The 127,670-nt window shown below is 40.0% G+C and overlaps 2 protein-coding genes across 4 annotated transcripts; both read left to right on the top strand.

The window, feature by feature from the left end:
• Window positions 1–21,038: 21,038 nt before the first annotated feature.
• On the top strand, window positions 21,039–31,936 carry LOC131194340 (uncharacterized). The gene is made up of 4 exons (XM_058175255.1): window positions 21,039–21,258; window positions 22,685–23,172; window positions 31,038–31,086; window positions 31,844–31,936. The coding sequence occupies exons 1-4, from the start codon at window positions 21,039–21,041 to the stop codon at window positions 31,909–31,911; spliced, it is 825 nt and encodes a 274-aa protein (XP_058031238.1). The 3' UTR covers window positions 31,912–31,936.
• Window positions 31,937–40,289: 8,353 nt separating this feature from the next.
• On the top strand, window positions 40,290–121,103 carry LIN28B (lin-28 homolog B). Of its 3 annotated transcripts, none has more exons than XM_058174665.1 (4): window positions 40,290–40,416; window positions 41,699–41,901; window positions 91,870–92,054; window positions 114,101–121,103. In XM_058174665.1, the coding sequence occupies exons 1-4, from the start codon at window positions 40,407–40,409 to the stop codon at window positions 114,471–114,473; spliced, it is 771 nt and encodes a 256-aa protein (XP_058030648.1). In that variant the 5' UTR covers window positions 40,290–40,406; the 3' UTR covers window positions 114,474–121,103. The 3 variants fall into 3 exon arrangements, with proteins under 3 accessions (XP_058030648.1, XP_058030630.1, XP_058030639.1); XM_058174647.1 differs by lacking the exon at window positions 40,290–40,416 and adding an exon at window positions 41,065–41,140; XM_058174656.1 differs by lacking the exon at window positions 40,290–40,416 and adding an exon at window positions 41,110–41,205.
• The last annotated feature ends 6,567 nt before the right edge of the window (window positions 121,104–127,670 follow it).

Raw genomic sequence — 127,670 nt, 5'->3', positions numbered from 1 at the left:
ATTCTGCAGCATCACTAGAACAAGGGAGATGTCTAGTATTAGATCACTGGGTTTTTTTGTCAACAATTTCACTTGCAAAAGAAGAGAATGTTGGAGTTCTTATTTCCAAGTTGACATTTCAATTTTTATTTTTGAAATAATTCATCACAAGAAATAGGCTAACTGTACTTTTTGCATGAAGTGTCAGCCGAGAAGTGTTACTGCAGAAAATTGCTACTTCTCCTTTCATGTACTATAGTTCATGCTGCCATATTTACTGTGTTATCCTAAGTATTAAAAAGCATGGCATTTCACATTATCTAAGGCTTTTTTAAAATAATGTACTGATGTGCATAATGTATTATAATGTATTATTAATGCGTCAAGAAAGAGTCTTTGGGGATTTTTAAATAGGGAATTTTTAAGGGGGGGGAGGGTAAGGGCGGGTGTTGGGGGAAACCCGTCGGGGAGGGTATGTCCAGTCCCAGCGCGCGCTCACGACATTATTCCAGTCAGTCCGAAGACAGGGGGGGAGGGGAATGTGCAGAGCAGAGAGTGTTATTCCATCTGTACGGTAAGTGGGAGAGGCAGATATGGCGGAGGCTGGGGGCCGCATCATTCTTCGGGAGCACGTGTTCGATGTTTAAAAGCGATCACATGCTCCGGCCCCTCAGTCCTCACTCGTTCCCTGGATGGTCAAGACCCTCAGAGCTTGGGTCTTCGGCTGATGCTTTGCAATGCCCGGTCCGTGGTTAACAAGGCTCCCCTAATTTGTGATCTTATTCAGAGGGAGTCCGCGGACATTATGGGCATTACGGAGACCTAGTTGGGCACAGAGGGGGGTGTACCCCTGGTTGAACTGGGCCCTCCGGGTTTCCATGCATTCCATCAGCCGAGGGCCCAAGGTAGGGGTGGGGGGGTGGCGGTTGTGATTAAAGAGAGTCTGGAGCCGAGGGAGTCCACTGTACCTCAGATAGCTGGTTGTGAATCCCTCCTTGTGAAGTGGGGCCATCGGAATCAGATGGGGCTGTTGATCACGTACCTGGCTCCTTGCTCCGTGACTACAGCCCTACCCGAGCTACTGGAGGTGCTTGCCGGAGTGGCGGTTGAGATTCTGGATTTAGGAGATATAGTGACGGAATCGGTGTCATGGTCAGATCATTTTCTCCTTCGCCTAGACTTTCGGACCGCTGCTCACCACCGCAGGGAGACGGAGCCAATACGTTGGTTCCGTCCCAGGCGCCTGATGGACCCGGAGAGGTTCCTTACGGAGCTTGGGCCTTTTCCTGAGGACCTTGCCCACGGCACGACTGAAGAACTGGTTGCGGCCTAGGAACGGGCCGCGGCTGGGGCTTTGGACCATGTCATGCCTTTGCGGCCTCTGACCTGGCGTAGATCTCAATTGGCTCCCTGGTTTTTCGAGGAGCTGAGAGAGATGAAACGCCGGAGAAGACACCTAGAGAGCACTTGGAGGTCCAGCCGTTCCGAAGCTGATCGGACACTAGTGAGGTCTTTTACTAAGACCTACCTAGTGGCATTGAGGGAGGCGAAACATCCTTACGTTTCCACCCTCATTGCATCGGCAGATAACCGCCCGGCTGCCCTGTTTCGGGTGACCCGTTCCCTCCTTCATCAGGAGGGATGGGATGACCCTTTACAGGGACGAGCTGAGGAGTTTAACGGTTATCTATACGATAAAATTGTTCAGGTTCGGGATAGCTTGGACCAAGATTGTGATGATCCGACCGAGATGACTGAGACACGTCTTGTTGAGGTTATTTGGGATGAGTTTGATTCTGTGGCTCCTGAGGACGTGGACAGGTTGCTGGGGAGGTTACATGCAACTACATGTTTACTGGACCCGTGTCCTTCCTGGTTAGTGCTGGCTGCTCAGGAAGTGACACGAGGCTGGCTCCAGGGGATTATAAATGCTTCTTTTGTGGAAGGGGTTTTCCCCCCCGCCTTGAAAGAGGCGGTGGTGAGACCCCTCCTCAAGAAGCCTTCCCTGGACCCAGCTATTTTGGGGAATTACCATCCAGTTTCCAACCTTCGCTTTGTGGCAAAGGTTGTATAGAGAGTGGTTGCATGGCAGCTTCCCCGGCACCTGGATGAAGCTGTCTATCTAGACCCGTTCCAGTCCGGCTTCCGACCCGGTTATAGCACGGAGACGGCTTTGGTCACGTTGGTGGATGACCTCTGGAGGGCCAGGGATAGGGGTTGTTCCTCTGCCCTGGTCCTATTAGATCTCTCAGCGGCTTTGGATACCATCGACCATGGTATCCTGCTGCGCCAGTTGGAGGGATTGGGAGTGGGAGGCACCGTTTATCGGTGGTTCTCCTCCTATCTCTCTGACCGGTCGCAGACGATGTTGACAGGGGGGCAGAGGTCGTCCGCGAGGCGCCTCACTTGTGGAGTGCCTCAGGGGTCAATTCTCTCGCCTACCCTGTTCAACATCTATATGAAGCCGCTGGGCGAGGTCATCAGTGGTTTCGGGGTGAGTTATCATCTGTACGAAGCGGTCGAAGTGCTGTCCCGGTGCCTGGAAGCTGTACGGGTCTGGATGGGGAGAAACAGACTCAGGCTCAATCCCTCAAGACGGAGTGGCTGTGGATGCCGGCACCCCGGTACAGTCAGCTGCAGCCGCAGCTGACTGTTGGGGGCGAGTTAGTGGCCCCAAAGGAGGTGGTTCGCAACTTGGGTGTCCTCCTGGATGGATGACTGTCCTTTGATGAACATCTGGCGGCCGTCTCCAGGAGGGCTTTCTACCAAGTTCGCTTGGTTCGCCAGTTGCGTCCCTTCCTTGACCGGGATGCCCTATGCTCATGCTCTGGTCACGTCTCGGTTGGATTACTGCAATGCTCTCTACATGGGGCTGCCCTTGAGGTGCACCCGGAGGCTACAGTTAGTCCAGAATGCGGCTGCGCGAGTAGTAATGGGAGCCGCTCGCGGCTCCCATGTAACATCACTGCTGCGTAGTCTGCACTGGCTTTCTGTGGCCTTTCGGGTACGTTTCAAGATTTTGGTTACCACCTTCAAAGCGCTCCATGGCTTGGGACCCGGGTACTTACAAGACCGCCTGCTGTTACCCTATGCCTCCCACCGACCCGTACGCTCTCACAGAGAAGGTCTCCTCAGGGTGCCGTCCGCCAAACAGTGTTGGCTGGCGGCCCCCAGGAGTAGGGCCTTCTCTGTTGGAGCATCGACGCTCTGGAATGAACTTCCCCCTGGCCTACGTCAAGTGCCTGATCTTTGGACCTTCCGTCGTGAGTTAAAAACATATTTATTTATTCAAGCGGGACTGGCATAATGGTTTTAATAGTTTTAATCTTAAATTGGGGTTTTTTATTGGGTTTTTAAATCTTTTATAATTTTAAATTTAAACTTTTAATTTTCAGCCTTTTGTAATTTGCTAGGTTTTAATTGTTGGTTTTAATTGTATATGTACTGTATTTTATCTTTGGCTGTACACCACCCTGAGTCCTTCGGGAGAAGGGCGGTATAAAAATTTAATAAATAAATAATAATAATAATAATAATGTAATATAATAATGTATTATATATACACCCTTTAATTAATTTGCCTTCACTTATATTTATGGAATGTTTAGAAATAAAAGGATAGTATTTGTATAGGTGTGTGGGTTCTCATATGTATATGTACAAGGCTGGTCATTAAATAGCCTTTTAAAAAAAGGCATCAGTGACTGACTGAATTCAACAAGCGATCCTACTGTATAGTTTGCTCAAAATGATGAGGAAAATAATGTCAAGAAAGAAATAATGCTTGAACTTGTTTTACAGGTAAGAAAACAAGAATTCTGCTAGATCAGATCAAAAGCAGCTCTGGTCCATTTTGTGCCCAAAGTGGCCACAGATGGCTACTAGAAGCTCATCAGGAACAAAATGAGGATATAAAGACACCCTTTTCTTCAGGTTTCCCAGCACTTGATGTTACTAGTAAAGGATATTGATCAGGTTCACACATGGTGCTAAGCTGGGGTGAAATGCTATCAGTTCACACCGGTTTGGCAAATTGATAATAAAAAAAATGCTACCTGTTCATCCAAACTGATATTTCTGATGATCAGCTGTGATGCACGATTTATATTTGCTAGAAAGCAGGAAATCCTGCGGCACAACTGTTCCTCCCGCCCCCGCTGTTCTACTTACCTTCTTAAGTCTCCTTTTTCTGCACAAAGTGTGTGTTTGCTGCACACTGCGCATGTATGTGTGCACAGCGTGTGTTTGGCATGCACTGCACATGCATGCACATGCACAGCGAGCATTTGGCGCACACTGCACATGTGTGCATGCACAGCACACCAATGGCAAACCTTGGAGGATTTCACCACTGGTGCTAAACCATAGTTAAGCTCATACAGAATGGTAAGGTTGGATTATCACTGATTCTAATATTGTGGGAGAAAATGGTTGATTATGTATCATCAAGTTGGTGTTGATTCTTATCAATAACATACATTTACTTTTTCTATGACCGTCTGACCCTAACAAAGTCTTTCAACAGTGCTTGCACAATCTGATCTTTTACCTGTAGACATATCACAGTATCTCATATTTTTCAAGGTCTTCGGTGCTTTCCTACCAAGTGGCACTTTTCTTGCCTCCTGGTTCATTTACTGTTGATGCCGTAGTAGTAGAAGAAGCTATCGATCATTTCAGTATCTACACTGTAAATATGTTCCCTTATTCCCTTTTTATATAATCCCCAAATAGAACATATTTTTTATCAGAAAGAAGCTGCTCTCTATTTCTGTTAACATTTTGGCACATTTTCATGCTATACAATATCAATATTACTTGCAAATTAATTCTAAAATACTCTTTCTTTTTGTTGTTTAGGCCTACATCATCTAGAAGTCAGAAAATACCCTCTTGATTTTATAACAAAGCACATCATGAAAGGAAGTCTGGTACATATATTATACAGGTATAATGATAAATTGGAATGTAGGATTGCATTCTCTACACACTGTATGTTTAATAGCAGGTAATTTTTCTAGGTACAGTACAGATTTATTTCCAAGCACTCGAGGGAACAATGAATTCACCTTATAGCAGACTTTAACATTAGTCCTCGTTAATAAAAATTAAATATTTCTACTTTCAGCTCATTGCAATTTAATTTTAAAAATCAATGTTTCAAATGCAATGAATAAGTATCTTTTCTATAAGCCTGTTTGGAACCCACACTTTATTCATCAAAAACCATGTTATTATTCAGCTTTCAGAAGAACAATTTACCAATACTTAAGTGAGATTTCTCTTTTTTTTATATAAAGCACTTGATTTTTTAAAAAAAATCAGAAAAGAATACATGCAAAAAACCTCATTTTATTGTGCAGAAGTATTAAAGGGGTATTAAAATGCATTAGAAATGCATATCAGTTTGAAATAAAGAACATAATGGTATGGGCTAAAGAGCTTGAGAACCAGTGATGGGTTTCAAAAAATTTTACTACCGGTTCTGTGAGTGTGGCTTGGTGGACGTGGCATGGCTTTGTGGGCGCGGCTTTGTGGGTGTGGCATGGGAAGGATACTGTAAAATCTCCATTCTCTCCCCAATCCAGGGGAAGGTTACTGCAAAATCCCCATTTCCTCCTGATCAGCTGGGACTCTGATTGAGTAGTTTGGAGAACCAGTAGTAAAAATTGGCCCCGCCCCCATCTATTCTCTGCTTCCCGAGTCCCAGCTAATTGGGAGGAAATGGGGATTTTGCAGTAACCTTCCCCTGAGTGGGATGGGAATGGGGATTTTACAGTATCCTTCCCCTGCCACGCCCACCATGCCACACCCACCAAAGCATGCCATGCCCATAATGCCACACCCACAGAACCAGTAGTAAAAAAAATTGAAACCCACTACTAGTACTAGCATACTATACATTCAATTCTATATGGGCATCATATATTCTTTGTGTTATATACTACTGGTAGTTTTCTAATGCTTAGGAATAGAGTACAACATTCTATCTATCTATCTATCTATCTATCTATCTATCTACCTATCTACCTACCTACCTACCTACCAATTTATTCACTGCCCATCTCACAGTTCAGGCAACTCTGAGTGACTTGTATCTGTTCCATGTAATAACAGTTATAAATATCAAATGGGTTAAAATTACAAAAATTAGATTAAAAACAAGGCTTTGGGTAGAGAGATGGGGTACTTTTTCTACTAGTGTACCAACCACATCCAGCTAGCAGCTTCTCCTTCAGGACGCCATGCCAGCCAGCATAACCAGGTTTCAATAGCTTTCCTGAAGACTTAAAGGGAGGGGATGGATCTTACTTCCTGAGCTAAGATGTTTTAAAGCCATGGCAGGGAAGAATCTTCTGCTGCATCCCACCAGCCAAAATTCCTTGACTTATGAAGTCCGCAGTTGGCCCCTTCTACCAGCACAAATGGTACAAATCCAGCACCTTGAATTGCACCCAGAAGCAGATAGGCAGCCAGTGCAGTTCACATAACTGTGGGGTTACATTGGCAATCCTAGGGGCCTCCAAAACTAACTGCACCATATAGAATTGCATTCTATACCAATTGTAGCTTCCGAATAGAATAGCCCCATGTACAGCACATTGCAATGATCCAAGCAGGAGATGACCAGGGTGTGAATGAGTGCAGGGTCTCATGTTCTAGAAAAGAGTGCAATTGGCACACCACATGAAGTTATGCAAAGCTACAACTGCCACCTGCTCTTTGAGCAGGAAGTCGCAACTATTATTTATTGGGTCTGTCTGGGTTAGTCCCCCCACAGGTGGGATTCACTTACCTTCCCTACTGGTTCACAAATGTGAGTGCATGCACCACCTCTGCTCATGCGCATGGCCTTCTGCGCATGTGCAGTAGTCACGCATTACATCCGGGCGGGTGGGCAGAGCCTCTCACAGTCACCGCTACCAGTTCACGCGATCCGGAGACAACCAACTGAATCCCAACACTGGTGCTTACGCCATCCAGAACTAAAGACGATAAACAACATATGTGAGATATTGCTGTCATTCAGATTCCAGCAGCAAAATGGACTCAACATTTTAAATTCTATGTGCCAGTCCCTGAATCTTGCCCAAGCTGAATTCTTTGCCGATACCAAAGTGCAAGATGTCAGAACAAGAGGCCAACGTTCAGATTAGGAAAATCTGATTTAGATTAACTTCACTTACATTAAGCTGCTTGAACTTGTTAACTCTTCCTTCTAATAAGCCTTTCACATAATTGCTGTTGCAGCTACTAGCTTTTATTGCGGCATTCAGAGTTCTTTTTATGATGTTTTAATGGTTGCATTTATGCTTATATTAATATAGTTTCAAGTACATTTTAGCTGAGTAAAGAGACCATGGTTAATCTGGGTTGATCTGTAACTGGTTTGTACTTGAATAGTGTTATGTATTTGAACTTTAGGAGGGAAGTTTGGGCAGGAACAAGCACGTTGCTGATTGGCTGATGTCTCAACCAAAATAGTATTTAAAGAGGGGTTTTGCCTGTTGGTCTTTTGCTGGGTCACAATAAACAAAAGAGCTGTTGTCACTTGTATGATCTCCTGCCTCTTCATTGCCCAAACTTAACATTGGCGACGAAGGTGGGATACTGAGGCAGCGAGACCAAGAAAAGAGCTGAAGGAGTAACGGATTCACAAAACCCAGCCAGTATCGGAAGCGGTTACATAGCAATGTCCAGCTATACACCGCCAGCGCCGTTTGACCCTGCCAAGGAGAAATGGGGGTCATACATGGCTAGTTTCGAGTGTTTCCTCGAAGCAAACGAACTACAGGGAGTCTCGGATAATCGGAAGCGTGCCTACTTCCTGAGTCACTGCAGACCAGAGGTTTTCGATACCGCCGAATCGCTGTTGGAACCAACGCCGGTACAGTCGGTACCATGGCAAACACTGCAACCGACACTGAAAGCACACTACGCTCCGGTGCCGTCGAAGTTTGTTCAGCGGTTCGAGCTAAGACAGAGAGTTCAGCGAGAGGGCGAATCAATAAGCGTGTACATGGCCCCATTGAGGAAAGCCGCGAACTACTGTGAGTACCGGGATTTGGATGACTCCTTACTGGAACAACTCATTTGTGGGGTCCGGGATATTCGTTTACAGAGGCGGTTGCTGTCCAAAAGCAACCTAACCTTAGCCCTGGCCCTGGACGAGGCAAGGGCACATGAGATGTCCACCAAAGCGGCGGAGACCCTACAGAAACCGAACACACCAAACACCGGCACGAAAGCAACGCCAGTCCACAGCGAGGTCGTCGAGGCTGAATCCGGGGGCGAGGAAGAAGAAGAGGTCTTCCATACCGGAAGGTCAGAGAGAGGCGACCGGGACGAGTGCATGAGCTGCGGAGGCCAACACCAACGACAAAATTGCAGATTCAAGGACGCAATTTGCCGGCGGTGCGAAAAGAAAGGGCACATCGCACAGGCCTGTCGAGCCCCACAACCGTCCCGCCCAAAATTCAAACCGGCCAATCAGCAGAGCGCTGGACCGACGAAACGGCCAGGGATTGGCCCATCCAAAAGAGGTGCGAAATTGAACCAAACAACTGTACGAGTGGGTCACGCATCAACGCGACTAGAAAAGAAGATATTCACATGGACGCACATCGAAGGAGTGCCGTGTAAGATGGAGGTGGACACCGGCTCGTCGATCACAATCATGTCCTGGGACATCGTCGCGAGGAACCTGCCAGATGTTGCGAAACACCAGCTGCAAACCCAAAAGCTGAGAGTGCAAGACTACCAGGGAAACCGGATCCCTGTTCGAGGAGTCACGTCCATCAAAGTGAGATACGGGAATTTTAAGAAAACTTTACCGATCATCATCGTAGATGGAACCCTTCCAAGCTTGCTAGGCCTGGACTGGTTCAGAGCCCTAGGGATGGAAGTGACCGGGGTTCACAGCAGTGGAGTCAACCTAAAAGATGAACTGGTGTAATTTATTTATTTATGGAATATGTATAATTTCAGCATATCTTCAAGGTCAATCATTTTTCTCAAATCCCTCTTAAAAGCCTCATGATCCATTATAGAACAGTTTCACCAATACTATCCACGGTTCTGTTAGCAAGTGGATTGTCTCCAGTCATTCAATGCTCAGCTATGATTTCTCTCACTTCAAAATCATAGAAATTCAGGCATGCCCATCTTTCATACCTCTTGTAAATGTTTACATTTATATCATTTGCATCATAAGATAAGGCATATAAATTATGAACTAGGCAATAACAATGATTAAGAAGAAAGAAAGGAATACTGTCACCTTCCGCACTATGCGGCAGTGTTTCTCAAAATCCCCATAGCTGGAAAATAAAAATCAGGTGTCCCAGCAGAAATTTTATACTATAGCTAAACTTAATTGTCACAATGAAGGTGGGGCAAATGTTCAGATTATCCCTTCTTTTCCCAATTACCTCCATAACCCTCCAATAGAAATTCTTGCATTGACTAAAAATTTAAAAAGAAAGGGGAAAAAAACCTTTGTTATATTTTTATATAGCATTTTATAGGATGTTTTATATTTTATAAAATATTTATAAATATTTTATATATTACATTCTATATTTTATAGGAAAATATATTTTATATTCTTCATTGCCACATTGGGAAGATGTTTTATAAAGGAATATTGCCTAAAATTAAAAAAAGAAGGGGAAAAAACATAAAAGACTCAGAATATATGAAGAGAGAAAGATTAGATTTTCCGTCCTCAGCTGTGCCCACCTTCTTTATAGAACAATGTCCCTTATAGGGAAATGCTTCTCTTAATATCAGTAGAGCCTGTTTTCTTTGCTAGGTCCAATTTCATAGAAATGAGGGAAAGAGAGAAAAAAGTATGTGGAAAAAATGTTTTTTAAAATGGGAGGTTTTTTCCCTAGGAAAAAAGTCTTAGGAAGAAGATCCTTTTCCAAAAATACCACTCTATTGTGCTTTTTGCTTCTTTCAGTTCATGTGTTGGGCTAAGCTCAAATAGATAGCCCATCATTGTTGATGTGTTAATGTGTTGTGCAAGCTGAGTCACTATGACATGATGGAGTTTTATATACAAATATTTAATCGTTTAGACATTGTGACTAAACCGCTGCCTTCTTTAGTGTTTTGGGTTTTTTTCAATTTTTCAGAAGCCTAAAGGCTGTCCTGTTTATGAAATCTGTGCTGTGATGGATACATCAGGTGTTCTTGTGTAAGTATTCAATATTACTATGAATGTATTGGATTCTTTCATGTCCGGAGAGTAGATGAAGTGGAGATTGTGGGCATAATGCTTTGAGACTATTATTTGTCAGCAGTGTTGCCATGGACACAAGGGGCATGTCTATCAGGATTGCTTGATTGTTCCTTTGTTGTTTGAAGCAATCATTTTCATTTTCTGCTGGAAAACTCAGCTAAGCTACACTTATTTTGTACTGATTTAAGATGACCGCCATAAAGTGCTTTCCGTAAAAGCTTCCTGATTACATTAGTTCCTAACAAATACATAATTTGCATTTAATCAAAAAATTAAATTTACTTTACTAAAGACAAATAAAGCAAATAGAATAGAATAGAATAGAATTTTTATTGGCCAAGTGTGATTGGACACACAGGGAATTTGTCTTGGTGCATATGCTCTCAGTGTACATAAAAGAAAAGATACATTCATCAAGGTACAACATTTACAACACAATTGATGGTCAATATATCAATATAAATCATAATCAAATACTTCAGACTCCATGAACACAAGCATTCTCCTAGTACCTATTTGCTAAAATGAAGATGTAGTCTTTTATGCTAGAAATTAATTTCAGATTTCATAGAGAAGAGGCAATATCACTGAGGCTTTTTCTACCCACTTGCCACAAGAGGTCAGTCGTGCTATGGTTTCCATTTAAAAAAAAAATCTACACACAATAATTTTAGAAATTAGGTTTCTTGTTTTGTATTAGTATTATAAATTAGAAGCATTGGATGATGATGATGATGCCAAAAGAGTATGTTTTTAACTTTAGTTTGAAACGAATAATAAGTAAGCAGGAGAACCAGATTCAACCCCATTAAGTTATACAGGTAGTCCTCAACTTACAACAGTTCATTTAGCAGCCATTTAAAGTTACATACAGCGCTGCTATATACATACATATATAGCAGCGCTGAAAAAAGTGACTGACAACTGTTTTTCACACTTACAACTATTGCAGCTTCCCCATGGTCACATGATCAAAATTCAGACACTTGGCAACTGACTCATACTTATAACAGTTGCAGTAACCTAGGATCATGTAATCACCTTTTATGACCTTCTGACAAGCAAAGTCAATGGGGAAGTCAGTGTTGTGGCCCACCAGCAGCCAGCAGAGTGGCTGGCAGACTCGGATGATGAAGAAGTTCGGGAGGAACTTGGGCCAGTCCTGGAATCTGGGGAAGACTCTGATGGATGCTCTGCGTCGGAAGCAGAGATAGAGCCAGGGCTGTCTGACATTTCCTAGCTGCCTTCAGAGTCGGAGATAAGTGGGGAAGAAGAAAAGCTGGGGCCTGTTCTTGATGCACGTATGCGCAGAGCTGTCAGGAGAGGAGAACAACTGAGGAACAGGAGCTGACTCTGGAAGAAAGGCACACGTGGATGCTGACTGGCCCCTCCCTGGCTGGGGAATAAATAGAAGCAAAAGGGGAGTGGTGGTTGCAGGAGACAACAGTTCGTATTTCTTTTGGAAGATTTGCTTATCATGGTATGTGCCTCAGAGACTGCTTGCCAGGAATTAATTTACAGTTTTGGGATTGGATGCTCTCAGCCTGGAAATTATCCAAGGACTGATAAGGTCTGTTACTGCAATTAACCCTTGGAAGGATTATTGCCTGGACTTTTCTGTGTATGAATGCCATGAATTCACAGTAGCTAAATAAAAGGGTTTTTCGGGACAAGGAGTCTGTTTCTTGGTTCTGCTAAGGCTAGGTCAGAACAGTCAGTTCACTTTACAACCGTGTTACTAACTTAACAACTGCAATAATTCACTGAACAACTGCGGCAAGTAAAGTTGTAAAATGGGTCAAAATTCACTTAACAATGATCTCACTTAGTCACAGAAATAATGGACTCAGTTATGGTCATAAGTTGAGGACTACCTGTATCTGGGTAAATATACATACATTTCTTCTTGTGGATTCTATAATTTATTCTTTAGACATATATACCTTCAAAATTTAGATGTGTATTCCTACCAGAATTCTGTCAATTCTGATTTTCCTGATGACCCAGAATTTTGTTAATATTGGAAATTGGTTTTTCTGATAAGATTTCCACCAAAAAGAAAAAAAAATGTACTGCCCAGCTGGAATATAGAAAGCAAATAGTTGTAGAATTAAATGCTGTGTTTACTGAGTATCTCTATGCGCCTCATCCAATCTTTCTGGGCTCAGAAATGGAGGAGGATGAGCCCTTCTTATAGATCATTTCTTAATTGTTAGAATGAAAGCTAGAATGCTGCTACAAACTAGACTAGTAAAAGCTAGTGAAAAGGGAACATTTGAACTGGTAAAAATGAAACATCTCAAAAGGAGGCAGTGGCAAACTGTTTTCATGTTGCTAACAAAGGCTGCACATCACCAGGAATCAAATGATCTTTTCAATTGACGTCATGCAGTTCCTCCTGAGTTGGCACATACAGTATAACATTATCCTCTCCAATTTTTCCCTACAACAGACTTGGAGGGTAGGCTTGCTCAAAGTGACCTGATGAACTTCCATGGCTAAAGATGGGCTTAAACCTGGAACCCCCATTTTATTAACTTCTCATGTGACCAGCCAAGCTCCTGAAAAGTGACTTTGGGTGGTGTAAAACAATCAAACCATGAACTGTTACTCCTCATTAACTTGAAAAAGAATTTATGCTTTATGCCTCAGTATTAGTTATCCTACCCTCTCCCACCAAGGTATATTGGATGCCATTCTTATCACTTCCAGATAGAGCAGCAACTCTTACAACAGGATGGCTGAAAATTGCTGGATTATATTTCAACACATTAGAGCAGAGTTTTTCAACCTTGGCAGTTTTCAGATGGATGGATGTCAACGTCCAGAATTCCCCAGCCATCTGACTTGGGAATTCTGGGAGTTGAAGTCCATCCAAGGGTGGATTTCCAAGGGTGAGAAACACTGCATTAGAGGTAATGAGGCTAAGAAAGAGGGATTTACTGTTAATATAGATCATAGACATTGGCCAATGGGGCAGTGGTATCAGGATATGCAACTGTGTTCCTATTTGGTTCTTAAGTAACTCCTTTTCTTTCTCCATTCTTTTTTTTTTCTTTCTTTTTTCAGGGGAAGTGGAAGAGAGCAATTATTTCATAGAAGCAATACACAAATTGGTCAGCAGTTAAGGAAAAAAATCTGCATGCAAATATAGCTACTGACTTTAATTTCTCTTTAGTTCTTTATGACTACACTCTTAAGCACATTTATCATGTGCAGTGAAGTTTCTGTACAAAGGAGCAAGTAATAATTATTCAATTATGCAGCAAAATAGTATAGACTCGATGCATACAAGCTTATGACCTGAATAAGGACAAACTATATCTGACTATGGATAATATGTACTTTCATAGATTTTTCTCCTTATCTGACTGCACCTATACATTGTTAGAAGCTTAGCATCAATATGCCAGTATATTAGCAACAGAAGCATTTATGCATGAATAGTTTTAGTGCTTCATATTAAGAAAAGATAACATAGATGCATCAGTTGGTGGGCTGGATTAAAACTGTACAGTCCACAAAAAAGTGTTGATTGCTGTTTAAAGGGAATGCTTTGGACACATTCTGAGAACCAGTTTAATCTGCTTTCTTCCTGTCTGGGAGGTGATCCAAAAGTATGTCAGCATTATTTACTCTGTCTGCATAGCCAGCCTCTACTGTACTCTGCCACATTAATGAGAGCAGTGAGTGGTGCTGCCCTAGCAGTTTATTGCAGGACAAACCAAGGCGCAGTGCTTGGTGGATTTCCTGCTGGCAGGAATTCTTCCACAAATCGCCACAAATCTGAATCTTCCACAAATCTGCTACATTTGGTGCATAAGACACACCCAAATTTTCACCCTCTTTTAAGGCAGGGGGGGGAGTGCGTCTTATACTCTGAAAAATACGGTAAGTGGACAAGGCTCCCTCAGCTGCTAGTTCGGCCATTTGTATATAAGATCCATGTTCTTCCTGGTTTATTAAGTTGTTCAGGTAAGACACGGAATTGGAACTGGGCAGTAGTTAACTTAGTGAAAAAGGATGTAGTTTCACCAGCTCTTAAAGAGATGGTGATTATTCTTCAAAGAAATATTGCTCAATCCAACCAAACTTGGCAGTTTTTACCCAGTTTCCAGATTTCTTTTCTTAGAGAAGATTGTGGAGAAAGTGGGTAAGATTAGGGTTAGGATAGGGTTAGGGAGCTGCAGAGGACTTTGGATGAAGAGGATTATGTAGAAGTTCGGGAGGAACTTGGGCCAGTCCTGGAATCTAGGGAAGACTCTGATGGATGCTCTGCGTCGGAAGCAGAGATAGAGCCAGGGCCGTCTGACATTTCCTAGCTGCCTTCAGAGTCGGAGATAAGTGGGGAAGAAGAAAAGCTGGGGCCTGTTCTTGATGCACGTATGCGCAGAGCTGTCAGGAGAGGAGAACAACTGAGGAACAGGAGCTGACTCTGGAAGAAAGGCACACGTGGATGCTGACTGGCCCCTCCCTGGCTGGGGAATAAATAGAAGCAAAAGGGGAGTGGTGGTTGCAGGAGACAACAGTTTGTATTTCTTTTGGAAGATTTGCTTATCATGGTATGTGCCTCAGAGACTGCTTGCCAGGAATTAATTTACAGTTTTGGGATTGGATGCTCTCAGCCTGGAAATTATCCAAGGACTGATAAGGTCTGTTACTGCAATTAACCCTTGGAAGGATTATTGCCTGGACTTTTCTGTGTGTGAATGCCATGAATTCACAGTAGCTAAATAAAAGGGTTTTTCGGGACAAGGAGTCTGTTTCTTGGTTCTGCTAAGGCTAGGTCAGAACAGTTAGTTCACTTTACAACCGTGTTACTAACTTAACAACTGCAATAATTCACTGAACAACTGTGGCAAGTAAAGTTGTAAAATGGGTCAAAATTCACTTAACAATGATCTCACTTAGTCACAGAAATAATGGACTCAGTTATAGTCATAAGTTGAGGACTACCTGTATCTGGGTAAATATACATACATATATAGCAGCGCTGAAAAAAGTGACTGACAACTGTTTTTCACACTTACAACTATTGCAGCTTCCCCATGGTCACATGATCAAAATTCAGACACTTGGCAACTGACTCATACTTATAACAGTTGCAGTAACTTAGGATCATGTAATCACCTTTTATGACCTTCTGACAAGCAAAGTCAATGGGGAAGTCAGTGTTGTGGCCCACCAGCAGCCAGCAGAGTTGGTGGCAGACTCGGATGATGAAGAAGTTCGGGAGGAACTTGGGCCAGTCCTGGAATCTAGGGAAGACTCTGATGGATGCTCTGCGTCGGAAGCAGAGATAGAGCCAGGGCCGTCTGACATTTCCTAGCTGCCTTCAGAGTCGGAGATAAGTGGGGAAGAAGAAAAGCTGGGGCCTGTTCTTGATGCACGTATGCGCAGAGCTGTCAGGAGAGGAGAACAACTGAGGAACAGGAGCTGACTCTGGAAGAAAGGCACACGTGGATGCTGACTGGCCCCTCCCTGGCTGGGGAATAAATAGAAGCAAAAGGGGAGTGGTGGTTGCAGGAGACAACAGTTTGTATTTCTTTTGGAAGATTTGCTTATCATGGTATGTGCCTCAGAGACTGCTTGCCAGGAATTAATTTACAGTTTTGGGATTGGATGCTCTCAGCCTGGAAATTATCCAAGGACTGATAAGGTCTGTTACTGCAATTAACCCTTGGAAGGATTATTGCCTGGACTTTTCTGTGTGTGAATGCCATGAATTCACAGTAGCTAAATAAAAGGGTTTTTCGGGACAAGGAGTCTGTTTCTTGGTTCTGCTAAGGCTAGGTCAGAACAGTTAGTTCACTTTACAACCGTGTTACTAACTTAACAACTGCAATAATTCACTGAACAACTGTGGCAAGTAAAGTTGTAAAATGGGTCAAAATTCACTTAACAATGATCTCACTTAGTCACAGAAATAATGGACTCAGTTATAGTCATAAGTTGAGGACTACCTGTATCTGGGTAAATATACATACATATATAGCAGCGCTGAAAAAAGTGACTGACAACTGTTTTTCACACTTACAACTATTGCAGCTTCCCCATGGTCACATGATCAAAATTCAGACACTTGGCAACTGACTCATACTTATAACAGTTGCAGTAACTTAGGATCATGTAATCACCTTTTATGACCTTCTGACAAGCAAAGTCAATGGGGAAGTCAGTGTTGTGCCCCACCAGCAGCCAGCAGAGTTGGTGGCAGACTCGGATGATGAAGAAGTTCGGGAGGAACTTGGGCCAGTCCTGGAATCTAGGGAAGACTCTGATGGATGCTCTGCGTCGGAAGCAGAGATAGAGCCAGGGCCGTCTGACATTTCCTAGCTGCCTTCAGAGTCGGAGATAAGTGGGGAAGAAGAAAAGCTGGGGCCTGTTCTTGATGCGTGTATGCACAGAGCTGTCAGGAGGGGAGAACAACTGAAGAAGAGGGGCCAACTCGAGAAAAAAGGCACACTGGACACTGAATGGCCCCTCCCTGGCTGGGGAATAAATAGAAGCAAAAGGGGAACGGTGGTTGCAGGACATAATAGTTCATATTTCTTTTGGAAGATTTGCTTATCGTGGTTCATGCCTCAGAAACTTCTTGCCAGGAATTAATTTACAGATTTGTGACTGGAAGCTCTCAGCCTGGCAATTATCCAAAGACTGATAAAGTCTGTTATTGCAATTAACCCTTGGAAGGATTATTGCCTGGACTTTTCTGTGTGTGAATGCCATGAATTCACAGTAGTTAAATAAAGAGGGGTTTTTCGGGACAACGAGTCTGTTTCTTGGTTCTGCTAAGGCTGGGTCAAAATTTAGATGTGTATTCCTACCAGAATTCTGTCAATTCTGATTTTCCTGATGACCCAGAATTTTGTTAATGTTGGAAATTGGTTTTTCTGATAAGATTTCCACCAAAAAGAAAAAAAAAATGTACTGCCCAGCTGGAATATAGAAAGCAAATAGTTGTAGAATTAAATGCTGTGTTTACTGAGTATCTCTATGCGCCTCATCCAATCTTTCTGGGCTCAGAAATGGAGGAGGATGAGCCCTTCTTATAGATCATTTCTTAATTGTTAGAATGAAAGCTAGAATGCTGCTACAAACTAGACTAGTAAAAGCTAGTGAAAAGGGAACATTTGAACTGGTAAAAATGAAACATCTCAAAAGGAGGCAGTGGCAAACTGTTTTCATGTTGCTAACAAAGGCTGCACATCACCAGGAATCAAATGATCTTTTCAATTGACGTCATGCAGTTCCTCCTGAGTTGGCACATACAGTATAACATTATCCTCTCCAATTTTTCCCTACAACAGACTTGGAGGGTAGGCTTGCTCAAAGTGACCTGATGAACTTCCATGGCTAAAGATGGGCTTAAACCTGGAACCCCCATTTTATTAACTTCTCATGTGACCAGCCAAGCTCCTGAAAAGTGACTTTGGGTGGTGTAAAACAATCAAACCATGAACTGTTACTCCTCATTAACTTGAAAAAGAATTTATGCTTTATGCCTCAGTATTAGTTATCCTACCCTCTCCCACCAAGGTATATTGGATGCCATTCTTATCACTTCCAGCAACTCTTACAACAGGATGGCTGAAAATTGCTGGATTATATTTCAACACATTAGAGCAGAGTTTTTCAACCTTGGCAGTTTTTACCCAGTTTCCAGATTTCTTTTCTTAGAGAAGATTGTGGAGAAAGTGGGTAAGATTAGGTTTAGGATAGGGTTAGGGAGCTGCAGAGGACTTTGGATGAAGAGGATTATCTAGACCTCTTTCGATCGGGGTTCAGGCCAAGGTTTGGGACTCAGATGGCATTGATCAAAGTTATGGGTGACCTCTGGCGGGAATGGGATGGCAGTAGTGTATCCATCCTGGCTTTACTTGATCTCTCAGCAGCATTTGATACCATTGATCATGGTATTTTTCTGGGCCAGCTTCAAGAGTTGGGATGTGGAGATGGATGGCACTATGTTGCACTGGTTTTCCTGCTTCTTCGGGTCTCATTTTCAGTTGGTGTTGATAGATGGGGAGAGATGCAGATTATGGTCCCTACTTTGTGGAATGCCTCAGGGCAGTTCTCTCTCCTCTCCTATTTAGCATCTACATGGCATCATTGGGTGAGGTGATCTGTTGGACCTGGGTGAGATATCATCAATATATGGGTGACACTCAGCATTGTATTATTATTATTAATTTGATTTTTATACCGCCTTTCTCCCGAAGGACTCAGGGCGGTGTATAGGCAAAGTAAAAACAAACAATACAATATACAGTTTAAAATGCAAATTTAAAAAACTTATTATAATTGGCCTGAAACTTTAAAATATATAAAAACTAAAACCCCATTTAAAATTAGTGGTAAAAAATTTAAAAACTTATTATAATTGGCCTGAAACTTTAAAATATATAAAACTAAAACCCCATTTAAAATTAGTGGTAGAAAATTTAAAAACTTATTATAATTGGCCTGAAACTTTAAAATATATAAAACTAAAACCCCATTTAAAATTAGTGGTAGAAAATTTAAAATCAATAAAATTTAAGCCAGCCCCGCGAATGAAAAGATATGTCTTCAGTTCGCGAAAGGTCCGAAGGTCAGGTATTTGGCGTAAACCGGGAGAAGCTCGTTCCAGAGTGTGGAGCCCCACAGAAGGACCTTCCTGGGGCCGCCAGCCGACATTGCTTGGCGGACGGCACCCTGAGAAGTCCCTCTCTGTGAGGCGTGCGGGTCGGTGGGAGGCATGTGGTAACAGCAGGCGGTCCCGTAAGTACCCAGGCCCTAAGCCATGGGCGCTTTAAAGGTCGTAACCAAAACCTTAAAGTGCACCCGAAGGCCACAGGTAGCCAGTGCAGTCTGCGCGGGAGGCGGTGTTACACGGAGCTACGCGGCTCCTCTATCACCAGCGCAGCTGCATTCTGGACTAACTGAAGCCTCCGAGTGCACCTCAGGGGAGCCCCATGTAGAGAGCATTACAATAATCCAAGCGAGAGGTAGCAGGCGCATGAGTGACTGTGCACAAGGCATCCCGATCAAGGAAGGCGCAACTGCGAACCAGGCGAACCTGGTGGAAGGCCCTCCTGGAGCGGCCGTCAAATGATCTTCAAGCGACAGCCGTTCATCCAGGAGGACCCCTAAGTTGCGCACCCTATCCTTTGGGGCCAATAACTCGCCCCCAACAGTCAGCTGCGGCTGCAGCTGACTGAATCGGGATGCCGGCAACCACAGCCACTCCGTCTTGGAGGATTAAGCTTGAGCCTGTTTCTCCCCATCCAGACCCGTCGGCTTCCAAACACCGGGACAGCACTTCAACAACTTCATTGGGGTGGCCGGGGTGGAAAAATACAGCTGGGTGTCATCAGCGTACAGCTGGTATCTCACCCCAAGCCACTGATGATCTCACCCAGCGGCTTCATATAGATGTTGAACAGGAGGCGAGAGGATCGACCCCTGCGGCACCCCACAAGTGAGGCACCTGCGGTCGACCTCTGCCCCCTGTCAACACCGTCTGCGACCGGTCAGAGAGGTAGGAGGAGAACCACCGATAAACGGTGCCTCCACTCCCAATCCCCCCAACCGGCGCAGCAAGATACCATGGTCGATGGTATCAAAAGCCGCTGAGAGGTCTAATAGGACCAGGGCAGAGGAATAACCCCTGTCCCTGGCCCTCCAGAGATCATCCACCAATGCGACCAAAGCTGTCTCCGTGCTGTATCCGGGTCGGGAGCCGGACTGGGACGGGGCTAGATAGACAGCTTCATCCAGGTATTGGGGTAGCTGTCGCCACAGCACTCTCTACAACCTTCGCAACGCGAAGGTTGGAGACTGGACGATAATTACCCAAAATAGCTGGGTCCAGGAGGGCTTCTTGAGGAGGGTCTCACCACCGCCTCTTTCAAGGCGGCAGGAAAACCCTTCCAACAAAGCGTTGATAATCCTCTGGAGCCAGCCTCGTGTCACCTCCTGAGTGGCCAGTACCAGCCAGGAAGGACACGGGTCCAGTAAACATGTAGTGGCGTGAAGCCTCCCCAACAACCTGTCCACGTCCTCGGGAGCCACAGGGTCAAACTCATCCCAAACAGACTCAACAAGACGTGCCTCCTCTCCCTCGCTTGGATCATCCCAATTTCGGTCCAGACCATCCCGGAGCTGAGCGATTTTATCGTATAGATAACCACTAAACTCCTCGGCACGTCCCTGCAAAGGGTCATCCCGCACCTCCTGATGAAGGAGGGAGCGGGTCACCCGAAACAGGGCGGCCGGGCGGTTATCTGCCGACGCAATGAGGGTGGAGGCGTAGGAATGCCTCGCCTCCCTCATTGCCACTAGGTAGGTCCGATCAGCTTCGGAACGACTGGACCTCCAGGTGCTCTCTAGGCGTCTTCTCTGGCGTTTCATCTCCCTTAGCTCCTCGGAGAACCAAGGGGCCGGGCGAGATCTGCGCCGGGTCAGAGGCCGCAAAGGCACGACACGGTCCAAGGCCCCGGCCGCAGCCTGTTCCCAGGCCACGACTAGTTCCTCAGTCATGCCGTGGGCCAGATCCTCAGGGAATGGCCCAAGCTCCGTCAGGAACCTCTCGGGGTCCATCAGGCGCCTGGGATGGAACCAACGTATAGGTTCCGTCTCCCTGCGATGGTGAGTGGCGGTTCGGAAGTCTAGACGAAGGAGAAAATGATCGGACCATGACATCGGTTCTGTTACTAAATCATCTAATTCCAGATCATTTAACCACTGTCCAGAGATATAAATCAGATCCAGCGTGCCTCCCCCCATGTGCGTAGGGTCATCATTTACTCGAATCAGGTCCAAGGCCGTCATGGAAGCCTGGAACTCTCGAGCTGCTGTTGATAACAAGCCAGCTGATGGCAGGTTGAAATCCCCCATTACTATCAGTCTATCAGACTATCAGACTATCTCTACGTCAGGCCTCTTGAGAGATGTTGTGGATGTTTCTATCCCAGTGTCTGGAGGTTATTCGATTCTGAATGGGGCAAAACAGATTCCGACTCAATCCTATGAAGCCAGAGTGGCTATGGGTATTTGGAAGGTTATTCCATTTCTAATTCTGGATGAGGTGTCACTAAGATGGGCTTTTTCTGCAATAGCCCCTGCCTTATGGAATATTCTCCCTTTGGAAATTAGAGTGGCCCCAGAGTGCAAAGCTTTAAAAATTTGTCTATGTACCCAGGTCTGGGGCTCGGACTATGTTAAAGGCCCCATGTCGCTGATTAATCATGGCTATTTTTACTTACCGGTATTTATTTTGTGGATTTTTTTATTATTTTACTGTTTTATTTTTTTTTATATGATTTTAGAATTCTAAGCCTCCAAGTCACTTGGTTAATTTGGGTGGCTATGCAAACTGAATAAATAAATATTAGTCTCAATGACATCTTACACTTCTGAAAGCACTAATATGTTCAGGAGAGCCACATTCACTCCATTTGGGTCACAATAGAGCAACTAAAGTTTTAGGTCCTGAAAGCATGGGTGAAATCTACTTACCTTCCCTACTGGTTTAGAAGTGCATGCGCTGCGCGCTTGTGCTCACTCCACTTGCATGCATGCCATCATCACATCCTATTTTTGACCCTCTGCACATGCACAAAAGGCTGTGCGCATGTGCAGAGGATTAAAATCAGGAAGTTGCCGCTACCAATTCACTGAACCACGCACCACCGGCGCTACCGGTTCATGCGAGCTGGACAGAATCGGCAGGATTTCACCACTGCCTAAAAGCCACTGGTAGCATACAATGGAAAAAAGTTGATGTTAGCTATTCTTTGTTCTCACCTGCCTTGTCAGTGTCAGTGGGATTAGTTGCTGGCATGAAACCAACACAAACTTGTATGATGGGAGGAAACACATTCACAGGGGAAGTAGATGAGGCCACAGTAAGAACATCACATGCATAAACCAGGTTTTAACAGATTAACAGAGTTGGAAGAGATCTTGTAGGTCTTCTAGTCCAATCCCCTGCTCAAGCAAGGGACCCTACACCATTTTTGACAGATGGCAGTCCAGTCTCTTCTTGAAAGCTTCCGGTGATGAAGCTCCCACAACTTCTGAAGGCAAGCTGTTCCATTGGTTGGTGGTTGTACAATTTACTCCGTGAAGCATAGTTAAGACGCTGGAGATTTCAGTCAAGGTGTGGCTGTCTGCACAGAAATCGTCACATTTAACCATAGCGATCCCTAGTCTTAAGACAATTCCGGTTCAGCAGATGCAAGGCTGTGCGAGTTGCGGGTCCGACCACAACAATTACCAGTAACTGTTGTAGGGCGGGTTCAAAGCGTGCTGCAGCCAGAAGACCGGAGAGAGGGGCGAAGGCGGTGCGGTTTTTTGCTGGCAAGGAACGGGGGTGTGCGCTTGTGGAAATACCCATATTCACTGGAGTTTGTTCAATCATCTCCACCGTCTGGATTCTCGCCTGACACAGACTGACGGGGTTCGCCTCTTGAGGCTTCACGCTTCGAGACGCGGGGCGAACCCAAGCCGGCGGCAAACCCTCCGCAGGGGTTAAAAAAGCAGCCTTCGAGGAGGCGTGGTCTGGGGGAAAAGAAGAAGGTAAAAAAAAGAAAAAGAAGAAGCCGAGAAGATGCGCGGAGAATCCCGGCCAAGCAGCCGGCATCGGAGGAGGCCTCTTCCCCGGCCGGCACCAGTGTGGCGCGCGGGCGAGAGACTTTATTAAGCAGGTGTTGCTGAAGCGGGGTGTCTCGGCTGCTACAAGCGCCCACCCTCCAACCCGGCTCTGCTCCAGCTTCCCCGTCGGTCTGTCAAGGCCAGCGAAGCCGCCTTCCCACCCTCTTATCTGCCCATCCTTCCGCCCGCCGCCGCCGCCCCCCTTTCTCTGCTCTCCAGTAATTTATTTTATTTTATTTTTTCTTTGCTCCCTTTCTGGCAAAGCCCCCGAGCCTGCTCGGCCTTGGAGTGACCATGGCGCGCGCGAGGTAAGTGGCAAAGCCTTTCCCGGCGCGGCCCAAGGGAGGAGCGAGGGAGGGGTGGGGGGGGAGGGGAGGGGGCGGCGGTCGAAGCGTGCTGCACTGCAGCCAGAAGACCCGGGCGGAGGGGCCGAAAGGCGTGCGCTATTTTCCTGGCAAAAGGGGGAGAGAGAAAGAGAGAGAGGGGAGGGAAAAAAATTGCCGGTGGTCTACTTCCGGGTGTGCACCTTTATTTCCCTCCCTCCTTGCCAGCCTGGAAACCGACGGCCGAGTCTCTCTCTCTCTCGGCTCGCCTTTCTACGGCGGGCGAAGTTTTCCTTTCTCCAGCCTTGTTTTTTGTTTTTTTTTTAAGCCGAGCTTTTTAGGTTTTTAAAAGGCGTGTTGCGCCAAGGTTGGAACCGATCGGCCCTTCCTTCCGCAGGGCGGCCGCCAGGGGGCGCCGCGCCGGTCCCTCTTGTTCCTCCTCCCTTTTTCCCTTCGCTCGCCTTGATCCGCGTGTGCGGTTTCTGCTGAACGTGTGAAAAGCCGGCGAAGGAATCAGGCTTACGGCGATGGGAGGAGGAAGGGGTCATGGGAGGGGGGAGGAGGGAGGGAAGGGTGTTCAGGAAAGGCCACCCAAAACTTGGAGGAGAGAGCGCGAGGAAACTGGAGCTTAAAAAGGGTCGCGTACGTGGGAAGCCCGAGGCGAGAAGTGAAGGGACGCATAGTTTACATTATTTGCTATGCGAAGGCGCGATGGCGAGTGCAAAGGATGGAGTCGGTCTTTCGTTAAAGAGACTCTCATTTTTTAAAAAATAAAAATAAAGGCACCTCCTTTGGGGTTTCTAGGGGAGAAGAATGGGAAGGAGAAGCCTATCATTGTTTATGTTCTTGTGTATAAATCGGGGTCCTCTGAATGGGATTTTAAAACGTAAGTAATGGGACGCCATCTTGGACTATTTCATGTATTAGAAAATGAACTCCGAGATCTTGCTTGCTGCTTTTTTTTTTTAAAAAAATTGCTCTTCCCCTCTCCAGCACAACATTATTATTATTATTTTAATTGCTCCCAAAGTTGCTATGCATACCGTGGTTTCTTCCATGCAGGCTATTTTGCAATAATACTATGTAGCGAGAAGTAATTCTTTGCGAAACAATGTATCATTCTCCGGTGTTTTGGAATGAAAGGGAAAAATAAAGTACCTTAAGCATATGTTGTAAACTCTGTCGTCTCTTTTGTAATAATGGCAGAAATCTAGTTAGATTAATTTGACAGAAGTATCACCACAAGGTTCTAAAAACAGAGCATGGTGGGATTCTGTGTATGATTTCTTTTAAACGGAGAATTTTTTTCCTAGTTTACTGTACAGATAAATTCAAATGTATCCTGGAACACATTGTAGTGCATTAAGTAGTGATTTGGTGTCTTTCTCAGTTGTGAACTTCCCAAAAGAATACTATTTTTATTTCTGGACAATACATTATTATAGGCAACAACTATATTATATAACCTCAGAAAACAGAATGAAGCCAGAAGTGAATTATTATCTTAAAGATAGTTTGGCTAATGATGTGCAAGACATTAGCCATAGAACATCCAGTATAGATATATATTCTAAGGCTCAATATATTCAGTTAAAATAATGGGCACATGAGGGCACATGCTTCCTTCCAACAAACTTAACTATAGCTTAAAGGCAAAAATGCTTAATAAAAGAAATATTGGCACTGATGACTATTAAATATCATTTTTGCCACACATACATGAAAATAAGTTCCATTGTCTAATCATCCTAAATCCTTTTTTAAAAATTCTTTCCTCTGGAATACCAAATTATGGCTTTAGTATAAAGCAGGATTTATTAAATAAAAAGGAAGGTTTTTTTCCCTACAAAATTTAATAAATAAATGAATAAATATAATAAATAAACATTATCATAATTCAACCAAGGCTACATATGAAAACTTTTATCTGGTCATTTATAAACTGGATCTCAAAATGCAATGTTAAGAATCCTTTTTTAAAAAAATGTCTAAGTATAAACTGAAGAAATAGGGAAGAACAATAATCCTTGTTAAAATGTACACTTCATTCTTTAGATACTGATAAAAATTTCAATGCTGCCTCCCAATCAGAAAAATCTCTTGAACAGAAAAACAAACTGTAAATATTAACAGCAATATGTTTCTGTTTTTTTTTGTTCTAAATCATGTTATATTCCTTACTTTTAAAATTGCCTTAAAAGAAATTATTTTGATGGCTTGGATGTATACCAGAGGAACTTGTTGCTTACATCATTTATTTAAGATTATAATACAGCTTCTGAAGTGATTTATAATACTCATTTCAAAGCTCACTGTCACAAACACTTGATGGAAGAAGTGACAGCTATATTATAACTTTTGAAATAAATTCATTGTCACAGTTTAGCTTTCTTTTATTCATAATTGCAGAGATATAGAAGCATATGTATTTGCATAATAGCTCCTCCTATGACAGGATGTATCTACAAAGTCGCTGGCCAAAGTGCTGAAGCAAGACAGCCATCTTGATCATTATTATGTCCAATTGAAAACATTCTAAATTTCAGAAATGTTATTTTCTACTTAATTCCCTTTTTTATTTTTACATTTTCAACATTGTTTAATTTTTGTAAAAGGCAGATTTAGTTGCATGCCACATCATATTTTGTACCTTGGTGCTGAACAAAGTGTTAAAATTTCTTCTGATTTTAAATTAACCTGTAGAAATGGAAAGATTTAATTTATTTTGATATATCCAACCTAAATCATCCTGTGAAAAGAGACTTCAGGCATGAACAATAACTTTGGATGCTGAGATTTTGAAAGGCATTATGAAAGTTGATGTTGAGACTTCTAGCTAAGGGTAAAGAGTTTGCATAAGACCTATATTAAAGTTTCAGGCAAATCACATATGAAATAATATTGAAGAATTGGGTGAGTAATTTTGTTTAATGGTGCTAATTAAATTTTAATATATTTTTTTAAAAAAATATTCTTTGAAAACAGCTCTGTACCAGTTCACTTTAATTTCCTACTTTGGTTTTGCACACAGGATTGATTGACATTTGTCAATCAATCCTGTTCTATTCTAAAAATAGAATAAATTAATCCTTGAATTTTTGGATTTTCAGATTTGAAAAAAATGTGACAAACTGGGATAAAATCATACAGTTTATCATAATTTTATTTTTTGCCAAAACAAATTTGCAAAACAGTAATCAGTAAACAGTAAAAGAGTAAAACTGTTTTAATGAAGAAATGTGTTACATAATTTATAAAGGAGCGAAGTATTTTTTTTCTAATAAGTATTTATATATGATACAAAATCCAATTTATCATTTAAAGGAAAGAATACAGATATATATTTTTTTAAAAAGATATTGGCTATTGTTACAAATTTTTTATATGATTAGCATAGAATCTCCCAATTTATAAAATCAAAGGTGGAAATTCAATTCTCTAAAACTAGATTCAAAACCACACAAATGTAAGCTTCCAAAATCTGTAAATTTTTAAGTACTGCATATTTTGTTATGCTATAGTAGATCAAAACTTGCATGCCTCTGAAAACTGATATTTTCCTTCAGCTCCTCCCCAAAAATGTAGCAAACATTAATAGTTTCCAATCTGTCATTCTGTGCCATATATTAGTTTTTAAATTAATTACATCTGAAAAATTGCTGACATTAAATTTCCAGAGATTAAGTTTTTACCAACAATTTCTTTATAGATTTGTGTGAAAATATTTTTAATTCTGTAACTTCTCCATTAACTAAGGAAAAAAATCATTATATGAGATATGATCTTTTAAACTTTTTGGACCGTGCATAGAGTAAAACTTCCTAACAGCAAATTTTTACTTGCTTGTAGAAAATGAATAATTTAACATTGTGGACCTAATCTTAATCTTTCATTTTATATGAGAATAGATAGAATTAAAGCTAGGAATCCTGCATTTATACAATACTACAATCTTTACATAAGTGTCATCACTATAACTAAAATATTACTACTGATTATGAATTTGGGACTAATTTTCTCTTCAATAAAATATTAATGCTTGAAACACTAAGATGAATACAAATATTCTATGGGATTATTTTTGTTACAGTGAAAATGTAGGATAAATAAACTTCATATAAATTACCTTGAGTTTGTGTTTAAAGTCTTTATTTTATATTTTTATTTGCTTTATTTATATTTCATATTTCTTAACCACTCATCTCCCTCATAGAGGTGCTTAGTAAGAAATGGTATAACAGAAGTTGGAATAAATCATTTACTTAAAAACATAATTCCTATCAAAAATGAAAGTACCCTTTTTGATAAAATATAATTATTTTAATAATTACATCATGTAATTAACCTTTTTTATTCTCCAATGATTTGTACATTCATTCAGATATGTGCCTCTGAACTCAGTAGGGCTTACTATAAATATTTCAGCATTTCTTTAGGTTCTTTTAGGAGGCAATCTGAAAAGTCTATCTGCGTTTAAATATTTTTTAATGTTTTTACATACTGCATTTTGGTAGAAATGATGTAACTTGATACTGTCTCAAAGACAGTAATATTTTTAGACATAGATAATGTAATACACAACAATGATTTACCGGTAGATGTTAGTATAAAAATATACTATTAAAATCTACTCTTCTTAAACTTGGTCATTTTTTCTCTGAATTAAAAGAAACTGTAATTACATTTTTTTTAGAAACAATGATATAAAAACTTAAATTCAATTAATAGAATATGTTATTAAATATTCTAAACAATTCTGAATGTTTGGCCATTACTGTGAAAATTATTGGACATTTAATGAAATTAATGGATATGGTGAATTGATATTTTCATCTATCTTACATTCAAAATATAACTCCATTTGGATTTAATGGCTTTGATATTTAACATAATGAGGTGATCATGCTAAGTTCTAACATATGCTAAAAGGAAAAAAGGTAAAGAAGCATATGTAGATGAGCAAGTAACACTAAAGCTTGAAATCTGGCTAAGCAGAAGTATGTTATAAAATCTATTTCATGAAAAATGTTAAGAATGTATATAATTCTTAATATTCCACCCTGCATTTAGCATCATTGTGTATTAAATCTTTCATTTAGATAATTCAGCTGCCTTGAAATGGAAAAAAAGCTAAAATGTTATTTATTTTTTATTATGCTAAAAACAAGTTAACATTTTAGTATCAATATCTGGCAGTTGAGAACAATTCTAGGTTAGTTCAGTTAGTTTAGTTTTTTTGTTTAGTTTTGTTTTAAAAATATAGAAAATATTAGATTTAATTTACTTATTTGGGAAATGTATGTGAAACAGTCTTAATATTTCACTGACTCTTATAAGAATTGTGTTAATTCAAACAATAAAAAGGTAATAAGTGCTATAATGAAATATATTTTTAAGTAGGTTACTTGATCATTTTACACAGAAGTGAGGGCAAACTAGACAAACAGAATACTCTTACATTATTTTATTTATACAAAGTTTTCAAATATTAGTGAACTTATATTTCTTGTATGTCTTATATTTTCCCACAATTCTGTTATTTATGTATCATCTCAGTTTAATCTGTGTATAGTGTGTGGCGATTTCACCATGTAATTTCAATAAAGTTGATTTTTGTTTAATTGAATTTAAACAGCAAGTTTCCATCTGTAATTGATACTTCAGGTAGCTAACAAATTTAAGCATAATTAAGACAGATTAAGGAATTATAATTGGAAATATAATGGCATTCAAAATATCATATATTTTATATTGCTGAGTTAAATGTTAGGTTTGGGCCCTCCAAACACCTCCAAAATAACCCAAGACTCTTCTAATTTTGCAACTGCCTTTTGAGTAATGGAAGAATTTTATAATCAGGATTAGTTTATTGACATTGCCATGCCAGCCAGTGCAATCTGAATTAGCAAAGTCTTTAAACGTAACCTTATTTGAGGTTATGCTTGACTGTTCAGTATTATTCTTTGATGAAATAACCGGTTGAATAATGCTGTGACACTGTACACTTAATAGTGGAATAAAGCAAGTCATATACAGCACTATATGCTTTATTTTGTGGAGCAGATAGACAGACATGCACATAGCAATGAAGTACATAGAGAAAAAGAGAGAGAGAAAATGCAAATAGTATTTAATAAATGCCTTCTGACTATTTTCTTATTTTACTCCCTTCGCTATTTATTTACATTCTGCCATAGTTCAGCAAAATGATAAAATGTAGGCAGAACATGCTGCATAGTTTGCATTGCCCAATAATGCAATCAGGATTTGGACTTCGTTATTTTTCCTAGTCAGATCATGCCTGTGAGAAAAAGGATCAGTGGATTGTTGGATTGTGTTGCAGTTCTTGTTCTCACAAGAGTCCTGCCTTCTAATCTTTTTCTTCTTCCATTCACCTTATTTTGCTAGCAATGGTATCAAGGCAGGCTAGTGTAATACCACTCAAACACCAAATAAAACAAAGTGCTAGAACATTCCAAATGTTATTTTTTATCTTTTTTCTAGTAACCTTGGTAGTATCTGCTCTAGACCAAATTTTATAAATATCTGCTACTATTTGGGCAATTTTTGTCTCTTGATGTTTGGCTTCCTTTTATGTATCAAAAGGTAAACTTTAACCTGCCAAATGAAACTGAGCTGTTTCGTGGGAAATAGGACCTAGTTTTGAATTATTCAGAACAGAATCTGAGTATTTGCTTTGTCAATTATATAAGGGAAGAGATGCTGACCCTTTCAACTGCAATTTAATTATATTTTTCTTTGTATGTTCTTTCTAAAAAAGAAAATACTGATGTCTTGAAGTAGTTCATTTTGTAACATTTTCCTTATTGAAATAAAGAAGTTCTGTTTCCTTATAACTATCACACGCTTGAAACATATCCCAGTATCATTGTCTGTCTTCCTAATGATTAGTTTTTCTCTTTTGTTTATACTATTCAAGTTCAGTTTTGTTAAGTTTGGATGAAAAATGTCTGTATGTTACCATTGTTTAATTCAAAATAGTATTGTTGATTTATAAATTCAATCTATAATTTATAGAATACAAAGCCTAGTGGAAAGATTTACAAAATAATTTTTTTTTGTTTGTTTACATTTATACCCCGCCCTTCTCCGAAGACTCAGGACGGCTTACAATTAAACTTAGTGTCACACCATCTTCCATTTGCAAAGTAACTGAAATGGAAGCAGGTGACTGGGAGACACATATCAGTGTCTCTACCCAGTGGTTTGTGAATGTCAAAATTTATTTGCTCAATTATTGATATATTGACATTTCTTAAATATGCAGGGCACAATAGGCAAATAATCCCCATTAAGTAATGGAGTAATAGAATTAACACTTTAAATTCACCCAAATATTATTGTTTCTAATAAATCTCAAAAGACAGTTTAAATAGATACATGGAAAGATTTATTTATTACCTATGTCACCTGTCTAAAAAGTATGCTCCGATTGCATTTTGCTCATATTTGACCAAACTGAATGGCACCCATTTCATGTATATTTGTTGATCTGACTAAAATATTTATAGCATGGTATGATTAGTAAATGATAAATTCAACAATCCAAAAAGACTTTCAGGTACCTCTGCAGTTATTCAGTTATTTTCATTAAAAGATGAACACCTTCTCTGATGTAGCTTTGATGAGAGCCTCACCTATTATTAAATTTGTTGGTTGTAATGAGTTAGGTAAGCCTCAACCTGTTAAAAAGTTTATAGGTCACTTCATAGAGTCAAGAGCTGGCATTTTACAGCCGTCTAATGAGTTGTTAAACTAGAAAAGGGGGAATTAAAGAGAGTGCTCTGCTGGAATTAACACGGTAGTGACTGCAGCTCTCTGATTCCTAGGTCCTTCAGAAGACTATGAAATCCTTCTGGAAAGTTTCTTCAGATCCAGGTTAGTTCTTATTTCACCCCACTCCTTATCCATTCTGACTGTGTGCTTGTCTTAACTGTTTGTTATGAAGTTCAAATAGATAACAGTAGATGAACCATAGCTTCCCTAAGGAAGAAAGTAAACAAAAATACTATGCCTTAAGATTTGATTGTATCCTTCTTGAATTTTGAAGACACATGAAGATCCTTTCTGTGTAAGTGAAGGCTGTAAATTATGTAGCCTGGAATAATAATGATCTGGAACCTACCATAATCATTGTTGAGATGATTCCCATTTCTGCAAATCTCATTTTCCCCATGCACGTTAATTCTGTTCTAGGGCACTTGAGATCCTGCTAGAACACTACAACAGTTGATTTTCCTACAAGTCAAATGTTAGGAGCACTTATTTTAGTTTGAGAAAAAAACTTTGATTCTCCTGTAAAACATTCATTAAATGAAACCTCGAGGGTTTTGTTGAACTACGTAAACACCTAAATGGAACAGGTTTTTTAAAATCTAGATAGTGTGCCCTATTCTTTTAAATTATGTAAATGTATTTGGAGAAGCCACCCAAGCAGCACAAGTTCCTATATTTACTCAGAAGGATGTTTATGTCCAGCAGACTGTCTCCCTTATTGGTCTTCTCTTCCTCCCCCCCCCCCATTTGAGCATTTTGATCAAAGTTGAGCTATCAGCTCTGTTGATGTTCTTGGTTGACAAAGAACCCATCTTAAGAGTTTGAATTCGTTCCATTCTTCTCTCTCCTCCATTCCAAGAGATGCATTTCTGGCTCAGTTGGCTGTGCTTCAGGCTTCAAGGCTGCCCCTTGGTTAACAATTGCTGAAGATGAACTTTCCTGCTCCTTGCAAGATGCCCTCTCCCGGATGTGGGAGGAGGGCGGCGAAGTTTCAGTGGCGCATGCGCCCTGAACGTTTGAAGGTGTGTTTCCCCCCACCCTACCCCGCCCCGAAGATGTTATACGGGAAGAATGAGCCCCTCCCCGACACAATTAATGAAACGCGTTAAAATAAAGCAGCGCGTCACTTTGTACGGCGAACTTTAAACACCGTAAAGATAGCCCCTCCTTTTCCATCATCTGGCTCCTTTTTCAGGCAAGACGTTTCCGATTCTTTTGCTGCTTTTCCTTTCCACGTGGACCTACTTTTCTTCGCAGGGAAAGGAACCGGAGCAATTGTGGGGGGGAAACAACCCGGAGCAAGAATTAAGATAAGAGTTCTAAGCCTCGACTCCTTACCCGCGGCAACTCCGCCTGCCTCTATGGGGAGGCGCCCCTAACTGCCCAGACCGCCTTGTCGCTGACCTCCCTCGATCCTTTTATTGCCGCCGCCTGCATATCGGTTCGCAGAATCGGACTTGGTCCCGCACACCTCTCTGTTCGCTACTGATTGACTATTAATAGCCGAGAATCTCTACGCCTGGGCTGGCAACTCTTCCAAGGAGACGGTGCCTGGGGACAAAGTTAAGGTTTTCGGAGGTATTTCCAGGTTTCCCCCGCCCCTCCCCTCTTCTCCTCGGCGGGACTGTGAAATAAGTTTCCGTCATTTTGCTGAGCCAAGCGCCCCACGAAATCGGTCTGGGACTGCAGCCTGCTTGGCAGCCGCCCCGCATCTCTCACTCGCGAAGGAGCTTCTGCCCTCTTTGTCGCAAAGCCACCGGTAGGAAGTGGCCGCCGGACACGGATCGGCTTCCCTCTAGCTTCCTTCCCCAGGGTCCAAACGCCCAGGAGTTGGTTCCCCCCCCCCTCGCAGCTTTTGGGAAGCCGACGGCTGTAGTTGCCCCGTCACAAAACACTCATCGAACTGGGCGAGTTTTCTGGCAAGGGAAGGTTTTAGGATTTTTTTTTAAATTAAAAAAAATGTTTACATTAAATATAGGGTTGGGTGGCGCGATTTTTATTCGCTTTCTCCCCTTAACTGCGAGATCCTGAATATATTTGGTGGGCAGCAAGTTGCAGGGAATTCGGGGTGAGGTAGACCTAGTTGTGCCGGACTTGAATTAAGATTTCTGTTTGCAGAATCCATTGATTTTCCTCTTCCTTGAAGGTTACAAGGCTTCTAAAACGAAGCGTTTCTTCCGGATCCTGTCCTAGAGAATGAATGAAACATAGTCTTCATTTAAAATTTGCACGATGCCCGTACTCAGATTTTTTTTTAAATAGTCCGATGAATAAATATGAATAGTAAATGAATCCTGCTTTCTTACCTAGATATATACATTTAGGCAGGAGGCGGACGTTCCCGTAGTTTTGCACCTTTCTTTAACAAGAAACGTAAATGAAAAAGCATCAGCTGATTTACAGAGCAGTTTTTCCCGCCGCCCTTTCCCGTTCCTTCGCCGCCGCGGCCTCGCGATCCTGAAATTCGTCTTAGCCATGAAGATTCCCAAGCTCAAAGGATGGCGGTCGATTCTTGCGTAATTGGAGCCCCGAGTTTCCAGAACGCTGGGCGCGCCCACTTACATTCATTTTGGTGGGCTCTCTCGCCTACCAGAAAATTTTGGCCTGCCGTTCAGTTTCCCCGCAGCAACCCAATTACGGCTTAATTATTTCTTCTGCCCGCCCCCCGTAATCACAACAAGGATATCACTCTCTCCCCCCCGCCCCCCGTAATCACAACAAGGATATTACACTTTTTCGAGATGAGGGTTTAATAACAGTAGTAGCCAAAGAAAAGAACAAGAGCCCAAGCGTGTAACTTTCAACCTTTGCTGAAACGTCTCGCGGTTTAAATTAACAGAAATAGGAGTTGCGGGGAACGTGTTAGGAATCTTTAGAAGACCTGGAGGTCTTAACTAGTTACTATCTAATCGCACCGAATTCGGGGATGCTGCTGTTCCCATTTTAAAAAGCGGGCAAACATGCTCTCTTCAATTGCGTGAAGGGGACCAGTCGCCCCCGGAATTTTAGCGCAGTTCCTCGGTATTTATACTAAAGCGGTTGAGAAGGGAAAATGGTTGGAGAGAAGAAATGTCTTCATATGTGTCACACCCGATCTAATAACGGGTTGGTTTATGTCGCACTATAAGGAAATGGTCAAAACCATGGAAGAGTTACATAGTGCTTTAGTTTTTTATTTAAAAAAAAAACCCCACGAAGGAGCCCTGCGAGTGACCCACCTATTCCTAGAGCAGCGGTCTCCAATCTTGGCAACTTTAAGCCTGGAGTTGAAGTCCTGGGAGTTGAAGTCCTCCAGGCTTAAAGTTGCCAAAGTTGGATACCCCTATCCTAGAGGGTCTTCCTAAGCCTAAATCCTCCTAAGGCTCGCATTCACTTCGATGCAGTTTCCAAGCAATCAGTAGTCCAAGCGGCAGGCGAACGTTGGATGAGGAAAATTATCATTTTCAATTGATTTCAACACATTTTAAAATGTGTCTTTTACTAAGAGCCCGAAACTGCCTCCTCCCCCATCATTAAAAAAAATGAAACTGTGGACATAATTCAGCAAAAACTGTCCCAGGACTGAATAATGTATATCAACCGCTATGACCAGCAACTATATGAAACGCCTGCTTTTAAATCGAAGGTTAGGAGTAGCCTTAATAAAGTCGCACTTTCTCATCACGCCCGCATTTTACTTTTGAAATGTGCCTTGGCCATTTGTGAAACAGCCGGAAAAAAACAGGTCCTCTCTACGGTGCTTAAGGCGTGTTCTCTGGCCACCGTCCTAGAAAAGTCAGCTGTTTGCTTTTTCTGGATTAGAACCGCTCCTCTACGCTCTGAAAAGAAGGCTTTCCAAAGTCCGCAAAAAGTCACAAATACATCCACACGCCCCGCCCGTAAAAACTCCTCTTTATCAGCAAACAGGCTATGAAAACATTGTAACTTCAACAAGCCTTTTTTTCGGTGTTACATATCTTACTTTGCGGATTAGTGAAGACAAAGAGGAAGGATGGATGGATGGATGGATGGATGGATGGATAGATAGATAGATAGATAGATAGATAGATGCAGACAGAGGGACGGAAGAAATATTGGAAGCCGCTGCAATGTGATTGGTGCCCAAAATAAAGATTCGACACGGAAGCTGCAGGAGATTCCAATGATGGGGGGGGGTTGATGGGGGATAGTGAAGATGCTCTTCTTAGTTAAGATTTCCTCTATTGACAAATAGTGAAAAGGGTTATTTATCCAGAAGAGGTGAAAAAATGCAGACCCGGAGCAGGAATGTAAGGTTTCTCTGAGAATCTAAGATTCTGTGACGACCCCAGGCCCCTTCTTGTCAGAAGCCCCTGGAACTTGAAGGGCAGTGCCAAGTGTTTCTTCCCGTCCGCGATCGTTCCTGCTGCCGGCGCGTCCAGATGAGGACCGTAAAACCCCAGGCGACCGCTAGATGGCAGCCAATAGATACAGCTTTTTATATTTCTTCGTGAGCCTTTAAATGTCCTTCCATCCACCGATCCCAAACCATCAACCATTTATTCCTACTTCCCCCAAAAAAGTCTCTCCCCCCTCATCCCCTTGGGACTTGAGACAGCAGGTGCGGCTGTCGTCGGGAAAAATATCACAATAGCCCGAGCAGCAGGAGTGCAGCAGAAATCTTGAATCTGGGGTGGCTTTTGGAGTACTGAGGCTTTTCCCTTCCCCAACTTTTCCCTGCCCAACTTTCGCGCCCTTGCGGTCACCCGGCGAGCCGTTGTTTCGCAAGTCGAGCTTCGGGCTTTCGTCCGGATTGTTCGAAATGCGCGCTTTGCCTGGGAAGCAGAAGGCAGGGGTGTCGTCGGAAACTAAACTTTCATCGAACTGCCTTCCTCGCATCGTTCAGATCCGCAAGTCAGGGCAGCGCTTTTGAGGTATTGGCATTATAGCCACTTCCCTGCACGCACGGGGCGGGGAGAGGGACCGTGGTGTCTTGCAGGAAATGAATAGATGCGCCGAAAACATTTGACACTCTTGGTCAGACCTTTGGCCTCGGCTTTAATTCTGCTAATACCAGAGGCTTTCAAATTTCAAGGGTGATGGGCAGTCATTTGAAAACCCGCGTGTTTTGAATAATGTGCAGCCGCCTGCAGCCTGTTCTTCCCTAGCGACTTTCATATACGTCAACGCCTTCAATACTGTAAATTGCTTAATGGCATTCCTCCACTTCAAAAAAAAAAAGGTAATTTAAGTCAAGCCTCTGTAAAACCCAATAATATGCTCTGAACCAAAGGTCACATATACTTGGAACCGGAGGGAGCTAACAGGTTCTTTCTGCTTTCTTAAGACTTTCACCTACCCCGTCGACAGAGACATTGAGTTTCTAATGTCCTCCCTCCGTATAAATTCTTATGGACAGGTGTATTAATAGAAGGATGGTATCCGCGCACACTTCCCATTTTTAACCAGCTTTTTCTCCATAGTGGGTGTTCTTTTATACTTTATAACAGAAAGACTATATAGAATCCAACTTGACATTTTATAAACTTCAGTTGCTAAGGAATACTGTGTTATGATACGGATGCTTTTCTCACGTTGTCTCGGCTTTTAGAGGTCGAGGGAAAATCTGCACAAAGTCGCGCGCAGAACTGATTACCACGCTAGGTGAATGGATAAGGCAAAACCTCAAAGAGGGATCCAGGCATGCAGCCTCCCCCAATGTGAGCAAACTTTACATGGGGGTGGGGGCTTTAAGGCAAAATGTCTCTTCGTTCTGAAAAGATGGAAGCCAAATTCTTTCTTCGTTGCGCAAGGTTCAAGCAGCCATGGTTCCTTAAACCGGAAAGAAGTCAAAACTGCCCGAGCTGCAGCAAGAAACAGTCCCGTATTTGGGCGGACTACATCCCCCAAACTATGTTCCATCAGCTGGTTATTTTTTTAGTTCTCCCAAATTCTTTGAAGGCTCTTTATTCTCATTGGCAAAAAAGGGCGCAGACGTTCTTATCTAGTTTCACCACACAGCCCCTGGCAATAGGAAGACATTTAGGTAGCCACCTCGGTCCTCTCTTTCTGGCGTTTTAGATTTTTGGTTTCCCCGCCTCATCTTTTTAGCAAAATCTCTTGCTGCCCTCCAGCCTCAACAAACCTTTAAACTCTTGGGAAAGCCGCACTCTTTCTTCCTTCGAATGAAAGATTCGCTTCTTTTCGAGCTGATTTGGACGGAGGTCCCGTTGAATTCCGAGAGCATTTATTCCTACGCAAAGGTTCCTGAAGCTGGGCCTGCGCCCCGATCCCGATCCTCAGAAGGAAGCGCCGGGGATTCTGCGGCTTTTAGATATCCCACTACCTCTTTCCTGCGCGCTATTTGGTTGTTTGAAAAGCTGTGCCGGAGAGGAAGCGAAGAGGGCGGGAGGAGGAGGAGGAGCGAGAGCTGAGCAAGGCGACCTCCAGCGCCAAAGTCACCGGTGGGGAGCTGATGGTTGAAGTTGCCAGAGGAATGCCGCCGTAAAGAACCTCAGTCCTCCTTCCACACCGAAAACAAGAACAACCCTGGCATCGCTACGATTTAAAACGTGGAGATGTTCTCATGGCAGGAAGTTACCCTGTCCACTTAAAACGGGGCGTTAGGAAAAGAAGTTTCCACTTTTTCTCTCCCTGCAACAAACTCTTACGCAGTAACCCGGGAGTAAATAGGCCCCTTTGGTTAGTCTGGAGGGCCGTTCACTGTTTGTTCAGACTGCCTGTCGCCAGGTTTAAACCAACAACTGACAACCTTGTGATTTCGGGGGGACGGGGGGGGACGAACATGCAGGGCAAATTAGAGCACGGCGGGAGGGGCGGATGCCAGAACCTGCCTGGATCTTGCAAATGTTGATCTGGCTTGAGAAACGGGCAATAGGCATTTTCAGCGAAGGCCGAAACTGATTATTTCGGGATTAATCCTGTTGGTATCCATTCCAATGGAATACCGTACATGTGCTTTTATAAGTGCGTGCATACGCAGCTGTGCGGTAGAAAGCGAGCGACCCCAACCACAATGCTAATCAGCTAATGAAGGGGGGTCTTCAAAAGAGGTTCATTGATGGGTCTTCAGAGGATCGGAGGCCATTTTCAGTGCAGCGGCAAAGAACGGAGAAAACTCGCATAGAAAAGTAAGACTCGCTGGACTGCCTTCGACGTGAACGGGCTGCTAGCCTTCCTGGGAGCTTCCAACCGTCGGAGGCAGAGGCGTGCACTTGTCATTATTGCCCCTCATCCTTCCATTGTTGATCCATCCACCCGTACTTCGCCCATGTGTTACCCTGAGGATTCCGCGGATGAATTTGGAACTCTTCAGGGAGATAAGACGGTTTCTCCCCGTGTGATTCGTGTACGGGGTTTTTTAAAATGTCAGTTCCACTGTAGGGTGACGGGACTTGCAGGTAAAGCCAGGAGTGGATAACACTCCGAATGGCTGTCGGCTGTCTAGAAGGGGTCCGTTTCAACAGCAATTTGCGACCCAGCTTCATCCCTCCAGTCTTGTTTTCCGCCTCTCCTGTCGGCCACTCCGGTGTTTCGCCTTTCCAGGCTCTCCCGCCTCCCGCAGAGCGATCGGTTTGCCGAGGGAGGTTCGTTGGACGCTGAGCTTGCAAGCTGACCTCTTATTTAGGAAGTCATTAATCACATCTCCTTCCCCCGGAACGAGACGGCGATGGAACCTGCGAAGCGCCATCCCGCTCCACCACCAACCCACCCCCCCTCCGCGTACCGCTTCCCTAAATGCTTTGAAACTCTTGACTGCCTCGCATCCTGAACCGAATTGAGATGACACGGCGTTTCCGGTGGGGCTTCCCTAGTGAATGAGGTACAGACAGACCCGGCAAGGCAGCTTTGGTCCCGTTTGATTGACCGAACCTACAAGGCAGGGCCATAATGAGCTGCTTCAGAATATTAAGTTCTGCAAAGTGTGCTACGCGTGTTTTAATGCTCGTTTATCGTTCGAACAGTCGGTGTGTTTCAGTAATGTAAACCATGTTATCAAGAGGCTTCAGTGCTATTTTTTATTCTCTGATGATACGCTACAAAGAGACCCCCCAAAAAATTCCTTTCCCTTCCAACAAGACATACGACCGAGAAGGGAATAAAATGGCAACATTGCAACATGATTCACGCGGAAGATGGCTATTAAAGAGAGCGGGACCCCAAATAATTGATCTGTGTTTCAGGAAAGCAAATTCCGAAATAAAATGGGGGAGGGATCCTAATAATTAAACAGGGTTCTTATTCACGGGATGTACCGCCAACAAGCCTCGCCAACCGTTTGTCTGAGATGATTTAATTTGAATTCCTGCACCAAGCAAAGGAATGGATTTCATCTTAGTGATGGATTCATTACAGATTCTTTTAAGATTACAGCCATACGGTATATACACCTACATGGCAGTAAGAGCCATGAAGTTTGGATAGATTTACTTAGCGGGTGAGCGCAGGCCTCCGCAGCCCAAATTCTGCGCGCGGTCAGTGGAAAGGAAGGCGGCTTACTCCCAGGTAAATGTGTGCACAGGAAGAAGCCAGACTGCGCCCCCTATTTCTTCCCGTCACCGATTCCAAAGGGACGCGACCAGCGACGCTCACACAAAGATCCAAAGCCCACCTCCCAAGCCAATCAATTTAAATGCAGAAACGACCCCCAAGTTAAAGTTAAACAAAACCACCGATTGCCATTTAGGTAAAAAAAAAAAAAAAGGGCAGCTCTTCTCGCCCGATTTGTGGATCAGCTTCGGCGGCGCTTCCCACCTCCCGGGTTCCGCCGCCAGTTACGAAAGTGCGCGGAGCGAAGGGCGATTTCTTTGCACGCGTGTCCTCCAAAAAAAAGCAAACAAACAACAACAACAAAAAAAGCTTTAGCTCCGGAGAGCGCGCTACGCTCGGCTCGCGCGAGGCAGGCCGGCGGCCTTGAGTTCCGACAAAGAATTCCCCACCCTTAACCAGCGTCAGACGGATCTACGTAGAGAAACGTGCCAACTCGTGGCACGGGGAGCGGATTTTCAAATTTCGTTGTTAGGTTTCATAAATTATTCCGGCCTGTCAGGACCGTTGGAAGCGCCGATTGGCTATTCCTTTTTTTTTTTGTTTTTGTTTCGCCAACTCCCCCTCCCCCCTTCTCCGAATCCCCTCAACTCGGAAGACCCGAGGTGAAATTAGTAGTAAGAAGGCATGTAATTGAGTGAGTCACGTGCAACGGGGGCCCAGAATCCCAGCCAGCCAGAGCATGGACGGCGCTTGGCCCGGGCGGTGGGGGCGGGACGGTCGCAAGCCCCCCCCCTCCCAAAAAAAACCAGAGCCAGGGATCCAGACAGCCAAAGCGGGAGAAATCGCTCAAAATCAAGATGTTAAGCTAATTCCAGAGACCGCTTCTCCTGACCAGGGACGGGGGGGGTACTTTTCCGCCTCGCTACTTTGGAACAGAAGGCCTGTAAAGCAACATGGCCGAAGGTTACCCCCCTTCTTTGCCTGGATTGCTTCCACCCCCCACCCCACCACCACCACCACCACATTCTCCTTTGAAACATCGCCTCGCTTTTCTTCTCTCTCTCCCGTCCTCCTTTTTTTTTTTCTTTTTAAGGAGAGCCCTTTAACTTTCGTTTTAAAGGAAAGGACCATTGAAAAGACAATTAGTGTTTTTTTTTTTAAAGGAATAGCACGACAAAACAACCGCCACGAAATCGGAGATTGGGGTGGGGGGGCGGAGGAAGAATCCTATTGTGGCCGAGATCTCCTCTGTGTTTGCTCTGCGCCGCCCACCGCCGATTCACCCGAGTTGAAAAGCCTTCGGAGGGACCATTGTTCCTGTGTGATTGAGCAAGCAGTCGCTGAAGGCAGAAAGGGAAGGGGAAAGTTTTTTACACCTGCCCCCCCACACACACACACCGCTCCATTCGGCTCTAGTAAGAGTAGAAGAAAGGGGAGGGGGGCTGCCGGAGGAAGAGCGCGCGAGAGAGAAATGAGCCCAGTTGGAAAATAACACCCGGCGCTCGCGGCCGCTGGATGGGCTGTTCCAAGCGGTTGTGCAATCGCCTTCTCCCTCGGCTCGGTCGCCCCCCTCCCTCCCCGCCCCTCCTCTCTCCCTCCCTCCCTCCCTCCCTCGCCAGCCGAGGCTCATTCGCCTGCGAATTCCTCTGGGGAGGGATGGGATCGGTGCTCAACCAGCAGTATCCAAGTAAAGTATCGTTTTCTGGGGTGGTTTATGTGGCTGAAAGATGGAGTTAAAGGGCAGGATCGCACGTATGTACAGAACAACGTGGGGTGGGCTGGACTGCTGCTGCTGCTGCTGCTAGTACTACTACTGTGTGTGCGCGCGAGTGGCGGGGAGTGTATGAAAAATAGAGCCTGAGTCACCGCAGATGCTGCCTTTCCCTCCGAGATGCCCTTCAGCGTTGCATTATTATTTTTCTTTCGAAACGCAGTTTATTTCCTCCTACGAGATCCGGGCGTGGGTGTGCTTTGAAATGTTGGTGCGCTTTTAAAAAAAAAAAGTGTGGATCGGAAGGGAAGGAAAAATAACTCGATTTCGTAACGTTGAACGTGCGTGCATATGTGTGCTTCCCGTCCTTTTCTGTAGCAATCGCTCTTGTGCAGCCGCCAAGGAGATGTTATTAGAATTTAATTATCCGCTTGTGTGTAAAAGAAGAGGGTGTGTGTCTGTGTGTGTGTGCGCGCGCGTGTGTATATTTATGTACTTTTCTTGTTTTTTTTCCGCCATCCCTCTCCAAATCAGCGGGGGCGCGTAAAAGTGGAGATGAACCCGGGAAATTGCCGGAACAAGAAGAGGAAGAAGAAGAGGCGGAGGAGGAATCCCAAGTTTTGCACGGAACAGGCCATTGCAAGTGGTTTAATGTGAGAATGGGATTCGGATTTATTTCCATGCTCAACCGCGAGGGAAGCCCTTTGGAATCTCCGGTTGATGTCTTTGTACACCAAGTAAGCACTTTTTGTTATTTAAATTCTCACCTTGATCCCTTTTGCTAAAATTAACCGCCTGTTCTGTTAGGAACTAATTTCAGATGACAACAGCAACAGTCCCATTGATATCATTGAGAAAATACCTTATTAGTTAATAAAAGCTAGTAAAGCACCTTCTCAAAATTATAATAGGAAACCTTGGTGGGGGGGGGTGTCTATTTTTCTATCTGTGTAATTCTAGAGGGATTTTGTAATCTATTAGACATCTGATAGATTACTCTTTATTAAAATTGGAGCAAGAGAAAATCAGGTGTAAACCCTGCAATTTTGTGCATGTTGATTTGAACTTAAAGAATCTTCACCCCCAAAAAATAGAACTTACTTAGAAAGAAAATATTAAACAGTGTTACTTTTTGTGATAATACAATGAAGTATAAACAGTACTTGTGTTTGGTCTGCTATTTGGAAACAAATGAATCTCATATTGTAGAATATGCCATATCAAAACCTAATTTATGTTCAGGTATGTGATAAACTGTGAGAGGAAAGTATCTTTTAAAGTGCAACAAGACTGCTTAAGGCCTCAAAGTTTAGAAGTGCAAATGTAAAAGGTGTACATATTTATGTACAAAAAAAGGCATGATTCCTTTAGCATGTAAAAGTCCATTATGACTGTAAAAACAAATAACAGCATAAAACTGTTAATTCAGTTAACTATGTTTGACATATGTGTGCCTTTCACTTTCTCTTCTGTCCTTTGATTATCTAAATCCTAAAAATCAGGAATTAAATTTTGAATTGTATTATTGCATAGTTAGCTCAGGAGGAGAATGAAACACATACAAATTCCTGAAATTCCTGTGCATTGTTAAATTCCTCTTTTTTAAAAAAAATTAAATCCTTCATTGAGTGTAGTAAGATCTGGGTTTTTGAATGGGTATATTTGCAAAACTTCAATAATGTTTCATGTGAATACATCAATTATTACTTGTGGATCTCCTAGCAAACTGAGATATATATTTTTCTGTGTTAAGTTTGCTTCTTTTTATTTTTCTGGTTTGTGCAAAATTTTAAGATGATCCATTTTGTGGGGTTATTTTTAATTATTATTACTTGGGTGATGGGGATGGAATTCATTTGCAATAGAACAAGATAATAAAAACCAGTAATTTCAGGTTTAAAAATATCTTCTGAGGTAATATTTTCACTGAATTCAGTGGAAATGTTCTGGAATAACTGGTGAAAAAATTGCTGTTGCTGCTTCTCAGAATATTTACTTTGCTTTCCCCATCTTGTTACAAAATATCACTTTAATGAATTGTAAATACTGCATCTTGAAACAAAATGAATATTAATTTAGCTATAAATATGGAGAATAACTGTGAAATGAAATATCTGATTTTTTATTTACATGAATTTGTTTGTTTGATTTAATCTACAATCTTCATAGAGGTTCAGTGCTGATTTCAAATGGCACCTGGCCCTTCCAAATTTTTCTCCCCTCCCTTCTTTTTAAGTCTTCCATATACATTTATTTGTATATATAGAGGAACTGAATGTCATACCTGAAAATCAACCCCCCCCACCAAAATCTGTTATTTATGTAATAGACACCTGTAGTTTGATTACTCAGACATTGTTATGTTGTAAGGTGCTAATACATGTATCTTGCTAGGCTTTTGGCTTCTGTGTTTACATGTTCACAGATTTTTTAAAAAGTAAAACCAAAATATTGGGGGAGGGGTGAATTGCACTGTTAAAATCTGGAGAACAAACCTTAGTCTGCTCCATGCACACTTGCATTGGTCACTGTGGTTATTGATAGGTTGCAATAAATAAATGGAAGCTATGTAATGATATAGACTTGGAATTTTTTTTAAAAGCTTGATTTCTATATTCCCCTTTTATCTACAAGTCTCTGAGCAAGTACTATATTTTAATCTAAATCGTGTACAAGTCAAACATACAGTGTACAAAACAAGTCACGATCAATTCCATTTCACAGATTTGGACTGTAGAACTGTTGCAAATTAGATAGTTTTCCGTACATATGTATTTTGCCACTTCCGAGTTGAAACAACTCTTGATTTTATAATCAAAAGATAACTGGGCCTTTTAAATATTCTAGTCAGAATTCTTCAGAGAAGGTAATTTGGATTTACACACACGTACACATACACCCCAGACTGCTGCATTTCATTCCTAGATTCTCAAATATTGTTAAGTGCATAGCTGAACCATTCATATGGTATAATTTCTAACAATTCCTTGGAAAAAGAAATGCATTTGTTGAACCTCCTTATGTCAGACTGAAATTTAATGTTCTGTCTACTAAACTTGTTGTAGCTAGGTAAAAAGAGTAAAGAAAGCTAGTAGTTCTGTAAGGCACAAAATTAATGAGTTTGACACATGTTTGTAGAATTCAGTAAGCAAGAAAAACAATCTAGACAGAAGAAAATTGAAATGTGTATGGGCGTTACTAAAATACTGTATTTACATAATTTGAAAAAAAGCATTTTAGGAATACTTCCCTAATATATATGCATTTGCAAATACGCATAACAAATTTTTCCTGGTAAAATGAGTGGAAAGGGGGTTTTATGATAAAATATGGAACTTTTTTCATTATTGGGTTATAAATAACTTGAAGGATTCATGATTTTGCAGTAATCTGGGTGAGTTAGAGATTTGGTTAAGCTTTTTTGCCCCATTGGGGCAAAAGTTTTCCTCCAGCATTTCCAGTAACAGCGATTAAATCTTGACTTCTGGAAAGAGTGTTAATTATGTTGTACTCAGTTCTAGCTAGCCCACAGTTTAACTGCGCTGCTGAAATTTATCTGAAATGAATGCCCAAAAGGTTGGGGGCGGTATTGAGTAATACCATTCTTTTCAGCAATACAGGCTGATTTCACTTCCATTACTGCAGTGGCCCCAAACCTTTTGGGCATCAGGGACTTGTTCCATGGAGAGAGATTTTTCCGCGGACTAGAGGGGGCACGGTTTCTCATGCTGCCTGCATCCCACAGATTGGGCTTTGCTTGTTTGTATGGACTGGTTGCTGGCATGCTACAGACCAGTGCTGGTCCATGGACCAGGGGTTGGGGACCCCTGCATTACTGCACAAATGGGTTACAAATGATAGTGGGGAAAGGGGGCCTAAAGTCTGGGAGGGGGGAGAAGAGCACAAAGAAAGGAAGAAGCCATGAGTAGCTTGTAGGCATCTCTAGGCTGACTAGAGAGACTGAAACTCTATAAGCAAGTAAACTTGCCCCTTGTCTACCTAGGTCACTATTTGAGCCCCGTTTTCTGAAACAGACTAACAGCTATCCTTGTTGCAAACTTTTTGGCATCTCTGCCTGACTCCCTGTTTTTCCATCTGTGTATTACTGGTGTGGAGTTCTGATTGTCCTTGTGCCTGCAAATTGCAAACTGCATTCAGTGCTGCGTGTCATCAAAGAGGAAACCTCAAGAGTTAAGGGCGCCACACTGCAGTCTGTATGTGTGCAGGGAAAGGCTGCCTTTTTACTGACAAACTGCTTGTGTGGCTGATTTTACTGGAGCCACTGTTGAGGAATGTGTCTGAGTTGAGCAGGACAGAAAATGGCTCAGGAGCAAGTATTAGTAAAAGGACAAATTTGTGGGTATGGGAGAGCTTTCAACCTGACCATTGCAGGAAAATAAAGGAGGGCTGCTGGTTGGCCTCTTTTCCTAAAAATCTAACCAAGGAAGTCACATTCTTTTGAAAGTTGATTCTTTCTTTTGAATGCCAAACCCAATTGCTGGTAAAATATTTACCAATCAACATTTAATGCTGAATGGTAACTTCAACCTGGTATGTATAATGGAGACTTAACTCCATGTAGAATCGCTTCAGCAAGATGAGGGTTTATGATTAAACTCCAAATGCATTGGAGTTTAATCATAATAAATAAATTGAAGATAGAGAGAGGACCTCATCTTAGTCAGTTCTCCACACTTCTCTGTAATGTAGCAGGCTAGATTTGGACAGCAAGTTTGGGAATCTGGGTTTGGGTTAGCAAATCATTGTTGGTTTATAAGAATTCCAGTTTTGCTAACAAAAAGTTGTCTCATTCTGCCAGTTCTGAGTTCCTATCACTGTTGGGACAGTTGTTCTGCTGCTAACTTATTGTCAGCTACCCTGCTTCATTCATACTTACAACTAATTTGGCAATGTTAGAGGTGACATTTATAGATTCATAGATGACATTGCAGTTTGTATAATCCTTTGAAAGTGATGCTATGAAATATGCAAGAGGGCATGAGACACCCCTATGTTTGACTTGTTAAAGCAGCTGCATCTTTCTTTGAGCTTGCACAGAATGATAAGGTTATGTGTGCACAGGCATGTGAAGATAGCCAAAAGCAGCAGTTTGGAAACATTTTAATGCCGTATTTTTTGGAGTATAAGACACACTGGAGTGTAAGACACAGCTTAGTTTTTGGGGAGGAAAATAGCGGGGGGGGGGGAAATCTGCCTACCAGGTTTTCATCTGGCTAGCATCCTTAGTCTGGTCAGCTTCAGCACATTAGTTTGCTGTTTTTTATCCCCTGCTTGGGGATAAAAAAACAGCTTCTAAAGCACAACCGATCTTTGGAGAAAGAAGCAATGAGAAAAGCAGGCAAACCACGGAGAGATCGCTTCACTTGCTAGCGCCTTCTTAGGGCTGAAAAAAAGCTTCAAAAAAGCTACATTCCGAGTATAAGATACACCCAAATTTTCAACCTCTCTTGGGAGGGAAAAAAGTCTTATACTCCGAAAAATACGGTAATTTAAAAACACGTTTCATATATCTGCCGTGTGTTCTGAAACAGCTGTTTTGAAAGATTTACACAGTTCTGAAAGGTTGTCCTAAGTTTCCTGCTTGGATGATTTAATTGTCCAGAATACTGATCAGTCGGGGGATATCAGTCAGAAATTCTTGCCCACCTAGGTAATCCTCGATTTGCAATAGTTTGTTTAGTGACCTTTCGAAGTTACAACAGCACTGAAAAAAGTGATGTATGACTGTTTTTCACACTTGTGACCATTGCAGCATCCCCGTGGTCATGTGATTTACATTTGGATGCTTGACAACCAACTCATATTTATGATAGTTGCAGTGCCCCATAGTCATGTGATCACCTTTTGCAGCCTTTTGACAAGCAAAGTCAGTGGGGAAACTAGATTCACTTAACAACCATGTTGCTAATTTAACAACTGCAGTGATTCACTTAACAAATAGCAATAGCACTTTATTTATTTTATTTTATTTTAATTAAATTTTTATACCGCCCTTCTCCTGAAGGACTCAGGGCGGTGTACAGTCAGAATAAAATACAAGATATATACAATTAAAACGAATTAAAATATAACAAATTACTAAATGGCTGATCGTTAAAAATGAATTTAAAATTTAAAATATTAATAAAACTCCAATTTAAAATCAAACTATGCCAGTCCCGCTTGAATAAATAAATATGTTTTTAGCTCACGACGGAAGGTCCGAAGATCAGGCACTTGACGTAGGCCAGGGGGGAATTCATTCCAGAGCGTCGATGCTCCCACAGAGAAGGCCCTACTCCTGGGGGCCGCCAGCCGACATTGTTTGGCGGACGGCACCCTGAGGAGACCCTCTCTATGAGAGCGTACGGGTCGGTGGGAGGCATAGGGTAACAGCAGGCGGTCTCGTAAGTACCCGGGTCCTAAGCCTTAGACTTATATACCGCTTGACAGTGCTTTTATAGCCCTCTCTTAGCAGTTTACAGAGTCAGCATGTTGCCCCCAACAATCTGGGTCCTCATTTTACTGACTTTGGAAGGGTGGAAGGAAGGCTGAGTCAACCTTGACCTGGTGAGAACTAAACTGCAGAACTGCAGGCAATCAGCAGTCAGCAGAAGTAGCCTGCAGTACTGCATTCTAACCACTGCGCCACCATGGCTCAAGAAAAGAAAATGGGGCAAAACTCAAATTTGTCACTTAGCAACATAAATTTTGGGCTCAATTGTGGTCGTAAGTTGAGGACTGCCTGTATAGATATATCCCCGTTAATATCTTCTCCCTTGTCAATCCAGAGTTAAATCAAAACAGCCTCAATTTGGATTTGAGAATAGGGATGAGGTTTGATAAATATGATCCAACCAATTATTTTAGCTGTTTTATATTTGGGCATCTCGAGTTTGTAGACTAATTGTCTGAGAAGATGCCTCCCCCCTTTCCTCTTCCCCTCCCCCATTATAAACTGGACAGGATGTGCTTGCCCTATGGAAGGGGGAAGAATGGAGGCTTTCTTGTGGAAAGTAAATGCCCCTTTCCTATTTAAAATGAGATGGTTAGAAATCTGTTATTTTAAAAAACCCATCTCTTGATTTGGGAATTGGGAATTGTTTAACTGACCTCACATCTACCAAGAAGACAATAATCTCAAAGCACAGAAGATATCTAGGAGATATGGACTTATTTCAGTAAGTTTCTGGCTGGGTTTGGGTCATCTTAGTAAATGATTTCTGCCTGAAAATGGATGGAAAGAAATGGGTATTAATTGACATAAACATTATAGTGGATTTCATTAGCACTGCATATGATTTACTGGTAATCATTTACTGTTTGCAATGATTCTAGTTCAGGGGTCCTCAAGCTTTTTAAACGGGGCCAATTCGCAGTCTCCCAGACTGTTGGGGGGCCAGACCGGCTGGGGGGCCATGGCTAGGTGGTCAGATGACATGGTCAATTTAGCATTAAACAATACACCTCCCCAGGCCTCCGCATGTCCCGTTTTTGTCCTCCCTCACCTCCAGTAGCACTTTGCCAGCCAAAAATGTTGGCCTTACCTTCCAGTTCCAGCCCGCAGGGCTCGCAAAGGTGAGTCCTACATTCAGCAAAGGGTGGGGGCCGGCAGGTGGGCGGGGCAGCCTTGTGGTCCCATGCGGGTCAGATTAATGGCTTCGGTGGGCCATATCCAACCCGCACACTGTAGTTTGAGGACCCCTGTTCTAGTCTTTTTTGTTGGATATATTCAGGAGGTACTGCTGAGCACTACTGTTTACATACGATATGTTGATCTATGGTGTCTCATGGAATTATGTCTTCTTAGTTGCCAGACATCTGTACATAACCTCTGTACATAACCTCTGGAAATACTGAAGTGTATGCAGTGGTGGGCTCCACATTTTTAAAAAACCGGTTCTCTGCCCTAATGACTGGCTGGGAGGGCATGGCTGGGAGGGCGTGCCCAACTCAATGTCACTTGTGTGGGTAGTATCTGTATGGGACAGGCAGGGTTGGGGAGGGAATCCAGGAGTCGGGGGGGGGGGAGAGATCCAACCTGTTTTTGTGTGTGTGTGTGAGAGAGAGAGAGACTGCATCAAACTAGGAAGAGGAGCTGAATAAGCTGGACCCAGACACTTCCCAGGTTTCCTCATTCCAGAAGCAGCAACTTCGCACTCTCCCTTCTCTGCTAGCCCCCTTCTTCTCATGGGATCACCCAGCAGTGGACAGGGAGAAGGGGGCAGTAGCGGCTGCTAGCATTGAGGAGAAAGTGCCAACAGAGACAGGAGCACACAGAAACTCCGTCCCCTTCTCCCTCTCTGTTTCCATTGCTGAGCGATCTGTGTGAAGAAGTGGGCTAGCAGAGAGGGGAAGAGTGCGAGGTTGCTGCTTCTGGGGTGAGGAGACCCGGGACACGTCTGGGTCTGGCTCACCTCCTCTAGCAGCCAGCTTTTTGGGCTGTTTTCAGGCTGGTTTTTGGCTGATTTTGGCTGGAAAAATGGCCTAATAACAGCCCGAAAAGTGGGAGGGGCAGGGCCAGCCAGTGGCCTGATTTGCCAGTTCTCTGAACCACGCAGAATAGGAACTAATGCCAAATCTGCAGCAGCCCTTACCTCTGAGTGTATGCCACTGATATGCTAATGACAGACAGCTTATGTTATTGTCTTCCAGTTCTAGAAAACAGTTGATTCCTTCCTAAGTTCAGTTGTAGAGTGAACAAACTGCAGTTAAAGCCAGATAAGACAGAGGTGCTATTGATCAGCTAATCTTAGGAATTTGGGTTCAGGTTTTTCTGGAATCATGTATATGGATCTTGGATTTTCTATTATTTTTTTCCCATTGTAAATGTTGAGACTATTTTAATCTTTAGTCAACTAAGCACATAGTTGACAAGGACTAAAAAGTAAAAAGGTCAAAGGCTGAAAGCTGCCATTCCAGATGGTTTAAATAAAAATCAAATTGAGTACTACTTACTTTAGGTTTTTTTTTAAATTTATGAATGTATAAACTACCTCAGTGAAGGTGATACTTAAGTAGCATAGGAAAGCAACACCCAGTGCTACAATAACAATAAAATACCAATATAAGAAACAAAAGCAATACAAAATTAAATTCCAGTTAAAAGTAACAATTCATATAATATTCCTGAATCCAAGCTTTAGAATCATTTCAGTTATTCCAAATAGCTAGTGAAAAACAGAAAAGACAAGTAACACATGAAGAGGAACTTGTGGAAGGAACTTACATCTACCATTTGTGGTGATTTTCTTCAATTGTCTTTTTAAATACCGTAATATACTGGATGTCAGGCAAGAAATGAAGACAAGAAAATTTAACTGAGCTTCTTCTTTCCCAACTGTTTGTAATAGGTAAATGCTCCCAAGATAATTTCACACATAAATTCAGTCTCAAAATTAATGATCAAAATTCTAATTTATTTCCTCTTGATATTAGGAGACTATCCCAGACTCCTAAAACTGGCTGGCTGCCTTCCCCTCTCTCATTTTATGTGTGTATGTACATCTCTTCCCACTTAAGACTATAACTTTGTTCCTTGTATCTTTATGATTTATATTGTTTTATTTAGTTTCCTAGTATGATTTCATTGCTTATTTAGCATCCTATGACTAAGATTTGTATCTTATGATTCTTGATTAATGTATTTTTATTATGTACACTGAGAGCATATGCACCAAAGACAAATTCCTTGTGTGTCCAATCACACTTGGCCAATAAAGAATTCTGTTCTATTCTACACACATACACACACGTATGTACATACATACAGTGTGTGTATATATAAATATATATACAGTGTGTGTGTGTTGTTTTTCTATTTGATTTTAATTTTATGTTAGCTGCCCAGAATTGTCATTGTGAGATGGGTGGTCATATAAATTAACATATTCAATATTCAAAATCTACTTTACGGAAACCTATAACAACATACAGTTTAGACTCAATTGCCGTATTCTCTCTTTTCTTTTACTTTCTGGGCCTGCAGGGTGGGTTGGGGGGTCTCAGCTATTGTTTTTTCAGTAAATTATGGGTTATGTAATGTATTAACAAATTGCTATGTCAAGATGTGGTTTGCTTTGCAACGTTATAAATTTCCATTTCCCAGGAATTCATCCCATGACAATTGTCTTTCCATAGCTCCGTTCTTTCCATCTGCAGTTTTGCTATGACTCTCTATTAAATGCATATATAAAACAGCAGTTAATTCAGTAACCACCTGGAATAAAACAAAACACAGGGCAACTTTCTAATAACATTGACTAGGTCATTTACAGGTTCCCTTTGTTGTAACTCTTTCCAGTTTGCTAGTACAATATTCACTGCATGCTTTTTATATCCCCCAAAGTTATGTTTTAGGCCATGTTCGTAATTAAGCCGAGGTGATAAATATTAATGTGATCAAAACACAAAATTTCTTCAGATTGAAATTCTAAACTTCACTCTTGTATGTTGCAATAAAAACAATTCGCTTACCTCTTAATTAGATGATCAAATAACAGAAGTCTCTCTAGAGAAACAAATTCCCTCTAATAATCTGCTGTGGTGTTCTTAAAACAAGCGTTTGTATACAGTTGGCCATCCTGAATCTAATGATGGAGTGGGCCATTTGCAGCCCCTACATTTTCTTTTTTGTGATCAACAAGCCACCTACAAACATGATTTCTAAAAACAGACCAGAGATTCCTGCTTATCTGAGATGGGAAGCAGATAAAAACTATACTGTAAGTTTCTAGGGAGTTTTGTTTGTTTGTTTGTTTTTAAAATAAAACCTGTCAAATTTCCAACAATAAACAGCCTTGCTAACATTTATGATGTGGCCCTTTCTTTAGCCTCATGATCTGCACTCTGAAAAGTTAAGTGTGACTTTTGTTCATCAAAGCATAAAGTAATATTGGAGAAAATTCTAAATCATACTTGTTTGTTTTCCTCTATTTCACTGTATTAATGTTTTTCTACCTTTTAATGCAGTTTCAAATAGTAACAGTGGTATTTTGGCAACATATTGAATGATTGGTTATAAGTTTTTATGTTTGAAATTTAGGAAATGTGTGTTAAGTAAAGGATAGAACAAAAGTCTTGTTTAAATTATTTGTTTTGTAGAAAGGAAGTTGCATATTGATATGTATTGCATCATCAATGGTATATATAGGAAGGGCAATGAGGTTTCATTGCAACAGCTTGTCTTACCACAATAAGAGAATTGTGGTCTTCTTAATTATTTACAAATAATTGTTTTTACTTATGTTAGTGGTTTATATAATACATTTTAATTGTTTATTATATGCTATCCAGAGTCATTTTATGTGAGATGGACAACCATATAAATTTTAATACATAAATAAATAAAATGTGTAGCCAGATTGTTGTGGGATATTTAACTTCATATTTAAATAAGATAATTTATATACAGAGGACTATGTAGTTTTGATCCCAAAGCAATCAAAATCAAGCTGTCACGAATTGTATGTACATATAAAATAAGTCTCATTTATTTTTAATTGTGTGATTTTGGAGATTTTGAACTCAAAGATATTTTGCAGTTTTACTGTCTTATTTTATCAGTAGTCATGTGGCTCATATACTGAAATATTTACCATGGTCCAAATTAATAAGTCTGACTACAGCCTATATAAATGCATGAAGGTTTACATTTTATTGATCTGTAATAGGCTTCTTGAATGAAGTCCTAATTTTCAAAATAACTATTCCAGCATTGCAAGTTTAACCCTCTGCATATAAATTGGTGATCAGAGATACGTTGATAGAGCAACCTTCCCCATCTTTGGCTATTTCATGACTATTTCAAGTCTGGATCCCTCCTGACTAGTTTACCTTTGAATAAATCCCACTAATGGGTCCGAACCGCATCATCAGTTAGAGCTCTCATGTTTGAGGTTCTAGACCATTCTGGACCTGGTGGATTTCTTCTCCATCAATCAGAGTTGAGGGAAGAAGTTGGTTAAGAAACAGAAAATGAATATTCATGTATTCATTTCTTGGCTGGTATCTATGGACAAGGCTATGAAGAAGGATATATATATACATACATACATTTTTATATATATATATATATATATATATATATATATATATATATATATATATATATATATATATATATATATATATGTCTTTGGTTATTCGGGTTTTCTCCCGCGTAAAATTGGAAGTGTCTTGGTGACGTTTCGACGAAGTCTCATTCATCATCTTCAGGCTTCAGCTTCGTGCTTCTGGGAGCAATTTTACACGGGAGAAAACCCCAATAACCAAAGACCTACATTCAAACACCCGCGAAAACCTTAGAAAACATATATATATATATATATATCAGAGGTGAATTGCTCCCAGATCTGGTAGCGATGGCAACGGGTGGTTCGGAGAACTGGTAGCAAAAATCCCTGCCCCGCCCCCCCATGCCCAGCTGAGCTACGTGATCATTAGAGGGTGTTTTTTTTTTTTTACTTTTAAAAGCATTTTTTCTTCGGACGAAAAAATGCTTTTAAAAGGCTCTGACAATCCCAGCTGAGTTGCCTGACCGTTAAAGCCTTCGGTAAAAAAAATGCTTTTAAAAACCTGACAATCCCAGCTGAATTGTCTTTCCCTCTCCCCCCCACCTTTCATTTTTAGTCCTCTTTTCCCAACATATTTTGGAAAGGGGCCATAGATATATCTTGCATTTATCAACAGGTTCATTTGTGCTTAAGAGTGTGTGCTCTGCTCATAAATTCTCCCAATTATTGAAAAAACAAGTATGGAAAGCAAATCCTTGTCTTATGCTTCTGGGATTTCTTTGTTTTATTTTGTTTTGTTTGTCTTCTTTTATTTATTGCATTGGGTTTTGCTGCCTTGGTATCAATGTTGATTCCTGGTAGTTGTCTGAATGAGTCCTTGGAGTTTTATTGGCAAGATTTTGCAGAAGTGGTTTGCCATTGCCTCTTTCTTAGGGCTGAGAGAGTGACTCGTCTATGGTCACCCAGCTGGCTTCACACTTAAGGTGGGGACTAGAACTCACAGTCCTGGTTTCTACATTACTACACCAAACTGACTTTCTTAGTTACAGTCATTAACATTTCTGTAATTTCTGTTAATTGACAAAATTACCTCAACTATAATGGGTGAAAAGTTAAAATAATGGCTGCTTCATCCATTATGGATAGAATAAGAATTTAATCTTCTTTACATTCTTCCAAGCTTTCTGAGAAAAACAGTTTGTCCAATTTTATGCAATCAGTCTGTGAATTTGGCACAAGAGAATATTGTTTATTATGTCTCATTTTTTATTTAATGTGGTCAATTTCCTGTAAAAGAAAAGGTTCTTTCTTTTTTGCTTTAACATCCAAAATGTGTGTGCAAAAAAAGAGAACCATCAGGGTCTTGCAAAATTCACAAATACGATTCTCTGAGATCTTACTGTATATGATAGCTCAAAGACGAGAACCAGAATTTTTTCCACGAATAAATCTGTGATCCCATCCAGTGTTGTTTAATGCATTAATTATGATGCTATTGGAGGAAATATTTGGTACTAGATGGAAAAAAGGCCAGGTACATATGCATAATTTTTTTAAAATTTAAATAGAAAAAATAGGTGTTTGGTTTGAAATTAATATGTATGATAATATTTTAGGTTCAGGCTTAGTTGTCAAGGGTCTTCTCCATTCATATATTGGGCAAGGTCTTGCAATGCTATCATCATCTGAAACTTAGGAGTACCCCAATTCCTAGAAACTCAAAATTAAAAATCAAAAGTGGCAAGAATGCAAACTGTTTCATTGTAGAAAAATACTGTAAAGGAGAAATCAAAGCTATTGTCTCTATTTTGGTCTATATTATCTATGGACTGCTTCAGAGGTGGTATTCAGCAGGTTCTGACCAGTTCTGGAGAACCAGTAGCAGAAATTTTGAGTAGATCGGCGAACTGGTAAAATACTACCTCTGATTGGCCCCGCCCCCATCTATTCTCTGCCCCCCAGTTGATCTGGAGGAAATGGGGATTTTGCAGTAACCTTCCTCTGGAGTGGGGAGGGAATGGAGATTTTACAGTATCATTCCCCTGCCATGCCCACCTAGCCACATTCACAGAACTGGTAGTGAAAAAATTTGAATCCCACCACTGGACTGCTTCCCAGTTCCAGCTAGGTCCTTAGTCAATATCCTAACATCTGATCACTTGCTTGCTAATTAGGTTAGTAAATTAAGTTGCACAGAAAAAGTGCTCCTTTCAGGGAAAGGTGTGGAAGTAAAACCCAATAGGGACACTTTCAAGTTTATTGATCTGAAATCAGACTAGCGGGGCTTCAGAACTCTTTAAAGGCAATTGGGACTTCAAAGTATTGTCAGCTTAGCCAATTCTTTCTTAAAACATCAATTCGATAAATGGAGGAAATTTTGGTAAGTAACTCAGTTTAAGTAACCCAGTTTTGGCCTGGAAGTGAATTTGGGTATGTTAAATAATTAGGAATATGAGAATCTTCTTTATGCAAAAAGTTAAACTGCTGGGCCATGTATAGTTCAGAATTATCAGTACTATTTTTTTCTTCTTGAGCTGCATCTAGGGCAGGGGTGAAATCTAAAAATTTTCCCTAGTGGTTCTGTGGGCGTGGCTTAATTGGTGGGCATGGCTTGGTCAGGTGACTGGGTGGGTTTAGCCAATAACAATAAATAAAAAAAATAATAAACAAAGTACACAAAACAATAAGAGGTACCAAAAACCAACTTTCACACTTTACACACATGCAATACAACACAACTGACTCACACACAAAGTAAAAGCAGCTGCACCTCACCCAAAATGGCCCCTGCAACAAGCAGGTACCTCACACAGCCACAAAAAGCTCAAAAACCAACTTTCACACTTTACACACACACAACACAACTCAACTGACTCTCTCACACACACAAAATGCCACATACAGCTTTGTGAGATTTTGTGTGTTTGTGTAGTTAGAGTGAAACTTTTATTTTATTTATATTTTTAGATAAAAGCAGCTAAATTTAAAACTTCCTTAACTTTAAATTGCTGTCTACAAAAAAAAAATCTTTAAAAAAACCCCAATTAACTATTTTTTTAAAGCTACCCTCCTAGCCCAGTTACTTACCCAACTGAAGGCAGGCAAATTGAGTCGCTCACCGATGAGATGGATTGCAGGCAGGCAGATTCAGTTGCTAGCTGATGCAACTGATTGCAGCAGCTGAAGCAAGGCTTAGCGAGCCCGAAAGAAGCAGCAAGTAAGCAAGTGGGGACCGGGCGATTGGGTAAGCATCGGCGGGGGAAGGGGGAAGGGATTTTTGCTACCAGTTCTCCGAACTACCCGCCTCCATCGCTACTGGATCGTCCGAACTGGGAGCATTTCACCCCTGATCTAAGGTCATAAAGGATTGATCAGGGGGTCTGTCGTTAAGCAGTAGCTATTTTCAGGATTTATAACTGGCTTCAGTATCTATTGAGAAGTATATGCAAAAGGCTGCAGGAGCTGTGATGAAACTAAATATATTCCAGCCTTGCTTGAGAGCACTGGTGTCAAACCCGCAGCGTCACATTGCCATCATGTAATGTATCACGTTTTTTCCCCTTTGCTAAGTGGGGGTGGGCATGGCTTGTGTGTGACGCATCCAGCCCATGGGCCGCCAGTTTGACACCCCTGTTGTAGAGGTTGTGGGAGAAGTCAGCAACAGAATAGATAGCTACATCTTTTGGCAAACTGAAGTAATTATTTTTCTGTCCAAAAATGTTTCATTCTAAGCTGTCAATAAGAGATTCAGAATTAAATCTATATATTCCCCTCCCCACTCTCTCTCACACACACATCTAAAAAAAATTTACTAAAACAAAGTTGAAAAAAATTAATTCAATTACAATCAAGCACAAATTAGAAACAAAATACCAATAGGTTTGGACAATTGGGATCACACACACACTCCTACATTATGGCTATAGCTTCTGTCTCAGATTTCAGTATGCAAATGAAACATTATTGTAGGCTCCATATATTTTATATGGATTCCCTATAGCACCCTGATCTTTTTTATTGCCAGCTTCTGGAAATTTTACTTGATACGCCTCTCACTTCTCTATCAGGCATTTTTCTACCCATTTCATGGACATGCCATTTTGATGAAAAAGTATTACAAACTTTATATCCCATATCCATAGTTTGGGTGTTAAGTATTGTAGGTAAAAAGAACTGTCTTCCACAGGCTAAAAGTCAGCAATATTGAGTAAAAGTATTTGTTTATATGAGTTTTTCAGTATAAATCTTCCAGGAACAACTGTCATGTGTTCTGCAAATATATGTGTATAGGTAGTCATCAAATTACGACCCCAATTCAGCCCAAAATTTATGTTGCTAAGTGAGAAATGTGTTAAATGAATTTTGCTTCATTTTGCGACTTTTCTTGCCACCTTTGTGAAATCAGTCATTGCAGTTGTTAAATTAGGAACATGCTTATTAAGTGAATAGGGTTTTCCCACTGACTTTGCTTGTCAGAAGGTTGCAAAAGGGGATCATGTGACCCCCGGACACTGATACTGTCATAAATATGAGTCAGTTGTCAAGCATCTGAATGTAAATCACGTGACCATGGGACTGCTAAAGTGTGAGAAATGGTCATGTCACTTTTTGTAGGGCCATTGTAACCTTGAAGGGTCAAGACTGAGCTGAAGACCCCAAACCCCAAAATGTTGGAAAATAAAACAAACCAGGCAGTCATATTCTCTTCTATTTCAATGCAATATAACATAGGTTTAAATCGGTGTTTGTTTCCTATTGATGGAACAAAAGGATCACTCAATCCCATTTTTCCCCCCCCTTCTGTCTAGAATTCCTTTAAAACAGCCACAAGAGTTTCAGAGACTCCAGAACAGATTTTGTAGGATATTGGATGCTGCAGAAAATCCCATCACCTGAATGTGTTAACATATATTTTACTTACAGATATACACAATTCATACACATCTAGAAAACATTTTCATGCATGTTTCTCTACCCTTGACCATTATTCCAAATCCTATGGTTCCTTTTGGCCAAGATAGATAATACTTACAAACCTCCCATAAATTCCTAAAGCCCCATCAAAATAGTTTTTTTTCTATCCCAAAATATAAGACCAATTATACTTTGGAGTTCTGCTAACTATTAGATTTTCAGAAAATTATATGAAGAAGCTTATACAGTAAGTCTTCTTTAGAAAACTTTCATTTTAGATTAATCTATGAAACAATCAGTTAAATTGATAACACCCCATTCTTTAACAAAGTCACATCTAATTTATAGAAAGGAATAGAAAATATAATTGGAATATCACTGTTTAAACTATACTAGCGGTCACCAACTGGTGGTCCGTGAGAAAATTTTGGTGGTTTGCAGAAAAATTATTTGCATTTTTTCTATTGCACTAAATCGGGGTCCTCAAACTACGGCCCCTGGATACATGCAATGAACATTTGTGTTGCTACAGAGTCTCGCTCTTCGGGGTCTTTTTGTGTGGCTCAGAGAGGGGCAGAAATTCCAACTTGGGGTCTGCTTCAGCCTCCTGGTGCAGGGCTTTGGGCGAAGACTGGAGGGAAGTGCCGCTGGTGGTGAAGAGCCGGAAGGCCTTGTTCTAGTGGGACTGCATCATGGCCTAGAACTGGCTGACCATCTCAGCCCACAGAGCCTCCAGGTACCAGTACCTGGCCTTCCTGTACTCCCACAGTTTCTTCCCTCTGCTTGGAAATCCTATGCTCATAGTCCTCAGTGAGATGCTTCAGCTGAGCACCTTCAGCTCCTTCTCGACCAGATCTAATTTGAACTGAGTTGTTTTGCCAGCTCTTTCTTGTGGTGGCTGCTTAGCTCCAACAACTGCTTCCTGTCGGGACCCTAAAGGCCCCCATCTACCCAGTCATTAGGCAGATCATATTAGTGGTCCACGGGATTTAAAATTATGAATTTAGTGGTCCCTGAGGTCCGAAAGGCTGGTGACCCCTGAAGTATACTGTATTATTTTACACCTGATTATAAAAGCAACCTCAGGAGGACAAAATTACTATTCAGGATCTTTTATTCTGCTTTCATTCTGTATCTATAAGGCTTAGCTGAGTTTAAAAAGGTAAAGATTTCTCTACCCAACCATGGCTGACTCTAGCACACGGTGCTCATCTTGGTTTCTTGGCCAAGGGAACCAGCATTGTCCGAATACGTTTTATGTGGCTAACAAGTCATGTGGCTAACATGGCTAAGCATGGAACACAGTTAACTTCCTACCAAAGTGGTACCTATTTATCTACTTGCATTTGAATGCTTTTGAACTGCTAGGTGGGCAGGAGCAGTAATGGGAGCTCATCCCATTGCGCAGAGCTTGGGTATCAAACTCAGGCTGTCAGCTTTCCAGTTGACAAGTTCAGCATCTTTAACCACTAAGCCATTGCTCCCGCTTAGTTGAGATTAAATTTATATTGTAGAGGTAGTTGAAATTAGAATAGAATAGAATTCTTTATTGGCCAAGTGTGATTAGACACACAAGGAATTTGTCTTTGATGTATATGCTCTCAGTGTACATAAAAAGACAAGATACATTTATCAAGACTCACAAGATACAACACTTAATGATAGTCATAGGGTACAAATAAGCAATCAGGAAATTAGCTCTTCAATATTCATTTTGACTTTAACAAAGGCATTGAGAGTTATTTTAATTGTGCCTGCATTGTAGCCTACAGCATTCAGGAAGCCAGTCCCGAGAAGGCTACTTTGGTGCAGCCATCCAGGTGGCATTCCAACTCAAATTTATCACAAAAGGAAATGACCATATACAAACTAACCTCCAGATTTCTCCCAACCCACATTTACTGCTTTTTGAATATTTCTTTTTGTATGTCTTGTTACTTTCGGCCAACTGCCCAGATCTTTTGTCCTTCCTTTTTTCTTGAAGTAGGACTTGAGTTTTAGATTTTACCTGGCATGACAGCTGCAGATAATGTGCTTTATGGGTTGCAAATTTACTAGGAAATTCATTGAAATCAATGAAGCATTTAAAGGCCATTTAATAATTATTTTATTGACCACTTTTATTCAACTCATAATTTGATTGTTTTTGTCATATTTACAGATCACCCCTTTTTTCTGATTATGATCTTTTTAACTATGGTCAGAAGTGAATATTCTTAAGCATCATATAATTTAGATCCTTCTGTTTTGTCCTGCAGTATTTTGAGCAATTGAAATAAATAAGGAGTGGCCTGCTAACCAAAATAATCTACAGTGGATTTCATTAATTTTTTATGAGACTGTCTTGTAGATTTAGTGATTTGATCGATCTTTGAAATACATTATAATTGGTGGAAATTGTATAAAATTATTTAGGGTGAAAAATGGTATACTTCATGTTATGTCTTTGGTTATTGCCATAATTTGTTTTGTCTGCAATCCTAACTGATCCAGAGTGAACTTGTGGATAAAGTGTTTATTTGACTATAGACTAAAGAAAGTTGTTTGGGAACGTGATAGGTTGGTTTATGTAATACTCTTTTCCAAGTTTGTTTGGACCAGCACTTTTGATCTAGGTCAGACCTTGTGCTATGCCATGGAATCTGTTGAATAAACCTTATTAATTAAGCAGGGTTTACATGAAATTTATGTTCAGATAATGATGGTTAGTTTAACTTGCCCTCTTTTTGTTGTTTTCATGCAGCATTATTCAGGTTGCAAACATCCAGTCAGGCTCCTTGTCATGTTACTGCTTTTCCATTACAGGACCTCTCAATTTTCCCCTTTTTTTAAGCTGACTGAAGTGGTTTTCCCATTTACATTAAAATCTTTAGTGCCAAAGGCACTTCCTCATAGTTCTATTTCCACTCTCCCCCCCCCCAAAACAATTTGAAATGAACCTGCTGATTGGCTTATTGTATTTTCCACATTCTAAGCAACCTTTAACTGACCAACCAGAGGCTGCAAAAAAATACAGCTCAACCCATGTCCTACCCAAGCAAGTTGCAAGCTACTACAGATTCTGTGGCAATAAAAATTCCCTCATCTCCATCCTAGACAAAAAAATTGAAACAAAACAATAATGTGTCCTGACCACCAGCCATACCTCTTCCTTTTTGCACAAGAAGCTGTTCCACGCCATTTCCACCTATACTCTACTCATAATCATGCTCCCCGCCCCCAATCTTCACTTGCATACAAAAGAGCAAGACATGAAATAAAGCCAGGCTGCCTAGCAGTTTGTCTGCCTATTTGTCCCCTGCCTGACAAGGAAAGGAGGAAACAGGCAGAACACCCCTCAATTTCACACTTAAGACCCACCAACATTTGCCGAGGCAATTGAAACTTGGGAACCAGAAAGAGGGCTGAGGCAAAAAAAAATGTGTTCAGTGAGGAAATGAGCAATTCCTCACCTCTGCTAGCTTCACTACAAAAAAAGGGGAGGAAGTGAGCTGGGAGAGGAACGGGCAATTTCAGTTACACCTCAGCTGAGTCAGACATAAATTAGCTCATCTGCCAAACTATCTGTCCTACAGATGAGAAGCTGCTGCTGAAGAAAGGTGGAGTCCTTTTGTGAACACATCCTGAGGTTTTCCTTCAGCTAATATCTTTTTTCTCCTGATTGCAAGAATTGCAGTTCTGTGCATTGTTTCTAAGAGTCTCTCCGCGTCAATTGCACAGAGAGGAAGATATATGCTAAACTGCAGCTACCATGTGTCCAATGGAAGCATACGTTTAAAAAACAGTAAAGAGGGTCCATTATAAATCTGTTCTTCTGTAGTTTTTCATTTATTTTAATTGATTTACTGTAAAAACTTCAAATCTGAAAAAAAACCAATCAAACATCCCTAAATAAGGGATGCAAGCACTAAAATGAACATTGTCCATGCTGTCTGTTTAATCATTTTTTTCCCCACTCATTCAAGTTTTGGGCTCCAACTGCAAGTTTTCTTGATCAAACCAGGAAAGTGATATTTTATAACTCACTGTTTTCCTACATATTAAAGCTGTGCTGGTAATTACTGTTTGTCAGTTAATGTGATTATTTTTTTATGAAGCCACAATTTATTAAGTTATTTTTATGAAGCCATAATTTATTTTGTGATTAATGGGATAGCAAATGCTTCTAAAATAAGTAGTACACTTTTTTAAAACGATAGTTTAGCTTAAGCCCAGTGTCTTTTGCGGGTAATTGTGAGAAATTTACAGTTTTTCATTGGGTGATAATGAATAGCATTCGAAACATCCTTTTCAGTCAGGTCTTGAAAAAAAATAATTCCAAGATATCTTGTCAGGCATTGTCTTTGCAGTGAATGTATTTTGCCTGGGACTTGGTTTACTGTGAATAATGTGGGAATAATTGTCTATCAAGTAACTGTATAGGATGGCCGGAAGTTTATACAACACTGGGATGGTGAAGCACAGAGCTATTGTTAGCTATTTCTGCCAACTACTGTAAAACATTTTGCAAATTAAAGGGTTGAATCCGATACTGTCATGCTTAGAATAAATCCACTGGAATTAGCGGGACTTACGTTAATCACGAGTCTGCTCTGTTTGTTTAAATCTAAATTCAACTTAGTATTGTATGAAGCGTAAGTAATCACAGAAATTTAGGATTGCCCTTTATGTAGGGAATATTATCAGTACTGGCATAATACAGCAAAGTTAAATTATCTTTTGAAATCCCTTTTAGTCTCAGGAGAAATTTATTTGATTGTCTTAAAATCAAAATATAATTTTGACAGGAAGACTATGTCGGTAAACATTAATGCTGTCTCTCTCCTTTCTTCTTAATATTTATTGTCAGATAAGTTCAAATAAAACATGCTCTGCGAAAGCCACAAAACAGTTTTAACCAAACCGCTGATGAAAACAAATGCTTATCTCTGCATCCCGAACACACAGCCTTGGAGAAAAATCTTTTGGGTCACATGTCCTTCTGGTTATCTGAGCTATCAGATACTACTATTTATTCAAGAAGCCTTTGAAGCGTACATGGGCTGGGAGGGGAAAGAGAGGTGGTTGTGGTGTAGATGTCTCTCGTGTGTATGTGTTCCTTTTTCTTTCTTTCTTTTAATGACAGCACAAGTTGAGGTGATTCAAAAGCAAAAAGGCTATTTTTGTTTGGAAATGATGAATTGATGTCCCAACTGAAGCCTTTGATTGTAGCGCTGGGGTTAGATAAAATGCCTGAATAATTACTCTGGCTGTGGCCTGGAGAAGATGCAGTTTCATATGTTTAAAAGATGGATTCATTTGAAAGATTGAAGTGGGCCTCTTGGTCAGATTAACTGGCAGCCCCATTATACCAGCCCAAGTCACAAATAGCCCAGAGCTGTGCTAATACCAGGCCTTTGTTTCTTTTTCTGGCCAGAAGTTTATGAAATGCCCTCTCCCGTTTCTCCCCCACCCCCCCAAAAAAAGAAGGAAAGAAAACCTGCTCTTTTCCTTTCAGGGCCTTGGATCACATGACCCTCCCTTTTTTCCCCAAGTCATGACAAGGGGTTGAATCAGAGGCTGATTCAGGGATCAGAAATCCCATTTTGACATTCCAAACAAATCTGTCTGAAATGGCTGGTAATTGAATTCATAACACAGGATGCAAGACACTCGCCTACCTTAATGGATGTTTATCTTGAAATCCTAGCACATTCTCTCCAAGAGGAGAAAAGAATATCTTGCCTTCTTTTTCAGCCAAGGCTTAAGCTGCAGAACTCAGTAAGATAGTTCAAAGGAGGGGGAAGGGAAGGGGGAGAGTGAAACCCCCGTCCAAATCACTGCCCTTCTTTCAAGTATGTGCGTTTAGGGTGGGGGATGGTGGAGGGAGGCAGATGGAGAAATGTTTCCTGCTCTGATACCTTTGTGATTAGTGAATTTTGTTCAGAATGTGCCTGACTCTGTGCGTGTATGGAGAAGGGGGGGAGGGGGCACTGACATTCTCACCCACATGTAGCTTTTGTGGGGAAAATTGGCAATGCCTTTTCTATCAGACCGAAATCTGATGATACAGGTAAACACATTTGAACAATAGCCTTTTGGTCTTTTTTTTTATGAAACAGAAGAATGCAAAACATTGGGTGGTGTATTTTTTTTAAAAAAAAATCAGTGCTCAAATCAAGTTATTTGCCTGCATAATTACATTATATTTTTTTTAAAAGATGCTTTGTAACCATTTGCAATCCTAGTTAGTCTCTTGCCTTCAGTGATTTGGGTCATATTTCACTCAGAAGGATCTTAACAATGTCCTGTTATTTTTCTTTGTCCTTTCTGCTGATGTTTGTTTTTTGAAGTTTATAGATAGTAAAGTTAATTAGGTTGCTAAATGATTTGGCAGCATGATTATTTAAATGTTTTATTCATTTTACTCACTCTGATTTAGGGTTGTGGCATAGAATAAATTTAGATGAAAGTCTGTTATAGGTTATCTAGCAAAGATTAATTATACATATAACACATGTTTCATCTCTGGCTTTTGTGTGCATCATAGCACACAGGTGGTTGGTGCTATCAGTTCATCTTTGAGATGGGATAGAGCCAAAGACCATTAGTAGCAGTTACCTATAGATTTAGTATTGCTTTGCTAGCTGCTGAGAATAAAGGTTTTTGCATGATCTCTTCTAACTGGGTTCTGCATTCAGGAGAGACATGTATGAAACAAAGCAATTTACCTCACTACAATAAGAAAATTGTGGTCTTTGTAATTAGTTCCAAATAATTAGTTTTTTTATTTATGGTTATTTATTTAAGTGCTTTTTTTTGTTTTATTGTACACCACCCAAAGCCGCCACCTGTGAGGTGGTCGGTCATATAAGTTTAATAAATAAATAAAAACAAAATGTTTCAGAACAAACTAACCCTGTTCAACATTCTAATGAGAGAAAACACAAAGCAATTTGTACGTTCTTTTTTTTAAAAGAATAAAATACTTCAATTATTTTGTCCTTGTAGACAATGGGAAGTTGAAAAATCCTAGCTAATTTTTCATCATCACCACAAAAGAATGTGGGGTGGCAACCTGTACAAAATACTATCTTCCTCTCAGCATACAGACAAAGTGGTGAAGAAGATGGGTTGTTTTTTTAAAAAAAGGATTAAACTATGTTTAAACTAGCCTCAGCAAACAATGGTAGAAGCCATTGTGCACGTTTTTTGTACCATGGTTTGCCTGAATAAACAGCAAAAGAAACAAGCCTGACAATGAAACAAACAACCACAATGAATGAACACATTCCAAACCTATGGACAATATAACAACAACAAAAATACATTTCTCTGGCAGAAATGTATTTTGCAGAGCAAGCAAAGCAACATGTTTTTAAAATTTGAAGTCTTATACTATAATGGCACACCAGTATTCCTAATGTACATTTGAATTGGCAGAACTCCACAATGCAACATCGTTTCTGTATTTGGAATCCTAAAGCACAGCTCACACTGGACCCACCAGAACACAGTTACTTATAATCCATGAACTATTAACTCCCTCCCACCTCGATAAAAACAACAAAAAGTTAAATCAGTAAACTTTCTTACTAGCCAGGCAGGAATCTTTTCTTGTTCTCAGTCTCTGAACATGTGCTTAACTGATTCTTCTGTAATTTTCATCTTCCCCCAACTAGCTCTAGCCAGGAATTAGACCTTGGCTTCTTTTTTTTTTCTTTTTTAATTAGCTAATGTGTGATTAGAGAATCTCAAGGATTTTCAAGGAAAACGTACCAATTGTGGAATATTAGGTCAAAACAATTTAGAATGAGAGGGCTCCATTTTATCCTGAATTTGGGATGAGCGCTGAGAATCTTAAGTACAATATTTAATTATTTTGATAACCGTGCAAAAGCACTGTCAGTATCACATTTAGCTTTGGCGTTTGAGCTAGCCTATCTACATGGAAGATTAGAAGCTTTAGGTTTACAATAATGGTTCCTACATTTTATAATAACTATAATTATAATATACAGGAGCATTTGTTTTTATATAATAGTGAATGATTCGAGCCTACACTTTCTAGAATTGAAGCTGTTAGGGAGATAAAATGTTTGCTCAGAGTTTATAAATTAGGCTAATTTATTTATTTATTTCATCTATCATATAAATCAGATAACATTAGAAGAATCTACAATAAAGGGAAACGTGACCAAACAAATACAAAGTGATACAATCAGTTTTTGGGTCAGTAATCAAGTAATTTTCTTTTAAAATGTGGTGTATTTCTTATAATTCTGGTATGAAAAATGTTGCAGTTTAGTTTTTTAAAATTTACAGTAGTATCTTTTTTAGAATAGAATAGAATTTTTTATTGGCCAAGTGTGATTGGACACACAAGGAATTTGTCTTTGTGCATATGCTCTCAGTGTACATAAAAGAAAAGATACCTTCATCAAGGTACAACATTACAACACAAATGATGGTCAATATATCAATATAAATCATAAGGATTACCAGCAACAAAGTTACAGTCATGCAGTCATAAGTGGAAAGAGATTGGTGATGGGAATGATGAGAAGATTAATAGTAGTGCAGATTTAGTAAATAGTTTGACAGTGTTGAGGGAATTATTTGTTTAGCAGAGTGATGGCCTTCGGAAAAAAACCGTTCTTGTGTCTAGTTGTTCTGGTGTGCAGTGCTCTATAGCATCGTTTTGAGGGTAGGAGTTGAAACAGTTTATGTCCTGAATGTGAAGGATCTGTAAATATTTTCATTTAGGCCAAATGTAAGTTCACAAAAAGACTAGATTGAAAAACATCAAATCTCATCAGATTAGAAAAAACATACCTTTACCAGTTATTTTGCTTATATACTTAACCATGATGATGGAATGTAGAAATACTGTATTTTAAAAACAGGCAAAATCCAAACAAATTGTTTAATTTATTAGATGAAGGCACCGCCAAAAATACATTTCAAATTTCAGTGGTAAATAACATTCTTTTTCTAGTGCCTAGAATTCTACACGTTTTTGGAAGGTCTTAGCTGACCCAATAAGACTTTTGATTTATTTTAATGCCTAGTGCGATTTATTTTTTTTATCATTATCCTTGCAGCAGTCTGAGTACTTTTTTTAAAAAAAAATCTATTGAACTGCAGTCCCAACATCTCCAGTCAGCATGGCTGGTGGCCAGGAATGGATGAAGTTATAGTTCAACACAAACAAGGTCACTAGGCTTAGAAAGGTTGAGATAGTGTGCCCTTCTTTTATAAAATAGGTGACTTTTAAGTTTCTCTCTCTCTCTGCTCATTTTCCTTGTAGAGTTTTGTTGTGGGGAGGGGGGGGAGAAACAGAAGACAGTACTGTGTGGGCTTCCTTGATCTCTTTAAAACATTTTTTTAAGTTTATCATAATATAAAATACAAATGAAACTAAAGATAGTAGGGAAATGGGAAAGGAACAGAAAGGGGATGGAGAAATGGTTAGTATTTATATGTAAAAGTAAAAAGTTGAGGTAATTCTACTGTGCTGAAAAATATTGTAAGTCATAGCTGCCTTAAGCGGCTTATGCAAAGGGAACATTTGAATCTAATACACCGACAAAACCATCCCATGGTGAGAAATATATGTGATTAATAAATAAATGAGTGCCATTTAGATATTAATGCCAGACCAAGGAACCCTAAATACAGCAATCAAATCAATGGTGGGTATTCATTGGCTACAGGATAAGACAACTAAAGTAAGGAAGAAATGGTAGTTGTAGAGTGATCAGTAGAATAGATTTTTGTTTTGTTTTTTAAATTAAGATTTTTGAGGTGGTAAAGCTGAGGAATATTAAACTTTTTTCTTGATTTTAAAAAAGAACAAAGATATGAACTAAGGGGTTGCAAAGTCATTCTTTACATTTTTTTTTATTCCAAGCTGAAGGGAGATTAATGGGATTTTAAAAACATAACTAGCTACTGCTTAGTAATATTTTCAAATAATACTGAATATTTTTGTTTTAGGAGCAATCTAGTATGAGGTTTTTTTAAATCATGGTAGAAGCCCCAGTGAACCCAGCAGAATCTCTTTTCAACTCTGTCTGGATTACTCTGCACTGGTGTCTGATGAAACTTTGATGTAACCTGTTCATTGATGTTTGGCATCAATTTGTGGGGCAGAAATGGCCAGTATGAGTTATGGCAGAAATGAGCTGTGGCGGCGTAATGGCTAGAATCCGGTACTGCAAGCTACTTCTGCTGACTGCAGGCTGACTGCAGTTTGGCAGTTTGAGTCAAGGTGTTGACTAAACCTTCCATCCTTCTGAGGTTGGTAAAATGAAGACCCAGATTGTTAGGGGCAATATGCTGACTGTAAACCACTTAGAGAGGGCTTTAAAGCATTATGAAGTGGTATATAAGGCTAAGTGCTAAGTATGTATATATCACAAATATATCATGGATTTTTTTTTCTTTATGCTTGATTTGGTTCTATTCTTTATTTTCTGGGCCATCTATTTCTAATTGGTACTTTGAAAATTTTGCTGGTTCTTCCATCATATTTGCCTTTGAATCTGTGAAACTGGTAGCAATGTCGTTTCAAGTAGTCCAGCCCATTTCGTAGGATTGTTGTAGGGACAGTAGGAGGAAGAAGGTTTATTAGGTATGTTTACAGCTTAGAGTTGTTTGTAAAAAGATAATAAAGGCAGATTATATATAAAAAGCTGAAGAAGATGTTTTCTGCAGATGAGGGCTGATCAACCTTGGGCACCCAAAGAATTGTCCGGATAAAATCTCTGCTCTGCGAGCTGCATTGTGTACCAGTTTGCTTCTAAATCCAATTCATGATATTGGTTATGACTTTTAAAGACCTACATGGCACAGGGCCAGTTTGCAACATTACATCAGCCTATTCAATCCTATCAAAGAATTTCCACTGGTGAGGTCTAGGAAGAGAGCCTTTTCTGCCATTGCCTTGGCCAGTGGCGGATTAAGGCTCACTGGTGCCCTAAGCACTGACAAATCTTGGTGCCCCCCCTCCTTTGTACATACTGTACAAACAAAGCCAAGCTTAGGCTACATAAAACTTTGTGGTGCCCCCTTTGGGACTGGTGCCCTAAGCATGTGCTTAGTCCGCTTAATGGTTAATACACCACTGGCCTTGGCCCTATGGAACATCCCCCACCCCAAAAAAGGCACAGTGGGGCTCCATTCTCCTGGCTTTCCAGAAATGTTTAAAAACTCTGTCATCTTGCTTGGGCCTCACAGAGGAGCCATAGGACTAGCTAGCATTCTGAAGATTCTTCCCATCCTTTTAATTAAATTTTAATAAAAATGGCACTTAGACTTATATACTGCTTCACAGTGCTTTACAGCCCTCTCCTAAGCAATTTACAGAGTCAGCATATTACCCCCAACAATCTGGGTCCTCATTTTGCCGATATCAGAAGGATGGAAGGTTGAGTCAACCTTGAGCCGGTCCGAATCGAACTGCTGGCAGTCAGCAGAAGTAGCCTGCAGTACTGCATTCTAACCACTGTGCCACCAATGTTGGATTGTGCAATGCTGAATTTTAACTATTCTTGCCTCTTATTTAAATTTTTATAGTCAGTTTTTGTATTTTTAATATTTTATTTGTACATCACTGATGTCCCTCTGTGAGCAAAACAGCCAGTTTCTAAATTTGATAGCTAGATAAATACCTACTCAGCCCAATCTTATTGGATGGACAGAATTATCAGATTTAGTCAATCTCCCAAATGCTTTATACTGTAGGTAATATAAAAGCTATAAATAAGGTGCTGCAGGCTTTTCCCCATCAACTGAAACTATCCACAGAGGAAGGAGTAGAATCATTATAAATAGGACAATACTCATCAATTTTGCTACCTTTTAGGCAGTAAACTACAAGTGCAGCCAGATCCAATTTTACCCCGAACTCTATACTAGCTGCAATCTCAAATCCCTGAGACTCCCTTGCAAACTAACATACTGGTTAGTTGTCTGTTTTTAGTTTTGGAATGTATCATTTACCTCCAGCATCCTTGGCTATTGTTTTTAATTTTTGAGTTGTGTATCACCCAGAGTCTCACTCCATTGAGATGAGTGGCCATATAAATTATTTATAAGGAAATTAAAAAAAATGTTTCCAGCATCTGACCAACTTGGAGGTATATGCAGTGTAGGGAAACACACTGAGGATACTGTTTAATGGTGCACTGATATTAACAATGCTGCTAATGAATTTTGCATCCTACTTATTGTTTTCTGTCATGACAAATGGTAAATATTAGTTTTAGAAAAGTAATTAAAGTTTTAGGTCTCAGTGGTATGTGAGTTGACGAAAGTAAACAACAGTCCTGAAGATCAGAAACCCATGAATTACTGCATTTTTTTAAAAAAAAATTAGAATAGCCTTTTTATTTATCTTTCTGACTTAGTAAAGGTTTTGTTTCAGATCATTTTTCTCCCATTTAAGGACAATTGAAAAGGTTTTCATTGAGATAGAAATTTTAGAGCGTCGTTTTGAGATTAGGAGATATAAACAATTTCAAGTCAGGTTGAACAACTTGCTGTATTTACTGTGTTGATAAACTATTTAAAAACCAGATGGAGAAGAAGATTTTGTTTTGTTTTGTTTTGTTTTTGCATAGTGTGAAAAGCTAACAAAAAGGGGTGGGGGTTTCTGAGCCTGTGTCTTTTTTTTAAAGAGAATAACTTTTTTTCCTGCTTTCTTTTTTGTATGAGTATTTGCAAACCTAAGATATGAAAAGTTTTCCTGATGTGTAAAAACTGTAGTGCTAAATATCTGCATGAGAGAAAAGCCTAATAACATTAAATGCAGTTTTAAAATGGCAACCTCAGGTCTTCATTTGCTACCATGTTGCTTCTCTGGTACAGCAAAGCAACAAATGTCTGCTTAATTCAATCAGCAATTTATGGAGTCCTTTTGCTAGTGAGTAGCTTAGAAAGTAACCAACCGTTGCTCCTTCTAGTCTTTGCGAAAGAGGTTTGAAGGTCAGTGGTTCAAATCTGGTTTATGTCAGGAAATGTTACGTATACATGTGTTTTTCATTCTTTCAACTTTGCCTGTGGAAAAAAATATCTGGATTTTTCAAAGTTCGGCTGTAATAGGTTTTTTTAAAATGCATATTGATTGCGTGTGTGCATGTACAACTGAAATATGTAATCTTTGATTTTCACACACTCTGTGAGTTGTAAAATATGTTGACTTGTCAATAGTGTGTTAGATGTATAATTATGAATGTGAGGATTGAGGCCCCTACACAAAAATCAGGGCAGTGCCTGAAATCAGTTCCTCCATATGCAATTAAAATGTATAGAAGTTGAAAATGAGATGTACTGAAAACCTTTTGCTGAGTATATACACATTTTGTTTATTTGTGGGTTTTTTAGTAATAATTTCACTGACAGATTATTTTTACTGTTCAGTTGGAATATTGCAGGTGGGATAGAATGAGGGAAGCTAGGAAGTTGTGCAAACATATTGGTATATGTTTCCTAAAATGTTTTGGGAAATAATATCTGGATTCTATTTTTTTCTGAATGTATTTATCTTTTTGTTTAATTGCATTTGGTTTATTTGGTTAAATACATTAACGATTGTCATCCAAAAAAAATTGTGTATTGATCAGGAATACTAATATAATATCGCTTAATAGTAATAGTGTTCTTGGTGGCCGCATGTACAGATGCAATCTAGATATTATAAAGATGTTAAAACATGGTTTTTATAAAGAACCAACAGAATTGAATCAAATCTTAATGGGACCGTAGTAGAAACTAATTTAGAAATTATATAATTATCTATTGACTATTAGAATGAAAAAAGAGCAAATAAAAGAAACCATGGTAGTAAGAGCTAAAAACTTTGGGTATTCTGTAGAATTGGACAAATGGCAAAAGTGGGTAAGAAACTATAAATTGACAATGTCCATTGCATATAAAGAAAACCTATACAAAATGTTTTATAGATGACACTTCCCTCCAGCAAGATTAGCTAGCATGTTTAAGAATATGTCTACCAAGTGTTGGAAGTGCAACCAAACCCCAGGCCAGTGGTGGGTTTCTACCGATTTGGGTTTCTACCAAGTTGGGGAGACTCGGTAGTGGTAATTTGGCTTAGGTCGCTGAACTGGTAGTGACTGCTGGCTGATTCCCCCCCCCCCCGAACTGGTAACCCAGTCGCCTCTCACTTGCCCCGCCTGACTGCCCGGAAGTGGCTCTCAAAGAGATGGCGGCTGGCCGCAGGCCACCAAAAACTACCAGAGGTCCCCGAAAAAGCCGCTGCCATTGCATTCAATTGGCTGCTGCGAAGGGGTAAAATCAGGCGTGAAATGTAAAATTTTTTACTACCAGTTCTGTGGGCATGGCTTGGGGGGGGGGGGCGTAATGTGACTGGGTGGCCATGGCCAACTTTTTAAAAAACTTTTAAAAGCATTTTTTCTACAACTTCTTCGGCCAAAAAAATGCTTTTAAAAGCCTCTGAAGATCAGGCAACTCAGCTGGGATCGCCAGAGAAGCCTTTTAAAAGCTTTTTTTTTACAACCTCTTCAGCCGAAGGGGTTGTAGAAAAAATGTTTTTAAAAGGTTCTGATGATCCCAGCTGAGCTGCGCGATCATCAGAGGCTTTTTTTTTTACTTTTAAAAGCATTTTTTTCTGCCAAAGAAAAAATGCTTTTAAAAGTAAAAAAAAAAACAACCCTCTGATGATTGCGCAGCTCAGATGGGTGGGTGGGGTGGGTTGGGAGGGATTTTTTTTACCAGTTCTCCAAACCATTCGCCGCCATCGCTACTGGATTGGGTGATCTGGTCTGAACCGGATCACCCAAACAGGTAGTTAAAAATGCTTTAAAAAGTAAAAAAAAAACCAACCCTCTGATGATTGCGCAGCTCAGATGGGTGGGTGGGGTGGGTTGGGAGGGATTTTTTTTACCAGTTCTCCAAACCATTCGCCGCCATCGCTACTGGATTGGGTGATCTGGTCTGAACCGGATCACCCAAACAGGTAGTTAAAAATGCTTTAAAAAGTAAAAAAGTAAAAGTAAAAATTAAAAAAAAAGAGTAAGAAATCCAAAAGCGCATGTCCGATGCGGATTGTGCATGCATGTGCAGCATGCATCCTGTGCACACTGTGTATGCACATGCAGCATGCATCTGGAATGCACCCATGTGCACAGCGCACATCTGGCACACACCACGCATGCACGGGCAGCAAACCGGTGGCGGAGTTTACCACTGCTGCTGCATCACGCTCAGACTGACTCAGCAGGCAATGGGATGCATCAGTCCAAGTGTAATGCAGCAGGCAATGGGATGCAATGACAGTGGCTTTTTCAGTGGCATTCAGTAGTTTTCGGCAGCCTCTGGCCAGCTGCTGCCTCTTTGAGAGCCTCTTTGTGGCTGCGGCTAATCCTAACCCTTTGCCAGTCGCACACGTCACCCCATTTCCCCTCTTTCAGTGGCCCTGGCCCTAGCCCGCTTCCTCTCACACCACCACCTCTTCATGCTGCTTACCTTCCTTCTTTGGTGGCTGATCAGGAGTCCGGAAGGCAAGGTGACCTCCGGTAGTTTTCGGCGGGCAGCCGCCACAGCCACAAAGTAGCTCTCAAAGAAGCCTGCCAACCGCCGCCTCTTTGCCAGCTGCTTCCCAGTAGTGGTGGCTGGCTGGAGGCTGCTGAAAACTACTGGAGATCAGCTTGCCTTCTGGACTCCGGACCAGCTGTTGTGGGAGGAAGGTAAGCAGCCTGAAGAAAGAGGAGGGGGTGGGGGAGGAAGCAGGCTAAGGCCGGGGCTGCTGAAGGAGGGAAAACAGGGTGACTGGCAAAGGGAGGATGGGGTGGCATTCAGGAGGAGGCCTTTGATAGATTAGGCCAGGCCTGGGCAGAAAATAAGTAGATAGGTAGAATTTTTTTTTAAATTCCTACCTTTTTCTGTGGGCATGGCAAGGTGGGGGGATCATGTGACTGAGTGGATGTGAGTGACTTTAAGTTGGCCATGCCCACTCAGTCACATGACCACCAAGCCACGTCCACCAAGCAAGCCAAGCCCACAGAACCGGTAGTAAAAAATTTTGAAACCTACCACTGCCCCCGGCTTGTATTACCACATGCGGTGAACGTGCCTGAAAACAAAAAAATATTGGACTAAAATACACACCTGGATAGAAAAAATGATAAAGGAACATATAGATTTAAAACCGGAAATATTTCTGTTGGGCATTACACCAGAAAAATACAGTAAAAGGAATGTATATTTATAGTACATGTGTTAACAGTCGCGAGAATCATATTTGCACAATACTGGAAGGGTGAGGAGATCCCTACAGAAAAAAGATAACAAAAAGCTTAGAATGTGCAGAAATGAATAAACTAACACTTGAAATTAAAGAAAAGTAAGGCACTGAATATTTTGAGATACAGGATCTGTTCTATTGATGGTTAAATAAGAGAAACAGAAGTTAGAACTTCTAAAATTACAAGAGAAAAATTAATTTCACTATTAGGGTTCATTATTGTAACTTATTAATTCTCCATACTGGTAGAGACAGCAGCCAGGCATGGGTTGTACTCTTCTGTTCACATTGGAGGACTGAGTCTGTCAGAGTTGTTAAGTCCCGCCCTTGTTGCTTGGGGCTTCCAGCTTTTGACTCAGTCCTTCAGACTGGATGGATGTGTCGGAGCAACTCTCTTCATCTTTCCTGATTGATTCCTCACCTTTGGATTTTTCCCGTTACCTGACTTCTATTGATCTGCATTTATGAGTGAAGTGAATGATTGTTTTACCAACTGGTAAATTTACTACTGCGAGATCAGACCTTTGGTCTGCCCCTTTCAGAAGGGCTTCCCAGCTCCCTGACTGGTTTTCCCTAACTGTGTAGGGCGCTCTGTTGAATAGCAGGCATTCTGGAGTCGCGGTGGATTTACGCAGCCCCCAGGGGGCTGGGACTTGCGGTAATGAGGTTTCGAGCCCTGTTTTTGCTTTAGTGCCTTGGTGGAGCGTCACATTCTTGGGCTGGTTAATGGCCATTTTACATCAACACTGAGGAGGCTGCTTGACGATTGATCACAGGAGTTTCGCACTCCAATTTGCCTGCCTGTAGCAAAGGTGACATCCCGGTGCTCTCCCAAATCTGCGGCCACAACCGGGATTGTTTTCTAGGCCAAATTGGGCAGGAGCTTTGCGCTTCATAGAATTACTGAGCCGCCATTTTGTTAGCCATTATCAGGAATCTTGCACTCCACGCTTTGATGGGCGCCATTTTGTATGGGCCAACAGCTTCAGGAGCCTCGCACTCCCTGACTACATGTGGCACAGTAGTTTCGCCAACCGGTCCTATAGAGCTTCATGCACTGGACCCATCTGCCCCACTAATTAACCATTAGGGGCTCCGAAGGATTGACAGCCCCTTGGCGGCCTTCCTGCTTGTTAATTACGGCTCTACCACCGACGGGTCCATGCTCCATTAATGGTGGTCCTATGCCAAACGACTATGGGAAAAACAGCCATTTGACCGAGTCTTGTGTTCATGCTTGTTAAAAAAAGAGAGAGACAGCTTGCCTTCTCTCTGTTTCTGACTTGTACATTTCTTGTGTCAGGGATTACACTTTGCCTTCAGCGCAGCATAATGCCTAAGACGCTGAGTAAATCCAAGAACAGCTGTGGACCTGCCTCCTGCCTACTTGCTAATGGTGACTGATACCTCAGCTGGACAACATCAGGAATTTGTCCTTCCTGACAACATGCAACAGATTATTTCCAGAGCGGTGCAACAAACCCTAGCTGCTGGGTTCCATCAGATCAGCAGAGAAACTTTGGTGATATCCAGTGCTTCTGCTTCTACTTCTCACAGTTTCCAGGATGTTCTTCTGTCCTATCAGGATCTCGGGTCCCTGGCCCCTTTACACAGGAGCTGCCCATCGCTCTTGGAGGTTGAGCACCAGGATTTTGATCTTTCTGATGACGAAGGTCTCTCTCTGGAGTAGCCTGCGTTCATTGGCCTTTTTCCACTGGCCATTTTAAGTCATTGCTCTTTAAGGCATCCAATGCAGCAGAGCTTGGCCCCCCTACTGAGGGGGATGCTCAGTCTTCTTCTTGTGTAGTGTTGAACCCTCTGTTTTCAGAACCGATTAAGCCTGTGGATGCAATTCCAGTGCCTCACTTATTTCTTGATGTGGTCCAGCGTCAGTGGGCATCACCGGGAATGACTCCGGCCCCTTCTTCTTCTGACAGGCACTTCTTTAATGTGGCACCAGAGCTGGCTACATTACTTCAGGTTCCAACAGTGGATGCTCCAAGAGCTGCCTTGCTGCCAAACTCAGCCATCCCAGGCGAACCCAATGAAGGATTACGCCCACATGAATGATGGTCGAACCAAGCCCTTCAACGAGTGCACCAGGGAGCAGCCTGGATAATACAGTCGGCCATCACGGCATCATTTTTCAACAGAGCGACCTTGCTTTGGTTACACCAACTACAGGACAAATTGTTGCCTGATGACACCAGACTGCAGCAGGATCTTAATAAAATCAAAGCTGCAGTCCAGTTCTCGGCAGATGCCACTCTGAACTCAGCCTGCTTTGCCTTAAAATCCATGGCTTTGGTGGTGGCAGCACATCGCATGGTCTGGCTCAGACATTGGCAGGCGGACACCTGTCACAAGTGGCACCTGGCTTCGGCTCCCTTTGTGGGAGAAAAGCTGTTTGGGCCCACATTGGATCCCTTGTTGGTGGAAACAAAGGATTTATGATACTGCCTTCATCTCAGCACAAGACAGAATTTCGTTTTTCTCCCATTTTCCACAGGCCTTCTGTTCAGGGATCCAATTGGGGTCCTGGACCTTCCCGTTCCCAGGGGTCTTTCGGGACTAGGCAAACAGCCCTTTTGAGGGGGAGAAACTCATTCATTCAGCCACCAACGTTAACTGCATGTCCGATCCTCCCATCAGGAGCAGATTAGCTCTCTTTGCTGACCGATGGGACACACTTACGTCGGACACCTGGGTCAGGGATACGGTAAGATCCGGTCTATTCCTTGAATTTCTCTCCACCCCACTGAGGTTCTATATTCGCTGTCCTGTCTCTAAATATAGGCATAAAAAGGTCCTTATGGATTTGGCCGTGCAGCACCTTCTGGACATTAGAGCTATCCAGAAGGTACCTGAGGATCAGGTTCTATTTCTGGAACCTGGGCAGGGGTTCTATTCCCTCTTATTTCTTGTTCCAAAGTCCTTGGGCATGTGGGATGGAGACCTATTCTTGACCTTTAAAGGCTGAACCAATACATTGTGTATAAATGGTTCAAAATGCAGTCCTTGCAATCTATTTTGGCTGGCATCAGAAGGGGCAACTTCCTCGCCTCTATTGATCTTACTGAGGCATATTTGCACATTTCAATATTTCCTCCCCATCGTAGGTTTCTTAGATTTTATTATGCCAGTACTCACAATCAGTACCATGCATTACCCTTTGGCCTTTTTTCTGCACCCCACACCTTTATCAAGGTGCTAGCTGCCCTGGCAACCGATCTTAGAGCTATCCCTGTCCATGTCCAATGTTACTTGGATGACATTTTAATTCAGTCCTCTTCGAAACAACTTTCCATCAGAGATCTCCTAGTCTAGTGACTATTTCTTGCCTGAAGGAACACGGTTTCTCTGTTAACATGGAGATAAGCCAATTGACCCCTTCGACCCGTTTACTACATCTTGGGGCTGTGATAGATTCACTAGATGGCAAAATCTACTTGTCTCAGGAATGTCAGGCCAGCCTTCAAGAATTAGTTTGTAAGGTTCAAAGTGAATGCAAGGTCCCCTTGGCACTGCTGTCAACGCTCCTAGGGAAAATGGCTTTGGTCATTCATGTCACCCCAAGGGCACACCTTCATGCCAGAGACCTTCAATGGTTTCTTTTGCCTTTTCAGAAGGTGGGCGAGGGCAATTCTCCAACCAGGGTCCAGGTATCCCGCAGCATCAGCAGAACTCTCACCTGATGGAGGTCTCCGGCAATATCCAAGGGGCAGCTATTTCACGAGCCTCAACGTCTGGTGCTGATGACGGATGCCAGTCTCCTCAGTTGGGAGGTGCATATTCAGTCTCAGATTGTTCAAGGCAGATGGTCGGGCCGCAACCTGCAATGAAACATCAATTGGCTGGAACTGCGAGCGGTTTACTTGGCTCTTCGGCACTTTTGACAGTTGGTCATAGACAACCATGTGTGGCCCCGAAAGCCCACATAAATTGTCAAGGGGGCAGCAGATCGGCTGTTCTGATGTTGGAGGCCAACAGACTGGGCCTCTGGGCTGAGTGCCATCTGTGCTCATTGACAGCAGAGCACATATCTGAGGTCTCCAACGTGCAGGCAGACTGGCTGAGCCAGACAATCATCAACCCTGCAGAGTAGCGACTGCACCAGTCCCACTTCTGGGACTTGATGGACTCCTTTGACCTCCCGGAGGTGGATTTAAATGCTCAGCTTCCCCACGTTTATGCTCGCTTTCCAGCTCCACGAGCGGAGAGTGTAGATGCTCTTCACAGACTATGGCCATGGGGGCTCCTGTATGTGTTTCCACCTCTACCTCTCTTTCTGAGAATGGTGCAAAAGGTTCTGGAGGAGCGGGACGAGGTCATGCTTCTCGCACCTCATTGGCCTCGGAGACCTTGGTTTGCCAATCTCAAGGTATTGTCGGTGGCTCCACCGTGGAGGATCCCTCAAGCATGGCTTCACTCAGCTAGAGGGCGTTGGTCCACCCGGACCTTCAGTGGCTCCAACTAAGCATCTGGCGCTTGAGCAGTGCACTCTGAGAGGGGACAATCTCTCCTCCAGGGTGATCCAGATCATTCAGGCTTCCCGGAGGCCTTCCATGGAACACATTTATTTGGCCACTTGGCGGGCCTTTTGTACTTGGTGTGACCCGGTGGGTTTTTCTCCCCTCCAGGCCTTGATAGCTCAGATCCTGGAATTTCTCCAGGATGGACTCGATAGCAGGCTATCGCCAAATACCATTCGGAGGCAAGTGGCGGCTCTATCAACTGTCCTGACTTGTGGGTCCCTTACTTCCTTATCCCAGCATCCCACCATATGGAGGTTCCTGAAGGTGCCACTAATTTATGTCCCCCCGTGGTTCACAGGTACCCCACCTGGGACTTGTCTACTGTACTGAACTCCCTTACAAAAGCCCCATACGAGCCCTTATAGACTACCAGTCTCCACCTTTTGTCATATAAGGTTGTCTTTTTGGTGGCAATTACTTTTGCCAGAGGGATTTTGGAGATTGCTGCCCTTTCCGTGCGAAGTGACCTCTGCATGTTTCATGCTGATCATGTGGTCCTTCGGGTCGACTGTCCTTCATTCCTAAGATCAATACTCCCTTTCATCGGATGCGGGAATTGATCCTTCCCAATTTTTGCCCTAACCCGGCCCACCCTTTAGAACACTGTTGGCATACTTCGGACATTCAGAGGGCTCTCCATATGTACCTTAAGAGAACTGTTGATTTATGAAGAATGGAGTTGTTGTTTATCTCCTTTATTCCAGTTTTTTTAGGTTGCAAGGTACTTCCTCCACCATTGGCAGATGGATTCACCAAACAGTCGCCAAGGCGTATGAGCTGCGTTCCTTGCCAAGACCCACTCATCTGATGGCACATTCTACCCGCAGTGCAGCCACATCAGTAGCATGGGCCATGCAGGCTTCGTTGATGGAAATCTGCAGGGCAGCGACTTGGACTTCCCCTTCGCCCTTTATTAAACACTATAAATTGGACAAATTTGCTTCTGCTGAGGCAGCATTTAGCCGTTGCAGAGGGTTCATGTAGGAGGGGAATCCTCTGACCAGACTGTACCTGCCTGTAGTTAGGGACAGTAAGCTTTGGTATGTCCCATACCTGGCTGCTGTCTCCACCAGTATGGAGAAGGGGCGTTGGTCTTACCTGAGACGCACCTTCTCATCCGGTGGAGACAGCAGCCAGCCCCACTCTTTTGTCAGTCATTGCTAACTTTCCTTTCTTCCAACACGTCAAGTCTGCTTCTTCGTCTTTGCCAAAACCTGGAAGCCACTATCAACAAGGGCGGGACTTAACAACTCTGACAGACTCAATCCTCCAATCTGAACAGACGATTACAACCCATGCCTGGCTGCTGTCTCCACCCAACGAGAAGTTACATCTCAGGTAAGACCAACGCCCCTTTTGATTAGTATTGATATGTATTAATATGATGAGGGAAAAGCACTGTCATTTTGAGATTACTAATAGAGATTATTATTATTAGTATTACTCCAAAGAATTGTAACCTGACAGCACACTTTTATATGGATATTGAATATGTTACTCTTTCTATTTATATTTTTTTAAATAAAAATATTAATAAAATAATAATAATAGTGTTCATTATTTTTATAATGTTTATCAGTGTTGTATATGGTATGTATATCAGTGTTGTACAAAAACATTGGACCCGCCTGACAATAGAATAGAATAGAATTTTTTTTATTGGCCAAGTGTGATTGGACACACAAGGAATTTGTCTTGGTATATACGCTCTCAGTGTACATAAAAGAAAAGATACCTTCATCCAGGTACAACATTTACCATGCAAATGATGGTCATAGGGTACAAATTTAACACTTAATGATACAACACTTAATGATAATCATAGGGTACAAATAAGCAATCAGGAGAAATCAGTATCAATATAAATCATAAGGATTACCAGCAACAAGTTACAGTCACAGTCATAAGTGGACAGAGATTGGTGATGGGAACAATGAGAAGATTAATAGTAGTGCAGATTTAGTAAATAGTTTGACAGTGTTGAGGGAATTATTTGTTTAGCAGTGTGATGGCCTTCGGGAAAAAACTGTTCTTGTGTCTAGTTGTTCTGGTGTGCAGTGCTCTATAGCGTCGTTTTGAGGGTAGGAGTTGAAACAGTTTATGTCCAGGATATGAGGGATCTGTAAATATTTTCACGGCCCTCTTCTTGATTCGTGCAGTATACAGGTCATCAATGGAAGGCAGATTGGTAGCAATTATTTTTTCTGCAGTTCTAATTATCCTCTGAAGTCTGTGTCTTTCTTGTTGGGTTGCAGACAATACACTTAGAATTTAAGAGATAGTAGTGAAGAAAAAATGTAAAGAAAAGAGCAATGAAGTGATCAAAACCCAGAGTTTTAAATGCACTGTTATAACTGAGAAAATGTTTTTAAGGCAAAAGGATTTTGTAACAAAAAAAGAGAGAAAGAGAGATATTCATTTTAGGCAACCTAACAAGCCATTAAAAGGAGACATTGTAGTTGAATTGCAATATATGTATATATGTTGAAGCACAGTACAACATTTAGGCTTGAATCTTAATTAACTTATGCAATGATATGTTAAACTTTAAGGCTAACTCAGAATAAAATTGTTATTTTTGAGTGTGGGTAGGAATTTTAAAGTGGATTAAAAAGATTAAGAAAGACTGATAATGTGTGCACACCCACGTTAAAAATGCAGAGAATGAAACTAATGGAAATGAATAGAATTAAGACATTTGAAGAAAAAAAACTGCATCAAAATGTAAACACGAATAGAAGAATGAAGATTAAAATATATATGTGAATTAAGTAAAATGAATTAGTTAATTAGATATCAAAAGGACAGTCAAGGGCTTTTAATGGTGGATAAGTGTAATTAAAGGAAATGTGAAATGATACTGCTGAGAGATATGTCATAAAAATAGAAGTTATTAGGGAAACGATGGAATTGCCTTTGTGAAAAAGTTAATAATTAAACCAGATTAATAAATCAAAAGAGGAAAGATAAAAGGGAGAGGGGAGCAAAGATTTCAAAACTTAGCTCTGTAAAGAAAATATCCAATCTCTCTTGTAAACTAAGCTGTCAGGATCATGGAGGAAAGACAATATGAACAGAGAGAAGCTTAAGAGCCATGGAAGATTTTATCCCCTGACTTTCACTACCACTGTTACTGAATAACTCTAGATTGTCCACATGGCAATATGTTGAGATTTTCATACCAGTGCCAAAGAAGACTCTTGGCTGTCTAACATAGACTTGGAGGGGTGCTGAGATGGAGGCCATGAACTGAAGCATCCAAGGACTTGTGAGGTTAAAATCTGCTATAAGGCAGGCTCCATATCAAAACTAATTCTTCATTAAATGTGAGCAACATTGATACACAAAAGAGGCAAAGTTTGCATTGCAGTGCTGCACTGTCTAGGTTGCGGATGCTGATTCCCCCTTACAGATGTTTCTGTTGGGACCTGTCTGGATCTACCCTGTTTCCCTGAAAATAAGACCTCCCCGGATAATAAGCCCAATCGGGCTTTTGAACGCATGCGCTAAAATAAGCCCTTCCTGAAAATAAGCTGTCTCCAGAAATATTTAAATGCACGTGCAACCAGTCCCCACCATTTCCTCTGGTTAGGTTAGGGAGACAGAGGTGGAAATTAGGTAAGATGGCAAGAGGAGCCCCGTCTTGCTCCACGCACCCCAAAATAATACCTCCTCAAAAATAAGGCCAAGCACTTATTTCAGGGTTCAAAAAAATATAAGACAGGGTCTTATTTTCGGAGAAACACAGGTATTTTCCTACCCTGTAGAACATCATCCACCACCACCCCATTCCAGGTGAGGCTGGCTCCTTCTTTTTGAATTTAGCATCCTTCTACTGCTGTGTGCATCTCAAAGGGTTGGTGGTGAAGGGAGTTGCTCGGCTCATGCCACGTGGTCTCATGCTTCATTCCTATCACATGAGGCTCTTTCACAGTCTTGCTGGAGGAGTAGGTCTCTTGACCATCCCACTGGATCCCAGAGATTTTATAATGGCGAGGATCCAGATTGATCTATGTGTAGGTGACATTTTATCATAAAAAAAATTATGCATTTTGCCAAAAAAAAAAAAAAAAAAGCAAGAAGCAAATGGGAAATTTGGTAGAGCATAGTTTTGTGAAACCAAATAAATGCCTTACAAAATGAGAAAGAGCAAAGCAGGGTAATTCCCAATAATGAAAGCCGTCTTAATTGAAATGAGTCAAATGATGTTTCAACGTTCCTTCTCTGTGGACCTGCAACTGCCCTCCACTCCCAAAAAGCATGAAGGTCCATCTTGGAACATTTTCATAACTCTCTATACGTAACAGGATATTACTAAAGCTGGAAAGGAAGAACAGTAATTCTGCCCATAGGTCTACCTCCCTTCTACTGTGTGGTCTTTTGGCATGGGAAAGAGAACAGTCACTTCTCCAGCATTTCCTAGAAATGCTGTTACAAGCTCTACCATCCAACATTGTGCCCTGTAGCCTTTCTTCCCTCTTTAATTTCTTGCCTATGGTTTGTGCTGCCTGAACTGACCCTTCCAACTAGCTCCACATCCCCCTTGCCATTAAACACACTTATTTTGCCATGCTGCAAGAAATATGGGACTTTTTTAAGTCATGGTTTAGTTTTGCTCATGCTTCAGACTAGATACTTTAGGGAAGGGTATTTAAGGGGACTTCCATGCAGAATATTGATTTTGCTTATGGAACATTCATAGCTCCCTACAAGTACTTTTAACTGGCTGCTAAACATTCCCTCCAGCTAGCCGGGAGCGGGGAGCATGGATGCCAGCTCCTAGCTAATGCTTTCCACTCTCCTGTTCTTGTTGCTATGTATTACATTGAACTAGGCTGATGCTTTGTGATATATTCTGTGAAAGTTACTTATGACGGTCATCAGGAGAAAAGCAAGGTGAGTGAAATGTTAATATATGATGCAGGCCACTTTTCTGAGTAAGTTAGTGGAAAGTGAATAGCTTCATCGGGCAAATTTAATCTAACTATTAAAAAAGCTAGCTGAGTCATTACAAAAAAATGCACACTGCTGCTCAGATTTCTTATGTTACAGTTTTCATAACATTTATATATTAATTCCAGTTCAACTATTCATATCCTGTTATGTAGAATTACTCTTAAGTGATCACTATTGTGAGTTCACTTTGTTCAGGTACCTGCTATATGTTTAAACAACGTCGTTTTAAAGAAGCCAAAATACAAATTAGATTACTCCTGTTACATCTGGCAACTTTCAAAGGAATAATTTTGGCAATTTTTGTCATGACACTGCTTGTAATCAGTTTCTGAAATTTTGTTTCGACCACTGATCAAATGGTCAATTCTTTCATCCTTTTCACTACAACTAAGGCAACACTTAACTGTTGTTTATTAATATGATGAATTTTCACTTTCATTCAGTTAGTCCGCAAAACCTATTTATTTCTTTAATGCTCCTTGTGTTAACCAGATCCATGTGGGGTTTTGTTGGCCTTTCCTTCTGTATCGTTCAATTATTGACCACACATTGACTTGTTCTTCCAATTAACAAATTGGTTTTCAATAGTTTGTTTCTATACTTCTGTACTTTTATTTTGTTTTCAAAAGCTTTCCTTGATAGATTTCCTTCAATAAAGGTTCTTTACTTCTGTTAATGCCGTCATTCAAGCCATGCCCCAAAGGTGTTTTATTTTCCCTTCCAGGAGACAACTGGACTTCCTTGTTTTTTCTCTGAAGACATTTTGCTTCTCACCCAAGAAGCTTCTTCAACTCTGACTGGATGGTGGGGAATGGAAGGATTTATACTCCTTGCAGACAGCTGCTCATTTGCAACCTTTTAGAGGGTTGTTTAAACACTTGGAGGTTTATCTTGTTCTCAGGGTCATCCGAGTAGTGCTCATGGGTCCTGTAGTCTGCAATTTTTTTTCCTTTGGAAATCCATTCCTACTCCCACATCAAAGGGTGTTCATCCCAAATTGTTTAGCTAAAAGTCTATAGAGATTCTCAGTAATCCAAGGCATGATTGTCCCAAAGGTGCTTTATTTTTTTTCCTTTCAGGAGGCAACTGGACTTTCTTGAATGGGGAATGGAAACATAAATCCTTCCATTTCCCACCATCCAGAAGCTGAAGAATCTTCTTGGATGAGAAGCGAAATGTCTTCAAAGAAAAAAAACAAGAAAGTCCAGTTGCCTCCTGAAAGAGAGGTGGGGGGGAAGCAACTTTGGGACAACCATGTCCTGGATGTCTGAGAATCTCTACAGGATTCAAGCCATGTTTTTCTTCCTTCACAGTTTGTTTCACCTGTAGGAGTTCTTGGACCCTTTCAGCTCTTAGCAAATACAGCTGATACTGCTTTTTGGGTTCAGAGCATGGTATATCATTACTAGTTTTCTTGTTTTCTGATCCAAGTTTTCAAATTTCATCTAGGTCCAGTCAATTCCTGCTGACTATCTAGGTATTGATTGCTTTGATTATGGTTCAACCCTTTAGCTTTGATTTCAAAAGTTTTTGAACTCATTTAGTATATTTTATATATCTAATTACTTCCCTTGACTTGGTTCTGTAATAAATTGGTAGCTTTTAAAACTCCCAAATATTTATAACCTTCGGATGCTACTATCTTTATCGAGTTCTCAAAGTCATTATTATCAAGCTGTATTCCATCATCTTCAAAAATTATGGCTGCCATTATGGCTGTAGTTGCACACCTGATGATCCCAGATTGCATTCTAGTATCTTTGTTGAATTTTTATGTACTTTTTAGCAAAGAATTCAGCTCAGCCTTCATTTTTCCAAATAGTTTTAAGTCATCCATATAGAGCAAATGTAAAATTTGTATTCCTTTTTTTAACCTTACATTTAATATATATCTCCACAGTTTGCCTTGTTCAAAATTATTGTCAAAGGGTCCATTTCTAGTATAAAGTAGCAGCTTCCAACATTTCTGGCTCCCCAGACCGGCAGAAGCAAGGTGGGGTGGGGGAGGGACGGCTTTGCATGTGCAACCTAATCCCGCAAATGAAGCTTTGCATGCTTGCCCACCACTTGTGCGGCCTGGTTCCGGTCCACGTCCTGAGGGTTGGGGACCTCTGGTATACAGAATTAAAGATGATGATGAGTCATATTGGAAAAAAATCCATGTTTAATTTTGATTTCTTCTAATTCTTCCCAATTAGCTTTGTTTCCAAAGTGTCATTGAAATATTCATAAACTGCCAAATGTTTCTGCCGATTCCAAAAATTTTGAATCATTTCCCAATCTAGCTATGTGGAACAGAATCGATCGCCTTTTTGTAGTCTATCCAAGCCATAAACAAATTTGTTATCCTTTTTTTTAATTATTAAAAAAATCAACTTAACCAATCAATAACTGGTCCTCCATTCCCCTTCAATCTTTGTAGCATCCTTTTTTGTTCTATTATTGTTATTTGCTAATACTGTCCTGAAATGTAAGATAACAGCGTTCCATGCGCCTTTATTGTTTAGTTATGCCGGCCACATGACCACGGAGACGTCTTTGCACAGCACTGGCTCTTCAGCTTTGAAACCGAGATCAGCACCGACTCCTAGAGTCAGGAACGAGTAGCACACATGTGCGAGGGGAGCCTTTACCTTTTTAAGATAGACAATGATAATAATCAGACATCCTAAATGAATGCAGTGCAAACATGCTTATTTGATTCACTGTATTATACACCAGTATTTATTATAACTTTAGCCTCTCTTTAAAGCAGTACTAACTGAAACACATCCCAGTTACAAATCACCTTTACATATTTTTTTTTAAAAAAAGGAGAATTTCATTCAACAGTATCATTTGGTAACCCTGTTGACAATTTTTTTGGGGGAGCTTTATGCAAATCTGGGCTAAGAGGGCTTTAATTGACAAGAATCTTGTCAAGAGGATTTTAAAGCCGAATGGCAGCTGCTTCATGGGACCCCGCAGATGTGGCCATATGCAGAAGTGCTTTCTCTTGTTAAGGTCATGAAAAGACTTGGACTACAGAAGAAACCAAAGGAGAGTTTGCGACAGAGGCATTTCTTCCCAGCCCAGCTCCAGGCTCTATCCCACACAACATTTACAATTCTTTTCATATAAGAGTTCAGATCTGAAGTCTTGGCTGTATTATGATTAAAGTGACTGACATGTTGCTTTCAAACACGACCCAGAACGCTTCCTTAAGTTGTGTGTGATAAATTGAGCTGTAGTCTTAGAAGCTTGATTCAGAAATGTAATCTATGCCTTGTGATGCAAATGGTTTGGTGGTTCATTATGTTTGTATTACGAGGGTTCTCATATGTTGGCTGGAGAAACATTTCCACAGCTAAGCTTTGTGGAATCATAAGTTCACTCACCCGGCTGGCAACTACAGTATTTGCTTTCTTGTTTGAAAACACTAAATCCTTGGCGGGGATGTGTGTGGCAATGGGCAGGCCCTGATAATCTCAATCCATCCAAGTATGGAGTTAGTAAATAGGATCCTGGCAGACTAAGACTGTTAACAAGTCCATAGCTCCTGATCCCATGAATCCTGAACATGCTGGATTGCTTGTGGAATCAGAGAAGTTCTCCTCAAATTTAAATCATGAAACAGCATAAAACAGAATACATCTTTTGAAGAGCTTTTATGTTCAAAATGTGCATTAACAATATTGTGAAATTGCCAAGCAAGCTTACTTAATAATATGATTTAGCTTCAGGTCAATGGAAAAAGAAACTGAGAGATATATAGGGTACAAAGACATTTCAAAGAAAAATCCCCAGTTTCCTTTCCATGCTAAACCAGCAGGTGCTTAAATTTTGACTGTAAGACCACAAAAGAAAGGAAAGTCCAAATTAAGCCTCATTATTGGAGCCTTTTCTCTCTTCCGTGGGCACCTGCTAATAGAAGTGAAACACAAATACCAAGAGGAGAATAGGCTACAAATGTGTTTCTGTGAATTTCAGTCAGATTCTGAAGAACCCCCTAACAGAAGTTCTCCTAAGCAAACATTCAGATGACTTGGCAGAGTTGGTGGAAAAGATCCTTTTCATAGAAGATGCTAGATGGATTTGCAGGAAAGAAGGATATTTGGAGACAGTTAGAACTGATGAAGCTTTGAAATTTTTGAGATGCAAAATGTTTTCAAAGGAAAAAATTCAAGGCAAATCCAGTTGCCTTTTGGAAAAAGCTCCTTTGGGACACCCATTTTAAATCATGGCTGGCTGGCAAATGTGGGCATTACCACCACATTGTGAACTTGAAAACATTTAATTTAGAGTAAACAAATTATTTGGGGGATATTCGTGCATTTACAGTGAAATATTAGTCATGTCTATTCAGAAGGAATTAGAACTAAGTTGAGAGGGTCTTGCCTCCAAGCAAATATGCATAGGATTATAGCCTTTAAATAATAATCTAGACTTTATTTTGTCAGATTGCTTTTACAATAATTTTTGTTCATGCCATTGTTGTTTTGAATCAGATAACGTTCGAAGAGCTATTGTTAAATTGATAATTTATTGATGTAACAGTAAGCCATTAATTTACTTTACCATTTCATGAAAACATAGCCATTGTCACAGTATAGTTAAACTTGCCTCTACAGTTCTTTTAGCAGTTTTATTGTCTGTACTAAGGCAGAAAATCAGTTTATTTCTGTTCTGAAGTTGAAAAGTAATTTTGATTTTGAACATGTTTTTAGTAATTTTGATTTTTTTAAACATATACACACAATATAGCAATATCTGCCTATGCCTGCCTATATATAAAACCCCTCTTAGAATTACATTAATACATCTTGTCTGTTTAAGAAGCAATCAATCATTGTGCTTTTATACAAATAGTGCTTTTTTGTTTGATAATCCTTGCGTATAATGATGTACTGTATGTATGATTGTGTAATCTCTCAAGTCAATTTTTGACTTCCACGGAGATAAATAATTAGATAAACCTAATTTTGCGTAGCTTCTTTTCCAAAAACACCACACTACTAACCAGAGCATATAAAACATTTGCTAGACCAATTCTAGAATACAGCTCACCTGTTTGGAACCCTCACCACATCTCTGACATCAATACAATTGAACGTGTCCAGAAATATTTTACAAGAAGAGTTCTCCATTCCTCTGAAAACAACAAAATACCTTATCCCACCAGACTTGAAATCCTAGGCTTAGAAAACTTGGAACTCCGTCGCCTTCGACAAGACCTAAGTTTAACTCACAGAATCATCTATTGTAATGTCCTTCGTGTCAAAGACTACTTCAGCTTTAATTGCAATAATACAAGGGCAACCAATAGATTTAAACTTAATGTAAACCGCTTTAATCTAGATTGCAGAAAATATGACTTCTGCAACAGAATCATCAGTGCTTGGAATACTTTACCTGACTCTGTGGTCTCTTCCCATAATCCTAAAAGCTTTAACCAAAAACTTTCTACTATTGACCTCACCCCATTCCTAAGAGGACCATAAGGGGCGTGCATAAGCGCACAAACGTGTCTACCGTTCCTGTCCTATTGTTTTTCTTTTCTTCTTCCTATATATGTTTATATGTGTATATACTATATAATCTTTTTGTATGATGTTGTGACAAAATAAATAAAAATAAATAAATAAAATAAATGTAAATTTAGACCTTTTGCAGAAGAAAAAGTTTCCTCTGACTGTGATAGCATGTGCAGAGAATAAATTCAGCTTACCCTGAATTTCTGTCAAAATTTTAAATTCAGAGAAATAAGAAATTTAAACACACATTTAACTTTTTTTATAGGAAGCAAGTGAGTGAGTTTCCTCATCAATCTCTCCATACTGTATTGTCCCATTCTTTACCCTATAACCTGCTAGTTTTCATCACAGACTATTTTAATTCTTTTTAGTTCACCTATTTATAACTTTCTCTTTCCTCATTTCAGTAATTTACCTTCCCAAAAAGATATTCTACCTAATGTGCCTATTTCAATATTTTTGCTTCATTTTTTTTCACATTTCATTTGTTAAAATGACTTTATCTTATTTCTAAGACTGTTGTTTACCTCATAATAAGGGTGGGAGTGTCTGGTTCTTTACCTGATATTTTAGGGTTCAAATTTCGAAAGGGGAAAGGTATGATTTTTCAAATCTAAGGAGCTAAGGAACTATTATAGGTTTCCTAAATGTGTGAATTCAGATTGAAAGTAAATACTAGAATTTCATTGCCGTTGCTCTTTGTATGTCATAATAAGAATATGCATGTGAAAGTAATCCTCGACTTACAACAGTTAGTGACTGCTCAAAGTTACAAAGTTGCACTGAAAAAAGTCACTTATGACTTTTTCAGTTATGACCGTTTCAGCATCCTCACAGTCACATGATCAAAATTCAGATGTTTGGAAATTGATAGTTGTGGTTCCCTGGGATTATGTGATCAGGTTTTGTGACCTTCTCACAAGCAAAGTCAGTGGGGAAGCCAGATTCACTTAACAAACCGGTTATTAACTGAACAACTGCAATGATTCACTTAACAACCGTGGCATTAAAGGTCGTAAAATGGGACAAAACTCACTTAACAAATGTCTCATTTAACAACTTAAATTTTGAGCTCAATTGTGGTCGTAAGTTGAGGATTACCCATATAGCTCCAGTGGGAGGGGGAATCTAGAAACAGGAAATGTTACATAAAATGATTTTATTTTCAGTAACATTCTGTCTTCATTTTTTTAAAATTATCACTTTTCCTTTGCCTTCATTCAAACAGATATTCAGTCTATGCAAGGTTTTTGGTGGTACTGGAGATATTGGTTACCTTCTTGTATGAATTTTTTCCCCAAAATTTCCAGACTGGCCCAGATTTCTGGAATGCCCCGGTGTTTTGCCATACAAGTCCATACCATAGCTGAACCTGTTTAACTTCTGAGATCAGTCAGATGGAGGGATGCCACCAACTGTGGAAGCAAAGGAGGAGAGAAATTCATAGAAAAGATTCTTCTAGATCTCTTTCATTTTCCAAACCTTCTTAAATAAATGTGCTTGCGTATCCCATTTAGATGAAGAAGAAAAGTAAAAAAGCATCTGAATATATTTAAAGGCATTTCTTCACTCAGAACCAGAGGTGGGTTTCAGCAGGTTCTGACCAGTTCTGGAGGTAGCGGAAATTTTGAGTAGTTCGGAGAACCGGTAGTAAAAATTCTGACTGGCCCCTCTCCCATCTATTCTCTGCCTCCCAAGTCCCAGCTGATCAGGAGGAAATGGGGATTTTGCAGTAATCTTCCCTTGGATTGGGAAGGGAATGGAGATTTTACAGTGTCCTTCCCCTGCCACGCCCACCAAGCCACACCCACAGAACCGATAGTAAAAAAATTGGAAACCCACCACTGTCAGAACAATGACAGCTAGTGTGATACTATGGTTAAAAGGGTTGGGTAAAAATCAGGGAGACCAAATTGTAAAAGCCGGGGTGATTTAGTGGCAGTTAAGTATCTCTCCACCAAACCTTTTCACAGTTGTTCAAAAGATCGGACAGAGTGATGACAGAATGATGGAAAGAAATCATCCTCATGCTTTTTTTTCCTCTGAAAGAAAAGGAAAATAATAGGAAAAATAAGTAATGATGCTTTCACTTTAGCACCTAATCAGTTATTCGATATCTGGCATCATCCAGATGTACTGAGACTATTTCTCCCAGAGTTTTTCAGCTGACACAGGCATCAGTTTTGGAAGTGATAATCCTGGCTCTTTAGATTGTGGAAGACTGCCCTAATCTGAGGCTTTGGGGGTTTTCTTCTCACTTTGGCTCTTTCATATAAGGAGAAAGAAACTTGATGTTGCATAGCTGCAGAGATTTAGAATGCCAGCCTATGCAAGATTTAAATAACAATTGTATAACAGGGCTTTATTTAGGGAATACCACATTCATTGTACATGGCAGGGGAAAGTATAACAGGTTTGCTAATATAATCCTGTTTTGGTTTTGACAGCCTTTAGAATTTTGTTTTTCTAAGTCTATGGTAACTAAGAATATTTTTCCTATTCACAGAGCAAGCTTTACATGGAAGGATTTAGAAGCCTAAAAGAAGGAGAACCAGTGGAATTTACTTTTAAGAAATCTTCCAAAGGCCTTGAATCAATACGGGTAACAGGTCCAGGTGGGAGTCCCTGTTTAGGAAGTGAGAGACGACCCAAAGGAAAAACAGTACAGAAAAGAAAGCCAAAGGGAGATAGGTAATGGAGTTACTAACTTTTTCTATATATGCACCTTTTCTGAACGTTTTTATTTGTATTTCTTAATTATTTGTGAATAAACAAATGTGTGTATCAGACCCAGTTGATAGTATTGTCAATCTAGATATGTGAATTTCTTTGATTTGGAATTTACGTACTTCTGAGTTTTGATTCATCCCAGTGATGCAAGTTTTACTTGCTTTAGGTGAGCTAAATGAATTTTTCAGAGGTTCAGAAGCATACTCTGCATGATTATGATTTGCCCAGTGTCAGAGTTAAGTCCTTACAATGCAGATGATATTTGAGTACTGTATGTGTTTATAAAATTTGGATGCTGCCCTTAAAAGTCAGTTTTCCCATGGTGGCTGTGTGCATGTATAATATGTCTCATAGCTTCTTTAAATGTTTGCAGAAAACAGGTTGTACACTCAGAAAAAAAAGAGATCAGAATATCATGTGAGGGAGGGAGGGGGAGAGAGAGAATATGTTTATATATAGTGTGGGTATCTGAACGTTTAATTGAAATTTGGTAATGATTTGTACTCTGTATTTGTGGTTCTCTAGTAATATCATAGGGACTTACATGATGCTACAGTGCTTTAGATACCGGAAGACCACAACCTGCATATTATGACAAATATGTAGTCACTGATCTTTATGCTTTCTTGTTTCAATTTAAAATTGTCTTTTAATGTTACACAATAGGGTAATAACAAATCTCGTGAGTGAAAGTTAGGAGCAGAGCTCTTCTGCCCTGGGTTTGCAGGAATGAAGGAGGCTTATAGAGAAGGCTAAAAATTAGAAAATGTTGAAGACAGACTGAACTGCAAATGTAGAAACACAATGGCATTATAAATTAAAATAAAAAGAGCCAGCAGTGGTACTAGACTTATTTGCTTGAGATCTCATGCAGATATTTGCTAAACCCTTTTATGATTTTCTACACCACTTTCCTTTACAACACAATAACAATATGATCTCTTGCAATAAGTGACTGTTTCTATAATCTAAGACCAAAAAACATTTTGGTTTAAAGAAAGAATAATTTCCAAGCTTTCTATCATGCAAAAAACACGACTGCAGTTAAATTTTAAACACTTTTAAAATTTTTATTTATTTTCAGATTTATGAACTGCCCATCTCTCTCAAAGAGGGACACTTAAATACTTAGTTCCAATCATTACACTTTTACACATTTGTTCTTGAGCTCTAGAGCCTAATCCTGTGTTTAGCCAAAAATTATACAGCTACAGTATTCAGAATTCAGGGGCCTCCTGAGTCAATGTGTGATCAGATATGTCTTTCTCCACTGAATAAAAGAAAATCTGTTTTGAATTATTATGCTTTACCCTGAACTTGGGCCAATCCAGCAAACATTTCTAATGCATATTCAAAAATGCAAAAGTTTCTTTTATTTTTCTCAAAGCCAATTGATGCAGTGATTGGTTGGTTGGAATAGGTTAGAAGAGATTCACTTTTAGGTCCACCATCAGCCATGGAACCTCTTTGGATAATTTTCAGCCAGTGAATCTCACCAGCCTGTCCTACTTTGAAAAGATCCCCAAGTGGGATATAAATTTAACAGGCAAAATAAATACATTTGCTGCTGAGCATATTTGCTTCCCATTTTTCCATGCATCTATCCACTTCTCTTTTTATCCTGGTGGTCCAGAACTGTTTGCTGTGCTCCCTGGCACCACTGAAAATGTGTATCACAAAACAGAATTAATGTCCATTGAAATAGCACCTGAACTTTAGATGAGAAGGGATTATGAATACTGTATTAGATTTCTGCCCGGATGGGATATGTGAAATTTTAGGAAAGCATTATAACTAGTAGAGATGCTTAATGTATATGAATTCATCAATGCCACCCATATACTACTAAAATGTTCATTGTCATGACATTTAACTCAGTAAAATGGTGCATCATATAGCAACAAAACTGTTGCTTTTGAACCAAAGTATATTGTGAGTTAATTTATAGAATGTGTCCAAAATCTGGGTCTCGACTTCCAAGGGAATGAAATTTGAGGACATTGTGGGTTGCTTCAGTGCTACTGGTCTGCTGCTGCGCTACTGGGTTCCTTCTTTCACCATTTTAACATTCCATGACATTTTCTCAGCCAGTGTCACAATCTTTACTTCCTCCCTCCACCCAGCAGCAGCCACTTACGGTACTTTCTTGCTGGAAAGGGAAGGATGCTCCCTGCCAGATTCCCATAAGGCAACGCGGTGGGGAAGCCGGAAGGAAATCAGATGTTGCTCCTGCTTCCCTTTCCTTTTTGCCTGCCATTGGTCATTCTAGTCTATTCTATTTAGGTAAAGAAATATCTCTGAAACAATGACCCAACAGGGCAGGGTTGTCTAGTTCCATATTGTTGCTACAATCACAGCAGGGATATATTCTTACAATCACCAGGAATCTAATTTGACACGAGGAAAAACTTTCCTGGATAAAGTGATTGGGAACACTCCATCCATTGAAATTGTGACTGTATACAATCTTGCCAGTGTGAGGCACAAAAACCCAGGCAAACTGAGGGCATGTAGGGCTTAACCTGTAAAGCCATTATAATACAAGAGTCAGAACAAAATATCTTCAGAATATAGGCTTGAATTTAAAATAGCTGTCTTAAATTTTGCAGCTTAAATCAAGGATCTTAAACTCATTTAAGCCCAGGAAGTGTATAAATTATAAAATTGTGTTTTGTGTTTAAGAGTGGAGTGGGGAGAGAGTTTTTAAACTTTGTGAAGGAATATAGAAGTGGAAAATCATGAATAAAACTGGGTGTGAATGAAGGTTTCAGACACATGGTGTCCAAAGTTTTATATCCATGGTTGCTGGATTTATGTTTTGATGATTTGTTTCTCTCCTCCCCCCCACCCGCCTTTGTAATTTCGTCCCCTTCTATATTTGGTTTGCATGTGACTTTTTGTAAAAGGATTTCTCAAATTGGGAAAGAATTTAGGAAAGTTAAAATAGTCAGCTGTACTAGAAGGTGAGATTTTTTTACAAGCTTCTAATTTTGTTAAGCTTGCCTGCTCATTGTAGAGCGAAAGGATGTTAGAAAAAGTGGGCTGGGAGGAAGAAGAGTTTTTTCCATTCAGCGTTATTCCTACTTTACCTCTGGAGTAGTGGTAGATTTCAATTTTTTTTACTACCGGTTCTGTGGGCGTGGCAGGGGAAGGACACTGTAAAATCTCCATTCCCTCCCAACTCCTGAGCAAAGTTATTGCAAAATCCCCATTTCCTCCTGATCAGCTGGGACTTGGGAGGCAGAGAATAGATGGGGGCGGGGCCAGTCAGAATTTTTACTACCGATTCTCCGAACTACTCAAAATTTCTGCTACCGGTTCTCCAGAACTGGTCAGAACCTTCTGAAACCCACCTCTGCTCAGGAGCCTCTTTTCACACTCTGTTTCTGTTGGTCATCTTTGAGGTGAATCAAAGTACTTTGCAGAGGATCAATGCATAATTCCTGGTTTATTGGTGGGAGTTATGTGTTTTCTCTTACCTGACCCCTAAAAAGAAAAGACAATTTTGTCAATGCAAAAGATGAGAAATGAGTAAATTGAACCTATCAGTTTATTCTCATTTAGTACCTTCTCCTATTAGGAGCAGCTACACACACCATATTGTATTGTTGGGGTTTTTTAGTTTGAATTTATCTGCAAACTTGTAATCCTAGTTTATTTTCTCCTCACATGCCAGAATAAAAATCTCTAGTTTATAACTTTGACTTTTTATAGACTGAGTTTCTGGTATGCATATGGCGTTGAATAAGCCATCTTTTAAGCAGGCTGAGGAGCAATTATTATGTATCATTATTATAGAGAAATTAATGATACATATTAGTGCATGTACTTATTGACCGTAAATCAGTATTCTTGGTAAATAAGATTTTTAATTTTAATTTTAACAGTTCTGCAAAGGTGATTTTGACACTTAAAATTGCCACTCAAATGATGGATGATTTATGGTTTAGAGGTAATATTTTATAGATTGCATTAATACAAAAACATGGACCTTGGAATGTATAGTTATTAAACTTCACATTTACATTACACTTAATTATGCAAATGTAAACAATATTAATAATATTGACAGTGATAAGATTATCCTCACCAACAATCCCTCTTTGACGGAGATAGGCAGTTTAAAAATTAGATGATAGAGAAAGAAAGATAGATAGATAGACAGACAGACAGACAGACAGATAGATAGAATGATGATAGGTAATGATGATTATTGATAATAATGACAGAGAGGGGGAGAAAGAGAGATGGAAGATACAAAAAGGAAAACAAGGAAAGAAAGGAAATCAACAATACCACATTGATTTACAATTTCAAAAAGATTGTCCCTGAGAAAAAGACAATATGAAATAATTACCTTCAGGAACAGATAAAATTGAGCAGATTTCTTAAACAACAACAAAAAGCCATAACCCAGTCTTCTGAGAATAAAATCCTGATTATGAACATCTTCCTTTAAAAATAATTTAATTAGTAAACAGTGCCTTATATTTGGTCTCCATTAATTTGTATTTTTAAATTTGTTTTGGTTCTCAGTGAATCAAATACTATACTTATGAAAAAGGTATTTAAATTGAGTTATTTTTAAAAAGGAATCATTTATGTAACTTAGAATCCACTAGATCTGGCTTTAGCTTTGGCTCTTTTTAAAGCCAGTTAATTTCCTTCAAGTTGAGAGAGTCTGGAAAACTCTTATGCTTTCATTTCCTTGCTGTCAATTAATGCCCAAGCTGCTTTACTTTCTAGTGTGATGAATTGCTGCTTAATTGATATGAGAGGGTTAAATTGCTTTGTGCATTGAACGCTTGATTTCATTCTGAAGGAACTTATCTTTTCCTCTTGGTATTAAGAGTTTAAGGAAAGGCATTTTATTAGCATGCACATCAGATAGGGCACCACCATTCATCTCCCCTTAGCAGCTGCAAAATGCATATTAATATCGATAATTCTGTATTTGGAATTTTTATTTTTCTGCTTGCATGTACGGTAAAACAGGCCTCACTCTAGAATCCGAGGGAGTAAGAAGGGAATTTTTCATTGGGTACAAGGAGTCTTTGGAAGACTGCAAGTTGTATCTTTAGCTGTATTTCCTCCTTTGGAGGAAAGAATAGTAGAATAAAACAATCATGATTTTGGGAAGCAGATCCCCAATTTCTGCATAATTAATCATTCCTCATGTCTGCAACTTAAGGATCATTAAGGGCTGCCTGGATATTGCCAAGCCCCACCCCCAATTCAGCAATAGAGCTCAGTGGGTGGCCTCGATGGCAGTTCCCTATTTATCAAGCTGCTGACTTACTTCAAAATGTTACACTCACACCACACTCCCTTCAGCTCCATAGGAGACAAACATAAGAGCAAATGTATTATTGCTACACTTTAAAGTCACTGTTAAATTTTTAGATGGTCTGTGGGTCAATAAATTGGCTTTTTTAAAAAAAAAATCTGGAAGTCTTTATCACTTTTTCTGAGTCATTTTGGAATTGTGTTTACTGTGCTAGCCTGTTTTGAAAAGATGCTTATTTTTATGTCCATAACCCTTAGGAAAGAGGGTGAATATTATTAAAAGGTTTTCCTATTCTTGGCAAGTTAGATCGGGCTTCTACATAAATCCTGTTGGATCGTTGCACATTTCTTTAAAAGAAACTAATGTTTGGAAATTTACAGCATGGAAGTCATCTGATTTATAGCTGAATACTTTAACATTATCAATCAATAGAATTTATAGAATTTATTGGCCAAGTGTGATTGGACACACAAGGAATTTGTCTTGGTGCATATGCTCTCAGTGTACATAAAAGAAAAGATACGTTCATCAAGGTACAACATTTACAACACAATTGATGATCAATATATCAATATAAATCATAAGGATTGCCAGCAACAAGTTATAGTCATACAGTCATAAGTGGAAAGAGATTGGTGATGGGGAAGCAATTGGTGATTAATTGGGGAAGAAAACTAATATATTGTACTCTGGAAATAGTTTTAAAGATACATTTATGTACATACATGTGACCACTGTATCCTTCTAACGGTGCTAACCACTCAGAGAAACTAATGAGAATTGAAACCAGTGAATCGTTTTAAAAATTAAAAAGTAGCTTACAAAGTAACTTAAATAATACAGACTAATGTTTCAAATTTTCTCCAACTTCTGTTCCTCTCCAAAGGAGTTAATTTGATAATTTTTAATGAACAAATTATAATACTGTGCAAGTCACTTTAAGCACATTTAAAACTATGAATGGTTCAGCACATTTCTGTAAATATAATGGGTTTGTTCTATCTTAAGACTTGTTTGGTCAGATTTTTGAATTTGCTGTTTAGTAGCTTCTATTGTAGAAGAGAAATCTTTCAGGCATGAATTGGTAGTCCAGATATTCTGCAGCCTGTCTCTTCTAACCTCTGACCTCTGTTCCTACAAGGTCAACATCTTAGGGCAGGAGATTAAGATAGTTTCAAGACTGGAATATAGCCGCAGAGGAGGGGAAAAAAGGCACATTTTGGTTGGAAATAGTCTCCAACCAAATTTTTAATAAATAATTTCAGACTTAATAAGCTAATTGTGATGCATTTTTCAAAGATTTCTATACAAAATGAGATAGATGGAAGTAATTTTGCTTCATTTTAGATAGTTTATTAGCAGCATCATAAAGAGGATTTTCTCTGTGTGTGAGTGAGTGAGTGAGTGAGTGAGTGTGTGTGTGTGTGTGTGTGTGAAGTGAAGTGAAGTGAAGCGATGGGCAATATAGTTAGGAATCTGGTCTTGCAACTTGTTACCTAATTATTTCCCCTGTCATTAGCTGTAGCACTAACACTAGTCTCTACAATTTCCAGGGGTTCTCAAGATCGTGGCTGTAATTGCTTAAATGTCTAATAATTAAACTCAGGGTTTCTTAAGTTGCTGCCATACAGATGCTTTCTGTGTAATGCTGGTGTTTATAAGAAAAAATTTTCATGAACAAGTTGGGGAAAAACAATACCTGTTTTTCTGTAGAAATTTAAAAGTTAAAAATAATTGTTCACCCAGCAGCATAATTGTGTTTGAGACGTTTTCAGCAATTGTGTGTGTATGAATGCACATCAGCACATGAGTCCATTTCAGAAGAAGTTGTAAAAATCAGATGCAAAAAATCAAGCTCCTTTTTAGATACCTTAAACGTGAATAAAATATATTCCAGTTTTGCATAACTAAATAGGCAAATTATATGCAAAAATGTATCTTTTTTTTCTATCTTGGAATTTGAGTGACATCATTATAGTGTACAGTGGCTTGCCTGCTGAAATGTTTGTAAATTATTTTAAGTTACATAAATTAAAGCTGATCTCTTATGCACATTAAATATCTCTGTCATAATCTTGCTAAATAGACTTTAGGAAGCTGCTGTTTCCCTACAGACTTCCTGTTTCCGTCTGATTTGCAATATAGTGTGATGAAGACAGTTGAAAGCCTTTCAAGAGAATTACAAGGATTAATGCAATAAGATACATAAAGTGGTCTGAATTCTTGGAATGTTCCTTACATTTCCTCTTTTGCTGTAAGTAAAAATATTTGTGTTAGTCCCACCATGTGGTGAAAAGCCAATTAAACAGAGCTGAATTACATGGTAGAATGGGATAAGTCAGGTCTCATGGAATAAATACATTTTATAAATAACTGTAAACAACGACCTTTTTAAAATTGCTAATTAAATCAACCTTCAGTTTTTGTACACACCTTTCCTGAACTAATAGACATTATAGTAATTGGTTGCTGTAACAACAAATGTCTTTGTGGGTTTGAAAGTGGTCATAAGCATTCATAATCTGATAAAAACGTAAACTGCAGAGCTTCCATTGTTAAAAGGAATGAAAAAGAAGCACCAGAGGATTATGAAGAAATACAGATTTATATCATAGAACCTAATGCCAATATCCACCCCTGGAGTCTAGAAAAAAGTTTGCAGTGATCTCGTGGGTGTAATAAATCACTGAGTGATTTCCAGTATAATTAGGTTATATTTTTAAAGTAGACACACCCCTTCCTGTTAATAATAATAATAATAACAACAACAACAACAACAATTCTTCTTCTTCTGAAAAAGTCTCTTAAAAGTTGCTATTCATAAATAGGTCATGGGTTTAGTTTAAAAGAAGCGCAGAATTTAATATGTTTGTGTTATATTTTGATTTAACTTTAAATCAAGGTATTTTTTAAAATAAATCATTACAATAATTAAAGTATTGATTTTCCTAACAAACTTTCCACTGTATGGTTCTCGTTAGTTTATCCTAAACCTTTTTTTCAAGATATCTTTAAAAAAGCTGGTTCAGTCAAGTTATCAAAATGAGGTTATACATTCTTCAAATATTTGAGTATTTTTTTCAACAATCTGGGGTGGTGACTTGGTTTTGTTATGAGAGATGTATGGAAAGTAAGAGAATAGCTAGATTTTACTGTTTCGATTTTGTGTAATGTTGATATCTTTCCATTGAGGTTTATAAAAGGTTAAACTCTTGAAAATAGTTTCAGAAATCTTTATAAGCTTTATAGGCTTAAACTAAAACCTGAGCATTACAAAAATGGATATTTGAAGAGTATTTATGAAATTGCAGAAGAACAGCTTAAATCTCTTTTCTTACAATATATACTATAAATCTCAGTTTTTGATCCCACCAATACATTTTAACTGCGTACTATTTCCAAAATGTCAATTTGCCTTTCTTATGCCACTTACTTGGGCATTTTAATTTAGGAAAAGGGGCAAGCAAAACCATTTTGGTTGATTTTAGTGAACCAGCACCTTTTTTGGTTGATTTTGGTGATACAGCTCTTTTCCTAGTATAACTTAAAAACACAGGGAAGCATGATTTGTTACTGAAGGATTCATTTTTGAAAAATGATTTTTTACAATAATATACATTTCCAAGCTAAATATAGCTGAGGTTTGTGAAAGCAGGGAGTGGTTCTCGCTTCTAATAGAAGCATATTGTGAAGATCTATAGAAAAAAATCTTAATAAGCCATTCTGAATCAAGAGTTTAAAGAAATTCTCTCTTTACTCATGTGCCTAACAGTACCTCCCATAAAAACTGGCATAGAAGAGTATTTTTTGAAACTGAAATAATTACAAAAAGGGTGGGTGACACAGCAGAGAATAAATGAAAACTAGTGATTAAATGTAAAATGTGCTTTTAAAAATATTTATAGTTGATGGCTAGCATGGAATTAGGTTAAATCAGAGTAACATTTTGGGTATGCCCCACTTTATTTTTGTAATAAGTATCAATGAAACTAAAACGTATTTCTGCTGCATGCAAGCATAAAACAAACATATGGAGGGAAATACTGTGATATATGGCATGCTAGTCTTGCACTATTCATTCCACATACAAATATATTTTTCCACCATGACATCTCTGCAACTATCAAAAAAAGCCTACTGAAATAACCACATTTAGAGTTGCAGAACTGGTAATATAAAACTATGTGAAAATAAATACACACACACACACACACACACACACACACACACACACACAAATAAACGGAAAACAGGAGCTTCTTTGAGGTTTTTTCCCCCTCTCTTTCATACAAACTGCTTAAATGTTAATCTACTACCATTTTCATATATTTCACAAAATAATGAGCACATAACAGGGTAAGCGTGATGCTGGGTCAACATTTTTGGATTGACTTCTCAAATTATTATATTACAGAGTTTTGTCTTTTGATATCTTCACAACTGAACCAATTTTAATATTCTTCTGTCTTGAGTTGTGTGTGTATAATTCATTGATCAATAGACAAATAAATTAAAAAGCCGATTGTAAGTCTTTGAAGTCTTTGTTAAAATAAAATCATTTTAAATGCTGATTGGTTTCAGTATGGAGGGCTACTGATCTATTAGAACAACAAAATTTCCCAGAAAATGTAGTATTTGCTACATTTTAAATAAAAAAGATTCTCTTTATTATAAACATTCTAAAATCATAATTTTCAAAATATGATGAAGAGAGAAAAAGATAATAGAAATGGCATATAAGGGTTTCAATTTGGTTTTTAGTATATGCGTATTTATTTATTGCTATTACTTGCTGTCCAGGTTTTGTTGGTTGTGAAAGTCATTTATGAAAAGAAAAGATAATTAAGATCAGGAAACAATTTTCTCAGCAAGATTGAAGACCTAAGCATGGGGAGATGTAGATAAGGCAACTTATAGATTTGTAGGAGATGCTTAAAGGCAGCAGAGCTTGATAAGAGCTTTGTTGTTGTGGTTGAATGTGGCTACAACACAAACGTCTGGTGACCCACAAAATATGTACAGTAGCCTGGAAACACTATAATGTAAATTTTTTGCTTCTTTTGGGAGGAGTGGATGCATATTCTAAATTGTTTCAGTTTAGAATTAAGAGGATGAAGGCAATTGCTAATGGGCCACCGTTGGCAAAATAGATCTTCCTCCCTTTCAGTCTCCCTCTGTTCTCACTGGCCACACTGGGAGTTTGGGACAGGGCAGGGCTGAAGGGAAAAAAGAGGGAGAGTTCTAATCCTTCCTTAGGTGTGAAAGTTGGCTGGGTGACTTTGGGACAGTCTCTCTTAGCCCAACCCAGCTCCCAGGATTGTTGTTGTGCGGAAGATAGGAGGAGTATTAGGCATGTTCATCATTTTGAGTTATTTATAAAAAATAATAAAGGTGGGAGATGTGCATGGTATGTGCTGGGATAGAGTGTATTGGAATTTGAAGATTATAAGATAGTGGTGTTGCTTGCAGGAAATGTTATACTGATTATACTGCAGGTTTAATTGCCTTTTTTAAAATGATGCTTGGTTTTGAGCCATCCAAATAGTGTTTCCTAAAATAAGAGGTCACCGAAGTCTTTTAAGTAAGTAAGTAAGTAAATAAATAATGTTGATAAGTTCTGATATCCTTAAGAAACATCTACAACTATTTACTTAAGTTGCCATATTCAGATCAATAAGGTTTAATAGCCCTTTTAAAAAAAAGCCAGTCATTGATTTACAAATTTGATTACTTTTTCTATTTTTGCTGGAAGTCTTTTTTTTTTTAGTAGGAAAAAAAAAAACCTTTAAAAAGTGGACAGACATCAGTAGCCTTTGGTCTAAAGTAGAAACAAAATTACAGCTATCAACTATAAGCAGGTATTCCAAATAAGAGACTACTAGCCTGGTCTACCACTAAACAGAAAAGAAGGTAGGAAAATATACCGTATTTTTCAGAGTATAAGATGCACTTTTTCCCCCCAAAAAAGAGGGTGAAAATCTGGGTGTATCTTATACTTTGAATGTAGCCCCGCCCAGCTTCTCAAACAGAGGTTTCAGAGGCTGAAAAAAGCACCAGAAAAGAAGCTTCAGAAAAGAAGCCTCCAAACAGAGCTTCAGAGGCTTTTTTTTCTGAAGCTGTTTCAAAGGCTTTCAGAGGCAGAAAACAAAGCAAAGCACAGAGCTCACAATCAAGGAACCTCTTGCTAAAATTCACCTCTGGGAACAGCTGATTGGTGGTATTCCAGGAAGCTGATCCACCTGCCAATCAGCTTTTTTCTTATTTTCCTCCCCAAAAACTAAGGTGCATCTTATACTCCAAAATATACGGTATGCTAAATGAACATTTGTCATTAAAGCTAATAACAAACTCTGGGAGAACAAAATAGGCAGCTTTTTGGAGTCAAGCTTAACCTCTGAAGACAAAATTGAAAACAAGGATAATACTTCATGGAAAGCAGAATTATTAGCGTAAGGAGATAAGATTGTGCCTTATTCAGATCTGCGGGTATTAAAAATGCAAGCGGAAGGTATGTCCATGCAGGAGGTTGCCTTGAATTATTATTTTTTTATAAAGTAGATTGTAAGTTTGCAGAACGAGAGGTCCATGATGAACAGCAGTAGAACTCAATGTTAATAAAAGGGAAGGAATTCAGCCATGTAAAAATGCCACCAATTTCCTGTTACATTCAGCACCCTTCACTGGAGGGATCAGGATTTTGAAACAATGCAATTTCCACAATGCTTTTTCAGTTAGAAAGTACTTCAGTGTCCTTGCAGTATGATGGGCCAAGGACAGAAAGCTTAAAAGTTACTGTGCAGATTCTGATTAGGAAATCATTCCTGCTTTTGCTGGAAGATTCTCATCTCTTTTTTCCCTTACAGAACAACTCTGTTTGCTTTATCAGGAAGGAACTTTCTGCTCACGGGTCTCTTTGACGTAATAGATGGCAGACCTAATAGCTTGAGCCTGGATATATTTATTCACTTATTTATGAAAAATGTAAAAGAAAAAGAAAGGTTTTCAATGCCATCTTTTTATGACCTATTGTTTGAAAATGTTGGCTGGCAGTTGTCAAGGTCAGGGGTTACTGCAAAAACACCAAGAATAATTTTGAAAGTAAAATATCAGTGCATAGATGGTTGGACTAGTTTTCAAAAAACCCCAAAAAAACGTATTTTGTACTATTTCAAGTGTAACTGCTTGCTGGGTCAACTGAAACAGGCGTCGTTGTACAGTTGGGTAACCCACCATCAAACCAGTTAAAAGAAACGGCAGAAGACAGTCTGTCGCCGATGTGAATATTTTTTTTAAAAATTAACATGAATTTCTTGAAAGGGGGGGAGGGGAGAGAGAATGTGAAATGAAATGTTTAAATGGAATGTAGCAATTACAGAGCCAGTTCCTGCTACTAGCTGCCGCAGTAGCACATGGATTCTAAAATGTGGAAAATAAGTACAGATAGAGACAATTGTTGAGCTGTGTCCATTTTATGATCTTTTTGCCACAGTTGTTAAACCAATCACTGCAGTTGTTAAATGAACGTTAAGGGAATTGGGCTTTGCTTGTTGGAAGCTTGTTGGCAAGATTGCCTGACTTCAGTATACTGCAACTGTTGTAAATACATTTCTGTTTCCAAGTGCCCAAAATTTTGATCGAGCGACTGTGGAGATACTGTAATGGTCATAAGTGTGAAAACCAGCCATGATTCATTTTTATCAGTGTTGTTGTAACTTCGGTCACTAAACGAACGGTTGTAAGTCAAGGACTACCTGTAGTGGAGGATGAACAGTATACATGACACAAGTAGGATCTATGGCTTTTTACTTCTTGTCCCTTTTCATCTTGGTTTTCTTCCTTTTTAAATTAAAATCTCCCTTCTATTATATTGATTATAATTGGGAAAAGATAACAATGCCCATGGACTGGTATAGATTTTTCCCCCCTTAATAAGGGCAGGATAAAATTTAATTAATAAATAACTGTATACAGCTGTATTTCTAACAGAAGACTCTTCTTGTGGACCAAAGAAATGCACAACATTATTTAAAGTTTTGTTCTTCCACATTTTCCAGAAAAGTTGTTTGTTTTTGATAGCAGTAAGTAAAAACAGAAGCAGTATTTTGGTAGAACTGTTTTGCATTTTGTATAGCACTTTCTACTGAGCATTTGATAGCTTTCAAATTTGCAAATATTTGTTTCCTTGTATCTGCTGAAACATGCTTTTGATCACAGTAGTTTCTATTAAGTCCAGTGGAAATATCTAAAGAGAGAATCTTTTTGTTTGAAGGAGAATGATGAGACAGTCATCCATTGTTTAAGCTATCCATAGTATCTATCCATAGGGCAACAAGGATATTTGTCTGTGTTGTGTGTGTGTGTGTGTGTGTGTGTGTGTGTTTGTGTGTGTGTTCATTTGTTCCTTCATTCATTATGACCTATGGACCTGTGTGTGTTGAATATATTCCTGCCTGACAAAAATGTGTACAAAAAAAGGAAGAAAAAGTGGTCAATTAAATTTAACATGTGGGATCCACACTTGCTGAATGCTGAAAGAAAAGAAAAATTCTCCCTCCCCTTTTACTAATACACACACACACACACACACACACACACACACACACGAAAAAAGAAGAAAAAGCAGTCAACAGTCTTTAAGTCTTAATGCAGAGTCTTATGTATACAACTATTTGCCTGCATGTTTTGACAGATTTGGTCACTATATGTCAGATTAGAATAGTTCTATATCAACTAGATTGAAGGGAATAGATTTATTGTAAGGCACATATTAACAGTTCTGTTATGTTTTTGAACACACACACTCACCAGGGGTAAAATCTACTTACCTTCCCCACCGGTTCGGAAGTGCAAGCACCACATGTGCACGCAGCCCCTCTGCGCATGCAGAGGGTAAAAAACAGGTTACTTCCTCGTTAAAACCAGGAAGTAACAACAACCAAAAGGGTGGCCAGAGCCTCGTGCTGCCATCGCTACCGGATCTCCGAACCACCCACTGCCATCGCTACCAGTTTAGCCAAACCTGTCCGAACCGGTAGCATTTCACCCCTGACACACACACATAATAGAACTATTAATATAATGAAAGTACATAGAAGAATATATTAGAACATAAAATGAATTTAATCCCACAGAGAGATTGGAAAAACAAAAAGTTAAAAAGATTCTGTTTTGTAAAGCACACCTAGATTAATCCTTAATGGATTAAAGGGTTAAAAATACATGCAAGATCAGGGACTGACTGAATCATGAAAACGGTTTATCTATCCTTTAATACAGAGATGAAGAGATCTAAAACACAAAGAGTCTACAAGGTTTAAAATGCTGCAAATTGTATTTACTAAAGGAAATTTTCTTTTATGTACACTGAGAGCATATGTACCAAGACAAATTCCTTGTGTGTCCAATCACACTTGGCCAATAAAAATTCTATTCTAAATGGGTGGATGGGGGAGAATGTGATAGTTATTTGACTTTTACCACTATAATTCTTAAAACAGATAAAGTTTGTTATAAAAAGTAGAACTATTATTTTAATCCCCCATAGCTGCAAAAGGCAGTGTATTGCCAGTTTCTTGCTTTTGAACCTATAAATTCTTTTTTTTTTTAAAGAACAGTATCTATTAATAAAACATATTTATCTCCTTCAGCTTTTTTAAAACTTTCCTTTATTCCATAAACACTTAAAATGACTTTATAAAAAGGGGGCAAGATGAAAAACCATGCCCATCGGTTTGTGTTCTGTGTTCCATCTCCCTTTTTCAACTACTGTTTTTAAAATGAAACATTGATTTTGAATAGAGGAAGGCGTTTCAGTAACATACTTTGAAATAGTATCCATGATGTCTGGATTTAAGAAGAACCAGTGTGAAAAATTAATAGTTAGCCTTGAGTGACAGAAAAACCATAATATTGTTTTAAAGGCAGGAGGAAATATCAGATTAGGTGTGGTCAGACAGTAAAATCTCTGTAATGTTAATTTGACTGTCACTAACCATGAAACATGAACTACTAAAGTCCTTTTTTGGAAACTTGTTGTTCGAGGTAAAAACATTTTTTTTTTCATTTACTTAGCGCATAGATAAATAGTACCATGGCATTTATTTAAAATTTGTTCCTCCCCAAATTTTTTAACAACATTTGAATTATTTAAGCAATGTCGGCTGGCGGCCCCCAGGGGAAGGTCCTTCTCTATGGGGGCTCCCACACTCTGGAACGAACTTCCCCCGGGTTTACGCCAAATACCTGACCTTCGGACCTTTCGCCGCAAACTGAAGACGCATCTTTTTATTCGCGCGGGGCTGGCTTAAATTTTATGGATTGTATAGTTTTATTATTAATTTTAAACGGGGTTTTAATTTTTATATATTTTAAATTTTTAGGCAAATTATAATAAGTTTTTTAATTTTGCATTTTATAGAATATTGTCTTGTCTGTTTTTATTTGCCTGTACACCACCCTGAGTCCTTCAGGAGAAGGGCGGTATAAAAATCAAATAAATGAAATGAATGAATGAAATGATTTAGAGTCCTCCTAAAATCCTCAGAGCTTTTACAACCCATTTGCCAATAACAGAAACTGAGAAAATTTTTATTGGTGATTTTCCTATAGTTCATAATATTAGGGGAACTGTGTGCTTTTAAAAAGAAAAGACAAACATGTCTGAGAAGGCATGCAACTGATTCAGCTTTCTACATATTTGTCAGAAGGCGGCAGTTTCGGAAAGATTTTCTGGAAACGCAAAACTGCAAATAGGGCTTGTCATGTACAGAGATTAATATAGGTGGTCCTCGATTTACAACAGTTCATTTAGTGACTGTTTAAAATTACAACAACACTGAAAAAGTGACTTCCATTTTTCACACTTATGACTGCTGCAACATCCCAGGGCATGTGATCCACCTTTTGTGACCTTCTGACAAGTAAAGTCAACGAGGACGTCAGATTCACCTAACAACTGTTACTAAATTAACAACTGCAGTGATTCACTTAATAACTGTGTCAAGAAAGGTCATAAAGTGGAGCAAAATTCACTCACCTGTCTCACTTAACAATAGAAATTTGGGGCTCAATTGTGATCATAAGTCAAGGACTATCTGTACTGAATATTTGGTGGAACTTCGTATCTTACCATTTATTCTATAGTATTTGGGGGGGGGGGGGAGGCAATAACACAAAAGGTCTTCACCTGTCTTATCAATCATAAAATACCTATTTTAGTGCTCTGCTACAGCATTAAGGATTTTTTAAGAGCAGAAATAAGTTTGCCATTTCTGGAACATATTTTGTAAAGAATATCAAAGGTCATACTTATGGTTTTGTGTGTATAATAAACTAAATCAGCTAAACACTCTGAGAGCTCTGCTGTTTTAAAGCCTTTAATTTTCCAGTCTGAATTCTTCACTTTCGTGAATGGTGCTTTGTTATTTCTAATATATTTGTGATGTTGTGTGCCTAAAATTAGTTCTCTGCTTTTTAAGATCCTTAGGTTCATGGAGAGGCAAAGTGTTTTGAAATGGGTGTGATTGGAAAAGAAGTGCATGATTGATAAGACTTTTATAAACAAAATTCAGGGGAACCAAATTAAGACTATAAATCCATAAAGTTTAAATGTATACAGATAAGGACATGCATAGTGTAATGGAATGCACCCACTACAAGCTTGCTTCTTGGTAATAAATTATAGGCTCCAAATCTTAATCACAATATTCTTTATGTAAAAGTGAAAAGGAGAATTTAGAAAGTATGTTCCTTTCCAAACAACGCATAAGTAGATGATGGATAACTAATATATACCCTCTACAAAATGAGGAGGCCCCTTGGGCTAGCTGGCTTTTGATCAATTGGGAAAGTAAAAAAATTAAATTGAGTAACATAGTGCTTACCCTAGTGACTTATTAAATGGATTTGTCTATGGCTGCTAACTGATCTGCTGATGAAGCCCTTTAGCCTACTTCAACACATTTAAAGAAAAAATGTGTGGAGCAATACTTGTGCTTATGTCTGTATGTGGCCCTAACAAAAATGAGCTGGCCTCGTTTAAATTCATTGCTAAGGCTTTGTTTTGTTGAACCTTGTATATTTCTTCCTCCTCCTGAATAGAACTCATTTTTAAAGAAAACCACAAGCTGGTTTTTATTTTCTTCCATCAAAAAGCCCAGCAAAACAGAATTCTTCACTTAAATTGACCTATCTCTGGTGTCGGCAGCTCACGGCTCCTGAGTCGCATGTGGCTTTTTGGGCCCTCTGCTGCAGCTCCCTGTCACATCACTGGCTGGCCCCGATCCTCACCCTCACCTCTCAGTCACTCCTCACCTGGCCTGAGAAGGTGAGGGTGACGGCAGGGGGGTGGAGAAGCAGCCGGGGCTGATTCTCCAGTGCCTCACTCATCCTGAAGCTTGTTGGTGCTGGGCATGCCTCGGTCGCTTGGGGAGATGCGCAACCTGCTCTCCGCACCAAGACACTGGCCTGATCCAGTTGTGACCGATGCCAGCCTCACTAACACGAGGGCTGGCGGGATGGGAATGGGGTCTGGGAGGAGGGGATGACGACGGAAAGGGGGATGGGCCTGCAGCACCCAGCCACCGCAGTGGGAAAAGGAGGCTGGCCCTGCTGAACCTCGCGCACCCACCCTGGGGGGTCAGGCTCGGAGAAAGCTAGAGCACCCTTGCCAAAGATGCTCACCCATCAACAAGTCTCCCCCTTTCTTTGTATCTCTCTCTCCCTCTGTGTGTGTGTCTCTCTCTCTGTCTGTGTGTATGTGTGTATCTTGCTTTCTCCGTCTCTTTCTCTGTCTCTGTGTCTCTTCTCACTGTCTCGGAAAGCCCAGCAAGCTCTACTTGGGGCTGTTCACTACTCCTTTTCTTTCTATTTGGCAACTTTTTGGAAATCTGGGCTGGCTGAGGAATGAGCGTAGGCCGAGGCAGAGGCTTCCCTCCTCCTCTTCCCTCTCATTCTCCTCTCATAAAACCCTAGCTGGCTGCTGGCTGCCAGGAGGGGAGGGTGTGGACAAGCGGGGAGATCCTCAAGCTTTAACCCAAAACATTCCTTGGTGAAAATCACATCTCAGAAAAGACTGGGGAGGAAATTCAGGTTTCAACAAACCTGTGAAAGGAATCAGAGCAACTAAACCAAAATTTCACCTAATAGCCAGTCTAAAAAAGTGAATAGACTACTACTAGGCCAAGTTTGAGTGACAAATAAGATTACTTTAATCTCTTGTTTCTATTTCTTGTTCATGCAAAAATTTTACCTAGCCATGGCTATATTGTGATATAGTTTCTTCCCACCCCGTTAGTTTTATGGGAGGTGGGAAAGCTGCTTTTTGGAAAGCATTTGCTCAGCAATGTTTGAAAACTTACAGCTCTTACAGGAACATAAACAATATGAGGCTGGTGCTATCTGAGCTTAGTTTGCTTACAGATACTTTATTACCCAAACTAGGTAACATCATTAGTATTACTAAGGATGGGTTTGTTCTTAGTTTATATTCCTAGTGGGCGTGGTCTTGGAGATTCTTTGGTTGGGTTATTTACTACCATTGGCTTTTTTGGCAGTTCCTTGATTGGGGAATTGTTTACTTTTTGATTGTTGGTTGGATGTTAATCCTTGAGTTCATCTGAGTGCTGACTGCTAGTGATCCCCTCATTTCAACCCTCAACTACAAATAATTCTCCTTTAGAGGCTGATATTTTTCATTTCAAATTCCAATCTATTGTAAAAAAGTATTGTTGGCTTAGAATTAATATATCTTTAAGTAGATGATCAGGTAAAGGTAAAGGTTCCCCTCACACATAAGTGCTAGTCGTTCCCAACTGTAGGGGGACGGTGCTCATCTCCGTTTCAAAGCCGAAGAGCCAGCGCTGTCTGAAGACGTCTCCGTGGTCATGTGGCCAGCATGACTAAATGTCAAATGCGCACGGAATGCTGTTACCTTCCCATCAAAGGTGGTCCCTATTTTTCTACTCGCATTTTTTACGTGCTTTCAAACTGCTAAGTTGGCAGAAGCTGGGACAAGTAACGGGAGCTTGCCTCGTTACACGGCACTAGGGATTTGAACTGCTGAACTGCCGACCTTTTGATCGACAAGCTCAGCATCTTACCACTGAACCATAGATTCATATCTATCCCCATAGATAGATAGCGATAGATAGATAGATAGATAGATAGATAGATAGATAGATAGATAGATAGATAGATAGATAGATAGATAGATCAAGAGAGATGATATAAAAAAGATACGTTATGTATACGGTATATAAGCATATTTCTTGAAAATACGATCTTGATCATACCTTTCTTCATCTTTAAAACTGTTGTTAAAATGACCTGGTTTTCCTCTTTGACAATAATTTTTGAAATAACAGTTTAAAGCACTTCAAGGAAGAGGGGAATGAGCAGATGGTTGCTGCCCTCTAGTGGATTATTCTGAAACAGATAAAAATAAAACCACACAAAATATTTATTCATTGGAAGTACATTTCTTTTATCTTCTTTTTTTCTACATGATTTTTTTCTTTCTGCATTGCATATATACGTTTTACCTAGCACAGAATTTCTTATCATGATAGTTGAGACATAGTACACAATGTCCCCCACTTATGATCGGTTGCTTAGTGTCTGTTCAGAGTTACAAAGGACCTTGAAAAGGCTCCCCACAATCCAGATTTGATGTGCTGACACCCACGTTCTCCCCCCAATATGGCTGCTTTCAGTGGCCTGCAGCCATATGGCTGTGATTTACCCTCTCTGGAAATACAGAGAGGAGCAGGGGTCTTCCTGCTAACATTCTTCGCATTGCCATTCTCTTGGTAACTTATTCACAAGAAAATAATTTCCTTTATCTTGGTTTAGATATTTTCAAAACACCCACAACCTACACAGATTTGTCTTGAACTCTGTAATGTTCTCATAGTAATACTTTTCCTGTGACTAATTTGCAAAAATTTACTTTGCTTTAATATACCTCAAAGCTGGGAAGCATTTGAGATACCAAATTCATTTCACTGAAGGTTTTTAAAAGTGTTCCTTCCTTTCCTTTGGAAAAAAAACCATTCTGTGAGATCTCAGTATTCCTCCAGACAAGATATGATGATGTATTGGTGGTTCCAGCAAAGAGGGAAGGAATGAATAGCATGAGAACCAGTTTGGTCTACTGGTTAAGGCACCAGAATCAAAAGCAGGAAGCTGTGAGTTCAACTCCTGCTTTAGCCATGAAAGCCAGCTGCTAGGTGACACTCCAGGCACTCTCTCAGCCCAAGCCACCTCACAGGGTTGTTATGGAGAAATACCGTAGGAGAAAGAGGTGTTGGAAATGGTGTGGCATTGAATTATTTGTAAAAATAATAAAGGCTGGATACAAATAAATTTAAATAAAAAAAACTTCAGGTTATCTCAAAATCCAAGAGCTGGCAACTGCAGGCTGTTGAGCTTCTTAACTTTTGCTTACAGGTTCTTAGTCTTAGTCTTAGTCTTAAGGTTTAATTTTGTGTGTGTGTGTGTGTGTGTGTGAAATAGAAATCAGCAATGACAACAAATTGATGCATCTGTTTTAATTGATTTCCCCCCCCCCTTACCATGGTTATCCTTTGTAACTCTGAAGCAATACTCTTCATGACTTTAAGAAGCAATACAATTCATAATAATCTCCAATAAACTTTCCAATATTTCTCAGTATCAGTACTATTGTGCACCTTATCCAGGACTTTTTTTTTTTTTTGCATATTTCACATCACACAATTTTATCAAGTATTCTGAGTAGAATCCAGCATAAATTGACTATTGTTCATATTTTAAGAAAGCTTCTATCATTTTTTTCAGTCAATATTAAACTGTTATCTTGTTGCTTGTGGACTAAAGGAAAGAGAGATGTACAAATCTCCCAATAATAGCACTGTTGTAGTTGATAAGAATGTATAGACCAGTGATGGCTAACCTTTTCTGGGCCGAGTGCCCAAAGCACGTGCCCGAATCCCCAAAATGCAATGCACATGCCCCTCCCGCATGCTCCCCCCCCATGTGCACCCCCACACGCCCCACTGCACATGCGGGCACTGTACATGCCCCCACGTATGCATGCACAGCCCCCCCCTGCATGCCCCCTGCCCCGCGCATGCACGGCAGAAGACCAGCTGGCTGGTGGGACGTGCATGCGCAGCGGAGCTAAATTGGGGTGATGGCTCGCATGCCCATAGAGAGGGCGCTGAGTGCCACAGGTACTCATCACGGGTATAGACTAAGCCTACATTGATGGATGTTTGCCAGGCTGATGCAGTCAGTTTCTTAGGTATCAAGTCTTTACCAATTGCTTTTGACAGTCCTTTAGAAACAACAAAGAAGTTCCATTGTACTGCTTCTTTTCCTTTCATTTATAATTCAAAAAAATGACATGCTTCCTGGTTCTTAATCCAAAGTAGTCTTGTCAACTTCTTTGAAATACCCTCGAATATTAGAAAGCAGCTTTCCAAAATAGTGTCAAAAAAGCATCAGGTAATATAACGATTTCAAATTTGCACTGATGAAGTTACCTAATTGGGTAATGAAACTTCTGAAAACAAATAACCAAACTCAGACAGCATCAAGGATTTTTAAGTTTCCAAATTTGGTGATCTTGGTCTCCTTGGCACCGGCCCCTTGCTAATTTTTTTTTTTTAAGTTGAGGATCAAACATTTCTCTTGTGAGCCTATTCAATTAAGGATATATCTCCCTGTTTGTGTTTTGCAGATGCTACAATTGTGGTGGCTTCGATCATCATGCTAAGGAATGTATTCTACCTCCACAGCCAAAGAAGTGCCATTACTGTCAGAGCATCATGCACATGGTGGCAAACTGTCCGCTTAAAACTGTTCCACAGCAGCCCACGAGTTACCAGGGAAGATACGAAGCTGACACCCAGCCCTCCACATCAGCCTTCCTGAGGGAAGGAGGAGGAGGAGCCTATGGCTACACTTCTCCATCCTATTCTCTGGAAGGAAGGCCGGATATCTTACAGCCTTCAGGAAAGTCACCTCAAGAAGCTGCTTCGAGTAAGTTTTCTCCGTCACCTGAAGAGCAAAGCCGGAAGGGACCGTCAGTTCAAAAAAGAAAAAAGACTTAAAAAGCTTTGTCACCGCCTTTCATTACCTCTTGGGACGTCTACCTCATTCAAGCACAAGGAGAATTAATCTCATGTATTATCCTGCAACAAACCTCAAATTTTTAACTACTGTTGTGGACCAGAGGTCTTTTGAAAACAAAAAACCAAAGCAAACCAGTCACTCCGAGTACATTTCAGATGAGTTTAATGGCTAATGGGTTTCTAAACAGTTTGGGCATCAGGATCTCATGTGATTTTTAAACTTAGCCTAAATTATTGTTGGGCATATATTCCCCTCTTTTCCAGAGCAGCCCTATAGAATTATGGAAGATTATGCTTCTTTTAGCTGCTTGAGTTCTCTGTGGTTTATCTTAACCATGTCTTGCTTGGGGGGGGGGGGGGAATAATTATAGCATTTGTTAATTCTAAACAGCAATTAATAAGAAATGGAAATGAGTTTTTTTTTTAAAAAAATTCACGGCCATCCAAGGGCTGGGAAGCAGAACACTGACCCTCTGTGCACAGAAACTCATTCCTGTCACAATAAACCATCTGATATTTTGATGTACAGACTAGCCCATTGCCTGAATGTATACATTAAATACTATGTTTCTTGAATTCATGGGAAAGTAATAGTTTGAGTTTTGAATGGATTTTTTTTCCTTAATGTTGCCTTTTTTAATTATAAAAGAGGAAGAAGGGGAGGGAAAGAATTGTAACCATACTTTCCTAAGTATAGAGTCACCATGACCACGGTACTGAATAGACCAACACATCCTTGTAGAATTCAGGGAAATTGTAATTCTCTCTGTGGAAAAGATGGAGGATGGAAGTTTTTAGTTCTTAGCTTGAAAGGGTAATGCCTTGGTTTAAAGTTGCCTCAGAATTGCCACAAAGTTTTAAAGAATTAAAGGCGCTCCCCCATTTTTCCCTGCCCTCCCCTTAGATAATGAATGTGTTATCTGAAATACTGTATCAACTCAATATGACTTATATACAGGTTAGGTGGTTGTATGGGAGAATGCAGATGTTAAAATAATGATTTAAAGTGATAGTGAAATGCCGTTTGGACTCCCCTTTTGCAAAACTTGATGGGACTCATCTTGTGCAAATCGTGAGGATTATGAAAGTGATGGTGGTGGCAGCAGTAGCATCTCCCAATTCAGTGTTCATATCACTGGACAGATTTCTATACACCTTTCTAAGAAATGGGTCTTGGCCTTTTAACTTCCCAAAGATCAATATTTGATATTTACAGTGCAATCCTGTGTAAGATCTCACTGGCCTCAAGCTCAAGAAAAATTAGTATATAGGATTGTCGTCTTAAACTTACTTAATTGCTATATTATGTAACAGTAATTTCAGTCTGTGTACATGCTGAATTATTTAAAAGCCTACAGAGTTGCCCAGGTGCTTGGCTTTTGGGGGATTGATTTTATAAATAGAGGTTAGAAAGCCAGTTAGCTGGTAATACATTTGTCCTGTCCCGATCATACGCACATACACCACAAATCTTTATTGAGGCTTTGTCATCCCTGAATAGTATTCTCCAGGATTCACCTCACAGGAACCAGGGCAAAACCCAATGAGTCCAATTCTCAGCTGCTTGTCCGGTCACTCCTCCAACTTCTCTCCTCCTGCTCTTGCCCATCCCTTCCTGACTCATAGTCCCTTAGGTCTTCCAGACTTTCCTTAGAGCCCAATCTGCAGTGATGCCAGCTGTTCCTTGTCATCTGAACTAGCTTCTGAGGCATCCATTATATTATTCCCCACCAGCATGGCCTGCCCCCCTGATCTCCATGGACCAATTTCCATGGGTGTCAGAGGTGGAACTAGCAGATAAGATAGGGGGCGTGCATGGCCTCAGCATCTTCCAAGGATATGTCCTTAGGGCCCAAACCCCTTCCAGTTGATCAGGTACTGCAACCATCTAGAGTCTATGATACGGGCCACCTCATACTCCGGCTGGCCCTCTCTCAAGTTCCAGAAACCAGATCTTCCTTGTGTCCATGGTGACTTCTGCACCATCCATTACAATATTATTTGGTCAGGATCAAACTCTCATAATTTTTCCACTCTCCCAGGAATGAGCTAAAATCAATTTCTTACCCATTTCACCAATTTTGGAGCAGCTGCCGCTGTTGATACCTTCAAAGGACACATGAGCCAGATGTTAATTCAGTCCCATGGACCATTGCTTCTTTCTTTTAAAATTAATCTTGAAGAAATACTTGACCCCATTTATTTGGCAAATTAATGTAAAAGCAAATAAAAGTAAAGAAGATCTGATTTCATAATATAGTTTGAACCAAATCTTCAGGTTTTCTTCAATTAAGTCATGGGGGGGTCCAACATTTTGGCTTTCCTGAACTAAATTGAGTGAAGAGGGATTGTCTTTGGTCCTATATAAAATAGATAGCTTAGTTAAAGTATATAAATCACATAATAATGTTAAAAGTTTACAATTTTGTGGGGCCACATTACTTGCTCTCCAGAGCTGCATGTGGCTTGTGGGCCATAGATTGGACACGCCTAGGTTAAGTCATTGAGAATCTCAGGTAGGCTCTGCTCAACCCACAGGAAAAACCTTCTCTAAACATTGTTGATCATATTGCTGTCACCACTATCCCATGTTCCTTCAGGAAAATGACTCAGTGGCCTAAAAGTAGGCCCAACTCTGATGATGGAAATTTGTTTGGAATCCATGGCAGTGCTGGAGGGAAAGAAGAATCTTGGTGGTTTATACTGATGTTTTCAGTGAACTTCAGTGCAAAATGGGGTGTTTTGGTTTTTTGGATTTTGTTTTGTTTTTGTTTTGACGATACTGAATGTGATGTATGTATAGAGAACTACTTCCTTGCCTTATGCAAGGATTGTAAACTTATTTAAGTTATGTAGACAAATCGAAGTGGCATTGCCTAATCTTTTAGTAGGTATAATAACCGGGTTATAAAACAGCAACAATGGCAAGGGTAAAGGTCATTTTGAAAATATAAACCAAAGTTTATTGACCTTTTTTTAGAGAGTGATATGGAAATGGTGGATTTGAAAACTGGCCATTCTCTGTTTAGCTACTTTAAAATTCCAGAACTACTTTTTTTTCTTTTTGAGTGAAATTAGTAATTCCAGCAGCCACAGACTGAATTGCTAAGAGAGCCTAGCAGACCTGTCTTATTATTAAAAGTTTACATTTTATTTTTGTATATTGGAGGATGGTCACTATTGCAAAATATCCTTCTCAGGACAAAGAACCTTGCTCAGGGAAAATGGTATGTAATTATTGTTTTTCTTTTACAGATTGCTTGCTTGTTCAGAACAAACAAAAATGCTTTGATACTGCTATGTACCGTGCTATTATATACATATTATGTGCTAATGATAATAACTACCTCTATTTACTAATGAGTTTCTTATGACTCAGATATCAACTTTTTGCATAGTATTTCCCATGTACTGAAGTGAACACATTACGAGCATGGCTGACTTTCAGGGTTGTGGGCAGGGCAGTGTCTCCCTGTTCCTGAATTTCTAAGCCACATTGTTAGTATAGGGAAGAATATAATTATTTCTGTTTACAGCAAACAACTACCTCATTACTTACCACAGAAGCAATACCTGCGTGTTGCTCTGGTCTTAAATGTGGCTTTTGATTCTATGGTACATACCTCTACTTTAAAAGAAAAAAATTGCTTGTGCAACATACACATATTACAATGATATTTAGTTTTGAAAACGATGCATCTGTTTGAAATGACATGAGAGTCTCTCTTGAAATTTAACTTTTTCTACCTGGTTGACAGAGAAAGAGGTGCTGTTGATATACCAGTAGGAATTTTTTTTCCCCTCTTAAGAAAGAACCAACATGTGGGAATTAACTATCTCATTATCTTCCAGCAAGAGAATTGTTAGTTTTTTCTTTGCTCTCTGTTTATAGATATAATTATCTGATTAAAGCAAATAATAAGCAGTAATGTTACAACCTAGCAGACTGCTAGTGAGAGTGATACTATATTTATCCCATTTCAGTATGTTTGCCAGTTTGTAAGGAACATAGAACAGCCATATTGTTCCAAAATAATGCACTCCTGGGTTTCATTGCTTTGATAATGGACAGACTCCAACAAGAATTGGCTGCCCAAACCTGGGTTTTTGTCTGGCCTAAATAATCCCATGGCCCAAATCTGACCATGGGTTTCAGCATGCCTCCCTCATTCCCCTCCTTGTCTCTCTCTGCAGACACAAGGGAAGATGAGTGTGATTTGTTAAATCATGCTTCCCATTGGCACCTGAACCAGGTTTAAACATCGTTTGTAAAACAAGATCCATTCCAAACTGGTGAACAGCAATTAGACTGCAGTCTTGTATGATGTCCGAATAAGAAGACTGAGTTAATAAATCACAGTTGCGGTTCCATTGACTGCAAGAGTGGCCCAACTGATGCCCCAACTGCAACCATTCCTGGCCACCCTCTATGTGATGTGAACAGGAAAGGATGATTTGTGCACAGAGGCCTCCCATCAAGGTAGAGAAAGGTGGGCAATGAGAGAGCCCAAGAGGAGTGTCTGGAGAAACCTCTCTTCCCACCTCTTTGTCCTCAGAGTCGTGGTGAAGGTTACAGCCAAAGGCGAAAAAATCCCCGAGATGCTGGGAGCGCAACCCTACTTTCTTCCCTGAGGTGTAACTGCACAAAGTCAGTTTTACCAAGCTTTGGTTTAAGGACCTGCAAGCTTTAAGGCATTTGCTTTGCTCTTTAACTTGCCCACCCTCAAAGCACAAGTGCAAAATCCTAAGTATTTGGCCCCACCCACTTTGAGCATCACTAAACAAATGCTAACGGTATGTGTGCAAATCCAGTTTGCACTTTTTAGCCCCCAGTATAAAGACATAATAGCTGAGTAGATCAACACTTAACTCTGTGAAAGTTTACTAAATGGATAAGGAAAAAAAATACATGAGCAAAATTCATGCTTGAATGATAGATGCCAATATCTTTAAAGCTTTTAAGAGTTACAATTTTACTGCAAAATTAAAATATTTTATTTTAATATTTAGGAATTACTATCGCTTTCAACAGCATCCTGAACTCTTGTTGGCATTGAGCTTTATAAAACTTTTTTTGAACTTTCTAATGTGACTAAGCCAAAACTTGAAACAGCAAGTCTGTCATATGAATTGCAATGGGATTCTCACTTGCACAAATGTTTTCTTTGTCTCCTTGCCCTAGAATTGAGATTCTTGTGCTCCAGAACTGGTCTCATATAGGAGCTGTGCATACTTGACTAGCAACTTTAAAAAAAAATCTCAGAGGGAAAAGATAAGAGGACAATTACTTAGGTGTTGTTTGATTGTACAATTAGCTCTGTAAGGATGTGATTCTTTTGCTAAATACAGACTATTCAGTTAAAAAGATCTTAATTTGTCTTAGTACTACCCCAAAGTTACTTCCTTTGTGTAATTTTGTGGATAGAGACCCATAAAAGTGTTATAGACCTGGTGACTTTTGTATGAAAAAATATAAAGGGGAAAGATCTCATTAAGTCTTAAACTAATTTAAATTAATTTATCTGTGAGAAATGTTTATCAAAAAGAATATATGTGTGTTTTTCCTCCCCTTTAGTTATGATGGAAATGAATGTCATTGGGAAAATGTGTGCGGATGCGCAGGATTTAATTTTGCTAGATTGTCTTTAATGAGATTTTATGACTTTGTCTATGGTCGCTTTTAAAGACTTGTTAAAATGTATCTTGTTATGTTTTGTATCATCGGCCTTTTGAAGAGGCTAGTAGTGTTATTCTGCCATCATGATTGGTTGGCGACAAGATGCTGACAAAGGCTTCAACAGTTTTTCACAATGCCCTGCATCAGGCCAAAGAAGCTGAAAATAAGCAATCTGTGAATATAAATTCAGTCCTCTGATGCAGATGGAGCAGACCCCTGACTTTGCCACCCTTGTACTGTGGTTGAGCAGATTAAGAGTGTATTAATCTAAGCTCCATTTTCAGCATCAATAGTTCCTAAATATTTGTATCTCGGGAAGGAAGCATCAAGCTTCTTTCCAAGCATGCAGCTTGCTCACGTGAAGGTCCAATGCGACTTCCATCACAAGAAAATGAGAATGAAATTGAATATAAGAAGAGTTAGGACATTTGCTCTAAACTATTGCTAACCTACCGTGGCAAACTAAGAAAAACCATTACAATAGCGACTACCTCTTTCAGTTTCCTATTTCTTAACAATATGGCTGACAAGTATTATCAGATTGACTTGAATTTGTATATTACTCTAGTGAATGAATTAAATAACCAGAGACCAAAGTGAACACAATATCTGTGTGTCTTAAATATTGTCTTTTTATCTAGTGTTTTTAAACCTGTCCTCCATAGAATATAGATTACCTCATGGTCCATTTTTAATTCATTATGTTGTTTACATATTATAAAAACAAGTCACTTGAATTTTGGGGTCTTTTAAAAAAGAAGACAGTGATGAGGGGGGTTGGGAAAGATCATGTTTCCACCTATTTACTGTCTCTGTCTTGTTGGAACAAAGCACTGATTGTCTTTATATATATCCTGTATTTTATACCTTCATCTAATGCCTATTGCTGAATGTTTATTTCTATCAATCATCCATTTGTGACTGAGGTTTAAAAGGATTATGTGATGAAAAATAAAACATAACATTGGCATTTACCAACAGTTTCTGAGAGTTTCAGTATATGCTGGGTGGGAAAACATTGGGCACAGCCCTAAATTATTTCTGTCCTTTTTACGAATCATTCATTGGGATGAATTCTTCATGTTTGTTGGAAATTGAATACGATGCTCACCCTTTTAATGTTTTCAATAAATTTACAATAGTCGTAATCCTATTTTATTCAATTTTTATTGTAATCATTTTTCTCAACTTATACATTGCACAAGCAACATTGTTAAGCAAAAGGAGAAATCCAATGAGATTATAGTCCCTATTCCACCAAGAATGGACCCATGGAAAATTGGCTAGAAAGCCTTATTGTTTTATATATCTGCATGCTGCTTAGATAAAACTTTTATTGTTAGAATACAACAAATTACAAGGTGGATGGATTGTTTTTATGGCATCCAAATTAATCCAGTAAATCATCACCAGTTGGATTTGTAGCCGACTGACAAAATGTACTCGAGTAATCCTTAATGGTACAACATCCACATGGAGAGAAGTAAGCAGTGGGATACCACAAGGCTCCCTCTTAGGCCCAGTACTCTTCAGTATCTTCATAAATGACTTAGATCAAATCTGCAGATGACACTAAACTGGCAGGAATAGCCAACATCCCAGAAGGATTCAAAAAGATCTTGACAAACTTGAACAATAGGCCCTATCCAACAAAATGAATTTTAATGTGGAGAAAAGCAAAATTTTACATTTAGGCAGGAAAAAAATCAAAGGTACAGATTAGGCAAGACATGGCTCAAAAACAGTAACTGTGAGACCTTGGGAGTCCTAGTGAATGTTCACTTAGAATAGAATAGAATAGAATTTTTTATTGGCCAAGTGTGATTGGACACACAAGGAATTTGTCTTGGTGCATATGCTCTCAGTGTACATAAAAGAAAAGATACGTTCATCAAGGTACAACATTTACAACACAATTGATGGTCAATATATCAATATAAATCATAAGGATTGCCAGCAGCAAGTTATAGTCATACAGTCATAAGTGGAAAGAGATTGGTGATGGGAACTATGAGAAGATTAATAGTAGTACAGATTCAGTAAATAGTTTGACAGTGTTGATGGAATTATTTGTTTAGCAGAGTGATGGCCTTCGGGAAGAACCTGTTCTTGTGTCTAGTTGTTCTGGTGTGCAGTGCTCTATAGGGTAGTAGTTGAAACAGTTTATGTCCAGGATGCGAGGGGTCTGTAAATATTTTCACTTGAATATGAGCCTATAGTGTGCAGCCACCACCACCAAAAAAGTTAATAGAATTGAGTTGTATAAACACAGGCATAGAATCAAGATCATGTGAAGTATTAGTACTATTTTATAAAACCCTAGTAAGACCACACCTGGAATACTGCAACCAGTTTTGGTCACCATGCTACAAAAAAGATATTGAGACTGGAAAAAGTTCAGAGAAGAGCAACTAACATGATCAAAGGCCTGGAGACTAAAACATGAACAGCTGCAGGATCTGGGTTTGGCTAGTCTAAAGAAAATAAAAATTAGGGGTGATATGATAGCAGTAATCCAGTATTTGAGGGGATGCCACAAAAAAAGGGGGGGTGAAATTATTCTCCAAAGCATCAGAGGGCAGGAGAAGAAAGAATGATTGGGAACTAATCAAAGAGAGAAGCAATCTGAAATTAAGAAGAAACTTTGTAACACCGAGGACAATTAACCAGTAGCTTGACTTCAGAAATTGTGGGCGCTCCATCACTGGAGGTTTTTAAGAAGAGACTAGACAGTCACTTATCTGAAATGGTATAGATTCTTTTGCTTGAACCTGGGTGCTCCTGCTTGAGCTGGACTTAGACCTCCAAGGTACCTTCCAGTTTGTTCTGTTCTGTTCATTATTCTATTCTATTTTCTACTCTGCTCTATTATTCTAAATCTGGGCAGTTAGTTATAAAAAGAGATTTATATAGAAACGGTAGAAAAAATAGAAAACTATGCCAGATAAAACTTCTCACTCAACAAGGGGAAGGAAACGCACTGGGCTCGATTAACATTCTTATTATAAACTAAGGGAAGAATCAGATTTTTAGAATTCCAAAGGGCCAAGATGTTCAACACTGTCCAACTTCATGTAGATTGTTCATCTTGAGGGAGAAAACACATCTTCTAGATCCCCAAAAGGACCTGTATGTTTACTCTGCCAAATTTTGCAGGATTGGAGAGAGGCAATACCCAAAGTACTCAGGCTCTGAGCATGTACAGCTAATATAATCTGAGGTGAAAATCCAAAAACCTCTAGTATATAACCCATGAACAGTGATTTTATGTGGATGTTTCATGGTGTGCCCTAATCTGCCAGCAGCCCAAGATGAAGTCCACATCTGAAGGATGGTGCGCTTGAGACCCAGTTTATTAAAACAATTTTAGCCTTTTTACAAGTCATTATCAAAATATTTTTCTTAATGTTCACTTGCAATCTTGATTTAAATATACTAAGATGTAACTTAGACTTCCTAAAGCAGTAGAGAAACAGATGTCTTATCTCCATTAGTCCATTAATTTTGTTAATAAAATAAGTAACTCTGGGTCTAGTTGGTTTTTCTTTAAGAATATTAGTCTCTTAGATGCAGTTACAGTATTTATTAGTATACCTCTCTACTGTATTTTTGTACTGCTTTTCTGCCAAGGAAAGCTATCAGAGTGGATTATAATTCTTTTAAAAGATTAGCACTGCTGTAAAATTGTAATAAAATAAAAACAGCAAACATGCAAAAATATTGCGATCCACCAAAAGGCTCAGTAAAACAGCCCAGGTTTTATTTAACTTCTAGCACTCATGGATAGAACTATCTGTATTTCGCGTAAACTTGAGTAGCTGCAACTGAAATCTGTTTCACTTGATACAATATGCTGCTCATTAGGAAAACCAGCTTGCTGTTGAGTTCGCACAGAAGAAGGTAGTCTTTTATCTAAGCTGCTTCTGTTCTTCCATTGTCAAATCTGTTGTGACCTAGGCCCAAGTAGTTATTAACAGACACAATCAGTCCTAAACAAACATATTTTATTAGAACAGCTGAGAATTACTTCATTCTCAGCTTAGTCCAAATTAATTCTAAAACAAGTCCTTCAGCTTTATCACAAACCTTTATCTACTTTGGCACCCTGCTGAAGGCTTTTCTTGGCAAAGCCCCATGAAGTTCAGAAACGAGACACCTACAAGAAACAATAGTAGCAATGTTGCTTTCCTACAAAAAGCCCAAGAGCCGTTGCTACACTTTTAAGCCTTATGGAAGGGGCCAATCATCTGGCCTTACTCCCGAGTCGTCCTTTTTGCTTTAGCTGCTCTTCCTTTCTGGCTCCTCCTGTTCCTCTGCATCTCTGCTATCTGCCTCTGGAGGCTCCGGAGTCTGTGCATCGCTCCCAGATGGCCCTGGGCCCATCTCTGCTTCCGATGCAGAGCCCTTGTCTGGGCCTTCCCTTGACTCCAGGACTGACCCATTGTCCTCCCCAGCCTCTTCACTGTCCGACTCCGCTGCCAGCTCTGCAGGGTGCTGGTGGACCACAACAAAATCTGCTCCTTCTAGATATTGCTGAAATGCAATTTTCAACACCCCAGCCAGCTTTTCTGGGGGAAAAGATGCTATTCTGCACTGTCTAGCACCAGTCCTCAAGAATCCAGTTTTTCAGAAGATTTCACAATGAAGATAGACATCTCAGAAGCAAGCATAAGGGCTGTGCTCAAGTGATGCATGGGAATATAAATGGCAGTGTATAGAAAGTTGTTCTCCAGCCTCATCCTTTGTGAGAACAATTTTAAATGATAAATGATACATTATCCCTATAATGTGACTTCTTCACTTCAGAGATGGACTTAATCATTTTTCTCTGAGTCCAAACTCCATTGGCAGGCTGCTGTGTTTGCCTAGCCCCTTTCATTTGATGAAGAGTACAGACTGATTTATGATTTTATGAGCTGACTCTGAGTAAATGACTTGATTTATGGCTGCTCAGTTCCATTCCCTGATGGAATCTCACTACGGCGTGAAAAATGCCAATGAAGTAACTTTAGGTTGAAACACTGACTGGCAACCTAGCCTGTGGATTGTCATAGATAGCACTTGTCTTGAACTCAGCTGGATGCCAGTCTTTTCCAGTAGCAAAGATAAAAGCTTCCCAATCATGTCCAATTCTAGGCAGGATGCTCATCTTCATTTCTTAGCTGAGCAAGCCAGCGTTGTCCAAAGACAACTTCCATGGTCATGTTACCAGCACACCTACACATCAAAGGCAAATGAATTGCTGTTACCTTCCCACTGAAGTGGTACCTATTTATCTACTTGGATTTGCATGCTTTTCATCTGTTAGGTGGGCAGGAGGTAACAGTTACTAAATACCTAAAAAAATTCACCCAAACTTCACTCTTCAAAATGCATGCAAACCAGGGAGGAAATCCAGCAGGTTCTGACAGGTTCTGGAGAACTGGTAGCAGAAATTTTGAGAAGTTCGGTGAACCGGTAGTGGAAATTTTGAGTAGTTCAGAGAACTGGCAAATACCACCTCTGGTTGGCCCCAGTGTGTGGGAATGGAGATTTTGCAGTATCCTTCCCCTGCTGTGCCCACCAAGCCACGTCCACCAAGCCACACCATGCCCACCAAGCCACACCCACAGAACAGGTAGTAAAAAAAATTGGATTTCACCACTGATACAAAGGCCAACCCTTATGATTATTGGCTTCATTTGTGATTGTTTTTAGCTGTGGTTTTTCAACCAAGTCAAATTGGCAAGGTTCATTCTTAACACACACACAAAAACCCCATACTAATTGTTGGGATCATATAGCTTGCTAAATCAAATCCGATCCAGTCCAATTCAATCCTATTTGTCTGAAAGTTAAAAGGTAAAGGTTCCCCTCGCACATACGTGCTAGTCGTTCCCGACTATAGGAGGTGGTGCTCATCTCCGTTTCAAAGCCAAAGAGCCAGCGCTGTCTGAAGACGTCTCCATGGTCATGTGGCCAGCATGACTCAACGCCAAAGGCACATGGAACACTGTTACCTTCCCACCAAAGGTGATCCCTATTTTTCTACTTGCATTTTTTACATGCTTTCGAACTGCTAGGTTGGCAGAAGCTGGGACAAGTAACAGGAGCCCATCCCGTTACACGGCAGCACTAGGGATTCGAACCGCTGAACTGCTGACCTTTTGATTGACAAGCTCTAGCAATTGGTAGATTTTATACAACAAAAGATGACAGAAATATGAGCCGTACTGTGATGCTGACTGTAGCTATGAGTGCCACTTAAGGCAAGGTATTAAGGGCAGAGGAAGACAAAAGGTCTTATGGTTGTGTTGAGGATAAAGTAGTAAGGAGAATACTTAATTCTGAATCATGATTGAAACTCTATAAAACAGCCCACCTGAATAGAAATTAGATTTAGAAGATATTTGTCTGGATATATGTGTGTTATAAATATGCACATACTGTTCATGATCTTGCAAACAGAATGAAGATGATGTTGCCCAGAAATGTTTTGTCTGCTTCAAAGGGTCATTCAGTGGGCGTTTCTGCAGCTCTGAAACAAGCAAATGCATGTCTTTGTTGTACATTTTTGTTGAACGGGTTGAAAGGGAAAGCTGGATGGACAGCCAACTCTGACACAGCTCTTTTGTGCCATAGGTGGCTGGATTAATCATAGTTTCTCTTAAGTCAATAGGTAGCTGAAATGTCAATTCAGCATCTGCTTTTACTACAGAGGATGGAGGGGAATTCATATCACAAGAGTGCTTTGAACAGGAAATCAAGATGTGGCCTAAGTATATGATTAATCTCTAAGGGGGAAACGAAGGAGGAGCATTAGAAACTGAAGTGCAGTCAATTACTACAACCGGATGACATTCAACTCGACACGATCACAAGCCTCTTATACATCTGTGAAGTCATGCTGTCATCCTGTCTGCTGGACTTGATTTCAGAGAGACACAGTGTGAGTCGTAGGACTATATGTGCCACTTTCTTTGGGGCATCTTCCAAAGCTCTAATTATAAATGGAACAACAAAAAAGGATTTTTTTTCCAAGTATTGTGCGAATGTAATACTGGAAAAATGAAGATATACCACGAGATGAAGAGATAGTCAGGAAGATACTAGATTGTGCAGAAATGGATAAATTGACACTGAAAATTAAACCGAAAGATGACGTAGAATATTACCAAACATGGAATTTATTCTAACAATGGTTGAAAAAAAAGGGTGGAGATTAAGAACGTAAATTTGTATTGTTAAGCAAATGAAATACCCAGACAACCTGATGTTTATTAAGCACTAAAAAATCTATTTAATAGAAAATCATTTTTTTTAAAAAAAAGGATTTTTTTAAAAAAATGCTTATTAATTTAATTCACTTTTAACTAAAATGCTTTCCATCAAACGTAAAAACTAAAGTACTATTTATGCTAAAGGGAACGTATTTGACTTGTGATTCAGTGGTTGTGTGATTCCAGCCCATGTGATTGGGCATTCTGTGTGGATTAAGAAAACAAAAAAACTTACCTGCA

Source organism: Ahaetulla prasina, chromosome 1 (assembly GCF_028640845.1).
Source record: "Ahaetulla prasina isolate Xishuangbanna chromosome 1, ASM2864084v1, whole genome shotgun sequence".
NCBI classification, from domain to species: Eukaryota; Metazoa; Chordata; class Lepidosauria; order Squamata; family Colubridae; genus Ahaetulla; species Ahaetulla prasina.
Note: the sequence above shows the minus strand (reverse complement) of the source record. Positions and strands in the feature narration are given on the sequence as shown.

Excerpts from the sequence above, each read along its gene's own strand:
- LOC131194340 (XM_058175255.1), top strand. The coding sequence starts at position 21,039 with ATGGAAGCCTGGAACTCTCGAGCTGCTGTTGATAACAAGCCAGCTGAT. Across the intron at positions 23,173-31,037 it reads GTGACCATGGCGCGCGCGAG|GTCCTTCAGAAGACTATGAA; the intron begins GTAAGTGGCAAA and ends TCTGATTCCTAG. Across the intron at positions 31,087-31,843 it reads GAAAGTTTCTTCAGATCCAG|AGATGCATTTCTGGCTCAGT; the intron begins GTTAGTTCTTAT and ends CTCCATTCCAAG.
- LIN28B (XM_058174647.1), top strand. The coding sequence starts at position 41,110 with ATGGGATCGGTGCTCAACCAGCAGTATCCAA. Across the intron at positions 41,141-41,698 it reads GCTCAACCAGCAGTATCCAA|CGGGGGCGCGTAAAAGTGGA; the intron begins GTAAAGTATCGT and ends TCTCCAAATCAG. Across the intron at positions 92,055-114,100 it reads AGAAAGCCAAAGGGAGATAG|ATGCTACAATTGTGGTGGCT; the intron begins GTAATGGAGTTA and ends TGTGTTTTGCAG.